This window comes from Buteo buteo, chromosome 3 (genome assembly GCF_964188355.1).
Source record: "Buteo buteo chromosome 3, bButBut1.hap1.1, whole genome shotgun sequence".
NCBI classification, from domain to species: Eukaryota; Metazoa; Chordata; class Aves; order Accipitriformes; family Accipitridae; genus Buteo; species Buteo buteo.
Window position 1 is genome coordinate 65,694,429 of NC_134173.1, and position 142,445 is coordinate 65,836,873.

A 142,445-nucleotide genomic window follows, 5' to 3' on the forward strand; every position below is an offset into this window, starting at 1 on the left:
TGAGACCCCACCTGCAGTACTGCATCCAGCTCTGGGGACAGTCCCTACAAAGGCCCCTAATTACCCTCCAGAGTGCCCCCGGGCCTTATCTGGGCTTTGCTGGGGCCCATTGGAGGCACTGTTGGGCTTCCTTACCTTCCAGTTGCTGACTGTTGGCCCTGCTATCCCAGCATCAGAGCAGCGAGGCAGCAATCTGCTCACCTGGCTGGCGGCTGTCATCTTTCCGCATCTCTCCAAGTTCTGACGACGTGGTCAGGGGCCAGGTGGTTTCTGCCTCCTGCCTGATTTCTCTCACTCCTGCCTCCCATTTCTTTGCTGAAGGACCAGCTTCTTGATCAAAACCTTCCTCCTCTTCCTCTTCCCCTGCTGATCGATGATATGGACCCGTTGACCTCCTTGTCCACTGTTTCTTTTCCACTACTGTAGTTAGTTGGGTCTCTATCGCCACCATGGTGTCCTCAGATGCAGTTTGGGTCTCTGTCTCTACTGTCATGTCCTCAGATGTAGTTTGCATCCCCGTCTCAGCCAAGGCGTTCTCAGAGGTGGTTTGGGTCCCTGCCCTAACGACAGGCCTCCGAGAGCACTGAACTGGCTGAGCAGGCACAGGCCAAGCCCCAGGACAGTGCTGGAAGCTGCTGGTTTTCACTGGGGTGAGACCCTTCAGCACTATGAGGGCTGCTGTGGGGAAAGTTAACTCCATCCCAGCCAGACCCAATAGAGCCTTACATGGTCTGTCCTGGCCCCCCCGTGCACAAAGGAGAGGTGCGACCTAAAAAGTAAAGATGTCTTCCAAGACATGTGCAATAGGCTTTGACTGACGGTAACCCCGCCTGTACAAGTGGGTTTGCTGCTAGAAGAAAGCAGACCGAAAGGTCTGAAAGCGGCAAAGTTGCGAGAAAAAACGTGTACGGCCTTTGCGGTGGGTTGGCCTTGGCTGGCTGCCAGGTGCCCACTCAGCCCACCCCTCCACTGCGTGTATAATACACTATAATATGCTGTATACCATACACTATAATAAGGCCGCGCCCGGCCCATGGCAGGCGCCGTCTCTGCTCCCGCGCGGTGAAGGCGCTGGGAAGACCCAGGGAAGGCGGCTGGCAGTGACCGTTGGCAGCACCGTTCGGCGGCCGACGGCCTGTCCTGTCCCCCCCCCGGCCTCCCCAAACCTTCAGCCATGAGGTGGGATGGTGCGGGCTGGGGGCCTGTGGCCTGAGGCTGTGAAATTGTTTCCTCAGCAGAGGGTTGGAGACAGAAGAGAGCATGCCGGAGCTTTGCTGGTACAGGACCAGCAGAACGAAGCCTCGCCGGAGGCAGCTGAGGAGCTCCGGGGCCCAACCGGCTGCAAGCGATGAGGGCTCACATTATGTGAGCAGCCTCAGCTGCTCAGGTGTGAGGAGTTAGAGGTGCAGCTTCTGGAGGTGACGGAAGAAAACACCAGACTGGCTGAAGAAAATTCTTGCCTCCATGGGCCGACGTGCTGGGCAGAAAAGGTTCAAGCTGAAAATGCCAACCTGAGGGGGCAACTGACACGAGTGGCAGAGGAGTGAAATTCTGCCACCCAAGCCATCAGCTGTCTTCAAACCCGACTGGAAGCCGCAGAGACCAAACTGAAAGCCGTGAGAGACATGGCAGAAAGTGCTCAGTGAGAAATAAAAAGGGACCATGGAGAAGCCAGGCAACTGTTTCGAGCCCCGGCGAGTGAACCAGAGAATTGGGTTCAGAGCCCCTCAGTCAGCTTGGGCAGAGGACACTCCTGGGTCCTGCAAGTGAGACAGAACCACCGGTAGCAAACAGTCCGTCATCCTGCAGGCTCTGGGACAACAACCAGGAAAGCTTTGAGCATTCATAGCTCGATACACCTACACTCCTTTTGATGGTCCCAGTGAGCAGCCTGAACTAGAGCTTCCTCAAACTACTGGACAATCTGTTTATGTCTTTGGTGGATGAAGGTGGTTGGTCTGTGGGAGAGCTGGCAGACGGCACAAGAGGATTCATCCCCTCTAATTTTGCTGAGGACGATTCAGATGACAACCTGGAAAGCGAGAACTGGAATGATCCTCATCATTATATTTTTGGTCTCTCGCCTATTCTGGAGGAAGATGAAGAGGATCTAGATGTGGGTGGTAGGGGCTGAAATGAATAAACAAACGTAGCCTATACCAACCTCCAGAATATCTGCAGAAGTGAATTGGTACTTAAAAGTGATTTTTTTTAGACTTTTAGAGTTTTGTAGAATGGAGGGATCTCTCGAGGGCAGCAGAGGCTTCCAATGGGCACCAGCAAAGCCCAAATAAGGCCCCTGGGGCTTTCTGGAGGGCAACTCTGCTATGTCAGAGCACCACTGCTGTTGGCAGCGATGGGGACCCTCCTGTCAGGGCTGGTGGCTGTGCATGTCCTCACCGTGGGGAGCAGAGAGCGAAGCCAAACTAAGTGGCACTGCCCCAGGGACCCTCCGCACAGGCATCACTCACGTGCCAGGAAAGGATGTTTGCAGGGCACCTCGAACCCACCGCTGCCCCTGCGTTCACACTCTGGCAGTAAGCTGAATGAATAGGCTGGGCTTGGCCAGGGCTTGCCAGAGTGTCCCTGCATCCCTTCCCCAGCCCAAACCGGCCCTGCAGGTCTTCTGGCTGAGGTGCTTCTGCTGGTGTCCTGCGAGCGTTCCCCATTAAGGCACTTCTGAGTGCGAAGCCTCTTTCCCGGCTGTACCACTGCTAGTGGAGCACACCTCGTGTGCAATTGCTGCTCACGCAGAAAGCACCCAGAGGAGCATGTGCTCCAGGACATCCCCTGTGCTTGCTGCTTGTGCTCCTTGGGAGCATTTCACTGAATGCTTCTTCAACAGCCTGCTTTTTTAGCAAAAAAAGAACATGCCCTGGTCTGCCCCTGTTGCTCCTCCTAGAAAATAAAGAGCACCCAGGCTTTCCTCCTTCCTGGCCCATTGCACACCCCAGTCCCATGCAGCCCCCTTCCATGACCCTTGCTAGGCCTGCCAGCTGCACCTCTGTCCCTGGGGAAGTGATGGAGCAACAGATCCTGGAAACAACTTCCAAGTTGTCCTGTGAAGGACAAGAAGGTGATGGGAAGTAGTCAGCATGGATTTACCATATGAGGCAATTCCGTCTTATCGCGTATTGCATACGAGGCAGGAAGGTCACCTTACTCACATCAAATGAACCTCCCAGGGGCCAGGGCTCAGGGGGTGTCCCGTCCCGAGCTCCAGCTGGCCACTCATCCCAACAGAGAACTACAGTTCAAGCTTCACTGAGTCCTAAAGGACCGTCAATTTTCTTCTGGTTTCCCAGAATCTCTGCCAGTGGCGAACCCTGTTTTACCTTATCTATTGAACCCCCCATGACTGATGCTGCCCCCAGTTTTAGTACCTCCCCAGGGAATGCGGATCCCACAAGGACAATCAGGGAACTCACCCAGCACTGGCTGTGTAGTATGCCATCACCACACTCAACAGGTCAGGAGTTACCAAATTGTTACCAAAATGGATTTGCTTGCATTTTTCTTTTCTTCTAGTTTGTGTGCAGGTACCGGAAAGAGGGCAGGAGAAGTAGGCACTAGCTAAAACCCTTTTGTTATTGCCAGCAGTAAAGGTCCCTCTCAGCTGGGTGCACGAGCAGGACCCCATGTTATAACTCTTGATTCCTTCTAAGTGATCTTAAGACTATTCCCATACTCATTTTTACAATAACATTGCCTGCAGATGGAAAGTAGAGAATAATTTCTTTTGTTTTCCATTGCTTCCATACACAGCCTTTCCTTTTTCTTTATTAAACTGCCTTTATCTTGACCCACAGGTCCTTTTTTTTTTTAATCTTATTTTCTCTTTCCCTGTTATGCTGAGGAGGGGGAGTGACAGGAGAAGTGGCAATGATTTTAAACTGAAAGAAAGTAGATTTAGACTGGACATAAGGAAGCAACTTTTTACAATGAGGGTGGTGAGGCACTGGAACAGGTTGCCCAGAGAAGTTGTGGGTGCCCCATCCCTGGAATTGTTCAAGGCCAGGCTGGATGGGGCTTTGAGCAACCTGGTCTAGTGGAAGGTGTCCCTGCCCATGGCAGGGGGGTTGGACTAGATGATCTTTGAAGGTCCCTTCCAACCCAAACGCTTCTATGATTCTGTGATGGAGAAAACTGTGTTAATGTCACTAGTTACAGCACTAACATGTTCCCTCACCTCAAAACCAGCACTGTTCAAACACTCAATATCAAGACACACAACTAGATTGTGTTTGTACACAGCAATCTTTTCATCAGAACCAGGGTCAGAGGGTCCTTCCCGAAGCGTCTGTAACACAAGCAAGTGTTAAAATAACAAAATCAAACCTCAGTAACAATTAATGGAATCTCACTTGCAGTTTGCAATACTAAAATCTGCTATTTAACTCAGTGTGGAATACCAGTGCATGTACTAATACCAATAATAATATCATAAGAGCCAAAACATGAAGAAATCTGTTACAGGCAGATGTAGAATTATGCAGAACATAGAAGCAACGATGAAGCATTCAAATGCAAGATGGAAATGCTAAGCCCCTCATGAGATATGATCCAAACCAGAAAACTAGAGTTAGAAGTGGCATGCTAAAAAAGTGAGAAGCAGGCCAAAAAAGGAGGAATTGAAGTAGCTGAGATGAGAGATAGCCAGGCACAAATGGGACAAAGGAGTATTTCATAGCCCCAGTGCAATAAACACTGGTTATTTGGAACAGTAACTATGCAACACATTCAGAACAACATTCATGTTGGTTTTAACTACGGCAAAGAAAACAACATTTTTGCTTTATTGTTACATTTGAGAAAAATACTGCCTGTTCCTAAGAACTGCCACTTGCCTTCCACTCCTGGAGCCAGTAGGGAGTTAACCGTTATGTTCCCAGTCTAAGAGACAACCTCAAGTCAAACAATCTGCACACACAGCAAATGTTTCCAAATCACCTTGGCTAGCCACTGTGTATTTCGGACATCTCAGCCACAAAATGACAACATTTGGCAAGTATTTAATTTGCTGCTAAAACAGCTCCAATGCCATTTCCACCTTCTAAATTGTGGAGCCAAATCATTTGGCAAGTTCCCATTAAATATCTATACAGACCTGGTTCCACAAAAGCTGTTTTCTGGTGTCCTAACTACTGAACCTACTCGAGAGCTGTGGCAAAACAAATTATAGCCTTTTTATGTGGGTACTCATGACCTTAAGTTTAAGAGGAAACCGGGAGACATACCGCTGACATATTTGGCATTAAGCTTTCCATGTTTGCTACATCTGTGCTGTAAGACATTCTACTGTTGATGCCAACATCGTAATTCATTTACAGCACGTTATGGACAGGCTCTACTGAAAACTTACGACACCAGTTAGTCTTAAAAGCATCTCCAGCCCTTCAGGCAGGCTTCGCTGCCATCCAAATATAGTGCTCTACACACACACACAAAAATTTCCACCTAGCAAAGCACACGCATGACTAAACCAAATATTCTGTAATACATTATGAGTGTGTTAATGCTTACCCAAGTATACTTGCCAAGTCATCATCTTTCGTAACAAGCTGACCAGGATGTGGTTTAATCGCATTAAGTCACCAAACTATCAAAGATAATTTGACATGGCTGAAGGCGATATTCCATTTTTCCGGAAAGGTTTCACAGCCAACTTGGCAGAGGGCTATACCATACCAAGGGTTAGTCACAGGTTCCCTAACCAGTATCTTAAAGCTTTAAAATTCACCTAAATGTAGCAGATACAAAGTGCGTTCTCATGTGGTGAATTACCATTCAACTGTGAGTTATATAAAGTTTCAGCACTCTTTAGTACTTCAGAAAGAAAACACAGGAAAACACGAAGAAAAGTCACAGCAAATGACATCTAAGAGATTCCTGGTTTTAAACTATATCCATTAAAGAACACTTTTACAAAATGCTATGAAGAATTTATGTCTCAGTTTAAGAGAAGATGGGGGAAGAACACACCTTGTTTGCCTCAAATGTAAATTATTTCAAGCAAAAGAAACTACAGGATAATCTCTGCCTTTTTCTGTAGAAGCCCAAAGCACGTGGCATTGATGCTTCAGAAAGTAAGGCAAAGTGGTGTCATTATCAACTGAAAGCATAACATAAGGAGCTGTGTGATGCAGAAACAACACTGCCAGTTTTCACAGCAAAGATCTCCTTCCTTGCAGGGTTTTACAAAGGGTATGATCTGACTAAACACTCTTCAGTGCATATAAACAATGTTGACAGTTTTTCTCCTCCCTCATATAAGCACATTGAAGACAAGACTATAGCTAGTTCTGCACCTCCTAAAAACTCTTAGCTTTGAAGAAAGAAAATCTCCTTCCAGTTCTAGGTTCAATACTTGCCACTTAGATTTTTTTCCTAAAACATATGGAATTATTCTTATTGACAATTTCTCAGCATAAATATATTTAAGAATCCTAGCTATCCATTTCTGAACAATAAATCACTATAATGTAACTTAATCAAGAAATATTTAAAAAATTAATTAAGAAAATGGCTAATTCCATGAGTCTAAATGCAACAACATAGAATTTGACACCAAGAAACTTTCAAACTGGACACCATAAAGGAAGCCTTCCACCCCACTGGCATTGCAGACCTCAAAAAATTACAGGTGCTCCAATCACAACATGGTGAGGTTTATGATGGAAAGCTACCTCTGAAAGCTGAAGTGAAAGCTCGATTTTATTCCGGATTCCTTACTACTTTAAATACAAACAAATCAGTGAACAAAGAAGAAGATGAGATGTTAAGAGTTTAAATGCAGAGATTTATACATATATTCTTAAAAGATATACAATAAGAATTCTTAAAAAATGTAATATTAACTTTATTGCATATATCATTCCATAATTATTTGGAGAGATGAGAATAAATACAACAAAACCTTTAAGTTACCGAAGGTGGGAGACCTATATCTGAATGGAATTGTCTATCAAAGTGACATAAATCATCTTGGAGATTACCGAACCATTTGATTTCAAATTCTGTGGCTGATGCGGTTACCAGTGATGACAGTGCTGAAGGGCCTATGCATTTTACCTCACCCTGAAATTCCTCTTTTAGCCTTTCTGGTATAAGATCCTGCCCCATAACCTGCAAACAGAGTAAGAAAGAAGATGGGAAACAAGAAAATAACTCGCAGAGAAAACAGCAAATTTGACATTAATAACAGATCTTTACAAGAAAAGCCCTTGACACATGAACCACACGCCATCCAGGAGAAGTTTCCAAGTCACGATCCAGTTGCCTGCCTGTTGCATTCTGCAATAAACATGGAGAGCTGAGAGCCCAAGCTTCACAGCTGCACAACCCCGCCCAGATTCCGGCTATGCTTGTACAGGGGGATTTTTACTCTCTGACTAGCAGCGGAAATCTCAACGCCAACTCTGCGTTCAGTGCTCACCTTGCAACAGCACCAACACTCCGGATCTCCTCCTGGGGGGGTGTGGGACCAAGGGAGGCAAGGAGGGAAGTTTCTTCTCCCAACCTTTTCACAACCTGAGACAGACTGCAAGCTACTGCCCTCTTATGGATGAAATCCCACACGACCGCCTGCCAACCCCGCAGCAGCTGGGCTTTCACCAACTTGTTAGAATCTCACTGGCTTCCTTTTGTTCCTTAAGATAAAAGTCAGAAACTCTATAAATAGTACTAAAAATGTTTAATCTCTATGAATAAAGTCATGCAATGTTACTCTCCTCCTTTGTATTTCTGTAAAACTAGAAGCCAGTACATGAAACAGAAGGAAGAAATCATGTAAAAGGATGTCTCTGGCTTGTTCTGAAAATGTTTAATACTTTTTCTGGAAGTGTTTAATAGTGCTGTGGCCATCAAAGTAATCCCCACTTCCATTTCATACTTGTGATTCACTTTGTGGCATGCAAAATTCCTGAGATAAAATCTGCATCCCAGGAAACACACAGTGATGATGCAGCTGCAAATACAGGTCCAATGAGAAACTTAAGAACCCTGAACATTCCCAAAAGGAGAATCTCAGCAGAACAGAGATACAGCTGCATGACACAAGCCAGAGCTATATAGGTATCACTGTCAGCTCCAGATAACACACTACTGGGGCTACCCACCCCAGCTAATTTACCTTGCTTCCTGGCCCAGTTAATTAGCTCAGGGGAGTGCCGCTTACAGGACTTTGTGCCTGAACTGGCTCAGGTACCTCAACCAGCCTACGTATAGCTGAGAACTTGCACACAATGAAACATCCCCCTACCTTGGTCATCAACAGCAAGGAGTTTTCATTGAAACCAAGTCGTGCCACCTTGTCATCAATTTCTTTTTGGCCTTTTACGTTATTCTCTAGCGCAAAGGACGACTGTTGCAACTGGATAAGTTGAAGTAAAAGCCTGAAATGAAAGAGGGAGTTAAAAAAAGGCATAGCTGGCAAAAGAGTAAGTCAGCAAACTTCAAACAAACCAAAAATATAATACTTTAAAACAGTTCTTCTTCCTGACTTTTGCCGACTGCAAAAACTGCAAAGAAATGAACAAATCCATATCAATCTACTATAGGTATGGTATATTTGTGCTATGACAGAAGTACTGAGAAGAACTTTTGAAAAACAATGTGCCAAGTATCTCTGGCTGCTCTGCGCAAACATTTTTTCCCCCATGTATTTGCCACACAATTTAAAAGTGAAGCTTGGATCTGCTAGCACTAACTGCAGCATATCAGGTGTCCCACATCCTTAGTAACACCTAACAAGACCGCAGAGCATTTTTGCCTATGGCAGTGATTATCTTTGTAACCTGAAAAGCTAGAAATTTGCGGGTTTTAGACAAATACCAAACATCCTCCCCACACAGGCCAACCTTGGGATATTTTCTAAAACCTTTCACCACAGTTTTATGTTCAAGGCAGTGCCCCAGAAGTCACCACCATGATTCAGTGAAGGTTAGACATTATGCTGACAATGTGGCTTCATGTCACGGAGGGACCCCATCACGAACTGCTCGACCAGAGAGAACAGTGGCAGTTTCCAGAGTCCACCTCACACAAGGACTGTAAAACATGTCAGCAGAGGAAGTACCTAAGTATATTCAACCAAGGGAACACTGGGACTTAGCAGTATCATTACCGAAACTACGTTTAATTCAAGCTTCATGCAAAAAGAACAACAACAGATTTTTTTATCCCATTTACCGAAGTTAAATGAAGCAGGTCTTACAATAAAGGTGGGTATTTTTATGAAGAGAAGACTTAAGATTTTAGATGAAAGTTTTCATTTGAGCATTATAAACATCAAAATTTACAAGTCTGAGTCAAGAAACCATTTGTAAATTCAGTAAAGTTTTGACTGGGAAATTCAAAATAAAAATGGAAAGTCTTTTTAATTTGTAAAGCGTTTTTGTTTCAAAATTTGCATCAACATAATATAAGAAAGAATGAAATCTCAATGAAAATTAAACAAAACCATTTCTCCAAATTTTTTGTTGTTGTTGGCAGAACTAGAAGAGTCAATTATTCATGATGCGTTAACACAGAACTTTATTTCCTACAAAAAGCGATACTAACATCTCTTTTCCAGGTACAATTTATGCTGCACATATGTTTATGCAACACCCACATCTCACTTAAAATCCAACAGACCTGAACATACTAGACAACCTAGTTAATGCATAAGACCTGGGCAGGGGAGAAGCTTACCCTGAACAAGTGTATCTGCAAATATAAACCGCAGTAACACTTTGTGAAACTGTGCAGCCAAGCAAGTAAATCCCACAGTTTATAATTGTCTCAATGCTGAATCATACACATTGAAACAAGCAACACAGATTATTTTACTATGAATGGAGCTTTAATATTCAGTATCAGTACTAAATCTATTAACTTCTCCCAAGTAGCAAAGTCACCGCCTCTTAGTCTGAGTACAGTTAAAAGCTACCGTATCTTTTTTTAGATTTCTTAAAACTTTCCCTAACAGGGCAGTTATAAAGTGTTCTCTGTAAACATGTGCGGAAGTTCATAAAATGGCTTTAAATACGTTTGGTGACTAATATGTTACTGAGAGGCAAGAGGGGAAAAAAACCTCCAAGACTATTTTAACAAAGCCAGATCCTAATTATCTCTTTGAAAGATTATGTTTTGGGGATTTTTGTTGTGTGCAAGAGTTTTAGGTAGGAAGAGAGAGAAGAAAAGAAAAGAGCATTTTAATGCAGCCCTGTCAATCAGCTGTCACAGAGTTCATTTTTCAACCTCATCCATTATGCAGATTGGGGCATTATTATAACATACATTTTCGCTCAAGCATGAGGCTTCAAGCAAAGAAGACAGGTGGTACTCGCAGAAGGAAGACTGGCTAGCCTTCCCTTTGGGGCACTTCTGCTGCTGCATCTTTAATACCAAACCAGGAAACAGCCATGCTCTAACAGGAGCATTTATTGAAGAACAAGCCCTTTTGTATATAATTACTTCAAAAGATTCATATAATAAGGTCATTAAAAAACGCTTTACTTCTCAACAGTGCATGACACTGGTTAACTCTTTCTGCTCAGATTTAGGTTGTTCACAGCTACCACGCTAGTGGACTTTGCTTTTTAGATCTAAAGCAATAGCAGGGTGCTTCTAAGTTAGCATTGCCATTGCTGAAACAAACATTTAAATTGAAAATGTAAACTGAAAATATTAAGGCTGGGAAAAATATGCTTTAAATTGTTCTCAACTGGGAGAAGTTAACAATATTCTAAGAATACGTTTAGCTACCTTGCTCTAATAAACGAGGCACATGCCTTTATCCCAACTCTCTTCGACATGTTCTGCTCCCAGGACTTGGAGGCTGTGCGTTTCCCTTCATCCATCCTTTCCAGTTCTTCTGAAGTGCAGAGGAATTCTTTTACAGCTTGGCTGCTGCTACAAGTCACGGCATTCTCCCTCTTTGTTTCTGTAGCAAGGCTGAACCAAGGGCCTTCTTTCTGGCCATCTGATCTGTGAGGCTGCAAATTAATCTCTCTTCCAGCTGATGTTTTGAAACTACTATCACTTACAGTAACCTCTTCAGACTGATTTAGATTTGTTTCTGGAATGACTAATGGAGACAAACTCTGTAAAAGGCTCATGTAAGATTCAGCAAGTAACTTCCAGTACCAAGGGTTGAAAGGATGTAAGCAGATCAGCTGCTGCAGACATGTGATCTTTTCTTCTACATTTTCCAGACCCTGGTAAATGGCAAACTGCAGGTTGAGAACTGTTGTTAAGTGATCTGTGTTAGTAGCGCCGTTTCTCTAGAAACAAAAGACAATAGATTAAAAACAGGAGTAGAACAGAATCATCCTTCAGAGCCTAAGAAAATGTCTCCCTGAAAAATGACATACAAATATCACTAAAGGTAATTTTTAAATTGTACAAAACTGTGCTCTTAATTTTAAATGATACGTGATACGGATCACGCACAATCAAGCTGACAGCATTCCCTCTAGCTAGCTTGTCCCAGTCTGAAAGGCAAGAAGGCTCCGAATGCTGTCATTTGTTTATTTGCCTTCAGAGTTTTATACAGCTGCCCTTCTTTGTAGTATAAACACCCTTTACATAAAATAAACAGCAGCAGTAAAATTCTAGCAGACTTCAGAGCCTCTGGACTTTTTCCTTTATGGGAAAAACTCAATTTGTGGTTAGATACTCTTCTTGGTGGCAGTTTGGCAGCAAGTATATGGAAATAAAAGGGAGTTTTGAACCGTCACTTTTATAGTGGAAAGATTTAAGCACTCATTTATCCCCTTTCTTATAATTCCTATTACATTACATTAATTCTGCCTGGCAGAGCATGATATTTAGTCCCTTCCAGGACTACCAGCCTCCCTGCACAGGGAGCTCATTGTGGTACAGGGTGTTCTGATTTCTAAAGAGTGATTATATCTGCAGTGACAGTTACCCTCTGTTTACCAAATACTCTGAGCACTGAACATCCTGAAGGATTATAGACATGAAGACTATTTTTCCAGAAAATAGTCCATATAAGAGAAGTACTGGCAATATTTTCACGTTCAAGGCCTAAAAGAAAGATTGCATTATTTACCAATTTTTCTGCGATATCCAGAGCCTCTTTGTGCCTTCCCAGGCGACATAAACACCGAGCCTGACCCTCTTGGACATCTCGTCTCATTGCAATGTTACTGGGAGGTAAGACTAGTAAGCAGTTCGAGTACTCACACAGGGCTTTCTAGTAGTGTCGACAAAAAGAAAAGCCAAACAAAACAGTGAGACATTTTCATTTAAAAGAAAGCCTGACAGTATGTTTTGTTTATGACTACAGTCACAAAGGGAATTCAGGAGCTGAAGTCCACATTTTCATTTCTCTGGGCTCAGCTACCACCTATGCCAGCAACAAACGAGGGCCCCGGTACTACACAGCCAAGTCTAGACAGTGATAAGCAACCTCAATCCTAACTCGTGTTTAAGCCCTGACAGGATTCACCACACATCTGTCCACCTCTCCCCCACCAGGCCTGATCCAGAAGGGATCATCTATCGACCTGGGCAATATGTGACTCAAGGCATCTTTTCCCCAGCTACCAACTCAATGATCAGAGGACTCATCCTAAATTTGGATGATCTTGTTTCAAATCTGTGACATTCTCCACGGCAAGGTTTGAACCTGCAAGTACTTCACCTCACATGGATAATCAGCACATTGGAGAATACAACAAGGAAAGTGAATCTCCATTGTTTCTGTAGGGTGGTTCTAATTTGCATGAAATAATTAAATATTAATTGGGCTAAGGAAAAAGACAAGAATGAGCAATATTTCTGTAGCTTAATGCTCAGGGCACTCACCAGGACTCCAATTAACATTTAAATGCATTAAATTAAGTATTCAGTGAAGCTAAGACTGGATTCCTGGTTCCTCCCCCTTTATGTCAGTGCCCAGACCAGAAGACTAAAGAGCAGTGCTCATTCTCCCATCTCTCAAAATGAATATTCAATTATTCCTTGCAAGCCTGAATGGTTCTAACAGAAAAAGCTTCTAGGCGACATACCCTAAATACTTCCTAGCAAAGTGGCTGACGTATTTTTCTTCCCTGGTGTTAGCTTGCATTCCTTCTCAAGCAAAAGAGGGAGCTCCCCTCTGCCCAGTGAGTGCAGCAGCCCCTGGTGAAAATGGATTAGAGGAGGGTTGCAGGACACCCCTGTTCGCTCTGTTATGTGACAAAGGGATATAACCTGGCAAGGATCAGGCATTACGAATCCCAAGCAGATTCTACAGTCATCTATATCCTAAAAATGGGCACAGCTCAGATCACTGCTGTCCTTGGCATTTCCTACCAAGTGGCCTAGGCTGACGTAAAAAAGTATTCAGAACGAGTGAAGAGATTACTACCCCCATTTACTTATTTCCAGCCCACTTTCTAAGGTCGGCACTCTCAAATCTGTAATTTTATGTACAGTCTAGTTCTGGTTCTGGTTCTGTCACAGTGATCCAGATTAGCAATAAGACTGAAGACTAGATGTTTTTAACATGGATCACTGCCACAGAAAAGGGTTAGGAAACAACGGTCTGTTCCACTAGCAGATCTGAGGGGATGTCATTCTCTCCTGAGAGGGCACCACAGCACACAGCAAGGAGCAATCTGCTCTTCCTGAGGGTCAGCAGCCACATCTGACTGCAGCCCGAGGCATCTCTCTTCTCAGCACACTTTTATGAATCCCTTCAAGGCATCCCAGCTGAGACAGGAAAGCATCTGTCGGGTATAGACAAGACAGCAGTAGTGCTGAAATAACATTAAAAAGCAGAAGTCAGTGCCAACTGAGGTACAAAAAGATCACCAAATCCAATGGGCAAGGCGAAAGGAGTGGAGTCAGAAGTCGGCCTGAGGGCTTTGAAATCAGGGAGCCTCTAATGCAAACCATAGCCTGGAACAAGAAGCTATTACAGTTGAAACAAGGGCAGAAGCAGCTGATTTCAACCAGGAAACAAGGTAACAAAAGACTAGATTTCTGCAACTACGACTACAGAGGCAGGAGAGCATCAATGATCAGGAAGGAGGCTCAGGAAGTAGACAGTGAGGGCAGGGTCAAGGACTACAGCAGGCAGGAAGAGAAACGGGGAACATAAATGCACCCCAAAGGCACAACCAGCCATCCAGAGCGAGGGGAGGCAGCAGAGAGGTGGGACAATTAATGATGAGGCTCATAAGCCAACTGTCAGGAGCCTGACAACTACAGTCAGCTTTCACCTGACAGCTGGGGGAGCTCTAAGAAAGGTGAGCTGGCAGCCAGGTGGTTGCCAGCAATCTGACAGCCTTTGTGGGACATGTTATTATCCCCAGGAGCAGAGAAATCCACATGCTTAACTCTGGCTGACCATGAGGTCCATGGCCACAAACACCAGCTCTGCTCACCGCTGAACCGCTCAGATGCGCAAGCCTGATCCGGATCAGCTCTGGGCGCAGAGCAGCATTTCTGGCCAGTTTACACCGACTTCACGCTGACTCCTGGAAAGATGTCATCTGGCTGGGGGAGCTCGCCAGAGCACAGTTACCCATCGTGGCCTGACCGCAGCTCAGCCAGCAGGACGGCTCTTCGCCAGCTCACCGTGACTGCCCGTGGGGCTGTCACGCCGTCAGCACAAACCAGGAGCCATCAAGCTGGACGTAACCGCGCCACGGACTCCAGCACCCCCAGGCTGTGCCTCAGCCGGGAGGCTTTTTTACAGAAATACACAAACACACGCACTCAGCACGGCGGGGACTACAGGATCACCCCAGCTTATACCCCCGCAACTTCCACCGACCAGGGCCCGGGCTCGGCCCAGGCCCCAGGCCGTGCCAGAGCCCTGGAAGTACCTCAAACTCCTGCTGCCGGTAGGCCCAGTCCGCCCGGAACTTGCTGGCCGTTAGCCCCCCGGCGCCTTCCCCGCCGTCCGCCTCGCTGCGAAACCACTGCGGGCACAGCACAAACCCGTCAGGGGGGCCGAGGCCGCCCCCGCCCTACCCGGGCGGCCCTTTCGGCCGCTCCCGCCGCCCCCCCGCCGCCGCCGGCTCCTCACGCGGGGCTCGCAGTGCTTCGCTCCGCAGGCCGGCCCGGCCCCGCCGCCCGGGCCCCGCTCCCGGCTCGGGCCGAAGAGGGAGTCCTCGAACTGCCAGCCCAGCAGCGGCTCCATCCCGCCGCTCACGCCCGGACCGGCCGCCGCCGCCCGGCGGCAGCGCGCCCCCTGCCGGGCCGCCCCTCCGGGAGGTCCACCGAGGGCGGCGGCGCGGCGGCGGCGGGCCGCCGGGGGCACCGAGTTAGGGGCGGCGCGGGCTAGAGGGGAGGCGGCGGGCAGCGGCCATCTTAGGCAGGGCGGTGTGAGGGGGGGCTGCGGAGCGCGGCCCGCCGGGAGCTGTAGTCCCGACCGCCGGGCACGGCTCCCCTCCCGCAGGCCCTGGCCGCTGAGTGCCTGAGCGAACGAACGGCCGCGGAAGGCCTGGTGTCCTCCTCCGCTAGCCGGGCTGGGAGATGAGAGCCGGGCGGGGAGCGCCGCTAGGCCGGCGCACCGCCTGGGAAGGGGGGCGCCGGCCTTGCCGAGGGTGAGCCCGCCGAGCAAAGCGAGGGCAGAGGAAGGCCCTGCCTCGGGGCGGCGGGCGACTCCCGTTTCTGGCCTTTGCCCGTCGGTTTTGGGAGGCGGGTGCTTGCGCTCCCCGACGGGCAGCAGGGCCGTCACACCTCCCCGGCTCTGGCGCGGAGTTCGGTCACAAGTCACTGTAATGGAAATGTTGCAAGATCTTGTAACAAATAGTTGAGCCAAAGTGTCCCCTGCTTTGGTAAATTAATTGCATAATTGTGGAGTTGTTCTCTTAGTATCTTGGCCCGCAGCCTGCGCAGGGGTGGGCGGGAGTGTATTTCGGTAACTTTGCCATTTGATTTCAGTTCTGCCCTAAAGCAGAAGGGGAAACTCGTGACATCTCAGGCTTTCCAAGGCAGGATTTCCCAGGGCCCCCTACGCTGCTATGGGAAAAGGGGACACGACACAGTGAAGACCGATCCCAGAGCTCCTTCAAGACGTCAAAATTCTCAGGCACATCGTTGTTCATTAACAGCACCTAGGTGAAGTTGTAGCTACCCCAGCTGTCTGCCCTGCCTCATGATACTACCGTGCACAGAGTGTGCTGTGTTTTAATTGTAGTGCAGTGCTGTTTCCTCTCTCCACCTTGCCAGTCCGTCCATCCAGGAAGGTCCATTATCATCCCTCTAATCACCATGCAGGTTTGGAGAAGGTGAGCTGAAAAGTCATCCTTGTACTTCCTTAACCTGCAAAATGGACTGATGAACCTGCCTATACCAGAACAGCTTTTGAGGCCAAAGGACTGCTCGTATGGATAATTTTAAAGGTTTCCTTCAAGTAGACATGTAAAACATGGGTTCTGGGTTTGGTTTTCTTTGTTCTTTCTATGTGGATACGTCCTCAAAATATCCTTCTGTACCAGCATAGCTATGACTGGATGCAGCATCAGCTGGCATAAATCCCTGGGTAGAAACGCCACTTTGGCAGGTAGATTTGATCAGAGAAATGAAGGGGTATTGAGGTTTCTTTTGCTTTTAAACTTGCTGCTTGGCAAACAGCCCCTCCTGAACGTAGGAAACTGCTTAGCAAGTAAGTCTGGAGAGAATCAGGAGTTTGCTCGACATGCCTCAGTCTTTTTGTTAAAAGCATCAAGGTAGGCGAGCGCAATCAGAGCTGCTTGTATGTGCACACCGAAACCATCTGGCTTCCTCCTGCCCGCAGACCCGTGTGATATGCTGCTGCAGAACAGGCAGAGTGCACAGGAGTCAGCCTGCGGAGGTTAGCATTAGTGTCTAAACAGTTACAACACTTCTCATATATGCTGGACACATGCGTTCATTTCCCACTCTTCCAGGACTGCTGGTCACGCTGCAACACACCAGTCTAATGAGCAAAGCATGAAAATCCAGCAAGACGGTTAAGAACAAATCAAAAAGAAGAAAAACCAAAAAAGAAACATGAGTAATCAAAGTGAAATGTGGCCCCAGCTCAAAGTAAAACACAAAGAGCAAGGCATTCCCAGGGGCAAATCCCAGAGCAGCCGTTTGGCTGCCAGCTTGGATTGCAGAGTCCTCTAGGGCTGGGGGATTCAGCCGTCGTTGCCTCTGAGGATACCAACGTGGTCTGCAAAGGCTCTGTGTTGCAATGCAGAGAATGCCTTTGTCTGGTAAATCAGTGATAGGAGAGCAGCGATTCCTGAGCACCACACAGGGGGCCTAGCAGCTGACTGCATGGTTTCAGTCATAAGTCATGGGCATAATATTGCCTCTCTTCTTCCTTCCTCCCTTGCCTGGCTCTCCCCTTCTCCTGCCTCCCCTCAGGCGTTTAAAAGGCTCCTCATGTATTAGTTACAGAAAATAAAAAAATGCAACTTTAGGAAATTCCTGTGCCTTGTCAGCACCAGAGATTTGCTCAATTTCTCCTCTAAGACCCGAGTCATCAGTGTGGCTGCCAGAATACAAATTCCCACTGTACTTAAGTAAAGCTGTTTGCCTGAGTTTGCATGGCATGATTTGCTGTGGTGCTGTTAGCCTCGGCTTCATGCAGGAGAAAACAACGTCTGTGGAAGAGGCAGCTTTGAGGGGGCTCAGATATATGAGCCCTACGAGAGCCCGCGCTGCTGCAGCTGCTCTGTGTAGGCAGCTTTGGAGATAAAAAGGAGCTGTAGATTAATCTCTTCCTAAAGGCAGCCAATGTCTTACTCCACCACCAGCCTAAACCACCAGCTCAGCACGTGAACATCGGACCAAAAAAACAAATGGGCTCCAGTAAGTTGTGGTCGCCGAACAAGTTCCTGTGCATCAGCAAAGCTATTGTAGCTGTTCACACGAGCATGCCTCATTATGCCGGCAGTGAGGTGCTGTGACCCAGCTTCAGCCTCAGTGAACGGGGAGCAGGGTAGCGTGCTTCATCTTGCAGTCAGGGTGAGCCCAGAGAAAGCCTGGGTGGTGAAGACAACTCAAGCAATAGGCAGGAATTTGTCACACTGCCCTATTCCCTGAGCCTTTTGGCCAGGAAAAGAAAATACAGTGTGACAGACAGAGCTTGTCTAGATCCCAACAGCCCTTCTTCTCCCTGCTTCCCGATCTACTCTGTGGCAAAATTAATTCAGAAGAATTCTCCCCCAGTGCTTCTTTAATTACTGATGTTATTATTTGTATTGTGATAGCCTCCATGGGTCCTTGCCACAGCCTGGCCACTCTTGTGCCAGCAGAATGCACACCACAAAGGTTTCAGAGACCATCAAGCACACACAGTAGAAACGAGAAACCTTGGTCGGCAACTAGGGCCCTATCTTGGTAAGCACTACCCACACACATCGGCTAAGGAATAATGCAGCTCTCACATAGTTTATAGCTTTATTAAAATATGCTGGAATGGAGCTGCCCTTGGAAGAAAGCAAAAGAGAGACTAGTTCCCTTCTCAAAGAAAGAGAGCTGCCTGCAGTGAAGAGGGCAGTAAGGCCCACAGGCAGCATTCCTCAAAGGATGGGTGGCTCCTGAATTGTTAAGTGGATTCTTACAGATATTGTGAAATATTCATACCTTGAGGGAAGATTAGTTTTCTTTTTTGACAGTCATAACATATGCTCTTCCCTAAACATGTTCATGAAAAGAGGAGCGGCTCTTTATTTGCTGACATTGGCTGTGTCCTTGTCTCTTGCCTTTTATTTAGATTGCAAGTTCTTTACAGCAGAGACCATCTTTCATCCTCTTTGCATGGTGTCACATGTAAGGGGATATTGTCCATGACTAAGGCGGGAGGGTAATACAAATAACAACATTTCATGGCTAGGGGCATACAGAGGTTATCACTACTACAAACTGCAAACAAAACTGCAGTTAAAGCTCTGACAAGCTCAGATGAGCTCTAGCATATCTTACTACAATGGTTTGAGATGCAACTGCAGAGCTCAAGAGCAATCCTCCTTCAACAGTAAGTGGTCACACTGAGTGAGGGTGGCAAAAGACTGCCCCTCCTGAGCCAAAGCTCCTAGAAGTTACTGACCCAAATTTCAGAAAAAATTTAATAATTGTCTCAAACTCAGTACATCTTTAAAGAAGTGCTGGTAGAATCAGGATGAACCTCCATCCATCTCAAGCTAGCTGAGAAACCAGTTCAGCCAAACGTGACCAAGAGGAAGCTGCATCTGCTAAATCCAGATCTGTCCCCAAGGAAGGTAAAACCAGGACTAAGCAAAGGCAAAAGTGGGAACTAAAATGACTCCTTACTCCTAAAGGGGGAAAGTGCTCCGGCACTCTCATGCACTGCGGAAGGAAGAGAGTATAATTGAAACCAGGGCAGTACTAACATGAGAGTCAAGAGGCCAGCGGCTGAGCAGAAGGGCATCAGGCAAGAAACCAAGCAGGAAAAGGTGACTGGGGAGGTGGAGATAGCCAGAGCAGCATCACTGCTCCAACCAGCTGCCGAGTCCAGCGGGCAGGGAATCTCCTTTTGCTTTCTCATCTCTCCAGAAGAGTAAAACCATGGAATCTGGTTTCTTTGTAAATTATCAAGCCACCCCACAGTTCTAGTAAAACTCAACAAAAATGAATGGGGAGGGGAGGGGTTGTGCATCATGGAAATCAAAGAGTAAGAACTGCTTGTTGTTAACAGAAGCCAAAAGGTGTTTAGGGGTTCTTAGGACAGACAGGAGAGGACACATCCCCCAAAAGATGGTTCATTTGCCTGTTCTACCTTAAAACAGCACAACCTTTCAAACCCCTGGCAAGCCATATTAACTAGGCCATAATCCTTCCCCCTCAGGCCTCACAAAACCCAATAAAGTCGTTATTGCCAAAAGGATGCACTACGCACAGATGTGTTCAGCTATTAATGTGTTTTGCAACTATTTTCTGTCTAGTAAGATAAATGATGAACAGAATGAGCATGCCCTTGGGTTTGACCAGAACGCTGTTGAAAAGAGAAGAGGAAAAAAGCTTTCTGCAAAGACAGAAAGGTGGTGGTGATCAGGTGCCAGGAAGAATCCTAAAGCAGTGATCTTCCTGCGCAAGCCTGCAGATTTCCAGTACTGATAAGAATCACACGACTGAACTGCTTCACTCAGCCGTGTAGTACAAGCCCTGAGATTGTACCTTGATGCTCTCTGGATACAAGCTGGTTGCTGAAGTCACGGCAAAGAGTGGTATCTCTGATACACTGCTCTAACTGGAAAAAAACCCAACAGACTCGCTGTTGGGCATGCTGAAGTTTGTATGCCCCCTTCTATGCCCTTTTTTCAGTTTTATCAGTTTTTCTGAAAACTCATTAACTTCCCCTGGCCACAGTTATGCTTGTTGCTTAATTGCTACTTGTGATGAAACCAGGCCGTGGAGATCATGGCAGATTTGTTACCTCTCTAGGTCAAAATTTTACTACTGCGGTTTTCAAGACGGGGCAGGACTAACTAACACTGATGGCAACTCCTCTAGGACACCATTTAAGCAGCCTTGGCTGCTGTAGACCTCTATTCTAATAACATCCATTAAACTGAGCTGACTTCCTACAATATTGCTGTCTTGCAGAACAAAGAGAAACAAATCTAAAGAATTAGAAAAAAATATGCTACGTTCAAGAAATATATCCAGGGCTTCAGGACTGCCCTTGAGTGACCCTCACAACTCATGGGCTTTTCCAGTCGTGCTCTCCTTTTCCATATGGAGGCTGGCAAGGGAGACTGCATCCACAAGGGAAACAACCAAACTGTTGATTCTCCAGTGCCTCGTTTCCCATGCAGCTTTTGCACTGCTGGAAAGGGCCAGTGGAAACCGCTATTAAATTTAGCTTCTATGGCTTCATATTTGCCTTGTACAAGTATCAGTGCCCGCAGAAAGCATGAGGCGAAGCAGAGGGAAAGCACTGCTCAATGAACAAACGCAAACAAAATGCAGAAATCAAGAATGGACTTTGCCCACAAGTGCTCCCTTCCTGAAATTGTTGCAAGTGAAATGAATTTAGAGCAAAGAACACCATAAAACATACATCAGCGATGCAGTTTTTAACTTTGTGCTATCACTAAGAAAATGATGAGCCACTTCATCACAGGGCTTCCACGGGCCTCTGTTTCTGCACTTTGTGGGTGCCGGGTACGATGCTTGCACAGAAATCCTTGCAGCTGGACTTCACCTGGAGGCTCTGGCCAGCTGTAGGAAATAAACTGCAGGATTGAGAGCACTTACACTTGTAATATTGTTTGTACCATCTCCTTCAGTTCAGAACATGTTATTATTAGAGGCTATTTTGTGGGCCCTCTTCCATTAGTCCCTTAAGACAGGCTTCACTGCAATTATGGTTTTTTCCTATTTGGCTTTCATTTAGGAAAACTGAAAATCACTAAGAGGAGAATTACTGCCAACACTGACCTTTATTTTCACCCAAAGACACAAATCAACTAGGTGCGACACACACTTTCCCTTTTTCCGTCTTTTCTTTCTTCTACCAAATAAATATTTTAAGGTAATGAACATCAGCTCAGCACTGAGCCTGCAAAGAAACACACATGGGAGAGGAATTAGTCACAATGCTAATAGTTCAACATCATAGCAGTAGAAACATATAAATATATTCAAAGGTTTCATTTTACAGTATTTGAAGTGCAACAAGTCATTTAACAACCAAAAATGTTAGAAACCACCATCCGACAGACTGAAGACCACCACCAGCAGTATTTCAAAGCAATGCCAGGTCCACAGGGAGCAATTTAACATCATTCTAGAGGGAACTTGCTGGCATAAAAAGAAAAATAAGGCAGCGCACAAAGTGGCTTGGTATTTTAAATTCTTAAAAATAGTAGTTGACAGTATTGTTATGAAAACAAATGGAAGATGGAAGGGGCTGGGAAGAGGAGGCTGGGAGAGGGGAAACAACCCACAAGGCCAGCTGGTCTCTTGTGAAAATATCGACTGAATTGCAGCATTTTGGAATTGCTGATAACACTGTAAACAAAAAAGGTAACTGTTTAAAAAAAGGTGACTGTGTGCATAATCCAGGGCTTTTCATAACTCCCTCATTAGCTGACAGATTCTTGAATAAACATTCTCCCCCCTCCCCCTTTTTTTCACCAAACCAAGTAAAACTATTTGGCCAAACACCAAGCTGTACTGACTACTAGCGCTCATCTCCAGGCCTGTGCATAGGTCACTACTTCAGCTAGGGATGTAATTTTTTGGGACTGTCATAAGCTACAGCACAGGAACGATTCTATCGCCTTAAAAACATCTTTTTCTCAGGTGGGGATAGGTCTGTGGGCATGATGCTAGGTCCTGCAGGGAAGACCGGGTCTTTAGCCCCTCCAGTTGCAGCACAACAGCTGAAGTAGACAGGTGCGATGAGCCATGCCAATGCAAGACAGCAGCACTGCCTCCGGCGGGGAGCTTCTGTGAGTGACAGCAAGTCAGGCTTGCTGGAGAGATGCAGAGCTCAACAGAAAGTGCTCATCTCAGACCCTTCTTCTCTGAGGATAAGGCACACGTTAAAAGCAGCCACAAAGCATGATGCCCAACTGACAGGGACTTCAGCAGGGAGGTGGTTCCTAGTTGCCCCTACTCTTCCCACCCCAAATATTTTAAATGCGATAATAAAGAGCATCCGCCTTAATAAGAAAAATCACGTGAACATCCCTGGCCTGCTGACACAGCAGAACAGTTCAGCAACAAGCAGCTGTACTGACTCGCACGTGAAGCTGACCTCGCACTGGCTGTTCAGCCAAGCCAGCTCTCCAAATTCAATGCATCCGAGGAATTGGTGAAATTCAGTTTTGTGTAACAGGAGAAAAGACATTTGAGGAGATCTAGGTTGTGACATTTTCATACAGACATGATTCCTGGTTTTCACATCACCTCTTAAAACCACACGCACTCAGTAAGGAGACATTTATTCCATTATTTCTGTTTTCAAATTTTTGGTATAAAGTTTATTTTCAGAAGTTCCCACATGATCCTTTCTTCTACCAGCGTCTTTTAGGATTTTTCTATCTCTGATTTATTTTCTTTATCTGTTGAAGCAAAAGCAATAATTGCTACAGAAAGCAATAATGGCAATATTACAAATATTTTACAGCAGCATCCGTTCGTCTCTTTGCCTCAAAAAAATAACAAAAATAAATCCAAAGACAAGATCCGTACTGCCACAAAGGCTTAGGTTTGTAATATCCAGAAGTATGCTGTGTTCCCATACATGAGTTGTACAAGTCCAGCACAACTTTCCAAGTTTGTGCAGAGCCTGATAAATAAGACACAGAAATATCAGTTATGTTATACTGTTTCTAAGAACTTTTACTCTGTAAAATGTTTGGTCACTCAAAGCTATAAGCTTAATCACATATCAAAGAACACAGGCAATAAAGCCCATCTTACTAAACATATAGTATTAGGCCAAACAAAATATAAGAGGACAAAATCTAGTGGTCACTGAAGCCTCTTCAAAAAAGGTCTAAAACAGAATGTTTCCATCATGTATCAGAATAAAAATGTACTGTATTAAAATTTGATTTTTTTTTTTTTCTTTTTTTACAAGCTGTCTTTTAATCAGTCTTCTATTTACAGTGCAGAACTTCTGCCAACTGCAGTAGTTTAACTTTGGCACAACACTAAGTTCCAATCCTTTTGAGTATTCAAGTCCTGTGTGTGTCCAAAAATTTTCTTGGTTTCACGAAAGATTAGGCCCATTCACAGTTAACCAGTTATCTTGAACTTTTTCAAGAATTGCTTCCCCTTCACCACATTGGGCAGCTACAAAGGAAAGACACTGTAAGCTATTGCATCATTCAAAAGAAACTCTTCATTCTAAACAGTGACGGTACTGTTGCTTCCTTTAACATCACATACACCAGACAGATCACACAGACAGCTACATATTGGACACCTTCTAAAAACCTTGCTGGTCGTTAGTGAATCATCTTCCTCATACTTCAAATACATAACAATGCATTAACTTAATTTCATTTCACATGTCAAACAGGACACTTAAATATATTGCAATATATTATAGAAAATTGCAAAGCGCCATCATTTCTGTAAACGAGATCGACACCTGTTAACTCTCCTGTGCACATGAAGAGCAGTACCTAGTGCCACATTTTCTATACAACATAAAGCCTTCCCTGGTAGGGCAACTCATTTTAGTGCATTTCTGTACAGACTGTAAGCATACATGCAGATAGCCAACTATGCGAAATTGGAAACACTTTTGTAAGCTGGAACTGGAGGCGGGGGGAAGATTTTGAAATCACAATGGAGCTCTTGTGGTTGATCGTTTCGTATCACAGATGAAGACTTGAATCTTCTGTCATTCTAGCAGATTCCTTAGGGAAAGTTTCATGATAGGTATCTAGTATTGAATAAGCATAAGGAAATACTTTCATCAACTGGGACACAAATATTATGTATCTTAACACATTCTAAGTTATGCATGGTCCAATGTTCATATAGTAACCTTATCTCTAAAATACTTGAGAAACGCCAAATCATTTTTATGCCACAGTATTATAGCCAAGGATCAGTTGCTTTATCCACCCCTGTAGTGCTACCTGCTCTAGAATAAAAGAAAAAAAAAGGCAAAAAAGGCAAAAACAAAACAAAAAAGGCCTCACACTTCCCAACAAGCATCAAGTTGGAAGCAGAGGTAAGTACCATTGCTAACCACAACACAAATATCAGTGCTGCAATCCAGCCAGCACGCTCCCAGGCGAAGATCCATCTTGCCTGATTTCAGATGTCTGTAGTGTCAGCGTCTGCCTGCAAGCCATGTGTAACAGTCAATGGAGTTTAGGGTGCAGTTCATCTGACCAACTCCGGCACGTAGGATAAGCAGGCTTCCATTCGTTAGGTATACTGACTAGCTACGGTGTCCTGCTCAAACGCAGACATTAACATGCAATCAGAAAAATCTCACCTTAATTCATGAAAAGTGCTACAGGATCCTCAGTTACCACTCTACATTTTACAATGTTGTGTAAGTTGTTTTTGCAATGACTATCCACGGAAAAAGTGCAGATGCTCTTCGCTGCAGGAGGAGAAAAACCCCCAAAAGCTCAGACCATTAAACTTGAAAATACTGGCTGCAACCCACCTGTGCTTCAAAATCTCCCTTTTTGAAAGTGGGAAAACAATACAGAAATTTGAGCTATTGAGTGTGTGTAAGTAGCTGTTGAGGGATTTTTCACTTTCTCTTACAACTTTCATTTTAAAATATTTTCTTACGGGATTTTAATACATCAACAACCTCAAGTAACTTGACCCATTAAGTTTGTGTCATGCTACTTGATAAATCTACTTATCCTAGGGTATCACAAGCTTGATGGAGAATACAGGTGTAACCCAGCACTGTTCAGTGCAGGGAACCGAGCTGTCTACTAGCCCTTCCCACCTCTAATTAACATGATCATCCCAGGCATTATGAACAACTCTCAACAGTTTTACTGCTCTCTGATTGTTGATACTATCTTTTCATTACTACTGAATGTAGGCAAAATTATTTTCCAAGAAAAAAATAAATTAAATCAAAGAAAGTAGCTATATTTCATTGCACTCTACTTTTGTGCATTCAGGTTAGGGCAGGGATATTTGATATTATAGAAGCTGAAAGATTATCTTCTCTCCTTGGGAGATATGAATATAGACAGATAAGGGACTCAGGTGGAGGACGCAAACTGATACTGTCATATTTACAGAAGCAAATACTGACATCCAGCCTGAATACACAGTACTCCATTAAGTGCAAAAGGGAAAATGCTCCCTACCTTAAACTACAGCTTGGTTACTCAGCAGCCAGAGACTAGTTGTTAGAGTTACTGCTGCACTCTCATTTCAGAGGAAAATGGAGGAGGAATAGAGTGTCTGCATCTTTGGGCTTTCTGGCCTACAGGGACTGCATAAGGCCATGAATCACTTTGTATGAGCTCCAGAAATGCTTTCTCTGCTCTGTAGAGGAGAAGTGAGTGCATTTGCCTGCCTCAAGAGTTCCTTGGTGAGCAGGAAGAAAATAGGCTTTTGCCCAAAGTCAGCAAATCACGCATCAGAAAAATTATTTGTCATGCGCGAACATTGCAAGAGTTTCCTTCCCAATAATCAAAGTCACAGCCAGACACCATATTGCATATAATGTCATGAAAAAAACAGTTTTTAAAATGGTAATGGACAAGGCTAAAAAAGGAAACGGCCTCATTTACTATAGCGTATTAGAGATAATCCACTAAATTCTAATCATGAGGTACTAGGTATCTTTCCTCTCCTCTGCTTTCAAAAGAAAGCAGAGATTTCTAAGTGCTAAAAATGCAATACTTCACTTGTTCTGTCATAACAGCAAGAGTAAAACTTGGTTTGCTTATCAACTTTTAGGTAAGTGAATTCTGCAGGGCAAGCAAAAGTCAAGATCCTTCAAGCTTCTGCATTTTCACTTCTTTCCACTTCTTACAAGCCAGCACTATGTTAGTTCATTCAAACCTCCAGGGAGGAATAGGTCTGACTTTCTTTTTACAACAAACGCTAGCCTTGGGGTCATTGAGAGGTTGATACTGGGAAGACAGCTTTGTGTGCTCTTTCACTGTACTCAGAAGCAAGAGCAAAACATGCCATGAAGCAGCACGATACAGTAATGGTGGATGCTTCACCCAGTTGTGACACCGCTTGCTTTCTTTTAGCCCTTCTCTTTCTCCATTCTGGCACAGAATTATCTTTATTGTCTCTTTAGCTGAATTCCAGAGACAGCAGTAACTAACATCATCAGATCAGGTACTCCTGGCAGAAACAGCAGATGAAGAGGAAAGCTCTACCTTAGCTCTAAAGGAACTGGTGCTCACAGCTGAATTCTGAAACAGTGCTCCCAACAAAGACTGAGAACAAATCAGCTACCTAAAGGTAAGATCTGAGCAAGATCAAAGAGCTTCTTCATCTCGCTGTTAGTGACAATCACTGAAGCCTGGCTCATAACTAGCTCACACCTAAGAGTGAAGCTCCACAGAAGTACAGAAAACATACCACAGGCTCATCTACACGCAGTTCTTCACTGAGCAGGGAAATCAACAAAACCTCACATGGACACTCACCCCAGGGTACACATACTTTCTTGCCCCTTCCCTCCCCACTGTCAACATAACTCAGTCCAGTGGCTTCCAAAACACCCTGCAGGTGTGCATAAGCTACAAGAAGGAGCCAGGCTGCAAGGGCACACTGCTGATGAGCACAGCAATGCTCAGATTCATCATAAATGAAGACACTTGCTGATATGCCTAAGTTCAGGAAGTTTCCTGTATGTAACTGGCAGAATGAAAAGGCGTTGTATCCTCTCCACCCACCAGGAGATTTCTGTTTCTCTCAGGTGACTATATAGCATGCCTTGGGCACCTAGGTAAGGAGCAGCAGCCTAAGGTTGGCCAAAATGAATCTGGGCTAAACCACTGTTACCAGTAGCTTTGAGTGCCCCCCAGCCACGACCACTATTCACAGATAAAACAGACCAGCACGCTGACAGCTCTTTCCAATGCTTCTCCTGTCAGTCCTGATGCCGGAGGCCTCCAGAAGGAGTTTCCCTCTCTCCCAGTATGCAGTGCAAATATACACATGCCGTAAACATGAAATAAACTGGTAATTAATGGACTCTGTTCAAACAGAAATAACAGACAGATTATGAGCAATAATGAATGCATATAACTGCTGTCTTCAGGCTGAACCCACCCAGATTTTTCTCATCCTTGGCACAACTGAAAGGCTTAAAACATACATATAGCCCAAAGGAAATGTGGGTACTCTGCATCTCTCATTAGCTGACCCACAGCACGTGGTTTAATTTTAATTTTATATTCTGCAAAGAGACGATGTTCCTCAGTGGACTGTAAATACAATTATAACCAGTGGAATACATGGAACTGTAGTATTTACAACTGAAAATCTGGCCCAGTATATATCAGCCACCGTCTCTGACCATTTTACTGAAAGAAGATGTCCAATCCAACTGTATTTAGTCTGATAAACAATGTATTTCCTCTTCCTGTGTTTTTCAGACCAGATGTGCTAAGGCCTATCATTGTAGCCGAGTGTTATTTAACAGAACACTGCCAAAATGGAAAATTTCCCAGTTTAATCATATAATTAACTTGAATCTTTATTTTTTCCCATCTTTTAAAGAAGGTCTGATTTAATGCTAACCTAAATGCAGTCTCTGCTAACAAAAAATGGAGATGTTTATTTGGACAGGTTGCTTGGGTGAGGTTTTGTTTTGTTTTGTTTAAAAGAAAATTAATTCTGGGTCAACCTTAAGGATTAAGGCAACTCCAGATTTTGCTTGCTAGAGGCATATTCCCAAGGATTTTAAGAATTTGCTTTAATATTTTTGGAAACTTAAAAATAGCATCTCTTTCCCTACTAGCTTTGTCCTTTCCCACTCAGCAAGCACTGATTTTTGACCCTGTATTCCCAGCGGAGCTTGAAGCTAACGCGAGTCTTTGTTGTATCTGCTGGCATCTACAACAGCCTCATCCATACCGCTACCAGCCAGACAAGAAGACCTCCCAACCATATGTAGCACTCAATGCTGAAAAGGCCAGATCCTGATCTCTCTTACACCACCACACATCCAGAGTCATAAGCACTCCAATGAAATATGCTGACAACACAGTGTTGCTTCTCCCCCACCCCAAAGTTAAACCTAGGGATTCTTGGCTAGTCTTCTCTAGCGCCACTGGCCACTTTGTGCCTCACCAATTTGAGTCTTGGAAGCCAGGAAATAGTTTTGTCATCAAATCCGTGTCACACACAAAAAGCCATTGCCTTTTTCTTTCCAAGCAATCTCAAACAGTCAGAAGAGCTCACCCTGGTAAACGGCTTTCACACAGAACATCCTCCTGCAACTCAGGCAGCCTGTTCCATCTGGGAGCAGAAGCACAGCTACAAGTGTCCAGAGAGGAACGTGAGTTAACAGTAATTTTGTCAGACATTATTCCCTTTCTTGCTTTCACCTGGGTTTCACCCACAATCCGGTATGGAAAACAGATCTAACATGGACTCCTCTGGTTCAGAAAATCATGACTAAAAGGACTTTTTTGGTCTTTTGACAGTTATCACAGTGAGGAAGAAAGAGTAATTCCAGATTAGGTTCTTGGAAATATGGAAACATTAGGACACATTTTCTCTACACTACTCTGTCTCTCATTGGTCTTCAGACGCAGAAGCCTACAGAGAAGATGCTGACAGATGTGCAAAAGGAGATTGCTAGTATCCTTTCCGTTAGTGCCAATGTAAAAGCAGACAATGCTGGTGACAGCAGCACTGATTCATCATCATCTTTTCACACCTAAATATAAAGTAGCTTACCCCTAAAAAAATGCAGACTGACAGTAGCAAGAACACAAACTACTCTTCCTCGGAGTACTAGTTCTCTAGGATGCCAGACATCTGCCTAAACTAACTTCTGTGAATTTGGCCCATTGTTTTTAAGTTGCTAATTCAAACTCAGTAGAGTTCAATGTCTTGAGACTAAATGGCTTTTTTTTTTCCCCTGTTTTAAAGACACTTATTCAAGATGTAGATGTTTTGTATCAGATTAAACTACTTCTGGAGTTCACTTCATGTAGATCAAATGACCTCTGAAAATAAGTGCATTCACCCAGCAGTCCTAAGAACAATTAGCATAGTGGCAAGCTCAATCTGTTAGGATGAATTTAGGTTAAACTTGTGCACAAATCATTCAACTGGGCTATTGCTGAAGAACAATTAAACACTAGTGTGTTTATCATTCCTAAGCATCTAAAAGCCATATAATTTTTTTTTTTTTGAGAATTAAACATCAGGTCATTGCTACAGCTTACTTGAAAATCTTTCTTACTAGCACCCGAAGACGCTTTTCGTCTCTGTATCTGTGTATTCTTACAAAACCCTAAGCAACTCTGAACAACTTTTAGGCAGTTTCCACTTCATGTTTACCTTAAAATTCAGTGTAAGATTTCAAGAAATTATTCTTTTTAGCTAGAAATATACATACTTTTCTTACCATTTCCAACAAAGGAAAGAATGCTCAAGCTAGAAACAAATGTTACGATTAACTGCATCAAGTCTGTCAGGCATTTAAATTAAACTGATGTAGGATACACTGATTAAATGTAACGAAAAGCATCTTCTAGCATTAGACTCATTCAGTTAGCTCATAATTATCAGCAAGGAACATTTCAGCACAAGTTCTGTAAACCCAAAACACTCTGAAGACACGCAAAAGGTGCCAATATCACCTTATTTTCTTAAACCAAGCAATCCTCACCCCTAGGTTCATTGATTCCTTTGTCACACTTTTCCCCTTCTCTTTTGTTTTCAACTCTTTCCTTAAGAAATAAACCCAGGCCTTGAAACCTTTCAGGTGAAGCGATGTTTGCAAAAAGAGGTTTTTGTATTTTCCTCCTTCATGAGCAGGCAATGTTCTCCTACATCAACAAAAAAATGTGTCTGGTTTTTTTGGAATTAAACAACATAAGGCAATTAAATATTGAGAAGCAGTCACGTGAATGATGAACATGAACCTTCCCATCGGTAATGTGGAAGAGGAGGAGCCGAACTGGATCCGATTTATAACCCCATGTCCTAGGCTAGGTCTCAGGATGTCCATCTCTTGTAGCAAGGAAGCAAATAGTTGTTGCCTGCACAGGTAGCACCTTGCCCATGTTCTTTTAGGTGGAAGGAAGATGCTAAGCAGGTGCTTGCTAAACTGAAGGCCACAAAAAAATCATTTGGCTCTTCACCATAACATCAAACCTAATTAATAGGTTTTTGGCCCCCAAATCCCAAATTGCACGTCAATCTGATTTTGAAAGTTTACGCTTAACATGTCGGGGGGGTTCCCAAGTATCACTATCATCCGTTTCTTCCTCATCTTCCTGATCTTCCAGCATTTCATCTTCCTCCTCGTTCTCATCAAACAGCTCTATTCCAAGTTCTAATCTTCTTTGCCTTTCTGCAAACCACTCTCTGACCTGCTCATATCCCATGTGAGATTTGGCTACTAGTTCATCGAGGTCTTGCTCATTAAGGAATTTGTGCTTCATATAGTAGTCCTTCAGGATTGCTGTTCCAGTTTTGAATTTTATGACAGACACACCTCTGTCCCAGCAATTTAACCTCTTGCTTCCCCGAGGTCTCCCCCGAGGCCTCCCTCTCCCCCTCCCTTTTGGTCTTCCTCTCCCTCTCTTTCTTGCAAAGCCTTGGCCGTTCAGACTGTTTGCATTGGCGCTCTGGTAATAATAATACCATTTCAATCCACCATTTTTCCAGGCATAGCGAGTATCTCCAAACCAGCTCACAATTTCTGATCTTGGGAGCCCAGTTTCTTCTGCTAGCTTGTTGTATTCTTGTGGAGATGGCCACTGAGTACGGACAAAGGAACTTTTAAGCATGTGCAACTGCTCTGGTGATTTTTTGCCTATTTTGCTTGAAGTAGAACACCCTGATTTTGCTCCTGCTGCTCCTCCATCTCCCACAGATGTTTCTCCAGCCTCTTCTTTTGAGCTGCCAACATTGCTCTCATTCAAGTCAGCTCTCTCTTCCTTTGAGACATTTGATTTTCTTCTTTCTGTAAACCAGGCATCAATCTCTCTCCTGGTCAGTTTGGTTTGGGCTCTTAACCTATTCATCTCTTCATCAGTAAGGACAGGGTTATTAAGAAAACTTGCTTGGAGGACTTGCAGCTGTTCAGCAGTCTTCTCTTTGAACTTCTGTGGGGTGAAATCAGGAAAAGCACTCCACGATGACTTGCTCTGTGGAGTGACTCCCGTTGGAGATTCATTCATTTCATCGCTTGAATCAATAACAATGGTGGCACACGAATCACTGTTGAGATGAATCCCATGATTATTCTTTGAGTTTCTCTGATTGTAGCGTGTATCGCTGAACCATTTTTTGATCTCTCCTTTAGTCAGGCCCGTTATTTTCATAAGTCTAACAATTTCTGAATCTTGAGGAAACTGATTTTTAAGGTAGCTGACTTTCAATTCTGCCAGCTGTTCCTTAGTTTTTTTTGCTCGGATGCCGAAGGAGTCAGGATTTATCAGTGTGGATTCATTTTTGATAGGCTGAGGGGCTGGAACGGCAGCTACTTGTTTGGTTTCTGCAATAGGCTGAGCAGTGTGAATCTGACTCTTCTGTAACTGTGTTTGGTTTGGGACTCCCGCTACAGTCAAAGCTATTGGGGCTGTTACTGGTAACGTATTTGCACCTGCAACTTGAGTGAGAACAAGCCCTGGTTGACCAACTATTTGGCATGTCTGTAAAATTGAAGGTAAACCATTGCTAGCGGCGGAAATGTGTGCTGGAATAACAGTAATTGTCTGTGGCACAGTATGCACTGTGCCATTAAATTGTTTCCTCCTTGCTTCCTCCACTTCCTCCGGTGTCCAACTCACACCGTGTTTCAGACGCTGCGCAGAAAACCATATTTTAATCTGTTCCTCTGTGTACTTAGCTTGAGTGGAAAGAACAGTGATTTCCGACATGGTTGGATATGGGAATTTGTTGTAGGTGTTAAGCAAAAGAGGATTGTTATCCAAAGCAGTGTTATAGGCTGGAATGCTATTTACAGGTATTAGGACTTTTGGAATCAGGTTTGAGTTCTGTGGAGCTGTAACAGCTGTTATAACCTGTGCCACTCCAGGCTGAAGAACTGGTGCTGGAGTCACTACCGCATTAGCCACATCTGCTGCGCTGCAAACAACTGAATGGCTTGCTTTTGATTCAGAAACTGCTGGTGGTGGGTTTTCTACTACTTCTTCAGAGTTTGGCTCATTTTCAGTTCCCTTTTCTTCACCAGGAATGTCATCAACTACATTGTGGAAAACAGCGATACGTTTACTCTCGGTTTTGTTTTTCATCATTTTCATAATAGGAGTTTTGCTAATTGAGATCCCTGATGAGGAGACCTCAGAGGAGTCGGCCTGTTCAGCGTTTTCTTCTCTAACAAAACTCCCATCAAAAGTGAGATCGTTTACTGTCTGTTCAAAGATTGTCTGATTATTACGTTTCACCATGGTCAATTTAAAATTCTCCTCTCCAGGGTGGTACTTCAAATTATGTTCTGAGAGCGCATCGTATCTTTTGGTAAGAAAATTGCATTCTACACAAACATAGGATGAATTTAATACTACATTGGGATGTTCTGAATCTACATGAAAAGTAAACATATTGAGATCTGGAGTTTGAAAGGTACAGTATTTACACTCATAACCACCTTCTACTTTACTTGTATTTTTCTGATTGTCTGAATCCACATACTCATGAACATCCTCATCACTTGTTACGCTCTCTGCTGTAGGGTTATCTGCCGGCGTGAGTATAGGTGGTCCTTCCTCCAAGTCTGATACCATTTCTAGATCCGGATCCTGCTCGTTGGCTAAGACCATGCACGGTGTTGTTGATTTTCGTTTACTTGCCATGCCTGTTATGTGAAAATGATACTGACTGGTCAGATACAGACTTAGCTTCAAGCTCTTCTTGATTAGTAATAATGGCTTTCGGTACTTCAAGTCAGTTCTTGTAAAGTCTCAACATTTATCCCATTAGCAGCTTTTCTTTTGTAGTGCAATCAGATTAAAAATAGATAGTTGAGGATGAAATGTTGAGACACACTGTTTTAAAGTCCACATCCACCACCTGTAGCAAAGAAGAGACAGGGGAATTAGTTCAATTTAAAGAGTAACTTCTATTCTGCTACATATTTTGGCTTAAGGTAATTCAGTCCTTTGGGTTTAAGTCTGCCACTGCCATCCCCTGAAACCAGCAGACCCATTCCAAATAGAGTTACTCGAAGCTAGGTTAAGAAAGGCAAAATCCAATCCACTTATTACAGGCTGAAATTCATTTTAGTTTGTGTCAATGCACTAAAAGGCATAAAACACAGGATGGTGTAAACCAGGTAATTTTCTGTTTCCCTTTCTTCAGAAGCCTTTTTGTTTACACAATGCTAGGTCAGTTGTCCTACATAATTTTTGCATTCTTGCATTTGGACTGCTTTGCCTATGGTATGACAATTTCTCTTGACTGCCTTGTGAGCTCAAGTCCTTCCTATCACAAACTTGACCCCAGTATGACATCTCCACTACTGACTCCGTCATGTCTTTCATGTCAGAGGTTGTGAAGGGTCCCAGAAAAGGCAGGCTTAGAGTCTTTTCCTATTGCATTATATATGCAAGCATGAGCATGTGCAGGGCCTTTTTCCCAAGTATGAAAACAGGCAAAACAATGCCTTTTTAAGGCACTTTGACAGACGAAAGATGACTATCCTTTCTTCCTAGCTCCCCAAATGTCATTCTCCAATTGAAGACCAATCCCAAACCAATAAAAGTTGATTGCTAGCACATGGCAATTAACTAAAATCTGTTTTCATGCCTCTATGCATTAACAGGGACATGATTGATTGTGTGAACTGTACCAGAGAGAAAAAACATTAAAGACTGATATAGCAAGCAGAAGCCAAACAAAATTAGGTATTTTCTGTTTGGAACTCCTTTGTCCATTTCTAAGAAAACCAAAAGTACCACCAAATAAATTTAAGGCCTACGGAAATTCAGGGAATAAATAAAATCTTAAATAGCATAGACTGGAGTGAATTTTATCCCACAGGGACCACAACTAGTCTGTTGGAAATGATGCACAAACTTCTGCAGAGGGTTATAAACTCCGTAATAGCTTTCTTCTTGAAATAAAATCAGTTACTGATTTCCCATACCAGAAATCCCATAGGTACATGAATTTTTAAGACAGTGGAATATCATCTACTTCCCAAAGTGGGGGCATGCTCAAGTTCAAGGGGAATAATCAGTAGCTGTTTCAGAAGGTTTAGAAAGGGAACAGCATGTAACAGGTTAAAAACAGAAGGCCAGCTTTGTTCATGACAAAGTCTTAAAGGAAAAAGAACAGTGTAAAAGGAAGAAAGGCAGTTACAAGATAATGGGAAGGGGAAAAGAAATACTACTTTTCACCGTATGGTAAGATGGTTCTTTCTTTTTGATTATGGGAACGCAGAGGCTGTGGGTAAGAAGGAAGATAAATAATTCTTAGCTTCACATTTTTTCTTTAGGCAAAAGACAGAAGTGTTCATCCATAGCTGCCACTCATTGCTGCTCCATAAGCTCTGTTTTTGAAACTGTGTGCCTTACCTCACTTTTCCATAAAAATCCTCCCAAAATGCTTTTAACAGTCACACTCTGCACTACTTCTGTACTTACAACCAAAGTGCACAGCCTGATGTGATAGGCTTTTTATGCCAAGGATACAGTTACACGGCATTAAAGACACTGACAATGCTCAATAAATCGTGGGTAATCATCATTCTGGGATGACAATTATTTAATAGTACTGAAGTTGAAAGATACCCTTCTTCCACAAGTTAATGCTGGCAGTCTGTAAAACTGCACAGAAGTGTAAAAGATACTTATTTTAATGTATATAGAATGTATTGCAGGCCATCTCATTTATCTGTGCAGTGAGAGAACCATGAAGCAAAGCTAAATGGATCTGTTTGTCTCTGGATCCTGAGGGACAAGAGGTAGACCATTATTAAGCATACTGCTTCTCTATGGGGCTAGAGGGCTCTTGACAAAAGAAAGACAACTGCCAAGACTCAATGTTAAGCAATGCTCTTGGGGAAAAGCTGGGTGGTATTACCTAATCTTTCTGCGATCTTGACTAAAATTTCAAAAATGCCAGAAATGCCCATTTTCAAAAGCTACTTAACAGCTAGTTTTGTTGACTGAAGTTGCAGTTCAAAAAGTGACTGCAGTACTCTGCAGTACCTCATCCCTAGCACAGCACATAGGATCTATATGCAGGGCAGCCTGACTAAGCGTAAGGGCTTGCTGAGGGTGCTGCTCTGAGATGGCAGAGAGCACAAGTGAAAGCAACATTTGACCTGACATGCAGTATTGAAGCATGCTTGAAATAAGACTGGAGATAATAAATAAAATGGGAAACCTGTCCAACAAATCTGTGTTTTTCTCCAGTGCCCTCATTTACCCAATAGTGTTCACAATGCCTGTAAGCCTACAGGTCCATGTGCAATTGGATCACTTGCAGCCTTTTAGCTAAATCTCTGTATCACATCTCTGTTTGCTGTGGTTCAGTTTCACTCGTGGCACACAGGCAGATTATCCTATCCCTCCACTGTTTACCAACAGAGCAACAGGTTTCTTTGATGCAAACAGGTCTCAGAAAAAGAAAGCTGCATCTATGCTCTTCTGACTATGCTATGTAAGATGTGTTGTTTTTTTTAAAGGATGTTGTGATTTCAAAACTCTGTTTAATTCAGGGCTATGAAGAGCTACACCAGCATTCACTAAAATCTCAACAAAGCAAGATGCTTGCAACCCTTCCCAGCCTTCTTTCCTCCACAGACTTTACAGAAACCTCCATTCCCTTCTCTTTGGTGCTAATGGGATTATTCCATCTGTAGCACCCTACCTGACACGTTCTCTCTGTTTACCAGGAGATTAAGAAAACTCACACTCGAGTAGTTTATCAAACCAATTATGTGCCACCCTTGTACTTCAGTTCCTCTGAAACACCTCTCCTGTACTGCTCACAAGAACGCCACACGGGACCTTGCTGTGTATCTTGACTTCAGTAAGGTTTGCAACATCCCGTTCCAGTAGGCCAACTACTGCAGCAAAAAATGAAATGAGATTGGCTTGACATAGTCTGGTTTTGACAAATCCACTATTTTAAGAACCTTGTTACAATTCTCTAGGTTCTTACAGACTGATTTTTAGTGATTCTTCCTGTATTGTCCTGGCAATGAAGATCTGTTAACCAATCTGTGATTTCCTACATGTTCTCCTCCACTGCTCATGCCTCTCCCTCATTTAAGACTAGGTACTATGCTTGCCTGTCTCAAGTCCTCTGAGACCTCCTCCCATACTCCATGAACTCCTGAAGATCATCACTGATATTTCAGAGATTGCTTTGGCTTGTCCCTTACATACTTTACCATCAAATACATGAGTTAATATTGTTTAAGATTTTCTATTTTTATATGGACTGTATTATATCCCTCACTGTTAATATTGACATTATATTGTGCAATTGGTTTTGTAATGAAATATTCCAGGTGTTTGCTTTATGTCAAAAGCACCATTTTTCAATGAAAGAATCTGGAGACAAGATTTCAATTAGTTGCACTCTTAATCTCCCAAGACATTCATCACTGCAATCTCCTTCTGTAATTTTACCTCAAATTTTCATACAACTGACATTCCTAGCAAAACCAGCCCATGTAACAGACATTTTTCCAGGAACAAAAAAGTATGCCTGCACTTACTTTTTATGAAGGTCCAAGATCTTATATTTTATCTTTGGGCAGGCAATTGCTCAGGACACTGCTCTTCAGAAACAGACCATAAACAGTTGATAATCCCAATTCATTAATAATTATATTAAGACAGATTTATCCTCTGGAGTGGAATTCAGCATTTAAAGTTGTCTCTATAGCAGATTTGGATAAAGATTTATATAAATATTTTCTAAATGCAGGCAGAAACCTTCTGCCCCTTTGATCATAGTTTGAGAAGGAAAAGACAAAGGGTTGACAACAGAAGACACACGTAAAAGAATCTGTTTCTAGCACAAATTTTTGCCCACCTCTTCCTTCCCTCCCCCAAACAGGAGTAGCTGATGCAGCAAGAAAATAAATGAGTTTACAGAAAGTGTTCACTGTGTGTTCAGGTTGTACGCTTTATGAAAAGGCATTTCTCCCTGCTTGCTGTATGACACTTCCATCCAGTGTGCAGGAAAAGCATGCCAACAAAAAATCCAAAGCCAAATAATGTGATTTTAAGAACATGCACAAGCAGGGTGACTCAGGACAAGATGAAGCAATAGACACTGCTCCCAACTTTTAAAATCACCTAGATTACAAATTGCCTACCATCTCTCTCAACACAGAAAACATCGTTTTGTCTTCTCCTTATAGCATCTCATTAATCCATGACAATATGCAATTTTTGATCCTTTGTTTAGCTTCCTTCTAACTATGACCATTCATTCAGAGTAGATGTATCCATGTCAAAAACTATTCTGCACAGAGCTCAGTGTAGGCTAATCTGCTCTGATCTGTGGTGCCTCTCAGTGAGGAGGGTGAAGGACTTTGTTTTATCATGCCATTTTCTTCAGTTGTTCATTATCTGCAAAGTTCAGAGGGCATTACTGCTTGTGACTCCAAAATAAAGCCACATCTCTATCTAAACCCTGCAATATTCACATTTGATCCCTCTTTTAAAATGCAGTCTGGTTCTAATTCAACACAGGAGCGAAACTTGTCAAACTGATTTCAGCAAGACTTCACGTGTGCTACAAACATTAAGGGTCCTTGCCGCATTACAATTTGTAATGAGGGAGGCAAGTACCAAAAGCTACTGTATTGCTTGCCCACACACAGCTTCAGGGTATGCCAAAGCCAGATCGTGCTGGAGCACTGAGCAGCTGACATGAGGCCCAGCGGAAGCTGAAAGGAGCCTGCCACAGGACATGCGACCAGACTTTCTCAGTTACCTCCCATCCCCACTGGTTTTAATGGGTAATGAGCAGGTTCCATCAAAATAAACTTCAGAATTTCAGGCCAGAAGTGACCACTAAATGACCTAGATTATCTTTCTCTGTTATAAAATATCCCCCAGGTACCTCTACAGTGAGCACAGTAGCCTGTGCCACTGCTCTTGACACACAAAGCCATAACCAGTTTTTATGTCTGATCACATAGAAGCTACTGATCAAACATGACAAGTACTTAACAATCACAGGTGCAGTGATGAAGAAGTAGCTTTAACATATATGGTGCGTGTCTCTGCTCCTCAGTCACATAAGCACGTATTTTCTACATGATTTGGTCACCTTGGCAGCTAAACCTCACATAGGCAGATTTTGGGGTTTTTTTTTTGACCCCTATAGTGTTCAATTCAAATTGTGAGCACTCAGTACTTTTAACATCAGACATCTCTGCAGGATTGTTCTTGAAAGTGACTATCAGGCTTAGGTAAATGCTTAATCATACCCAATAAAATGGCAGCAGAGTTAGGTATACTTTTTTTGCATAGTTACAGCTCTGTTTTGTTTTGCTTGCTGTGCTGTTACATAGAAAAAGGAAAGGAGGAAGAGATAAATTATTGACATGAAAAGATTTTTAAATGTGCTTTGGGTTGAATAAACATTTAATTCAACCCCCAAAATGTTTCATATTGGCTTTAAAAAAACCCAAAACAGTAAAAAATTATTAATTTTAAAACCCATTTATCAAGAAAGGTTCTCCTTAAAACATCAAAACAAAAGGTTTTATTCTCCTGGGATTTCCTTTAAAATGAAACAATCTGGCACAGACATGATTTCACAAAATGTTCCTTTTGACTTGAATCTGTATTTTCTTTTTTCCCAGGCGAAAAAATTTATAGAGACCTTTGTTTTCCCAGGCCCTAGTCTAGCACTGGAAGTACAAGACCTTCCTTTCACTTCCCAAAGTTTATGTCCCCAGACACCTTTTAGCTTCTTCAGAGACCAAAGCAGCAGTCCTACAGATGGTCTCCTTTGCTAGATAGCCCAACTCATTCTCTAATCATCCCCCCTGCTATACAGGAACCCCCACGCTTTTAAAGGTGACACAGCTCAGCACAGATTGTCTCCCTCTCCTCTACCCCTCCTCCACTGATGGCAACTAACTGTACGTGCCCTTGTCACATTGGAAACCAGATTTCAAATCAGCTGCTATGTGCTTTCATTAATATTTGCCTGTCACTGTAGCAAAGTGGTATCTTTTCAACAGCAGTTAACAGTATTGGTAGGCCTCTACCCTTAAAGAAGGAGGACTAGATCTCAAGGCTTACCAGCTCCCAACACTTTTATACCTCCTGCTAAGCCAGTGGTATGTGCAGGAGCGCAAGAAGCAGCAGCAGTTTAAGGACTATGTTGATGCATGCCAATACAATAACCCAGACAGATGGAGGATGACAATCCATTTAATACAGGTGGTTTAAAGCAGCCTGCAAGTGTGCATGACAGGCATAAAAGCATGATCCAAGAGCAGGTAACAAAACATCCTGCAAATTCTGCCTTGGATACAAAAAGGTAGTGATACCTTATGACTCATAATTCTGCCATTTTTTTTTTCCTCTAAACAGTGGAATGCATTTCTCAGACCTCAGGGGTAGATCCTTGCCAAATTTCAAGTTCCTATGTCAAATCCCTGAGGCACAGAGCTGTTCAGAAATAGAAAGATAATATGGCTTTTACACTGATACTGCCTCTCTTCCTCTCCTTGCTTCCCTCCTCACTGTTGATTTTGCTCTTGAACCTGCTGAATGTTCCCCCAAAACTCAATGAACAGAGAACAAAAGCAGCCTCCAAATAGAAACATGTGAGAAATTCTCATTTCAATGATCGTAAGAAACTGAAAACAAGTACTTAGAATGGACTCAGCAGGTAACACTAATATGCACTGCTGCATGCTCCACATGTACATGCAGACTTGCATACACCAGGACACAGACCCATAATTTAAGTAACTTGTAAAGGATCCCCAAATACTTGAAATAAATGTATAAATCCAGTGTTTGTATGAGACAGTGTTTTATGAATGAGGAAAAAGCAAGGACTTGGAGTGTCACTTGAAAAGAAAAAAAAAAATTAACAGTTCTATTGCATGGACCTAGGTTAGCGCACGTCAAGGTGAAGACTTTAAGGCACATTACCAAGACCGCAACTACCCTTTAAAGCTTCCTCTACCACTAAGGCCGCCATGGGCTTTTGCTCACATGTGCTTCCTCAGAACCTCTTCTAGATGCTCCAGACCCACCTGCTTCCCACCCCATGCCCTCCTTAAAGCCTCCTCCAGCCTCTTAGGTCTGCTACAACTTTGTGAGAAGATCAAGAAGTGCAGAGTGCATTAAGAAGTCCTTTATTTTATTTGCCATATGATTTGCTTCTCCACTTAAGACGTAAAAAATGTGCCTTTGGAGCTGATAAAGGTTAAAGGTTTTTTTAAGTTTTTTTTTTTAATGTGACTCCAGAATGCTTCCAGTGTCATATAACTGCTTTACAATTTTAAGTTGAATCACATAAATTAAGGACAGACAAAACCAAGAATTCACCTAGTCCCTACTGACAGACTTCATACTGGAGGGATGCATAAAAATCTTGTGTTCATGCTTGCAAGCACAGCTGATCTTACAGAATTTCTTCAGGATGTTATCCTCTGACCTGATACAACCAACGCTGGTCATGCAGCAGCACTTTCACAACAGAAATACAACACTTAAGTTTCCCTCTCCATATTCACGGTACTTGGTCACTGCCATTAAGTGGAAGTACTCCCAGGGCAGCACTAAATTACTGCCAGGACTAGGGTAAGACTGTCAAGCTAGCTCAGGTTTACCTGCCTGTCACTGCAATACCAACATAATCTTGGTCTGCTACAGATGTACATTACTTTTGAGGTGTGATTAGAATAACAGCATCTCAGTGCCGGCGAGGGACTGCAACCAGTTGTCTGGAGAGGTTGTGGAGATCTGCTCGGAACTTTTAAGGCATTTCCTACTTGGAAGTTTTTAAAACTTAGTGAGACCCTGAACAACCCTATCTATCTTCACAGTTAACTTTGCTTTGAGCAGGAAGCTGGACTAAATGATCTCCAGAAGTCCCTTCTACTCTAATTTTTCTCCCCGAGATTTTGGGATGTTTCAGCTTATAACTAAAAGCAAGGAGGGTAGCCCAAGCTGCCTGCATAAACACTCTCTGCAGGTCTCAACTATCTAGTAAAATACCACTGTGTACCAAGTTAACCTTTGCAAAAAGCAAAGCGTTTTTATTTGCAAGTGACCTGACTCCACTCCCCTGCTGAGTACTGTACTGTACTCCTTAGATGCTCCCGCTGATTTCTGTGGGAGATAATGTCTTATCCTGTGTGTGACAAAGACTGATCCCCCCTCTGCCCTCCACCATCATGCATTCACAGAGTGGATAAACATTGTTTACTGTCAATCAGCCCACTGACAAAAAAAGGTAAAAGACAGGGGACTATAGAGCCTTCCAAGTATAACATGTGGAATAAAAAGCTGAATCTTGAAGTATGGTCACCCGCAGAAGTCAGAGAGATACATGACTTGTGTACTCAAGTTACCACAGAGTAATGAATGGTCTTGAAGAGTCAGCAGACTAGAACAAATACCTCAGCCCATGGCACAGAGACCAGGAGGTTTGCAGCTACCATGTTTAACATGTTCTACTTCACAAGCGCTGCTGGCCTTGGAGCCCAGCAGTAGCCTGATGTTGTCCCACACTGCTCCCGGCTCACCTAAATGAAGGCCTTCCACACAGCAGCGAAGTAACCCAGCAAGGATCATCAAGTTTTTCACCAGACTGGTTCCCTACGCCACTGTTATCCAGGCTGACACCCCAAACTTTTACTGTGAACCTCACCTCTGTGACTTAACTTTCCACCAGACACATGACCCCTCTCCTAACTACGCAGAAGCCTGCTTGGGAGGACAACCGCCACTTTGGGAGCCACTGGCTGAGTCAAGCTGGAGGCTGCACCTTTTGACCTGTTCTGCTGGAGCTGCCTGTCTTGTAAGCAACACAAACCTCCAATGTTCAGTCCTGGCAGGGAAGCAGGAGAAAAGATTACCAAAAAGAGACTACCCAGTTTCATTTTTGGTCTCCCATGTACTAGTATAATGGTGGAAAATCAGCACAACAGGATTTAAGTGGAAAGTATGTAGTTAACTAAAACACTGTACTTAAAATGAATAGCTGTGAGGCTGTTTTCTTCTTTTTTGCATTGGATTTAAATACCATTAAAAAATCAGATTAGTTCTGTTTTAACATATATAGGTAGTTTAAAGCTGCATAAATATCCTAGGGTCAAAATCATACTCTCACAGATTTAAATGAGAACGGGCAGTAGAATTGTATTTAAAAATACTGTATGTCTTGATAAAAACACATCTAAGAAGCAACAGAAAAGCCTAAAAAAATTTACACAGCACAAAACAGGACAGCATTAGAGTTGGGGAGGAAGGAAGAGAAGAATCAGTATTATGTTTAAACCTCCTATTATTTAGAGTAGGAAAATCAAAAGCAGTTTTAGTCAGAAACACTTTGTTAATTTACATTAATGTTTCAAGAACACAGTGAACACATTCCCTCATATGAGTAACACCTATCTGATTTACCAACATTAAGAGCACCGATGACTGTCTGAAGTACTGTTCTAACTATAAACAGGTAAGTTTTTATTAATGGGATAAAAGCACTGAGAAAAAAATAAAAATCAGTGTTAAACCAGACAGTTTTAGTTCATGTAATTTTTTTTTTAGAAGCAAGCTGTCTTAGTTAACCAAGTCGGAAATTCTTAGTGAAAACACTGAATTAGTGGTAGTCAGTGACTAACCTTACAGACAGACATTCACTTTGTAGACATCTGCACCGAGTGAAGATAAGAATTATTTTCTGAATGACAGAAGTGTCCTGCCTCAAAGTTGAAAAAGCAGGCCAGGTTGTTTTCCATGCAAGATCTCCAATTCAGGTTTGAGCATGAGCTCTGCCAGGGCTAAAATCTTAACAGACATGGATACGTCATCACAGAAACAACAGATTTAATCTAGTAAGTATAAAAAAAGTATCATATTTTGTCTCATACATCTACAAGTTTAAAAAAAAAAGTGGTGCTTGAATAAATGTATTTTAGATATTCTACACATTTACAGTAGTTTAATTAATAATACAGACATGTTATGCTGTTTAGGGGAATTTTTAATTAAATTTTAATTTCCAACCAAATGCAGTTTGACATAAATTGTGAATAACAGGAACTAATCATTATCTAAAAACCAAGATATGCATAATTCACTATTTTCTAAGAAAACTATGAAAAGTAAAAATCAATAATCTGAGTGAGTGTATGTTGAGATAAAGGACTGATAAAATAAACACTCACCGATTATCATTTATCCATTTACAAAACAAAATTTTGCAAACTACCACAATAGCAAACAATGAGAATCATTCGCCATTTATGAAAGTTATCAAAAGCACAAATGCAAAGCAAGATTAGAAGAAATAATTTAAATCAAGATTCCCTACATGCAGATTTAAACTGTGATTAGATCACCTATTTTAAACCATTTTGATTTCTATCAATTATTCCAGTTCCCATATATTAGGATTGTTTTTGAATTAATGCATTAGTTAAATGATATCTGGGGGGACACAGGGGAATACAAAGAATGGTAAGGAGAGGCAAGATGAACATGTTTACTGTCATTATTAAATCAACCAAATTAGAAGAGCCCAGGATACGACTGGGGTGTGGTACTCAAAGAGAATGTTTATGAGACCGTCCAAGTTTAGCATAAGAGAATAGGCAGGCCTGGAAAGCCCATGGGAATAAGATGCATCTGTTGTTGTAGGCAGCCCCAGCAAAATGTTACTGGTTCACTAGCCTGGGGCAAGCTTTTTTTTTTTTCTTTCCCTTTTTTGACAGCCAAGTACAATATTAGCTTACTTTTTTTTTTTTTCCTTCCTTGCCATCGTCAAGCTGAGGCCGGCTGAGAATATTTTGTGTCTAGACTAATAAATGTTTGTAAGGATTTTGCAAGACTGGTTTATGGGAACAGAATCCCCTTTTTGTTTTTCTGCTGGAAAAAGCAGCATTAAAAGCAAATGAGCACCATCATGCATTTGTTTTAAATTGCATATTACAGCACTGCTATTTTGTGTGCAATCAATACATAATTTGGAAGAAAAATGCTTTTAAAATTCAAAGCTATCCCTGAGCAGCTAAGGTTCTCTTGGAAACTGAAGGAGGAGTCTGAAATTATTGTTCTTTTGTTTGCATCCCCCAGTGGGAAAGGCAGCACACAACTAGAAACCACTGTGCTTTGAGGCAGCATGAATCATTAGGAATAAAGATCAACCCCCCTTCATTTAAACATTAGATATTAAAACTGAATCTAGGACAAAGGTAAACTAAACAGACTCTTTCCTTCCCAAGCAGTTACTGGGTTAAATAAAATATCAAAGGGACTATATAAATCTTGTAACTTCCTCTACTGAAATAAAAAGATACTTGTATTTTGCAAAACATGGCCTGTCCAGATCCCAATTACAAGCACCAACTTAATCAGTGGAAATTACTGGGATATGTATGGGCCAAAACCTACATTTTCTTTTTAATATTTGTTTTGGAGGGCGGGGTATCTGAAGATGAAATGGCTGACTGAGCTTTTTATTTCATTGCTTTGGGTGGAAATGACTGAATCTTTCCACACAAGGTAGTGCAAAGAAGCTGCTCTGGTGCAAAGCAATCTTCAGTCCCAACCCTCCAGCAAGCTCGCACCCTCAGCCCCTCTCTCCCGAGAGACAGCTAGCTCTCTGCAGCACCCAGGCTTAAACGTTGCCTGGTAAGGAAGAGGGCTCCTGTTCAGCAGTTCACAGGCAGTAACTTTATGAGGATTACATCCAGAAATAGGATATTCACTCATACAAAAAAGCATATATCCGCAAATTCTGCCCTTAGAACTAGCTCGTGCCCAGATGCACCTGGCCTAAACTGCAGTAAAAGTACTGCTCAGTCTTCATCAGTAAGCATGTGTGACCACAGAGTATGGTGTTTGCACCGTCATCATCCAAGCAAATATTAATACACTGGAAAGCTTTCAAAGCAAAGGATTCTGAAGTAAAATTTCAGTGTATTCAGTAATGTAAAACTTCTCCCTCTCTGAACATTATATACAATGATTAATACATGTATTTCTAAGGATATGCACATGTGTCTGTTTACTATGTGTGAAAAGAGTAAACTTACTTTACTTCAACATTACTTTTTTTTTCTCACCTCTTCCCTCCTTTCCACGAAAGAAACAAACAGCGGGTATTAACAAGGCCTTATTTTTCCCCTGGAGGAACCCAATAACTAGAGAATAATTAAAAAAAAAAAAAGCCACCCTACCTGTCAAGAATCAGATTTAAAACGAATGTTTGCGGACTGTAAGATGAAACACCTGAAGTTGCAATAATTTCACAAAAAAAAAAAAGTCTCCTTCCATCTTAAATTATTTCTTTTAATGTAATAAAAAATCAGTTCTCTACTCACCCACAAACTCCAACAAATTTAAGTAAAATGTATTAAGAAGTCAAATTTGAAAAACACTCGTAAGATACAAGGAGTAAAGCTGTGTAGGGTTTGCATCATATTTTAACAGATACCTACAATGCCAGCAGGGATCTTGTATGGGCACCAATTCCTCAAAATGATCCATACACAAAAAACTTGAATTCACGTGACGCTCCAGGTATGATGAACCTTTTGTCAGACCAGATCCCCACTGAGGAGTTTGGAGGACAGAGAGCCGTAAGTATTCAACATTGCAAACAAGGCTGGACATTGTGCAGTGCTGAATGCTAAAAAAATTCCACCAAAGCTACAAATGTGTTCTCTTGCTGAGAATCCTACTAAGAAACAGAAATGCCCGAGTCTTCACGCTTGCTTCACCTAGCTCACTTGGCAACTGCTGCCAAGTGCCTAACTACTCCTGATACAGCTCTGATGTTGCTGAAGGCAGTTGACCTATGTATAAAAAGGCAGTATTCTCCTACTCTGAAAGCATTCTGAAGATTAACTAGGAACCTGGACTTTTTGAAGAAGTACACAGCTGTAACTACGGTTTAACTACCAGTCTTCTACAGCCCAGATAGTAATAATTGTTCTTTCCTGACACCCCATTGTGTCCTCTTTACTCTTTTTAGGACATAAAACTTTCCTAGATCTCATTTTGACCTAACGACCAAAACAGATACTTACACCTGCGCACAGAGCCAGTAGGAGAGTTTTAAAATCAATGGCATTTTGACATACAAAGCACGTCTTTCCATTATAACACAGGGAGGAAGGCAATCATGTTAGCACCATGTTTTGTTTAGGCTAATACACCTCAATTTTTAGGAAAGGCAAACTTAAGAGACCTCTACCAAGATTGCTTCAGACTATACAAACATACATTTCCATCTGTGAAGTTCTTAGCACCTTTGTAAGGTAAGACAACATTAAAATAATCACACTCCTAACCTATAAACAAGGATTCAAGCCTTAAAAACTATATAAAATGATTGCCTAATTCACAGTATTCATTGTAAGCTAACAGCTATTTCCCATCCAATATATGTGGTTCATAAGATGCTTTGAAGATTTAGAGTGCTGAACATGTGGAACTTTTACCATAACCATTAGAAAGTTCAAAAGCTCATTTCTGTCCTTCTGTCTGGTGGGGTGAATTTGGCGCTCACAGTGCTCACAGAACGATGCTGGCCTTGCCAAACAGCGAGGGCTGGCGTTATGCATGCCTCATTACACAGTTCTGTCTGCCCACTGTTTAAACAAAACTGCCAGCCTTCAAGGCTTGCTTGAGCAACGACTTCAAATTGTGGGTCCCCTGGCAGCATCTTAAATTCCTTCAACTCCTAGTGAGACCAACAGATAAGGAAGGTGAGCAGCAGATTGCAAAATGCCACAGGGGAAGGACGACTTGCATGGTATGAACCTAAAATACCAAACTCGCTTTCTTAAATGGCTCCAAACACAATTTGAAGCCTGTTCTTTGGAAGTTGAATATATTGAGCTCCTTTAGACCTGTTAGGCAGAAGCAGAGGTCATGCTGCTAAAGGATGTTTGCAACATTAAATTCTTTGCTACCTTTGATGTCATTTAAGTAGTGCAAAAAGTAGCATTCAAAGTTTTTTACCATTTTCCCTAAAGGTTCCCCCATCAAGCCACATCCGTTCCTCTTTTAGTTGTCAGCAATTTTCCTAGCTTCTGTGCTTTAGCACAATACCGCTCTTTTTATAATTTTAATGGTATAATAAATGTACTCTAGATTCCAGTTCTTGCCCCTTTAGATCGTACTCTTTTTCACTGAATTCCATTAACATTTACTATGATCTCAAAGCTCTTAAGGATAAAAGAGTGGTACACATCTTCCCACAAGCAACAACAGCAGACTTTTGCTCAAATTGGGCTGACTTCTGAAGCTGGTTAGAAAGGATCCACTGGTAGTAGAGACATGGTTCTATGAAATATGTTACAGTTCACTGAACTCTGAAGGACATGAAAAACTTGAGTGGACCTTCTGAAGTTCCTTTCAGTTCCTTGACAGAAAGACAACAGAACTGGAAATGAACCATCAGTTAAAGTGATGCAAGGCACAGAATTATGAAATGCCATCTGGCTGGCACAGGATAAGGAAATGTATCATTTTTGGTGGCTTCCACCTCCACAGAAAAAGAAACAACTGTTTATGCAGCAAAGTGGTTTGAGTATTTGGGAAGGTCCTGAACTAGCTACACAAAAAAAAAAAAAAAAAAAAAAAAAGAGAGAAAACAGGAAAGAATATGAATTGGAATAAAGACAATAAATTGGAATTAATACTAATAATAATAATAATGCTGAAAACACCTCATCATATCCCTCTGAAAGCCTGAAGAAAAAAGCTGCTTTAATGCCTAATTTGACAATATTAGAAACTTAAATGGTAACAACAGAAAATTGTATTCTTATAGGTATTCAACAAAGGTGATGCTACTGACACATAGTGGGGAGATACATGAGTAGAACACACTAAGATCATCATTGCTGCCTATTTAGGAAATAGCAAGTAAACAGAAGAAAAAGGGGAAATGGTACTATATTGAAAATTGCATCACTTGTTTACAAGTCACTGACAAGTCAGAGGCGAACCATCTTGGACATTTATGGATCAATGACCACGCATCTAAAGCAGAAGGAGAGGGAATATTGACCATTAATACACAGAAGAGAACAGCACGTCCATGCACTCAGCTAAAAATGTTCAAAACCTTCCCTCACGCCATGACCCCAAAACTGTCATCACACAGGACTTTAATTCAATAAACAGACACTGAAAAGGCCTTTCTGTAATTTCTGCAACAGGATTTCTAAAAATTAGAAAACATAAAAATACTGAATTTGACACCATGGAATTCTTGACTAGACCTCAGCTTGTCAGATAAACTGATCAACAAAATAAAGATTAGCCACAGCTTAGCTACAAGTGATTATGCCTTGGTTATATTTATTATGTGCCCACAGAATAAAACCCAGTTTATATGTACATGGTGCTTTAACAGTTCCAGTTTCATGAAGGTGGAAAAAGTCCTGAACTCAGACTTGAGGAAAGAATCTGACTTCAAAGATATATGACTATTTTTTAAATATGACTCTTCTAAAGTCACATTCGAACAAAAGGGTCACCAATGTTAATCATAACTAGATGAAAAAGTTGACCAAAATTTAATCCTTCCCCTCAGACTACATATAAACAAATGGGGGAAAAAACAAGGGGAAAGCTCAGGGATAGCAGTAAGCTTAAGTGAAATGCTACAGACTGCTCAGTGAAGCAAAAGACACAAGAAACAGTCTTTTCAGTAGATTAGGAACAAAAGGAATCCTAATAATAGTACAAAGTCCATTATTTGACAGAAATTCTTCAGTACCAAGAAATCTACAAAAGGCAGAACTGTTCAACACAGAGCTCTAACAGTCTCCAGTGATATATTGGTACACAGTGATAAATATTGTCTATTCCAATAATAACCAACAGTGATAAATGACAGCAATTAAGTCTAGACGCCAGGACACTGGATCCAGCTAAAGCATGCACAGGTCATCAAGGGTGTTGCAAGAGAGGAAATAATCCAAAAGAGAGTCATAAGAAAAATTAAGAGAGTAGAAAAGCATGCCTCACAAAGAAAAGCTCTACCTCAAACTGCTGTGTTTTACAAAGATAAGTTTGGGGACAATCACAGTATACACACACATTACCCAAATGTGATAGCAGAGGGCTTTTCAGTCTAGCAAAGATAGAAAACCCACTAGCCTGAAGTTAAAAGCAAATCACTTCAATTATAAAAAATGGCATCTACTTCTCATCAGCTCAGGGGAATTCATTTAACAACACAAGTGAAATAGACTGCCTTGCTGGCAATGTCTAAAGACAGTAACAAAAGGGTTTTCTAAATGATGCGTGCTCGCTTAAAGAGGTAGTAATTCAGGGCAGTCCTCTAGTTTGCATCACGCAGGTTGTTTTAAACAGGGTTTCTGTAAGTACTCACAAGCTTTCTTTTTTTGCACGAAATCCTTCTAAGCAAAAACAAACAAAAGGCGGACTGCTGGTCAAAACCAACAGCACAGCTTTTAAAATTCCTCTTTCATTCCTACCTTTAATGGAAAATTTGTTTTCACATAACAAGGTTCATGACAAAATCCACTTTTTATTTATACAATGTTTGTATGCACTTTGACATGCCCAATATGCTCTCTGTACATCTCTGCTTTAAAAATAAGTGGCACCTATTCCAGCTGGCAGACCAAGAGACATCTCAGCCTTCGCTATTTTACATGACACTTTGTGCAAAGTAAACTTCTCCATCCTTCCGTTAACTGTTTAACCTACCAGAAAGTCCAAGCAGCTCATAAATAAAGCACGAGTGGTACTTACCAGATAACGTTCACTATTGCAGATACTCTGAGCCCTTTCAGAGATCCAGAACTGCCTCCATTACATGGTTTATTGAAGTCGGTGCTGATCTCCAGTGCTGCACATCCTGATCTAGGGGAGAGCCGAGGGTCAGAACGCACCCCAAAACCCAGACACCCCCAGAAGAGTAAACCAGACATCTTCCCCAACTTTGCCTGCACATACACCGCACTGCTCCTCCACGCTCGCCCCCGCTCTGCAACGCCACGGGATGCGAGACAACTCTGGAGCCAGAACTTCATGGCTCGTTGGCTGCCGTCAGTCTGTCTGTCAGTCCGTCATCCCGAGCGCCGCCGCGGGTGCGCGCAGCCCGGTGACACCGGGCGGGAACTCGCCAGCTCCTCCGGGCGCACCGGGATTGAACTTCTCGACTCTCCTTTCCGACTGACGAAGTCAGGCGAATCCTCCGCGGCCCTGCGGCGAGCAAAAGCCACGCACAGGCTCACGGCTTCACAGCTGGCACTGGGCGGAGGAGGGAAGACCGGGGAGAGGAGATGGTCCTCGGACTCGAAGGGGTTTAACCCCCCGCCGGGCCGGGCCGGGCCGGGCCGAGCCGGGCCGGGCCGAGCCGGGGGGGCACGCAGCAGTCCGCTTCGAAGTTACGCCCCGGCTGCCCCCCGCCCTGGCTTCCCCCAGTCAGCCTGGAGCCCGCCGCCCCCGGCAGGCGATGCCCCCCGGCCGCTGGGACCGCGCCGGCCGCTCGCCCGCCGCCGCCAGACAATAGGAAGCCGGGCGGGGCGCGGCCGGCCCACCGCGCCCACCCCGCGGGCGGCAGCGGGGCGGCCACCCCCGCCGGGCCCGCCTGGGCCCGCCCGCCCACCGCCGCCGGCCAGGAGCCGCCCTTGCCCCGGGGAGGCGCGGGCCGGCGGGCGCGCTGGGCGCTGGCCCGTCCCCGCCGGGAGAGCGCCCGGCCCGCTCCCCGGGGGGAAGCGGGGGCGTGCGGGGGGCACGCCTCCCGGGGGGGGGGGGTCGCCCTCCCGCCTCCCGGCGCCGAGAGCCCCCTCTCCGCCCGCGCCAGAGGCGGCGGGAGACGCGAGCCCCTACCTGACGGCGCCGCTCCGCCTCGCCCCCTCAGCCCGCGCCCGCGCCGCCCGCCTGCCTGCCTGCCCGCCTGCCGCCTTCGCTCACGGCCGCGCCGCCATCTTGCGTTTCACAAACTACTGCACTTCTTTTGGGGCGGGGGGGCGGCGGGTGAGCCGGGAACTCCCAACGCCGCCGGCCGCCCGGGCCCTCGCCTCGCCGCCGCCCGCAGCGCCCACTCGCATCCTCCCGGCGCCTCGCTGCCCCGGGGCGGGTGCGCGGGGAGGCCGGGCAGCGGCGGCCGGTGCCTCAGCCTCCCTGGCAGGGAGCGGGGGCGGAGCCGCTCCGCCGCCGCCCCGCCCGTCAGGCGGCGGACACCCGCCGGAGGGCGGCCCGGCCCGGCCCCGCCGAGGCAGCGGCCGGCCGCGGGGGGCTGCCCCGGCGCCGCAGCCCGGGGGCCACCGGCGTCTCGTCGCCCTTCGGCCAGGCGAGGTGCCGGCGCGCAGCGGCCGCGGCGGGGAGGAACGGGGCGGGGGGGGCGACAGGCCGGCAGCTCCCGTGTGGCAGCGGCGCCCACAGCCCGCTCCTTCGCCGACAAACTTCGGCTCGGCGCTGGACCCTCCCGCCACCCACCCAGACGGGTTTTACGGACAGCGTCGTCTCGCACCCCGCGAAGGCTTCTTCTGCAGCGGCAGCCCCGAGTTTCCCTCAGGCGCCCAGAGCTGTCGCCGAGAGAGGACGTTGCCGCAGGGTCCAGAGCCCCAAACCAGGGGCGAGTGAGCACAGAAGTAACGGCTCTGAAGGGAAAAAAACCCCACAACACCACCTCCGCCCCCACTTCTTTTTTCGTTTAGTTACAGAACTCGGAGAAAGGGGGCTTCTTCCTTCGGTACATACGTAGGTATTTTAGTCAATATTTAGTTTTAACTCCTGCTCCACACTCCTCAGAAATGCTGCATTTCTACATACTATCACTGTTTTCCATTTTGGTTCAGACAATAAATTACTGTTTTCCTGAGAAAGAAAAAGTGTGGCTTGTGGGAACAGTTAGGAGTTAACCGTTGGTCATGGAAAACCACGATTTACACAATTATAATTAAACAAAAATTGCATAGGTACAGTATCCTGTCGAGACTAGTGACAGGAGGGAGTTTGATCAAAGCTTTGAAGAGCAAACATTTTGATCCCAGGAATGTTTCTGGCTCCTCATTTCCACCCTGTCACTCCAGTTTTTCAAACAGTCATCTTGGGGAACGCAATCAGCAAACGGCCCCCACAGCCCCATCAAAAAGCAGTGACAACAGCCAAGGTGGAGATCAAGTTAAGGAAAAATGACATTAATTCCTTTATTACATTTCCAATGTAATACATTACATTAAAACATAAATCTTCAATATAGTTTTTCTTCCTCCTGTGCTTGCCTTTGCCGTATAACCAATACACCAAGAGTGGGGTAAGCTGCTCACATACAGTTCTTACTTTACAGTCTTAAGACTCATGCTGGTTTTTAAGTGTAAGGTTGTTATCTGTGATTAAAATAGAGCAGACACCCCCCCCCCCCAGGCAATTCATTTTTTATTAATACCCATCCAAACAATACAGATAGAAGAAAAAAATTCTGCATAGTACACAAGTGTTTGGACAAACACACGAGAAAGAAACAAGAAAACCTAAAACATGGCTAAGAAACAAAAACACACACAGAGGGATTGCACAGTTAGGCATTCAGTATCACCAGATGTTGTGTATGCAAGGTGACATAACAGCAACGTATTGTGCCACGTATTTTATCGCAACTGATATAAAAATTTATTCTCATAAAATTAAACTTTGCCTATCTTACTATCAATTTAAAAAAAAATAACTCTGTCAATTTGAGAGAAATTTTCTCTGCTGGTTTGAAGAGCCATACGTCTTCAAAATGGGGTATTGCTTTCCTTTTACTTAAATATGTTTTTGACCAACAATATATTCACTTTTATGTAATAAACAGATATAATTCTCTACAGGTAGCTAGAAAACTATTTACAATTTAATTCAGCTACAAGCCACCTAACTTGCAACTAACAGTTTAGGTTAAAATGCTATTCTCCAGTATCAAGAAGATTGTCATTATTACAAGCAAGATTAAATTTTACCTTAGAAAGTTACAGTTGTAAATCTTAATTTGTTTCAAGTTAGGTTTTTTGACAGGCAAAAATATGCCATAGCAGAAGTTCTTATGTTTGTGGAACAAGTGTTTCTCCCACATGCTTTCTTCAGGTTGTTAATTCTATGAAAACCACTTGAGGTCCTTTAAAAAACATTACCTCTGAACTGCATTAAGAGGTTTCTAAAGTGTTTACTTGTCATATACCAAAATGAGATTTGTTTTAAAACCTTTATGTAATATACAATGGACTATACAGCACCACAGACTACTTCAGAAAAATGTATTCCCACAAGCTGGAAAACAATGATAAAAGTTTAAAAGAAAATGATCAAAAACTTGACAAAGAGAGGTACTGAAATTATCTGGGAGATGTTCAGATCTGCAGTGTTCCAAAGGCAATGACAGCAGTATGTCACATAAAAATATATATAGAGAGGACAAAAATATCAAAGCAGTTAAAGGACCTTATTTTAGCTTTAAGATATTTTAGAACATATTTGTTTAATATATGTATAAATAAACATGTAGAAGTAAACTCTATTGAACTATGCTCAAAAAACAACATGCAACAAAAAGACAACATAACAGAGTAGAAGTCAAGTATGCTGAAATCAAGTTTCACAGAATATAACTGAAGGTTGCAATTTCATTCTTCATTTCCTAATAAGAAAAAAAAGACAAACTAGCAGTCAGCATGAATGAAAGTTTAAGAACCCTGTTTATATCTTCATAAAAAGAATAAAGAATCTGTACACACATACAATTGTTAGTAGTATTTAGCAAATATATGTGCTACCACTGTCACAAAGTCTTTCTGTACCCACCAGCTTCAAACACATATTTATGCATTCAAAACAGAGTAGGCTAGAGGGACTGTATGGATCTGTATCAAGAGACTATGGATCTGTACCAACAGTGGTTTCAACAGTTAGAAAGAGGAGACAGTTCCTGAAAAGCCACAACTAAAAGCTGGAAATGTTATTTTCTGCTATGGGAGTAACTACTGTTAAAATGTATCTCTTCATGAAGTAGAGCTAGCTCCTGACCAGCTTGCAAAGTCAATCTGAATAGGAGATATTTTTTCGTTAAAGGTAGAAGTAGAAAACAAAAAAATCAAGTCCCTTTTAATTTAAGCATTAAAAGTTAAGTCACAAAAGCTCACAAGCTCCAAGATAACATAAATAAATCCCTTCTCATGCTGAAACACGTCATTATACTGGATGAGAGAAGGGCCCATTTTTCAGGAATGGCCTCCCTGAATCCAAATAATCCTCACTGTTGCACAACCAGAACGGAGTGTCTGTTCTAACTCTTTATCAGATGTGGAAGAAGAGATCGAGATGACCAGGGCCAAAGAGAAAAGGCTTCCTCTTTTTTTAAGGCAGACTGGGAGGCATAAATAATTTTTTTTTATTCTCAGGCACAAGCAACTCAAAGACAACTGGATTCAAGGATCTTGAATCTGAAGACTGAATATCCAACCTAGCTAAATTGACTCAATACTGGGAATGCCTGACTGGGACCATGGGTGCCTCTGGAAGATTTCTGCTGAGTTCTGACAGCTGAGAAATCCTCTTACAGGAAGAGATCAGAATTTGACTCATTAGCATTAAACCAGCATAGGCAGAAATGTCCCCTTAAGTCAAATTAAAAAAGATGCTTGAGCCATGCTAGTTAGAAAGAGATAATGGTGAGACTAGAGAAAAATTTGAAACTCTTGTTATGTTTCATACTTAATTTCTTTTCAAGAACAGAATGACTACTATACGAAGTATTAAAACGTCCAACTGCCTGTAAGGGGAGAAAGAGGAAATGACTGAGAAAAGCACCCTCCTTTCATGGACCCCCACCCCTAGAAAGGTTCTGGAGAAGGACTGTTGACAGATTGAGGTTAACTACTTGGAGAGGGCTGGGGGGGGGGTGGACCCATTGTTTTCAAGTTCAAGCCTCTTCCTGCTGAAACTGCCAACAATTATGCCAAATACAACAACGGTTTTGCAATATGGATAAATGTCTTCCAGACTGAAATGAAAAAGTCTCATAACACAGGCAACTAAGCAGTAAAGAGTCATGCTAAATGAGAGCACACATACATATGCATAGCACACACATGCATACCAGTGATAGAAAGTGCTACTAGACAAAAAAATTTACCTGCACTAATTCAGTTTTGTCGGCATCTTCCCGATGTTGGTAAATGCACTGACTAAGAAGGGCATATAGTTTTTCCAGGTGAAATACACTTAAGTTCTTAGTTAGCGCAGTGACTAATTGCAACAGTTGCTGAAGAAAAAAATAGAAAAGTACAAGTTTAGAATAACGCAAGATCCTTTGCATAGGCTCTTTATGTTTTCAGAAGCTAAACAGTAACAATACAACACAAGTGACATCCTACTTATATAGTTAAATAAAATGTAAGTGACACTTCAGAGAACAGATTAAATATCTCACAAGATTTAACTGGAGAAAATGAGTTAGTTTTTCATACTTCAGAGAAAAGGAAGGCTTAAATTTCAGACAATATTTTATTACTAATCAATCTATCACAACGATCATAACTGCGAATCAACTGCTTCCAGAACAGCAGGGAATGACACAATCCACTTTGTTGTAAAGTGGCTGCCACAGCAAAGCCACTGTTGCATTTCATTACAGGAAGCTGTTGCTGCATCACAGGGCACCGTAAAATGGATCTTTGGAAGCCAGGCTACAGGTCTTCTACATACAGCTGTGCCAGCTGCAAACGGAAGCATCTTTAGGTGCTCACTGTTACCCGTTAGCTGAATGTGCACCGTGCCTACAACTCAGCTGGCAGAACACACTGCTCAAGTGTCTGAACCAGATCAGGAAGCAAAGTTAGATCAGTTAGCTCCTACCTTTAAACTGAAGAGTGGATAAACTAGCAGAGTGACTCTGCCTGTAGCAGATTACCAAACTCTCACACAGTCATTTCTGTTACCAAAGATGTGAATGTGATCATCTCTGGAAAAGCAACAGTGACAGCACATTCTTCCACTGCTGCAGCCGTTCAGTATCTGTGTGTTGTGTGAGGCTGTGAAGATGTAGCTGAAGAGGCAGCCATACCGAATGAAAATATTACTGCCTCACAACTGCCCGTCATCAAAATCCACCTCCCTCAGATCAGCTAACAGAAAATTTGAGTATTCCCCTCAACTTCATTCTATATAATAGGCAGATAAGACGCACAAAAACTAGGCAGCGTGCTTTCAGCTGCTGCAAACAGAAAAGGTAGGATGTGACAGAGGTGTATGGTCAACATCCTGCGTGAAACTATTTCTAATCGCTGCCACATAGGTGACTGCATGCTCTTCTGTATGTTCATAAAGTTCTACGCATATTACCAAGCAAATAAACAAACAAAGAAAAAAACCCCAAACAAAACCAAGCAGCTACATTTTGGAGGTTCGCCTGGCTTATTCACTGCAGGTGAGTTCCAAAGAGGCTCTCTGGTACGAGCAGCTAGTTCCAGTGGCACCCATGTTAGCAAAACAAGTTTTCTAAGAGACACGTTTCATGACCATGGCTCTCCTCATATATATGTTTCAGCTTATATAAAGGCTCTACTGTACCACTTCTCCAGTAGGCAGTAACTTTGGAGCACATGCTATTAGCACCCTGACTCTATGAAAAACCTACATGGCTTCTCTACATACACAGGCAGACATGAACAACAAAACCCCCTGAAATCTGCTTCTTTAGGAAGCCAGCTTTAAAAAGTTAGTTTCACCTCTACAAATTAGGTCACAGCTTAAAAACGTGACAGAAATTCTGTTAACAAGCCCCTTCACCAAAGGGGATCCCTATCTGGTCACATTCTCCCCACACAGGGGAAACATCCATGTAATACTCCCTTTCTCATCATGGCGGGTAAACATCAGCCCTCATCTGCATTGGCCAACTTCCGGGACTCCAACCTAGCAATTTTCCTAATTTTCCTCACTGCAATATTCCCTGAAGATCAGGTCCTTGTTCTACCCTCTCCAATGAATGCAAAAGAACCTCTTTCACTCGCTGCAGCTAGGCCCATTTCTAACCCTTTCCTCAACGGTAGCCTAGGATAGCAACTTCTCTCCTACAAGGGACTGGAAAACCCTTATAACACTGTAACTGTATGAATGCAGAATTCTAACATTGGATTTTGAAAGAATTTCAGAAAAGTAGGTATTAGTATTTTATGCATGATGAGCTTTATGTCAACCTGCTAACTTCAGGTTTAAAGTCATCACTGTTAGAAATAAAGGTCCTTTTCAGGTTCCTAATAAATGAAAACATGCAAAAAGCAAATCAAAACAAACCCCCAAATCCATCATAAAAACTGTTAAGATATTAATAACCAACAGTACTAGCAGGCTGTCAATGGGCTATTTTAAAATTCAACAAGCCCTTTTAAATTAAAAATTAGGAAGAGAACACAGTCTCCTAAAGTTTAGTTCACCAAAAGCAAGAAGAGTCTACACCAGGTGTGGAAACATAGCAGTCATAGTCCATTACAAGCTGAATTATTTCACAAGCTATATATCCTTCCCATAAATTGTTTTAATTGGCATTGGTTAACAACTGACTTAATTTACAACTGCACACGTAGCAAGAAAACATCCTACTTCAGAGTTAACAAAACTGAAATTAGACTTACTTTCAGCTCATAGAAATCCACAATCAGTGCCTGTGGAAGAATTTCCGCTGCTTTCTCAACACATATCTCCTGTTTCTCTTCTAACCAAGAATATCTCGCATCAGTCATACAGCGTGCCCATGAATCTGGAATGACACAAATTTCTTAAGTCAGGATTTCTGTTTATCTCAAATACAGTATCAGTGAAGTATCCCGTACCTGAAATACAGTCTCTCTCTGCAATGACAGAAACAGAACTGTTACAATTTTTTCACTGAGAAATGTTTGACTTTTACTTTCTTGCTGGCAAAAGTCACTGCTCCCTAAAAATTAGAAACTCAAGACAAAAAAAAGCGCTAGAGGAAAAGGCAGGGAAAACCAGGAAAAATATATTGTCACGTTGTCATTACGACATTGCACAGTAAAACACCAGAGTAATTTAGATTAGGAAACACATCTTACATTGCAAACAATAAGTCTTCTATTCCACATGTGACTCTGGGTCCACGCTGCTTGAAGCACAGCTTTTTAACTCACACTGCTCATTATTGGGAAGATACTCGCACAATAAAAGTCAATGACTGTTTTTCAGTTAGGTACCATTTCAAAAACAAACCAGAATCAAAAAACCAGCAGCTGCAGAAAAACATGAGTTTGGCTACCATAACTACAGGGGCAGCATCATTATGCACGCTGTGTGCTGATTTTAGAGAGATACACCAGAACTAACAGAACAGAATTAAAGAAGGGTAAAACCTAATAAATAGTGTAATCCCCCTCTGGAAGAAAAAGAAGCTACATGACCTGTTTGACCTTTCACTTACCATTTGAATCTCCATCTTCAGAACTTTCTAGCATTTGGCAATCCAACATGTCACTTTCCTTTCTGAGGTCTGAATGTTCAGGAAGCATGACACTCTTCTTTCCAGAAGCAGATTTAGCCACAAGGATAACTCTCCCTCTTTCATTTTCTGTCCCAGATTTATTTTCATTCCCATTTTTCTGTCGTTCTTGAAGTATGTTTTCATTTTCTTCCATAAGAGAATCCTGTGAGGGCTCAACTTCAGTGTGATCCATGTTGGTAACATGTTTTTCTTGAGACCCTTCATCACTCTCTACTTCATTTTGGTCTTCTGGAACTTTATTCTCTTTATTGAACTGAAAATTCCTCCTCTTTGTTGTGGTACTTGAAGACCCTTTGTTCTTTTTGCGTTTTCTTTTTGACATATCTACAAAGAGATATCAGAAAAAATAATCCGAAACATTACCAAAACAGTTCTTCATTCAAAATCCAGCATCCTCATCTTGCTTGACTTAAAGGAAAATGATCAAAGCAGCTCACTGTCTCTCTACATATGTCTAGAAGGGAGCTGCAAGTTAATGAGGTCAATTTGCTATTAGATTTTAAAAAGCCAGCTACAGAATTTCATTCACAAAACCATCAGTTTTGAGATTTTATGAGCAGAAAATTCTTACTTTAGATAGCAAGTATTACTGCAAAGCAAGGTTATTAGGTGAAGTTGCTTACTGTCTTATTACATGAACTAATATAGATGAACAATAGAAAAGCATTTGGAGATGAGCCCTTCTTCAAATCTGTTATAAAGCTGTAAACTTCAATAGCTAAACACATGTTGGGCAGAGTTAAAGAGACAATTTTAAGCGAATATTTGTTGGAGAAAAAACTGTCCATAAAGACTTACACCTCATATGCTTTCTGATTCAGTTAACCTTGTTTAAAACAAACTTAGCATTTTTGCCTTCCAGAAAACCCCAACATTCTTTGTATTCACGGAGTACTACACAAAGCATAAGGGTAAAGTCACTGGCACATCAAAGGGAAACGTCACACCACATCATACATTTTAACTGAACGAGACCTAAGTCCCTTTGTTCCTTCATGTCCTTTTCACAGGAAAAGTGAGGAAATAATGATTTTTCCTTTACATATCTGTTATTATTGCTCCCTTATTTTCTTCCCCTTTCTCCCTTTAATTGGAAATCACAGTAAGAGGTGTGTATTGGGTTTGTGTGGCGGGGTTTTGGTAATGGGTGAGGGACTACAGGGGTGGCTCCTGTGAGAAGCTGCTAGAAGCTTCCCTGGCTCCAAGACAGACCTGCCTCTGGCCAAGGCCGAGCCCATTAGTGACGGTGGTAGCGCCTCTGGGAGAACAGATTTAAGAAGGGGAACCTGGAGCAGGCGAGGAGATTAGAATGTGAGAGGAACACCTATGCAGACCCCCAGGTCAGTGCAGAAGGAGGGGGAGGAGGTGCTCCAGGCACTGGAGCAGAGATTCCCCTGCAGCCTGTGGGGAAGACCCTGGTGAGGCAGGCTGTCCCCCTGCAGCCCACGGAGGTCCACAGTGGAGCAGATCTCCACCTGCAGCCCGGGGAGGACCCCATGCTGGAGCAGGGGGATGCCCCCAAAGATGGCTGTGACTCCATGGGAAAGACCACGCTGGAGTAGCCTGGTCCTGAAGGACTGCAGCCTGTGGGAAGAACCCACGCTGGAGCAGCTCATGAAGAACTGCAGCCCATTGGAAGGACTCATGTTGGAGAAGTTAATGGAGAACTGTCTCCCATGGGAGGGACCCCACGCTGGAGCAGGGGAAGTGAGGAGTCCTCCTCCTGAGGAGGAAGGAGCGGCAGAGACAAGGTGTGATGAACTGACCCTTACCCCAATTCCTTATCCCCCTGCTGTGATGGGTTGACCCTGGCTGGATTCCAGGTGCCCACCAAAGCCACTCTATCATGCCCCGCCTCAGCTGGACAGGGGAGAGAAAATATAACAAAGGGCTCATGGGTCAAGATAAGGACAGGAGAGATCACTCAACCAATTACCGTCATGGGCAAAACAGACTCAGCTTGGGGAAAATTAACTTAATTTCTTGCCAATCAACCAGAGTAGGGTAATGAGAAATAAAACCAAATCTCAAAACACCTTCCCTCCACCCCTCCCTTCTTCCTGGGCACAACTTCACTCCCAGATTCTCTACCTACCCCTGCCAGCGGTGCAGGGGGATGGGGAATGGGATTACAGTCAGTTCATCAGACATTGTCTCTGCCCCTTCATCCTCCTCAGGGGCAGGACTCATCACACTCTTCCCCTGCTCCAGCATGGCATCCCTCCCACAGGAGACAGTCCTCCACGAACTTCTCCAATGTGGGTCCCTCCCACAGACTGCAGGGGAATCTCTGCTCCGGCGCCTGGAGCACCTCCTCCCCCTCCTTCTGCACTGACCTTGGTGCCTGCAGGGTTGTTTCTCTTACATGTTCTCATCCCCCTCTCTGGCTGCAGTTTCTGCACCCACTGCAACTGGGTTTTTTCCCTTCTTAAATCTGTTCTCCCAGAGGCGCTACCACCGTCACTGATGGACTTGGCCTTGGCCAGCAGCAGGTCTGTCTTGGAGCCGGCTGGAATTGGCTATGTCAGACATAGGGGAAGCTTCTAGCAGCTTCTCACAGAAGCCACCACTGTAGCCCCCTGCTACCAAAACCTTGCCACACAAACCCAATACACCTGTGCCGCTAAAAGGAGAAGGCAGAGAAAACTGAGAGTGGAGTTGAACCCGGGAAGAAGTGAGGGGCGGGGCAAAGGTGGTTTTAAGATTTGGAGTTTACTTCTCCTTATCCTTGTTTCGATTTGATTGGTAGTAAATTAAATTGATTCCCCCCTCCCCCAAGCCAAGTCTGTTTTGTCCATGACCGTAAGTGGTGCATGATCCCTCCCTGTCCTTGTCTCGATCCACAAGCTTTTCTTTGTATTTTCTCCCACCCATCCCACCGGGGGGAAGGAGTGAGTGAGTGGCTGCGTGGTGTCTTGTTGCTGGCTGGGCTTAACCCACGACAAGGTGATGTGGATTTTAGCATCTGAAGGCAGGGAAGGGAAAAATACTGTTTCACATAACTAAAAACTAGTTTTAGAAACTGCCATATACAACATTTTTGACTTCAAGAGGGAGCAATTTAGGAGCCTTTAAATGTCAGTTGGGCCATCAAGGCCAGTGTCTTACAATGTAAACCAACCACTGTACTTGAGCTTCATAACCATAGTGAATGGAGGACCTCTGGATAGATCTCACATTTTGAAGCAAATTAAAAAAATGTAATGCCTCTGGCATGAGAATGAGGCATCACAGAAACCCGTTATGTCACAAGAACAGAGAAGGTATCATTGACTTTAGCATCTTCTCTAAGAAAGTCTGAATAAAATGCAACTTGCCGTTAGAGCGGGGTGTGCTGGAATCCACAGGTTCTGCTGGCATCTTCATTTTTTCATTACACTTTGGGTCTGTTTTCTTACACCCAGGAACAGAGTTCTGCTTTGGCATTACATGGTAGGAAGATGGAGCATGCTTTGAAGAGCCACAACCTTGCAATAAAGAACAGAGAGCAAAGAATTGTGTCTTGCATTGTTCATTGACAAGTCTTAAAATCCTTAGCGTGAAAACACATACCTCTTTTCTTACGAGATTCTTTAATTTCTTCGCAGCGTTGCTCAAAATCTTCATCCAATCCTTCCTTCACTATGCTATATGCAGTATCTCTCAAAGTACAAGCTCTGTGCCTAATGAGACGACCTGAAATTTTATAGTCAAAACTGAGTATTTTCTACCAGCCAATGAAATATTTTATTTTGATTACTTAGAAAGATTCTGCTCTTTTCAGAGGTAGGTTCTGAAAGGTTATCTCAGTGTATATTTTCAGCATAACAACATAAAAGTTAATTATTAAAGCAAAAGTACTAGTTACTGATCAACACTTCTATTGCAATTTCATGCCCAAGTAGTTTAAGCTACAACATTCACAGCTTGGCAAGAAATACTCTCTGTGGATGTTTAAAACGATCTAATCCCAAGTCTACTGTCCACAGACAACATTAATCAATTATTACATTTTAAATTTTTCCAAATTAGGGATAAAAACATATCCTCACCTCCAGGATCTTTAGCTGAGTTGTACTCTAAAGCATTGGTACAGATTAGATTGATGTCTTGCAGAAAATCTCTTGCAGTTAGGTACTGGTGCAAGTCAATCTTGGTGACAACTGTCGAAAGCTCCATGGGGCGTTTAACAACTGTCTCATAATCGGGTACCTACAAACGAAATGTATGTGCTCAGAGATTTAGCACAGTATCTACCAAAATTAATTATTTTAATAAAGTCAAAAGGACTTCTTAAAAACTCCAAATATTTATGACACATCCAAAGATGCAAAAATTAACCAGTTAGTTTCTTCAAAATAGAAGGACTATTTCAACTGGCTTTGAGGAGACAGACCAGGAGAGGGAAAAAAAGAAGCAGGGACGTCTGAAGCATCTGTGGGGCACAGAAGGGAACAGACACCCAGAGTGGGATTCATTTCACTTGCTTCAGAACATCACAGCAAAGAAACCTTTCTGGGTAAAGTCACCGGAGATTCTCTTTGCTGTTGGCAGCAAGAAAAAGGCTGCAGGAATTGCACCTTTAAAATATATGTCCTGGGCATCTACTTTAGAATGAGATAACTGGACCCAGAGGTGCTGATTGCTTTACTCAGACCATAAAAGGAGCCTAATTACTAGATTAGATGAGGACATCTATGTTTGTTTAGATTATTCACATCTCAGAAACTGAAAGTAAAGACAACTCAGTGGATGCTTAGGGGAACAGGACTTTGCTGAAATGCAAAGCTTTACTAAAACCTCAGCTCACTTTGAAGTATATGCCCCTGGCTTAGACTTATTCAATAAATTAAATGAGAAAAAGAGACATAAGAAGTGCATGGGAGGACGAAGAAACCACACAGTCCTTATGGTTGATCTTATACTGAAGAGCCCCAGATGAAGCAGAGAATAGAATCTTTAAATTTATTTAAAAAACTGCTGCTTCTACTCCTGTTCTCACAGAAACTATTGACAGTCAATTAAAGAGCTTTAGGCTTTATTAGAACAGTCCTACAGATACTGTTTATAATTAGTGCTGTAACATGCCTACATATCAAAACCTCTTCATGAGCAAACTGTGTTGGTATTTGGTCTAACTGGCAGTTGGACTAGATGATCATTGTAGGTCCTTTCCAACTGAAATATTCTGAAGTTCCAAAGACATTTTAGAAAGTTTTCAGTGAATACTCAAATTAGACATTTGAGAGCCTTAAGGAGTCAGCAAAAGTAAAAGCAAAACTCACTTCCTGCTTCTTGAAAAATCAGAATAGTATGGTCCCAAAACCAAAGATAAACCTTCCTTTTTAAAAGAGGATAAAGAGCACACAAACACTGAGAAATACACACACAGAGAAATTACGAATACACGCAGATAAAATAGTATTGCAGATCAACACTAATTTACCTCCTCTGGGTCAACAGGCTTTGTAAATGCTCTGAAACGTCTGTCAGCAACAAGTTTATCAGCCACACCCCTTAAGAAAATCCGAAGTTCACGCAACGTATCCTCCTCTTGCTCCTCCAGCCGTCTTATTTCTTCCTCTGTCAGCTGTAGAGGTTTAGGTGGCGGTGCTATAGGCAGTACTTCCAATGGCCGCCGAGCTTAAATTAATCAGAAAATTTTAGTCAATTTATGGTGCTCAAATACAAGCACATGAAAAGGTATTGATTTTCACCAAATTTCCACCAAAGCAAATACTGTATAGCTATTAACTTACAGTTAGCAAAGTTTTATATGTAAAATATCCTCACCTGCTTTGTTTTTTGATGGAGGTTTAGCAACTTGATTTACAACTAAATCCTCAAAAAACATGCTTCTTTCGTCCGTACTAGGCAACTCGACTTTGAAAACTTCATAATCATTAATAAACAATTCGTTTACCTAAAGCATGAGAAGAAAAGATATTTCAGATGTAAGGCCGCACAAAATCATATTCTATTCCAAAAAGATAAGTACCTTTCTAAATTAAACTAAATAATAATCTGGACAAGACAAACTGTGAAAAGTTACCTTCTTGGCCTTAAAAGGCTAGATTTTCATAGGTTAGCATGGCAAATTAAAATACCTTCTCTAAGGAACACCTCTAGAGTTAGAGCTCAATGAAGGGACCATATGACATACTGATGAAGTAAGTGGTGACGCTCACCACCTCCAAGACTGCTTATTTTGTATTTACCCTACTTGCTGTCCTTTAGTTTGAATCTTTATGGGAGCTATACAGGAGACAGGCAGGATTCAGCAGACAATGGACGACTTTTTGGTAAGGTGGTGGTTTTGGTTTTGTGTTTTTTTTTTTTTAAGTAAGTGAGGTGTCTGAAGTTGCATACTTTCAAGTTTTCCTCCATTTTTCAATCTCTACTACCAAAAAGTATAGAAGGAATTTCAATATTTATTTCAGACAGAATTTACTAACAGCATAAAAACTTCTGTAGAAAGTTAAGCCCTTTCAAAGCATTTGATAATAAACACGTCTAGGTAAGCCTTTCCCCTCCCCCTCAGTAATTGAGACAAAATAATCAGAGCAGCATATTCACATTTTGAACACCATCCTTTAATGCACACTCTCAGATGTCTAGAAAGCTAAGCATGTACTCCTATTGAATTTTGTTAAGGAATGCAAATAAAAATTTATTTCCAAGTTACTTAAACAGAAGTTGGAACTTAGCTTTCTAATTTGTAAAGCTTCCACCTATATGAAGAAAGAAATTGACATTTTTATTAACGAATTTACATTTGAAATTACATTCCATCATTAACAGCATGACCACTGGACTTTTTCAGTAAAACTATCTTTCACTTTCTAGTAAAAATATCTTTTTCCCATTTACATTTCAAGCACAAGTAAGTACATACCTTACCATCTTGAAGTCACTGGAATTATTGTCTGAAGTAAATTTATACATATGTCTAATAAACATGAGTGTGTGAGAAGAGAGAAAAAGTTGTGTCAATGTCAATCTCTTTACTCAGAAAACACTTTAGTCAAGTGCTTTCAGCATTGTTTTGTCTAAACAAATTTTAAGAGACCTGGTTAGGTTGCCTGAGTAATAGCAGTATGAATTTGCTTAAGAGTGCACAGTACTCCACTGCTTAAAGGATTTATAAATTAAGAAGAAATTGAATAAAAAAGTAAAAAAAAGTATCAACAGAAATACCTCTTTCGGGAGATCTGCGTGATGCACATCAGAGGTTGCAAGCAGCAAAACCGGAGCAAATGCTGGAATGTTTTGCAGTAGCATTGTAAAAGTAGCTTTCAATGTAGTTCCAACAGCCTCCCACCACAAATGGATATGTGGGATATAAATTATACTTGGTGCTGTTCTTTGAGCTTCTCTCATCAACTGGTAAAATGAAAGCTTGGATAAGAAAACTAAACCATGCAGAATAGGCTAATAACTAACTACGTATCAGTCAAACTATCTTACAAAATAGGAGTACATGAAGCCAAAATATCAAAACAAACCAACAAAAGAACAACTTCTTAACAGCAAGATAAAATTTTCACTTTGACTCAAATGGAGACATTGCTACATAGACAGAAACAGATCTGAATCTCTGCCTGATTTCAAAACTACTTAGGTGTAAGATAACTCCTAAACAGCCTCACAACTCAGCTGGTGTGTTGGTGTACCTGAAAAAACAAAACTAACCCTTCAGCAAGATGTATTAGTCTGGGTAAATTGCTACATGACTGCAACTACACCATTTTCAATTCAGAGCGGGCACATATCCAAGTCAGTCTGAAGCACAGTCTGAACAAACAAAGACCTACGTGAAAAGATGAGGGCTGACATTGTAAAAGAAGTCTGGTTACAATTCATAATTTCAAGTACATTTTATAAGAAGTGACCAGTCTTTAGCCCGCCTGAGTAGCTAAATCACTCACAGCCTCTCATTACCAAATGATCCATCAGACCAAATTACGTGCTTTGGAAGATCACACACCACTGCCTACAGATGGTACCTCAGTCACAGAAGACAACATGCATCTAGCACATGAGGGAAGTGGCAGCAGTTCTTTCACATGACAAATTTCTCTGTGCACCCCTTCAGATTATCAATATTTAGGGAGTTCCTGCCACAAGATGGGAAGCGCATGTGCTATATCCAGGCAATGACTAGATGTGGTAGTTACATGACCGCAGATGCAAGCATCGCGTAACAAAAAAGGATTTGATACTCTTACATGACAAATGAGTATCCAATCATGTAATGTGTCTGTCCTTACTTGTACAGCTCTCAAGTGCTGCTACTAAAGGTCAAAATATTTTAATACAGTGATGCCAAACAACGAAATGGATTTCCTGCCTATAAGTAACAAGGAAAACAGCTTATACTTAATTTTCCTAGTTAGGAAAAACACACCAGTGTACAAATATAAGCGTTCCATGAATTTTAACGCTTTTACTGTATATACTGCAGCAGTACAAGCTGTATATGTATATGTAAAAAGAAACACTTCTTTTCCCCAAAACCTTGATTGCCTTGCAAATATAATAAAAAAGAAGGCTACAAAAAAGGCATGACGCAGTCAGGCTGATGCAAAGCCATCTACTGTGAGCACAAATTCTTAAGAAGCAATGAAAAAAACCTCCTGGATCCCACCAAGACCAGCAGGATTTCTTGCCATAAAGAAGAGTTCATTAGCAGCACCTCCCATCTTACTGAGCTGCTAGCAACATCTTCACTGCTTAATTTGGAATGGAAAATATGGCCTTGTATAACATCCTTATTCAGTATCACTCGATCTAGAAAAGTGGATTTTCAGACAGAAGTAAACATAAGAGCACATTCAAACCAGGCCACCTCCATTAACAATGAATTTTGCTTACTTTACTAGTTTATATACAGTTCATGAATCCTATGAGATTAAAGAGAAAAAAGACACCTGTGCACATGTTTCTTCTGGTGACGTGGCGCTAACAAACAAAACGGAGAGGTCTAGTGTATAAACTGGAAACTTTTCCAGGGCATGTATTACTGCAGGTGCCAAATGAGAGGTTTGCCCGCATCCTGGCTCTCCAACTAGTAAGAACCGTGGCCTGCAAGATGTTGGCTGGTTATAAGCATTTCTAGAACAATAAGAAGAAAACAAGTTTAAAAATGTTAAGTGATGAATAGACACACAGATGTTAAAGGGTTTTTTTCTATACACTTTTTTTTTTTTTAAATTGGTAAATACTCTCCATATTCCAGCAAATAATAAGCTGGTCTGTGATCAGGAAGACTATCAAAGCCCATTGTCTTACAAACTTGTACCATACCTCCTCTAAGAAATCCTGCCAATCCCCAGCATGTCTGCTATTCGTTTGGCTGGGTTAAGTAAGAGCTCTTAAATCCCACGGGGGACTGTCCAGCTAAATACACAACAACTGGTCAGTAACCTGATATGGGGGAGAATAGCAACTCTCTCAGCACACACCAGTCTGGATCTCTTCACCACCCTCACCAATTTTCAGTAGGTCTTAAGTTTAAGTAACGGTGAGATCTCTACATCTATCAAGTTTAGCTGAAATTTGGCCACAGTTACTGAAGATGGTGGGAAGCAAGGAGCAGAACAATAATTCTAGAGGAAAAATATTGTAGGCACTGAAACACATTACCTGTTATCTGAAGAATTACACAATTGGATTGGTTAAATTACGGCAGTACACTAAATATGTATATTTATATTTATTTTATTCAGGCATTCTAATTGTTTCACTTTGAACTGTGTATTAATTTCCTAATAATCTTGCTTTACTAGCATAAAACATATTTGTCAATAGCATTTGTTTTTTCCACCACAACACTGTTGTATCTTTACTGGGTGAAGTCAAAGATCCTAGAGACCTAACCAACCACAGCAGGTCGGAAGATTTTCTGGACAGCACAGCAATAGAAATTGAGAAAAATAACTGACGTAACAGTGACAACAATAATGTGTTTTTCAACTGTTGGCTTATACGACTTCCACATTAAAATGTCAAAAGATTAACATGAACTTAGTAGGTTAAAGGTACAAAATGCAGACATTGTTTAAGTTTTTCTCACAGTGTTTTAACACACCATTTCTCAATTTTGTAGCTGCTACATAATTCACTACTGGTTTAACACTCTTGGAAGGTAGAAGGGCATAAGATGGCTACACAAATCCATAGCATTTTTTTAGCTAAAAGGACAGACAGTACATTTCTTCAGTCTTGAGTCTGTCAAGGAATACCATGGATTAAATCACACGTTCTAATAGTCTGTGGACCACTTTGACTTAGGAAAAGAGGGCTGTGCCATTCAGTTTGATGGGTTATGGCAGTGTACTCTCTTAGAACATTAATACTCAGCCGGATCTTCACACTTACTTCTTGCAAATACTGATCACCCCCCCCACACACACTTCACTGTCTACCACCCCTCATGCCAAAACTGTTTACAGACCCAGCCATCTTAAAAATGTAAACATAAAGGGGACAAACATTTACCTGCTAAAATCGAGGAATTTTTTCTTTTGTCTACCAGGCATTTTATCCATTGGCTTGTCTTCAAAGATTGATAGTGATTCCTCATCACTGTCAATTACATCATTTCTTAAAATATCATTTAAACTGTCTGAAAGACAAGAGAGATTTGTTAACTTTCCTGAATAGTCTGTATCTCGCTCTTGCATTAATACAGTTTCTAAATCAGTGCTGGAAACCCCTTATCTTGTATTTCTTCATTTGAGGGCACACGCTGAATGCTATTTTCTGAAGAGTTCATCCTACCACAGACCTAAGGAGATTGCACAAGTCTCTACAAAGCTGTCTTAAGTCCCATGATTTGCATAAGGCATATCTCTCCATTGGTGAAAACTTGGGAGTTTTTTTTCCTTGGAATAAAGATGATTAGGAACAACTTCTGTAGTACGCAGATGCCTGAAAAACCCAGCAAGGCCATAGACTTCCATTTGTCTAGGACTAGTGAGAGTCAGAACATACAGACCAACACATCTTCTAAATAAGGCTCCTCAAAGATCACCAAAGGAGGAGATAATGGAAGGCAGACAACAGAGAGGGGATGCAATTACCAGTCTCCTAGCTTCTCTGCTTTTATTTTGTTGGTGGATTTCTGCCTCTATTTTACCAATGCAAATTCATCTCCCAGCTCTAGTCAGTGTAATACTAGTAGGATATTCTCAAGGGATTACCATAATAACTAACCACAGATCTCCATTAATCAGGAGTGGAGTGAGTTTATCAACTTATTTGCTCTCACCAACTGACAGACTAAAGCTGATCAAGGCTGATGCAGTCAGGAAGGTAAGCTCACATATGCTATGCAAGCCAAGCCCCCAGGTATACACTACAAAAACATTCTGATCTCATGTGCAAGTGTACGGTGTGATGCACAAACATTTAAATTAAGAGACTATGGTTAAAAATCATGATAGCTAAAACAGTATTTAGCTTAAACCACTTATACTTGTATTGTGGTCCTGACATTCTTCAGATAGGAATTAGAAGCATTCTTGTAAAAATGCCCTTCTCCCCTCATTTAAACATTTATTTTGAAGGAGGTGCCTCATACATTAAACCTTAGATCATCCCTACAAATGATAAATATGTTAGCTACTGCCAGAAACAGGGTGATGCAGTAGAGAATGCATAGTTCTCTACTTCATATTGTGAGTCATTCACAGCTCCCATCCAGCACTTCAGTTTAGAATCCAGAATAAAAACGACGCATGACATTCCTGAAATAAAGGTGTGCACATGCGTATTGTAAAATTCTACTGTCATTACAGCTGAGAGGTTTGTGTATGTTTTTGCTTTGGCAGCATTTTTAAGAAATGGACGTTATCGTTATACCTTGCTGTTGGTCTTTCTTTAGTGCAAACTCTGCATGGGGAAATACTCTCTGCAAGGCTTCTAAAATTCTTGCTAGTGTGTTTTGAAACAGTGGTTTTGAAACAGGTGATAGCGCTTGCCCAGGTGAAGCTACAGCCCTCTGCGAAGCTGGAACAGTCTTCTGCATGGCCGTGACAAAATCCTTTGCTGTTATTTTAATAGAAGCGACATCTAACTGCAGTTTCTGGCTACTTTTGTATATCTGAGGATAGCGGCGGCGCAAAGCACAGAGGGCAGCTTCAGCACATAAGGATTTAATATCAGCACCACAGTATCCTAGTAAACAAAACAAGAATCAAATGTTATGTCAATCTCAGATAAGTCAAGGCCAAGGTTTCCAAAGTGCAACACTGAAAGACTTTGTATGCAGCCAAAAAATAACAGATAAAGAGACTTTAAAGAGTTACTACACTGCAGAGAAGTTTTGTTACGTGGCTCGCAACCTGATATCCTGCGCTTATGAAGCAGCCACCTAATCAAAACTTTGCTCCTGAGGAAGATGCCCAAAACCCATTCAATATTCTGAGAGACAAAAAGAAAATTCTAAGAAAAGAAACATCAAAATTTGTTTGCTCCCAAGGCATGCCAGCTGCCTCACTGCCTCGGTCTGCGGCAAGGCACAAGAGCTTGGGTACTGCCTGGTACAAGCTCAGATTCCTTAGGACTCAATCACATGCAATAACTCATTTTGTTTTCAAACTTACCAACACACTTTTCAGCTAGCTCTTCAAGAAACGTGTCCAATGGTTTAGGGGTCCAGTCTCTTGTGTGAATCTTGAAAATCTCTTTTCTAGCCTGGAAATAAAATGGTTGCATTTTAGTATATACTAAGTTTTCTCTTCAAAAAACCGAAAACACCACAAACCCCCTCACATTAATACAAATACTTTTCTTATCTGCTAAACTTTTCAGTATTTTAAAGTTCACTTAATATGCTCTCTGCTTTTTCAAGCAGGAAATTTAATAATTCTCAATTTGTTACATTAAACTTTTTCTGGAGGCCTGCAGTGAAATAAAAGGCATTTATAGCTTCCGTAAAAAGTAATTCTCCAAAAGTATGAGACCTAATGATCGCGAGGAAAAAATTGTAGTAAAAAACATATCTGCAAATAGACATTTTTCATCAAAGAAAATTTTCTCAAATTTAGCAAAATTTCATGGTGACATTGTCATTAGTTCATCAAATTTGTTCTTCTGCCAGTTCGTTCAAGGAAAACAGTCCTAGCACTACATTTCAAATTGCTACAAAGAAGAACAATAATTATGACTCAAACTACTGTCACTGATCCAGAAAATGTCAAATGTTGCCTGTCTCCATCTCTGATCTTAGCAAGACTTTCATTTAAGTATTTCCTGGTACACATATTAATTATGGCAGATTTCTAGAATTCTGCCACAGTTTCATGGCACTTCCTCTCCTGTTCCTGAAAGCAGGTAAAAACTGGAGACAAATGTTTGTTTAATACACTGTTCAGTGCACTTTTACTAGCCTTCAATCCAATAAGCATTTTATCCTTTTTCCAAAAAGTGCTAATAAAAGAAGTATCAGTGATAGCCAGAGAAAAACCACAAAACCACCTGTGAAGCATACTTCACATCTTTAGCGAACTCCCTATTAATAAGCACCAGTAAGAATGTCAGATCTCAAAATACTTAGAGGTATCTCCCAGGATACCCAGCCTGGGAACAATCCAACACAGGTACATCCACTGTCCATTCATAAACCAAGAACAGAGAGCAAGAGCACTCCAGGGTGAAAGTGCCTAAGTGGATTAAATAAATAAGCAAAAATGAACCGCTTTGGGAATGAAAAATTTTAATTTGCTCTAGCACCAGCCTTGATAATTTTTTGTTAGCAAAAAGGAATTCTTATGTCCATACCAGTTCTTTCATTTTCAAGATGAGATAGCAGTAATTTATAGTCAATTCATACACTCATTCTTTCTTAAACATTTCAGTGACTAGCAGCATCCCATCTTCTTGGCTGGTCACAGTGGAACCAAAACTAATTATAGAACTAACTACTTGTTGAAGTCATCTTACTCATACATATTCAGTACCAGATCTGCCCTCCACAGTACAACACAGTCTCTCCAGATATCCCTCTTTTGTCCAAGTTGTACAATACTGGTTTCGACTTTAACTGCTCCATGATACTGCATTGTTACATGGTTTTGTTATAAAGATGGACTTTGCCACATTAGCATTAAGGTTGAGTTTAAGTTCTGACCTCTTTATTTGGCAAGTTGAAGAGGAACTCTCGATCAAAGCGTCCAGGTCTTCGTAAAGCAGGATCTATGGAATCCAGTCTGTTGGTGGCTCCGATTACCACAATCTCTCCTCTGCTGTCTAAGCCATCCAGAAGTGCCAGAAGTGTTGATACAATAGAGCTAACAGAAAAATACAATTTTCATTCACTGGTTTAGTAAATTTTGTTACGTTCTACATGACCTTCTCCAATAATCACTCAAAAAGGACAAGCTTTTAATTGATGAGATGCTGATTAGTGAAAGACTCATTTTAAGACATAAAAAAATAGATAAGGTAACACAGGCCTTGTGCTGATATCAAGCTTAGTGAATTGTTTTCAATTACTGTTTAAAAATCATCTGAAATTTAGTAGCATTGAATTACTAGTTTTCAGGATAAATGAATGTGTCACATAGAGTTAAATAGGTTGTGGTTGTCTTTTCACAAAGATCAAGCAGCTTCTATGTAGGTACAAAAAATGTACTACCTATGAACTTGGTCTTGTTTACTGGACCGTACAGGAGCAAGACCATCTATCTCATCAAAGAAAATAATTGAAGGTCGCATCTGGTAGGCCTAGAATGAAAACACAGGAATATTGATGTAAGTAAAACAGCACTATTTTAAGGAGAAAATGCATGAAAAACGGTATGGCTGGAAAGTCACTGAAACTAGATTTTTCAGACTAGCATCAGGGATCTCTACTAATTGATCTAATGGAGTAAGTGGCACAAGTAATGGAAGACAGCAGCCTATGTCAACCCACTGAGACTGGGTGACAGGAAACAAATCATAGCAGTAGTTTTTACAGCTATTTGGCAACCACCGAGAACAGAGCCGGGACTTAATTCAATTACAGATTCTGGAAGCAAGCTTCTGTTATGAATTTAAATGACCATGCTTTCAGCCTCCATCAGTTTCCCTCTGATCTAAAGACACCATCTCTGGCCTCTTGAAACCTTTTTTGTGGCTTCTTTTTTTTGAGGAAGGGAGCAGGGGTTTGCTTTGTGAGGTTTTCTCATTTGTTTTATTAATCTTTCACAACACATCTCAACATTCAAGCCCCTAAAAAACCCACTAAAAAAGGAAACACTAACCATCCCATTTCAGTGGAAGGAACTGACAAAACAGAAAAAGGAGCAAGGTCTTAAAAATACTGACCACAGAAAATTACAGTTACAACTCAGACACAACACATGTCACATTTCAGCCTTACCTGATCAAACAGTAAACGAAGCTGTCGTTCAGATTCCCCCACCCATTTACTCAGGCAGTCAGCACCTTTTCTCATAAAAAAGGCTATTCTCCTGTCACCTTGGCTACATTCATTAGCAAGTGCACGAGCAACCAGTGTCTTTCCAGTCCCTGGTGGACCATAGAATAGACAGCCTCTGCAATTAAAAAAAAAAAAGAAAAAAAATCACGTAAGAAAAAAACATCCTGGAAAAGTACCTATTACAACCCCCATCCCTAAAACACACAATTCTTCTCTCCTAAACAAAACACTCCATGTATAAGCAACGGTAACAGCTGAAGTGTGAGAAAAGTCAAAACAGATGAAAATTTTGTGTTCTTACACAATTCCACAAGGCAGCAAATGAAACGAATAAAGAGGATAACGCAGATGTACAAAACCTTGAGAAAAGATCATAGAAGGACACTTCCAAAACTGCCAACAAACTAACAGCGGTGGCTACAGCACAGTGGAGCCAAACGAGAACAAACTTCAGCACAGAATCTGAGACTGAGCTAACTTATAAATCACCAGTTCATTTTTCAATGATGCACTGCATATTCATTCTTGTTTTCACAAAAGGCAAGATTTGATAGTGAAGCATTTCATTCTCCCTTAAAAAGCTTTAAGTTACTGCATTTGGTCTCCCAGACCATCCACTGCTGATGTTAAATGAGGAGGAAGTCTAAAGCTGGGAGGGTATTTTGCACTTCCAGGTAAATACAGCCTTCAACTAGAAAAGCTAATACACTGCTGTTTCAAAAAGAATTTCAATGAATAAAGAAGCAAAACACTGAAAGATTTTCTTTTCATTATTTGTAATACTTTTAAAGTTACTGAAAGCAAAGAATATAAAGTCGTATTTCAATATACCATGACTGAGTTTTGCTGATCAAGAACATATAAAGCTAACAATTAACTCTCTAATAATTTCATTTAATAACACAGAACTAATTTAGCTGTGTTAGACGTGGACAGATTCTTATTTTAGCCCAAGTACAACAAACACTGCAAGGTTCTAGCTGCAAGTCCTATCAATTGTAAAATTGATACATGAGCACCTGGGGGTGGGTGTGGGTGGGAGAGAGTCAGTGGGAGAGACAGCTGGACTTCCAAGCAGCAAATTAAATTTGAATACCAGTAGATAATTCCTTCCTGCTTATAAACCAACCAAGTTGACTTGTACATAAAACTCAAAACAAAAACACCCCAACCCCACCTTTTAAAGGCAAGACACTTTTAAAGTATATTCTCACAACACAATAAATCTTTAAACCTACATATATTCTGAATTCTATCCAAGATTTTGACATTGAAAATTTAAGAAATTGCTTTTTACTACTGCTAAAAACCCCATCAACACTGCTGAAAATTTTGAAGAATGGAAACATATTGATATCTCAGTTGAATATTCTCCTGAAAATAGGTGAATTAGAATTTATAGTTTTAAACAGTGTCTGTTACCTTGGAGGTTGGATTTTGAATCTCTCAAAGACTTCTGGGTAAAGCAGTGGAAAAACAACCATCTCTTTTAAAGCAGAAATGTGGTCAGAAAGACCACCCACACCATCAAATCGTACCTAAAGACAAATTCAACAGAACACATTTTACATGTTAAAGAAAGCTGCAATCTCAGTAAGGTTCCATCAGAAATTATATGTCAGCACAAAGGAAACATTCTGCGCAATTCTCAGATTGCTTGAGAGAAAACTGTAAACCAAGGTAGTTGTAGATGGCACATTATTGAAAGCTTCTATAAACACTGGAAACATCTCACTGACACAATGAACTAAAAATACATACCGAACAATCTCTTTGCATTGGATCAACATCAGCCAGACTTGCTCCAATTTTCATTCGATCCTTGTGAATTCCCTTTAAGTCATCTTTCTGAAAGTTTACTGGAAGACACCTGATTTGAATTAAGGAGAAAGAGAAAGGTAATTTCTAACTTCAGATGCAGATTTTTGCTTTTATAACGATGGCAAGTGAATGCGGAAGACCTTATAAATAAGCATAAACTTCCTAAATAGTTAAATATTCATTCAAATTGTTTTATACTTAATGGCCACAAGTAAATAAAGGAAAATGGTCACTCCAGACATTAAACTGAGTTAATTATTTTAAGAACTCTTAGCACTTACGAATATCCATACCAGTCAACACAGCACATAACATGAATGCAAGTTATTCCATATGTGGAGACCAGGAACTGACCTTGATTTGTGTGATGGAAGAACCCCCCCCCAAAACACACTGGCATCTTTCAAGGATTTTTGCTTCTACATTCAAAAAGTTAGAGCCCAAGGAGATACTTATTTCAGTGTGGATTAACATTATAAAGGCAGCCCACCACTGCTGGTCCTTCCTGAGGACTTTGGGATGTGTGTTCCAGAAGACACACATCTGAAAGACATCGGGCTGAAAATTTATTTGTTAGATTGTTAGTAAAAATAGTGTTTCTAGAGCATTTGTTAAGTAACAAAACCTCTGTCATTTCCTCTATTTATAACATTTTCTGTTATGGTGGTTTGCTTTCTGAATAAACTACTGTAAAGCAGAGCAGCAGTAGAATTTTACATTAAAAGATTACATAAAAGTGTTCCTCCCCGCACTCCTGCCTAGAAATCAAATTGCTTATTAAAAATCAATTCTAAAAATCCAATTTTAGGGAGTCCAGTTACAGTTGTCAGTATCAACAGATATGATTAAATATTGCCACAATTTAGAAAGTCTACAAGATGAAGAGGATAACACTTCATGGTTAGGCAGATGCAAACTCCTCCCAAGTAGATCCTCCCTCCCCTATTCTCCAATTTCATTAACCTTCTTAAATTTCTGTTACGGCTGTGCTTCCTACACCTCTCAAAATTCTCTTCATCATCAGATGAGGATGGTGAGGAAGAAGAGGATGTGGAATCACTGTTGTGGGCTGCCTGCTTCCATCTGCAAACATTTAAACAAACAAGTAAAAAAAATGAAGTACACACTAAGTAATATAAAAATTTAAGTGAATTCTATCTCAGAATTTACCCTGAGATCCAGTAAGTTTCCAGATCATTGTATTCCTTATGAATCTGATTTCAAAGTACATTACATGACTTTCCTTGTGACAGTAAAATGTAATTCTTCTTAGGAAGGTAAAATGTTTAACTATTTTGCAAGAAATTTCATAAACAAATTACTCATTTTGTCCAATCTCTCTCTCTCACACACACACAAATCGAGTTTCACTTAGCATTATGTATCCACTCTGTGAAATATAAACCTTTTTAGCTTATTTAAAAATTTGCTTAAAAAAATCCTTCCTTCCCTGTCTGCTTTCAAGGATGCTAAACAAAGTGCTCACATCTAGCAAGAGACAACATTCTCCATGCTCTAACTGCTTACAGGATCCAAAACCCCTTTGTCATTGCTATTGCAATTTATAATTTATGATTTCATTTAGCATTTTTCTTGTTTAAGCAGAGTTTCAAACAGAAACATTAACTGATTCCAAAGAGAAACCAGAATCAGTATTTGAGAGATTTAAAAAAAAAAATCCATTAAAACTTCAACACAGGCTCTCCCTCTAATTATATTATCTTCAGTTTTAAGAAAGTAATTTGTATCCTTCAAGATTAAGTAGTCTAAGATTTTCAGAGGGAGATTGTGGCTTCAATTCCAGAACAAAAGAATTTCAGTTATACAATCTCAGCCACAACCTCCATAATCACCTTATCAGTAACTACAAATACTTTTTAAAAAAGTCTAATGGCTAAAAAGTAGTATAGCCTCCCCCCATATTTGTTTTCTTTATACCCTCAGACCACCACAGCAATAATCATACTATTAATCTGTAATTACCACCAATCCAAAAACCCTTGAAAGCATTATTCAGTAATGTGACTGGCAGCGCTATTGATAAATAAGAACTGTCACTACCCATACACCAACCTGTTAGTTCTTTTGGAGCGAGAGTCTTGTGACTGATTATTTCTAAATGAGTATCTCTGTCTGACAGGTGAAGACCGGCCCGAAAAATAAATCTTACGTTGTCTTGGTTCTGTTGAAAGCAAAGAATTTAGAATAATTTTACAAACAAGTTGAAGAGAAAGCAGGATAGTGAAAGAGGTGGAAAATGTGATGTGTTTCACCCATCTCTAATTTCAGGGGGAGTTTCAAGTGATTGGGGGGGCGATTTTTTTTTTTTTTTTAAATCAGTGCACAGTAGAAGTGAAAAAACACACACCTGCTTTTTAAGGAGAATTGAAAATCACAAGAGTAAGATTGTCAAGTCTGTTTAATTACTATTCTTTCAAGGATACATAGATCATTATTTTACAAAAAAACAACAATAAGTATGCCAAATGGCAAAGAAATATAACATGCACAGGATATATGCATTTAATAAAATTTATTTGCAGAATGAAGGTAAGAAATTTAAATAGAAGTTGAGTGTGTGTATATATTTTCATTCAAAAAAAATCTCACTTATATGCAAGAAATTAGCTCTTGAGAGAAACTGTGCACATAACCTACTTTCCAATGGAGCTTGATAGCGCTCAACAGTTTTCCTCTGCCGAAAGTCGTAACGCTTTCGAGTGTCTTCACCATCCTCATCTTCTTTCTCTTCACTTTCTCCTGAGGAAACTACTGTACATAGACATAGCATTCAACTGTTTAAGTACGGTTGCAAATTATATTAAATTCAAAATGCACTACACAAATGCCTATAGGTTTTACTATTACCTTCTTGTTAATGAAAACCTGCAAAACCTTAAGACCAATTTATGCAAGACACATTCCAGAAATTATAAAACACAGAGGAGCATACATATAGATATTATTCTGTCCTCGCTGAAATTGCTGGATGACTTCTCATCAGTCTTAGTAACAACAATTCTGTCATCTTGCTTAGTTAAGATGCGGCTCCTACGAAAACCACTATTTTCAGAAAGAGAAAGGTTCCTCGTGTTATTTCTCACTAAGTACAGGGATGACAGGTCCTAATTAGAGGCCCGGATAGCAGGACAGCAGCTTCCACTGATGACCTGCTAAACACAAAAATGAACAACACTATCTTCTCCCCTGCTGATCCTCATGCTCAAGAGGAGCTTTCCATACACATCTGGCAGACTACCTTACTTCCTGAATATTCTCGCTGTGCTGCTCAAAACCGTGAAAACTGTCATGCTCCTGCTGTAGCAAGATCACTCTTTCTTGTTCTGAGTAATACCATCGATTTCTTTGTATTCCCACCTGTCCACAGCCATCTGTTGCCTTTTATCTTGTAAGCATTTTGGAAAAGCACTGATTTTCTTTTTCCTCTGAATACCTGTTCTGAGCTCACTACAGTACAGCCCTAGAGTCCATGACTATGGCTTGTAGTGTCAACAGCAATACAGATTTTTTTAATAGATGAAAAATACCCAGTAGTTCAGCTCGTCTCAATTGTTTAAGACAAGGCTTTCGGCTAGAGTATAGTAGAGAAAATTTAAAACAGAACTAACCTACAATGTTGCCTTGATTATCAGCCATTTCTTCATCAGCTCTTTGGATTTCTTTGTTTCCTCGGGAGTACCTATCAAGGTTTTCCTAATTAAAAGAAACAAGAAGGATCAGTCACAAATATGCAGAAAACCTGACATGGGCATATTTGCTGCCTATATAGTAACATCAAGGCACGCCATATGCACAAAAGTTTAAATTAATGTACAGGAGAAAACAGGAACATCATTCTGGCACCCAGGATTAGTAACAAGAATTTCTGCCTAAAATAGGGTTTAGTACATGTGATAGTTAAATACTTATCTAGATACAAAACTGAGTGTATCAATTAATCACAAGTTAATAATCCAAGAGCGTGGCAGAACCCAGGAAAAGGCAATTCCTAGCAGACAAAAAAAATTCATACGGGCATTTGAGAGATGATATACAAAGTACTACAGACAATTCTGATTTCATTTTAAAAAAAAAAAGGAATTCAGATCTAAACAAAAAACTATGAAAGCAGGCTATGAAGATGTTTAAAAACTGAAGTGCCTGCCATTCAAAAGGACAGCAGAAGAACTTAATTTAATAGAGCAAAACTAAGACTGAGGAAATACGATTGCTGTATATAATTTTAACATAAGTTCCTCTAGGGACAGAGCACTACTTAAGCTCACAGGCAAGGCTGACACAAGAACAAACATAGGTAAAGCAGACATCAATGAATTCAGTTTTTAGTAAGATTTGAAGTGAAAACCCAAGTCCTGAAACAGTTGTTTGTAAACAGTGTCCATTCAAAAATCATAAGGCAATTCAGAAAGCGTAGTATAAGACATGTATTTCAGCATATCACTGCTATTTCATGTCTTCTGAAGAAGATATTTCCTCCACCCTTAGAGCGTATATGTAGCATGACCATAACAGTAAAATGTTAAATTATAATTAGAGAGCAAAAACAAATGTTATTTTAGACTACACTACTTTTTGGACGAAGTTATTTCAGCTAAATTAAAATTACAAATAAACAATTTCACTATGTGAAATACACTACTTATACAAAAATAGTAAAGTAAATTAGTATCTACTTCTGGATCATGGAACACCCCAAGGTCTTCCATCATTCGCCGTCTACGCATCTTCTCCATGTCATCCATTTTTTGCAAGACTGCTTCTGCAGTACTAAGATAAAAAGTTGACATGTAAGAGTAAAGATAGGCAAATACCAAAAAAACCATTTAAAACGCATAATGAGTATGACATTTTAATATAGTATGCACAAAGCAAGAGTCATTGACACTTAGCCAAGTTTTTAAACACTACTTAAAAATTAGGTCAAATGTTTACTTTTTATAGAGAAATCTAAGAACAAGCGTTTGAGGATTTGCAAACATACACTGTTTTCAGGTTTATTTTCCCCTCTTGCTGAACACAGTAAAAAAAAATAAATATCTGTTTTACTAGGAAAAAAAGAATTCTTAACATCGTAAGATAAGTAAGCTAACAGAAAGAAATTATGGCAGTTTTTAATAGCACTTAAGTTGCTCCGTATGGTAGCATTAAATATCCCACTGCTGTTACACCTCGCAAACCTTTTAGAAAACAACGTCAATTTGAGCTTCACAAAGTGAATTAAGCCATGGACAGACAGGCAGAAACACTAGGACTACTTCACTTTGGCTGTAACCAACTTTCCTCAGTATCTTAACTCAACCAAGCGTTATAAAAATATTTGTTAGCATGGAAGAAAAGTTAATTAAAAATGAAGGCGCTTCTGATGCTAAGAAAATTGATTTAGAGGGCAAGTTAAATCTACTGAAAGTCACAACATCAAGTGATCATTTTGGTTCACAAGACAACACATAAACCCACCCATCCTATACATCAGAGATGCTCTAGTATGAAGATCTCTCCACAACTGGCAATCCCAAAATGAAGACACCAGTGGCCAGTTTAAACACTGGCTGTGCCCAAATTCTTTACACACAAAGCACCTTCCAAACACATCCTCCCGCGCACACTCTCAGACCTGAAAGTCTTAAACAGCCACAAGCACCTATTTCCAAAGAACTCGGGTTAAACAGCTTGGCTGCAAAGTACAAAGCCCCACACCTTACATTAACCAACATATTTAACAAGAATTGCAGGACGTACCAGCACAGGCAGCAGACAGGAGGAGACCCTGCCTGAGCAGTGGCAGTTAGAATGTTAGGAGCACAACATTCTAACAACATTCTGAGAGTTCCGAACCAGGCAACCGTGGTAGAACTCTACTACAGAAGGCAACTGCCGCCCAGCAGTTACCACAAGAACACTTCCTATACGCAGGGTAACGTAGGGAAGTCTCAGCTTAACCACTTGTATTGGTTTTGTGCGGCAAAGTTTTGGTAGCGGGGGGGTTACAGGGGTGGCTTCTGTAAGAAGCTGCGGGAGGCTTCCCCTGTGTTCGGGGCAGAGCCTATACCAGCCGGCTCTGGGATGGCCAAGGCCGAGCCAATCAGAGATAGTGGTAACGCCTCTGTGATAACGCTTTTAAGAAGGAAAAAAAACGTCGGGACAGTGAGAAACAGCCGCTGGAGCAGAGAGTGAGAACACGTGAGAGAAGCGGCCCTGCGGACCCCCAGGTCAGTGCAGAAGGAGGGGGAGGAGATGCTCCAGGTGCCGGAGCCGAGATTCCCCTGCAGTCCCTGGGGAAGACCCTGGTGAGGCAGGCTGTCCCCCTGCAGCCCAGGGAGGACCCCACGCCGGAGCAGGTGGGTGGCCAAAAGAGGCTGTCACCCCGTGGGAACCCCGCGCTGGAGCAGGCTCCTGGCAGGACCTGCGGATCTGTGGAGAGAGGAGCCCACGGAGCAGGTTTTCTGGCAGGACTTGTGACCCCGTGGGGCACCCACGCTGGAGCAGTGTGCTCCTGAGGGACTGCACACCGTGGAAAGGACCCACGCTGGAGCAGTTCGTGAAGAGCTGCAGCCCGTGGGAATGGCCCACGTTGGAGAAGTTCGTGGAGGACTGTCTCCCGTGGGTGGGACCCCACGCTGGAGCGGGGGAAGAGTGTGATGAGCCCTCACCCCGAGGAGGTGAAGCGGCAGAAAATAACGCATGATGACCGTAAACCCCATCCCTGTCCCCCTGTGCTGCTGGGGGGGCTTGGTGGAGAAATCCAGGAGTGAAGTTGTGCCCGGGAAGAAGGGAGGGGTGGTGGGAAGGTGTTCTGAGATTTGGTTTTATTTCTCATTACCTTACTCTGGTTGATTTGTAATAAATTGAGCTAATTTTCCCAAATTGAGTCTGTTTTGCCCATGACAGTAATTAGTGAATGATCTCTCCTGTCCTTATCTTGACCCGCAAGCTTTTTGTTATATTTTTCTCTCCCCTGTCCAGCTGAGGAGGGGGAGTGATAGAACGGCTTTGGTGGGCACCTGGCGTCCAGCCAGGGTCAACCCATCACACCACTGAATACATTTAGCTCTTGCTGCAAGGAACAACAATACCTTTTTCTGTTGTCAAAATAAGGAGAATGTCCCTAGCCAATATTATGCCATAGCACAAAGGCTTGCTAATAAGACTCATTTTAGTAGCTTTACAAGGTGATGAAAAAAAGCCACTTACTTTGTTATAAGTTTGTCAAACAAAACAGATTGATTTGTAGTGGTGTAACGACTTTGTCGAAGTCTGCAGCTTCGGCGGACCTCCAAATCCCCATTTTCTTCATGGACTTGTTCTGCAGCTTTTGCATCAGCTCTGGTTTTCAGTGTTCTGGTGACTAAAATGCATTAATATATAAAATATTTTGAGGCAGAAAATCTGTTATTCCCTTTATTTCACTGTTGGTCTAGTAAAATGTAAAAAAAATCTTCAGTGGATTGATTTTTTCTTTAAATACTGAATTAGAAGTTACTGTCATGACCACAGCATTCAATTTAAATTACTTATGTTTAAAATACCTACTTAAAAGCATGACTTGTATAGCAACTTTTTAATAGACTGGAAAGCCAATCTAATGAAAACAAACATGCAACTTTTGTTTCATGCAGGAGGCAAGTTTATTCCAGTTACTTCTTTCTGGAAAAGTGAAAACAAAAAATACCTCTCTCTAAGGTGTTTTTACTCCATTTGTGCAAAACTGTATCTAACAGTTGTTTTAAAAAATTGTTTATGTGGGATGTCTCTTCTCAAGATGCATGTTTTTAGTAGGCTGTTTAAGCATGCATCACTTTCATTTTCTGCATCATGACACAAAAGCTCTAGAAGAGAAGAAAAACCTCAAGATAAACTCCCAAATATGAAAGAACTCAAATGCTTGCTTGCTTTAAAAAAAGATCTGCCCAGTATTTACCACACAGCATCCTTTGCCACGGGTTCGTTACTTGCACTATCATTAAACCAGTTGAGAGGTCAGTGAGAAAGTAGTAGATACATCACCGCGTTAGTATAAACACAGCTATGATTTGATCTCATCATCACCAACTCTAAAACTAAATTTGAGCTGAGTAAATAACAATTGACATTGCACAATTAGAATTTGAATTACTACACACAAAGTGCATTTCAAGCCCCCTCCTGCATTCAGCCCATGGCTGGCAGAACACTGCCTGGAGCTAACAGATTTTCCCAGCTGCCAGCAAGTGGCCTCACCACACCAAGTCCGCTTGTGTACTCAGCACGGCAATTTAGTTCCAAGGTAAATCACGGAACTTCAGTGACACCTTCCCCACATCAGTGGGTTTGTGCATCTCATGACTGAATTACTTTTTAAGTCACATATATTACTATACTGCAATATTCCCTCCTATTTGCAAGAATGATTTTCAGTTAATTTGTGTCCTGCAGACTCCAGAAAATCCATGTCATGAATAAACCCAAGCTAAGGGCAGATTCTCTAGTGCCTAAGAGCAGGCTGGAATTCACACTGCGTTCTCCCCAAGCCTGAAAAGAATTAATAGCATATCTTTCTATTTGCACCTACTTCTCTTCATAAAACTCATAGGAAATTCACTATCTTTGAGATATCTGTTCTCACAACTTCAGCTGATTTTGGCTGACGAATTCAGAATTTTTTGGGGCCAAGTTAAATAGACAGAGTGACCAAATGCAATCTTTCTCAGAAACCAGGCTAAAAAGGAATCCTAAGGAATTATCACTACTTACCTTCTTTATATTCCTCTTTTTTTTGGTCTGATTTTGGCTTTGCCAACTGCCTACATTAAGAAAGAGGGCAGAGGAAAGGAGGAAAGAATTATTGTATCGAAGTATTATATCATACCGCATTGTATAGTTCTCCCTCAAGACTGGGGAACTTCACCAAGTTTATAATGCAGTCCTCCACGTCATGCAAAGAAACGCCTGGGGACCACAAGGAATATTCAGATCCCAAGTCTGCTGTGTACCATATGCACACAGCTCTTTACGGACAGACATTACCTAACCTGCTAATCTTGAAGTCTCAGTAGGGCAAATAATATCTCAGTAACCGAAGTGGAGGAGAGATCTTGAAGGAGTTGGGAAAAGATGCACGTTTTTTATACAAACAGAAGACTTCTACAATGAAGAGTGATTCTAGTTCTAAGATACTGGCACTGACACTAACATAATCTTATTCCCCTGCAGATTTTTAGCTGTAGATTTATCATGACGTGACTCATTGTGCATGCTTTCACTTTTCCTTTTCATTCTATAAGTTGAGCAGAGATTGAACACCTAGAAATACAATACCTTGTAAAGTGTCTTTGATTGACATTTTCACTTAATATTTCCATGCTTTTGTCAAAGCTAGAGTCTGAACAGGGCGGCATGTTTTTTCTCATTGATCTTAAACAGTGTCCATTGAAACATTCAATTTTGCCAGAGGAAAATTCCTAGGAAAAGAAGGAAATAAGATATTTATCTGAACCATGTTCAGCTAAGTATGTTGAGCTAAGAAGGAAATTCTGTCTCATTTAGGCAAGTTTATTCTTTAACTCTCCTGACTTGATAGTGGTGCAACTAACAGCAGGTAAGCCTTGAACCACTTCCGCACCAAGAAAGTAGCTCTCTGGGAAAAAAAACAGCTTTCAAAGCTAAAGCTCCCCTCTGCCATGCTTTTCTCGTGGACAACCTGAGCTTAATATCCTTTGAAAAAATTATGGCAGCAAAGCCTTTCATATAAACTTAGTGTTTCATGAAAAAAACCCCAACACTTTTATTTCAGAACTGGTTCAGAGGAGCATTCAAGCTTGACCTTGCATGTCCTGGGATTACAATCTAGTTAGGAGAGTTTTTCTCCTATCTCTGTTCCATTTATAACTGCATTCAGAGGGACATTAAAAGATTTCCTTCAGGAGGACGGCATTTATCCACAGGAAATCAAAGGGAACTAAAGATGCACTTTTCTTATAGCTGTTGATCTTGTTCACATTGGTATTTCTACAAGGAGGATGAGTACTATTCACTTTTACTATATGAGGAAAGCTGTGATGACCATGAGAGGGGGCTTGTTCAGTTTACAACCCAAAGCTTCATTAAGAGTATGCCAAACTAAAACTCGCACTGAAAAGGGCAGAAAACCAACCAGATTCTTCTACTTTTTGACACTAACTTTACCAAGACATACTTCTATTAGCAGTTGACAGAGATGAGGACAGAAGCATGAAGAAGGTCGCTGCAGGAGGGCAATGATGCACATGCAAGGCCCTTGCAGGGCCACGCAGTAAGAGCTGTGGCCACCCACTGCTGAAGGGTCAGCCCTGAGCCACAGAGCTGGGCAATAACTGTCTGACGGTCTTCTCTTCAGACAACCTTGAACAAGCTATCCCCAGTGTTCCCCTGACAACTTCTCATGATAAGACAAGCCTTTTGACAAGGAGGATTTCAATCACCTTTCCTTTGCCGCTCGTTTTAAAGAGCGCCTCCCTTCCTGCTGTCCTCTGGGCTGGTGAAGCCAGGCCTCATGAGATGCTCCGCATAGCTGGCTTTTGAATTGATGCATCGGGGATTAAACTCCTAAAGACATTTTCTGTTTCTTGGATCCCGGATAGATGGCTATAACAAGACCTAAAGCTTAACGAGAGGCAGTCTGGTCTGTCAGAGTCACATTTAACATTTTTCCTCTCAAAGGTTTAAGAACAAAATCGTAACAGAAAGCCTTTCAACTTATTTTTAATTTGTCAGAGCCCTAGGTTTATTCGAAGAAGGCAGGTTTTTGTGCACACTCACACACAGGAGTACATAGACTTCAACCAATACTTTCAGCATTTGTCACTGAGACAACTAGAAAAAAAAAAAAACCCTAGACCAAGAAATAATGATGTTCTCTCACCTGCAAATGTATTCATAGTACTCCTACCGCTGGTACGACTGTGGCTTATGTATCGTCCTACAAAATCTACAGGCGTGCCTGGGAACTACCTCTAATGTTAGGTTACATGATTAAAGGCTAATCTCCATCAACAAAAGGCAGCAGGGAAGCACCGGTGGGCAGAGGCACCCACGTGCGTGTGTGTGGGCGCACACGTGGGGGCTCAATACCAGCAAACTGGGGGCCCAACACCAAACAATACAGGGATCAATGTTACATTTACACATGCGTGTGTGCACACGTGTGTGTGCATGTATTTTCCAAAAATGGGTTTTCGTCCTGATCAGCCAGAAAGGGAAGAAGGATCAGGCCATTTGTACTGTTCATACAGCTACCACATTCAGCTATTCTGAACATACAGCACTTTCAAATAAGGACAACTTTTTAAGTAACAGGCTTTATTTCTAAATACACCATCACTTGTGAAATTAGACGCCAAAGTTGGGAGCAACTCTGGAAGATTTAGCTTGCTTAAACTCCAAGATACACGAATTATAACTGTCGCTTTGGCTACTTCTACTTCATTGATCTATAAGTAAATACTCCTTGGGAGAAATCTTAAGGTTTGCCATATCAGTTAAAAGATGACTGCAATAATGCACTTCACAAATCTCTGGGCCAAATGCCAGACTGAAAGAAGAACAAACATTTTGAGAATGTCAGCACAGATCTTAGAAAAAAGCCAGTATAGCGACCTGGGAGATCTTTCTGTGAAGTATTTAAAATTGTGAAAGCATTTTGTATTTTGTTACTTTTCTCATGCTATAGGAAGTGATTAGCAATTGTTTCTAAAAAGTCTTTTTAGAAAAAATGTGTTTAGCTACCTGGTATCTCTGAGGAAGTAACTCTTATGTTGAAGGACTATCAGAACAGATAAACGTGCTTAAGCAACAAGGCCGTGAGCTCTGATGCTGAGGTCCCTACACAGACAACTCATGAAGGCTTAGCCTGGAAAAGTGCCAGTTTCCACTCTGCCCAGACAAAAAGGGCACTCAAGAGCACAATACCCTCAAATACACATCACAAGACAACAAACTTGTTCAACTTGGGGGATTAACCAGAGTTACAGACCTGCAGATACACAGCTTCCAAAGGGACAGTAGCCACTTTGGATATGTCATGGAATTCCTTGGGACTGGAAACTTGGAAGAGGATAAACCCATCAGATGCTGGTTTACCTTACGACTTTCTGCTCTATGCTCCTTAGTCTCTGTGGATAAAATAAGCCGAATAACTAGAGACAAACCACTTGCTGATACCAGAAAAACTGCAAAAGCTGCTGCCAGCACCAAGTCCTTGCACATCAACGAGTTAGGAAAGAGGCATGAGGACTTGAACACGCAGCTAGCACCAGCGCCATCATCTCTGTTACCTAGGGCACTTCTGCACTGTCTCTGCAGTTACAACACTCCAGCAGAGCCCAGCCATCCTGCCAAAGAGGTAAGAACGACTCCATGCCTCAAAGCATGAGAAAGGCCTGGAAAAAGGAGGAAAAAAAAATTATAAAGAAACCAAAACAAAAAAGAACCTTACAGCCAACTTCATAATGATGATTCTGCTTTGGTGTCAGTGAAATTTTACATTTAGCTTCCTCATTCCTGTTCTCCACACTGAGAACACGTGCCAGCTGTTTTATCTGCCTAACTTTGCACAGCCTTCCCTCGGGTGCAACAGGCAGCTGAATTCGCTGTAGCCTCTGACAACCATTTCTAGTGTAGACTGCAAAAGCAAAGCAGTGATCTTTAAGCAGATTCCATGACTGTTTGCAAACTAAAAAAAACCCAAACACCGCCCCCCCCCCCCCCAAGGATTTCTTCCTTCTTAGTTCAGTAGTCTTGAAAAGAATGAAAAAAAAATTAACCCATGCGACTGAAAATCCTGAATGAGTTCTGCTGGAAGGAAACAGAGCCCACTACAAGCATCACTCGAAGGCAGGGCTCCCCTGAAGAGCAGACCACTTCAGAGTTGGATCTGGTCTGCCTTTATTTGTCATGGAAATGCAGGACACCCTGCAGAGAGGAGCCTGACTTGGAAAGAGCAGAGAAGAACTTTAGCTTTTGAAGGGTACATTAAAAACAATGAATTTCTTAAAGTGAAATGGTTCAGTTATTAAAGAAGCAACACTGAGATGCAGATAGGGCAGACCACTTAACACCCTTTATAATCATGCAAGTTGTCTCTTTTCTACTAAAGTAGATTAAAATTATAAAAAGTTTAAAATTTTCACCACTTTAGGTTAGAGACTTAAGTGATTTAATTAAGTACAAATTAGTCCTGATTTCTAAACAGAGCTTTGTTTTTAAAGCATCTACAGTAGCACCTATATACGCTTGACAAAGGAGTATTTCACAGGCACTTCAGGCCAGCTAGAACGCAGTCATAGGTCACATACATTTTATGCCAAGCGCTGTTTTTGATGCATTCTTCTCATCAAAACAGTGAGCGCTCTCTCTGCGACCGTTACCACAATTAAAGTTGTATTGGCTTTGTGTGGCAAGCTTTTGGTAGCAGGGGGGGTTACAGGGGTGGCTTCTGTAAGAAGCTGCTGGAAGCTTCCCATGTCCAACAGAGCCAATACCAGCTGGCTCCAAGACGGACCTGCCACCCGCCAAGGCCAAGCCAATCAGCGATAGTGGTAACACCTCCATGATAACATTTTTAAGAAGGAAAAAAAAGTTGTGGGACAGACAGAAACGGCAGCCAGAGGGAGGAGTGAGAACATGTAAGAGAAACAACGCTGCAGACCCCCAGGTCAGTGCAGAAGGAGGGGGAGGAGATGCTCCAGGCACTGGAGCAGAGATTCCCCTGCAGCCCGTGGTGAAGACCCTGGTGAGGCAGGCTGTCCCCCTGCAGCCCAGGGAGGTCCATGGTGGAGCAGATCTCCACCTGCAGCCTGGGGAGGACCCCACGCCGGAGCAGGTGGGTGGCCAAAGGAGGCTGTGACCCCATGGGAACCCCACGCTGGAGCAGGCTCCTGGCAGGACCTGCGGATCTGTGGAGAGAGGAGCCCACGGAGCAGGTTTTCTGGCAGGACTTGTGACCCTGTGGGGGACCCATGCTGGAGCAGTGTGCTCCTGAGGGACTGCACACCGTGGAAAGGACCCACGCTGGAGCAGTTCATGAAGAACTGCAGCCCATGGGAAGGACCCACGTTGGAGACGTTCGTGGAGGACTGTCTCCTGGGGGAGGGACCCCACGCTGGAGCAGGGGAAGAGTGTGATGAGCGCTCGCCCTGAGGAGGATGAAGCAGCAGAAATAATGTGTGATGAACTGACCGTATACCCCATTCCCCGTCCCCCTGTGCTGCTGCGGGGTGCAGGTAGAGAATCCAGGAGTGAAGCTGTGCCCAGGAAGAAGGGAGGGGTGGTGGGAAGGTGTTCTGAGATTTGGTTTTATTTCTCATTACCTTACTCTGGTTGATTAGCAATAAATTGAGTTAATTTTCCCCAAGCTGAGTTTGTTTTGCCCGTGACGGTAATTGGTGAATGATCTCTCCTGTCCTTATCTCGACCCACGAGCCCTTTATTATGTTTTCACTCCCCTGTCCAGCTGAGGAGGGGGAGCGATAGAGTGGCTTTGGTGGGCACCCAGAGTTCAGCCAGGGTCAACCCACCACAAAAGCAAAGCAGTCAGTAACATCTTTTCAAGATAACTTTTTAGGTAACAAATTTAATCAAAGTCAGCGGGGAAGGGGAAATACAGATAACACCCCAAACCATACAGTGACACAGAAAGTTTACATTCACAGGGCAGCAGGCGATCCAGGCACTGTCCGTCACCGGTCCCCCGGACCAGAGGTTGTGCCGAGCCCCCCGTCAGCCGCAGGGTGACCAGAAACCTGCTTCTTCGCAGGCGACAACGCAACCGACCGCAGCTGTAGGCGCTGACCCCGAATACACACACACACCCCCCCGCCCCCCATTTTTTCCTCCACGTGACACCCCTCTCCGGTGCTTCTGCGCGGGGGCTCGGCTTTCCCCGCTCGCTGCTCCGCCCCCTCCCCAACACCTCCCGAAGGCTCCGGGCCGGCACCAGCAGTCCCCCGCCGGCAGCTGCCCCCGCCGCGCAGCCCCCGGGCTTCTCGCCGCCCCGGCCCCACAGCGCAGCGCCTGCCCCGCCGGGCCGAGGCCCGTCTCCCCGCGGAGCCGGGGTTTAAACCCCGCCCCCCCCGGGGTGGGTACTCACGGCCTCATCGGCTCTCCCGCTGCCCCTGTGTCCCGCGGCCCTGGCGGCGGCCGAGGCGGCCCCGGAGCGCGTCCAGATGCGGCGGCCGCTGAGCGAAGGGGGCTCCAAGGAGATGAACTCGGAGCTGGAGTCCAGGAGGTCGAAGGGGGGGCGGCGGCGGCTGCGGCCGTCGTGGGCCGCCGGCTCGGGCGGGCGGGCGGCGCCGCTCCGCAAGACCACCATGGCGGCGCGCTCTGAGGAGACGGCGGCGAGCGGGGGACGCGGCGGCCCCGCAGCAGCTCCTGCCGCCGCTGCAGCCCGCGCACCGCTCGGTCGCCGCCCTCCCGCCGGATCCCTCCGCCTCGCCGCCTTCCTGCCGTCCTTCCTTCCGCCCGCCCCGAGGGCCCCGGCGGCTCCCCCGCCGCCCGCCCTCGCAGCGGGCCGGCCGCCGCGCCCTCCGCCCCGCCCGCGCTCGCCCCGCCGCCGCTTTTTCCCTCCGGCAGCTAGTCCCGGCCCGGGCGGCGGAGGGACACGCGCCGCGCTAGGGCCGTTCAAGATTCTTGGCGCGGAAAAAGTTGGAGCAGTTTGCCTTGCCGGCACGGGATTGGCTCGGCGGCGTGCGCTGTGCCCGCCCCCTGCCGCCGCGTCCCGCCGGCAGGGGGCGGGGCCTCCGCGCTTGCCGGGAACGTCGCTTAAAGGAGCCGCTCACCCGCACGGCGGCGGCGCGGCTCCTCATTCCCCCCCCACCCCCCGACCCTCCCGCCCGCCGGTCCGCCGCGCTTCCCCCACCCCCGGCACAGCTCCTGGTGGCAGTTCCCGGGGTAAAAGCGCCCTGAGGCTGAGCCGGGATGGCGGTCCCGCCGCGCGGCCGCGTTTCCTCGGGGAAGGCGCAGCCGGCGGCTCCCGCCGCGCCCAGCACTTCCTGCGCCGCCCTCGCCCCCCCGCCGAGGCCGGCGATGGCGCGGCCGGCGGCCGCCTACGAAGCGGCGGTGCCGCCCCGCCCCGCCTGCGCCTACACCAGCTGCTACTGGTAAGGGCCGACGGGGGACGGCGCAGGCGGGAGCCGTGAGGCGGCCGACATCCCCCCCCCCCCCCCCCCTTTCCCCCCGCCGTGAGGCGGCCGACATTTCCCCCTTCCCTCCCCCCCCGCCGCCGTGAGGCGCTGGGTCAGCGAGAGCCGTTAGCGGCGATGGGGCGCGGTGCCGGCCTGCGGCTGGGCTCGGAGGCCGGTTTTAAGCAGGTGCGGGACCCGGAGAGGCTCCGGCTGCAAACGGAGCTCACGCTGGGGGGCTTCCCAGCAGGTATCGCCTCTCGGCTGGCTTCTGGTCTCTGGAAATGAAGTTGGGGAGGCGAGGAGGGGGGGGAAGAAATAATCAGTTCTTGTGTTTTACAGCGAAGAAAATGTTTGGAAGCTTTGTGACTACATCAGGAGTCAGCATCAATACCCTTTAGAAGAATTCTATGCGGTTTTCATCTCCAACGAGAGGAGGATGGTGAGTCAATGAGATGGGATCCGAATGCAGCTGCGGAGAGGTTCAGGCCTTCAGACCGCAGCCCCGTGTAGGGGAGACGTGGTCCCGGGCCTTTAGACCACAGCCCAGCGTAGGTGAGACATGGGCCAGGCCTCTTAACCACAGTCCAACACAGCTATCCGTGAGCTGTGGGACATGGTCCCAGGCCTTTAGGCCACAGGCTGACGTAGGTGGGACACGGTCCAAAACCCTCTTGTAGCTCGCTTTGGCTCAGAGGTGTGCAAACCACACCAGGTGAGATCTTTTAGTTATCTGGTGCATTCAGGACCATGGGAAGGGGCATGACGTCCCTGTGAGCTGTGGGGGTAATTATTCCCTGTAATCTGTCAGTTTAGGAGACTGACTATATTATGTGGTCCGGAATAGTATCTCCAACTTCATGTTCCTGAAAGATAGAAGCTAGAGAAAATTTTCTGACTGGCACACAGATGTAGGCTGATGAGGTGGATAAGTTAGCAAAGAACTAACCAGTTAACCTGAAATTAATCCATGTTAGTCTGAAAGTTTTTATTCACTTAAGATTTATTCACTTAAAACTTTCAGATTCCACTCTGGAAGCAGAAATCAGGACACGGAGATGAGCCTGTTGTCTGGGTAAAGCATTCTGTTCTCTCTCAGTAATTTCAAGTGCATGCTTCTGTGGTTGATAGCTGCAGGATCAGACATGGGTAGCGTCAGCCATCTTTACAGTAACAAACTGTTCCATCTGAACATAAAGAAACACTTTTTTACTGTGAGAGTGATGGAGCACTGGAGCAGGTTGCCTAGGAAGGTTGTGGAGTCTCCATCCTTGGAGATATTTAGAAGCTGTCTGGACACAGTCCTGGTCAGTTGGCCCTAGGTGTCCCTGCTTGAGCAGAGGGGTTGGACCAGGTGACCTGCAGACGTCCCTTCCAACCTCAACCATTCTGTAGTTTTGTAGTACTATCTACTATTCTATTACAACATATTTATTAAGAGCCTAAAGCTGGTGCTCCCTTTTACCATTTGTAGTAAATTAACAGCGAGACAGCCAGTAAAATCTACAGGTGACAAACCTTAACATTGGTAAGAGTACATAACAGATTTGTGAAAATTATCTGGATATTGTTGAGGCTACCAGCTTTGTTGAGTTTTAAGTAGATGTCTGTGCTTGTAAGAAGTAGATGGATAAAAATATCCACGTAGGCCTGACAGAGGGTAGAAAAATATAAACATTATATGTATTCAGGTGTCAGCAATTAAACAGGCCCATAAATGGCTGCTTTGGAGTGTCATTTGATCAATAAATGTAGGTCAGTGGATCGTAGGATATGTAAAGCTTGTAGTTAGTTTTTCTAATCCTCTGTAACAGATTCTTCTAAATATTGTGGCATGGAGTTGTATGTGTGTATTGGTCTGGCAAAATAGCTTGCCCAAGATCTTTTTCATTCCAGTCCCTTTGTGGTTTTGTTTAATATTGAAAGTGTCAAAAGACAGTGCTTGAACTTTTTTTGCGAGTGAATTTAATGTAAGCTTTAGTAAGCTGTTAGCAGCTACCTTCAATTTAATTTTGGAAAAGAGCAGTGTACGTACCTGGCACCTAACATAAGTAACTCCAATTTCTGCAAACCTCCACCACACCTATGTTTCTTACACGTTAAGAAATAAAACTGCATCTCAGAACCTAAGTGTCAAGACAAAATAGTTAGCTTGAAAAATGTGATACAGTACCCACAGGTGTTTTTTCGAAGTTTCAAAAGCTACTACAAGAATTTGTCTGACTCTTATGGTCCTCTTGATCTGAGCTGTTTGCTGCTTTTTCAGTTGCATGCTGTTTTTTCAGCTGCTTCTGGCAGCTAAACACTTGGCACTCAAATTCACAGACCACGTTACTGCAACAGGTACAACGTCTCTTATTGAAAAAGATTACTAGATAATTTTGATGTTAATCTATCATCATACATTGTTGTGAGCTTTTATTTAGGACTGGGTCTAAGCCAAAAATGCTTACTGCACTCAACTTTTGTGGTTTGGTGTGGGATATGAAAGAGATTTGTTGTTTTCTTAGGAGCAGCGTACACTTCAGTTTAGCTGTCCAAGCTTAAATGAAAGGAGGCTGCAAAGGAATGGGGAGATCACCAAGGTTTCTTCAAAAGCACGATGGGTGAGACAGGCATTAGGAAATCTCTCTCCTGGTGCCAAAAATGTTACAGGTTTAACCTCTTGAAGGCCAGAAAGCAGGATTTAGAGAAAGGGATCTGTAGCTTCTGCTTTTAGGAAGCATTCCCCCCCCCCCCCGCATTTGCCAATTTCTCATTAACAGCTGTTTAACTAATGGCAATTACCCTTCTTCCCAGGACTACCATGTTATTCTACTTCATGTTTCCAGTGGGAAGCAGAACTTCATTTATGATCTTGACACAGTGTTGCCGTTTCCGTGTCCTTTTGATGTGTACAGTGTGGAGGCCTTTAGGTTGGATGACAACCTTCATCCAGAATTTCGCAGGTGACGATGTAAAAGATAAAGACCATGAAAGTTATTTCATGAAATCGAAGTTCTCTTTGTCAATGCATAGTGACAGAATTTTTTTGCTGTACACCAGTAAAATAAACATACTGCATTATTTTTCTAAAGCTCTTAACCTTAGTCATAAAAAGCCCTTTTCTTTCCTACTGTAGTTTCTTGTTAACCAATTAACTGCTTGGCATGATATTGCTGATTTTTGTATTTAATGAAATTAATACTCCTTGATGGGAGAAAGGGGCTCTTGTTCTAAGTAACTAATGCAGTACTGTATACACGCATCTTTTGATACAATTTTGCATTATTATTTAGGAAAATCAGAATGGTTCGAGCAGATTTGTACTTGAAGACATTTGCTTCAGATAGATCTCATATGAAGGATGCAAATGGGAAATGGCAGAAACCTCCCCCTTCATACCCTTGCATTGAAACTGCAGGTAAGCTGCCGGAGCTCCTTTTTCCTGCTTAGAGTGTTGAATGACGTAGTCCAAGATGCACACAAGAAATAAATATGCTTCCATAACATGTCTGGAAGCACATTCAGCTAGCTTATTATTTCATATGGGAAAAAAATAGGGCTATGAAGCATTTGGCACTTCCTTTTCTGAATATCTAAAGTCTAGCATGCCTCCTGGCATTTACCGTTATCAAACATTAATTACTGATCTTCATAAACTGAGCAGAGATCGAGAGGTAAGTAATACTTTTCTCTCGTTACGGCAGGGAACTGAAGCAAAGAGGCCAAATAATTTGCTTAGGGCCACAAAAGTGAATTTTTAACACAGTGATTGTACCACACTTTAGCTGGCAGGTCCCATCCTGCCAGAGCAGGTTATTTTGACAGGAGGAAGTTTTCAGGCTCTGCTCAGTGTGCTGGGTTTGCCTGCACGAGATGTTTGAGGTTTTTCTACCAGGTGAATGAACCTGAGGGCACTTTAAGGCAAACTGGCAAGTCAGCAGATTTTTCCCCAAGCCTTTAAGCCTCTTTAAGTGATCGTCTAGGTAATAGCCTCTGGGCCAAGCAGAGAAGTAAAGACTTGCCATCTCTTCTACTCTGTAGAACCACTTAAACCACTCTTATCACACAGCATTTCAGCTTATTCTAATCATGTGCTTGGCAAGCTGGCTAACATTCACCATGTGTTTGTTTGTTCTTTCATTTTCTTCCCAGATGGAGAAAAGTGTGGTGAAGTCTTGCTTTGAAAGAGTTTTCATGTTATTGCTCCGCGTGTTTGGTTTTGTTGCTTTTTTAATAAGGCAGTACTGCTATGTATTTACGTTAGAGAAGGCAGGGTCAAAGAAACATGTTGTGTGCTTAGGTCCAAGTTTATTGTGGGTTTAAGTTTCTGGGAAGTTAATTCTCAATCTCTGCTTTGGCTTCTAAGGAAGCTTGGTGTTTCATGCTAGAGTAGAAATGAATTATGAATGTGGGCAGGAGCACAGATGTGGTCTTCATTGTGAAGCTTTAGTTGTTTTCTAGACAATCCAGGTTATGAAGCACCTTAAATTGTATGTCTTGGTCCTCATCTCTAATAAAGCTTTATGCAAAGGTAGCGTAGTGAGTGGAGAATGCCCGAGCTGCAATTCACGGTTCACTGTTAGCTGGAGCCCCCTAGGAGCTAAGGACTTTTTGCCTATGCCTATTGTTGTGATAGTTTAGAGCTAATGAAAGTGTGAGGAATATAGATCAGGCCAGACCAGGAAGGTGAAAAAATTCTACTCAAGAGTAGAAAACATTACTTGTGGATAGTAAGTTACAGAATGACTCAGTTGCAGATGTGTACATGTACCTCCAGCTACAGTGAATGACTCCATAGCTGCAAACCCTGTAACTCTCCCCTTACCTGTCTTGCTTGGCCAAGCTTTACCTTACTGATAAGCAGCAGCCACATGGTCTCAACCAACCTCTAGATTGTCTCTGTGATGTTGGTAGTTAGTGAAAGATACATAGATCTTAATTCCTCTTATGCTTTATTTCTTTGCTCTGTACCTTGCCATGCTGAAAGAAACATCCATAGGTCATCCAGTCCAACACCTGCTCAAAACAGGGGTTCCTTAGGGCTCCGTCCAGTCTAGTCTTGAACACCTCCAGGAATGGAGATTCCACCACCTTTCTAGGCAATCTGTTCCAATATTTGACCACTGTCATGGTAAAAATAAAAAAATCCTAGTATGTAACCAGAATTTCCCATGTTCCAGCTTGCTTTTTTTGCTTCTTGTCCTGTTGTCAGGCTCCTCCAAGAAGGCTCTGGCTCCATCTTCTTTCTGTCCTCTGATCAGGTAGGTGTAGACAGCAGAAAGGTCTCCCCTTTGTCTTGTCTGTTCAAGACTGAACAAGCCCAGTTCTCTCAGCCTCTCCTTGAATATCATGTTCTCTTGCCCCAAACAACTTGATGTTCCTCTTCTGGGCTCACTCCAGTATGTCAGTGTTTTGGGGTTTGGGTTGGGGTTTTTTTGTTTGGGTTTTTTTGTTTGGTTGGTTGGTTTTATACTGAGGAGCTCCAAACTGGACACAGTATTCCAGCTTTGTGCTGATGTGCTCTGGTCTCCTGGTCAGTTGGCTGAATGTTGCGGATCAAATAAACTGGTTACGCTGCACCCACTGAAGGTGGAAAGTCATTCACTAGGTATCTTCAAGATCGGGGTCAGAACAGGAATAGATTGTGTCAGATCTAGGATGTCTAGTTCAAGTTGTCTTTCCTTCAGTACCAGTTTCTCCAGCTTTATTTTTTTGTCTTCCCTGTATTCACTTGAGATATAATGATGGGTGCTTCAATGTACACAGTGCTGTAAGTCAGTGAGGAGTCTGGGTTTAACTGTTGTGGAACAAGCATGTGCTTTAACTTTTAGCTGAATCCAAGTGCTGTGCTTCAGTGATGCAGTTCTGTAGGTGAGCATGTGTCCTGCAGGCCAACATACAGGTTTAGAAAGCATTGCTGTCAACAAGTGGAACTGGCAATTCTCTTCTTCTAGAGACTGGTAAAGTAATGTCTCAGCACAGTTTTATCAGGCATAAAGGCACCTTATTTTAAACTTGATGGAAAACTGGGTGGCAGACCTTTTGTTATCATAAAAGAGCCTAGGGTATTAATGTTCAAGTCCATGCCAAATTCCATTGCAGATAACTGTTTTCTCCCTGCTGTTTCACTTAGATAGAGTGCTTTGCTTTCCATGTTAATTTGTGTTTGCATAAGATTAAATTGCTTATGTATTTCATGTTAGAGGTGACTGCAATGTAATGGCTGACAGAACTGACCACATATTATTTTAGTATCAATTTATTTGAGGCACATTTAGATCAGAGCATTATCGTTATAATAATAATAATAATTGTTATTCTTTTGCTGTCTTTTAGAGTAGCCAAATTCCTAAGTTCTTGAGAAGATGATTACAAAATCATACAAGGATTTTATATTACTTCTCTTTGCTGTATGTCTTCTTTGGTGTTAAACAAATGTTTGAAGACTGAAAAAATACAATAAAAATGTGTCAGTCTTTAATGTATGAGCATTGTGCTGTTAAAAAGAAATGTGCCCGTGAACTCTTGGTATTTAAAGATAATCGGCACTCCAGTGCTATTGTATTGATACAATTTGCTATGTGTTAAAGCATATTAGTTATATTTATATACACTGCTCTTCTTATCCCACTTGGTTTTAAAGCTTTTAGTAAACTTAAAAAGACAAGAATGTTTGCTGTTGGTACTAAAATATTGCCTCTTCCAGAGCAGAGCAGCTGTTAAGCCTGAATATAGCACTTTGGAAAAGGAAATTCTGTAGTATCGAAATCAGATGTAAGCTAAATAGGACCATTGGTAGGGCAATGTAATTTCCCAATGTGGAGCTAGGACAGGATACTGGGCAGTGATCCTTTTTTGTGAAGTATACCAGGAAATGTTTAATGACCATGAAATTCCTTTTGGAATTGAATCGAGGAATCTCCGTCAGTAACCAATTAAGCATTTTTTTTTCCTACTACTAACTCAAAAGGAATAATTCTTAAACTGTATTTGTGCTGCTCATGGGGTTGCAAAATAAACCTTCTAAAATAAGCTTATCTTGAGTCATAAATTCCAGTCCATGATTAAAAAAATTGAAGGTGGAACTAGGTGATTTTTTTTTTTTAAAAGAACTGTAGCAGCATTTTTTTAAAAACCAAACAATCCCAAACCAACCAACTAAAAAAAACCTCAGGCTCCTCAATATCTCATCAGAACTCATGTGCTAAGGGTTAGCCTTTTGCAACTGGCCTGCTCTAGCCATTTCCCAGAGCTAGGCCCCTATTTTTCTTATTGGCATTACTCTGGCCTCTGTTCTGCTCTGCTGCCATGCATGCCAAGAGAAGCTGGCTAACCTAACTGGGTGCACGGTGCTTTCTCACGCAGCCCTATCCTCAAAGCAGCTCTGTTGGAATAAGCATACCTGAGCTGCAGCAGATTCCCCTGGTCCTACCTGGTTGGCAGTGGCCTCCCATTGAAGGAAAACAGGGGTGAGTCTGGTATTCTGTTCAAATAATAAAAATTAAGAAGATACAATTTGGGACACAGAGTCATCGTTCTGGGGCTGGCAAGCCCAGGCTGAGGTTTTCTTTTAAGTCTTCTCTCCACAAATTAATGTGGTCTGATTCTGCTTAGTTTGAGTCCTGATGAGATCAGCCCTCCTTACTACAAGTCTATGTAAGAATCACAGCTTGCACAGTGCATTTCAAAATTACTCAGAACAGATGGTCTTATGGCTTATATACAACTGTTAGCATCAGCTCTAACACTGAAAAGCATAGGTTTGAATTTCAGTTTTCCCTAGGCATTTGGTAGCATACTGGCAGGATTGATTTGTAAAGGCTTTTTGGTTCTTTGTATTATTATTAAAATCCCTGGTAGTCATAAATGATGGGGGTTTACTTGTTTGGTTTTTTGTTTTGAAGAGCATGAGTAGGACAGCTGAGAAATTCTGGAGGCACTGTGTATGACACATCTATGTAACAGGTGAGCTACTAGACAGAGGCCAGGCAGATGTCTGCAGTTTCTTTCTGTATCTCATTTCTGAGATGGTGGTAGGATCCTAGTGAAAGCAAAAGGAAGCACTGATACAGATACAAGTAGCTCATATGCACTTCATGGCAACTTCTGTTCCTCTCATGTGAGAATAAAACTCCGGTCTGTCAAGTTAGGTCCTTACTTCATGAGCTTTTGTGGAAGTAAAGAATCAAGTCGGGATAGAGCCAATAAAAGTACATCTAAGGATAGAAGTATTTAAATTCTGCGAGTGGCTTATTGAAATTACACCTCATTCTGGGAAAGATAGTTTAAGGTGACCAGCTTTGTTTTACACCCAGATGGACTAGGATGGTTTGCACAGTCAGTTAAGTCTCAGCTGTGGGGACAGCACCCTCCAGCTGAGTGTGGTAACGGCCTTTTTGACTCTGCCTGCAGCAACACTTCTGTCCCTGCTGAGGCAAGGGAGGGGGATCTGAAGAGAGCTGTAAACACCTACGCAAGTCTCTGAAGAGCCCATCTTTCTAAGTATTTTAGGTGCCCCCAAGGTTAGGCAGCAACAGAGCTGATCTTGGAGGCTTTGTTTCAGACTTGCTCACCTCCAGCAGCCCTTGGGCAGCTGTCACTATGTAGAGTCAGTCCAAGGTCTGTGAGCCAGGCTGAGGCTTGGCTGAAACATTGCTTTCTAACTACTGTTGGCAGAAGCCACAAGTATCATGGCTAGCGATGCCATCTGATAGCGCGTGGCCTTTTACTTTGTCCCTGCTTGTGGCAAAAGTGTCAGACTTGATGAAAAAAATAAAATTATGCAAGAATCCCAGAATGCACCAGCTAGGTCTCATTTAGAGTGTGCGTGCGCAACGAAGTGGGTTTGGTCAAAGAGGAAGGTTAGCTCTGAGCGTGCAAGCTAGTATAATAGCCACAACACCTGAGGAGGACTACAAATGTAATGTAAATTTTAAAAAAATTAATTCTGCTGCTCTTGACCTTGTATGAATATTATATAAAGCATGCTCTTCCTTGCTTTTGTGGATAAATCCTCTCTCTTTGTCAACTGTAGCATCCAGATGTCTCTCTTGTAAATTCTGCTGTTTGTTACTCTTCATCTGCTTCAGAAAAAGAACTTTGTGGTGTTCTCATGCATTTTTGCAGAGCTATCTCCTAAAGCTGCAAGGTCTAACACAACATGCATGGCATTCAGATACAGCACATGAGTAAGAAGAGTGGCATAGAGAGACTGTTAACCTCCTCAGTTGGGAAAGGTCTCACTGTTTTTTCCTATGGATAGCTCTCATACTGCTTCAGTGCCATCTACTGACGGGTTCTTAGACCATCCGCTCTTCACAGGAATGTTCTTGTTTGCTTTGTTAGAACAATTTTTCATTTCATTAAGCTTCTCTGATGGACTGTGCTATGCTCTGCCACAATCCTGAATTTAAGAGAATATTTCACTTCCTCCAGACATTGTGACAGCCAGCCAACTTCCAAGTTGCTAACATCAGCAGCTGTGTTTGTAACTCTACTGGAACAATCCCCTTTGGGCTTCTTTACCATTCACAGAACAGTTTTATGAAATTATTCTGCTATGCTCAGTGCACATAAAGCAGGGGACTATTTGTCTTTCAAATCTTAAACTCTATGAAGAATCACATTAATTTTAAAACAAAAGTATCTGGGAGGAAAAGACAAGTTGGGAATTGGAAAACAGGCTTACCAGTCTACCAGCAAGTAAGAGCCGTTATCCACTACTAATTGTTCTTGCACTACAACAGCAAATTGCTGGGCTTGTGCTATTTTAAATCCCCACATGGTCAGGCAGAAGTTGGCCCTGTTCTGCCAGACTCACTTCAGCAGTAGGAGGATGCTTGGCTGAACATAAGGATTTTCAACATGCAGAGCCCAAACAGGTTAACAAGAAAAGAGTTTGGGGCCACACCTCAGAAGTGGTGAGAGCTGGGATTATGCAAATCACAAAGCTGTGTCTTAGTGTAGATGTGGTGCAAATAGAGGGCTTCGGGGGCTGGATTATGGCTGGGACTCCTGGGTCTGGGATTCCCGAACATTGTCTTCCCTTCCTCGCTTAGGCTGTCCATAATGGTAAGCCTAATTACACAAGCTTTTTGCAGCTGAAGCAAATTCCATCCTATGGATTTTCTAATCCATTCATTAGAGCCTACTCTTGTTTCGTTCTTAATCCTTAAATGCGCACATGAATCATCCATGTTAAAATAAATACTTAAATAAAGCAGGAAAGCTATAACAGTAAATCCAATGGCTCTCCCACTCTGTTCTTTAAACTCATTCTCTTCCAGTTTTCTTTTAATGGGCATTTAAAAAGATTATTTGCGCATATCGTCAGTGAGAACATAAAACAAGCCCACGGATGTTTGCAGTCAGAGCTGAATAGGCTGAGGAATCGGAAACCTCTGATCAGCATGGGTCTGAGTCAGCAAAGCTTGTACTAGGCCAGCTCCAGAAAAGGGATGTATAAGGCACCTAAAGCCAAAACTGCGCACCAGCACTTCTCACTGAGCTTACTGGGATCCGCAAACAGGACAGAATGGTTTCTCCCTCTCCTGCGGGAGTCAGAGCAGATGAAACTCCTGGCAAAGAGCAGTCATGCTTACTTTTATCTTGAAACTATGGCAGTTAACCTTTTCCCCCTCTGACTTCATTCGGTGGTTCAGGATTCAAAAAAAGTGGTTTCCCCCAGCCAAGGTTTGTGCCCTTCTTTGCCTGAGCATCCCTCTAGGCTACGGGCTGGATTACGTCAGATATTTCCTCCGGTCTGCATATTCTGGCATTGCAGTTGCAGTGAGCTGGTGTACAGCAAGGACAAAGTTCAGGGCTGGAGGGAAAGCAAATACTGTAGCCTGGGGAGTAACAAATGGTAGGTTTGCCCAGGGGCTGATCACTTCTGAGAGACACTAAGTAACTTTCAATTCTGACTGCTGCTTTGATCCAGTTCCTCTGTAGTCAGTGCAAAAGTTGACTCACTTGACTTTGGTTCAGAACTTAATGGTGGAATAATATCTCCCCTGCTTTTGAGTAATCAGATTGGTGTGAATGCAGGAAGACCACAAGCACCTGTTGCATTGCAGTTCTCTGTTGGTTGTTATTTGCACTCCAGTTCTCTGACACTACTTGACCCTTCTAGGCTGCTGTTGCAGGCAAAAATCGTACTCTTTCCTGTGCATACTGGTTTCTAATGACTAAGGATGCTTACTGATCTAGTGATGTGATTATTGCCATGGGCAGAGAGAGGGATCAGGGCAAAAGCAACATTTCATAGACTGGAAATAGATGTTTTCGTAGCACCATACAATTTGCAGAATCTTGCTGGACTGCTGCTCTGCAAGTGCGCAGTGCTCTTCACTATTTTGAACTGAACTATCAAAGAGGGTTTTTCAGGCATTTTCTTGATAGATGTATATGTGTGCTACAGAAGCTGCATCAGGAACTTAAATATTTCCCTTTTCTGGTCCTTTTTCAGACTCCAAGATGAACTTGGATGAATTCATCAGTATGAATCCCAAAGTGGGATGGGGCTCAGTATTCCCCCTTCCAGACTTTGTGCATCGATTTGGCAGACAGACTGATTACAGCTATTCCTTGGAAGGACAGTGAAGTGAACAAAGGTCTCCCTGCTTCTGTTTTGAGTGGGTGTGGTTTGTTTTGCTGCTCTTACATTGTATTTATAGTTTACATTTCTGTACATGGAATAAGTATTTGGGCAAATAGAATATGCAATCAGAAATATCATGAACTGAATAAAAACTTTTATTTTGATTATGTAAGAATGAACTTGGTTTTTAATATGTCAAATCAAATGCAGACATCCCACCGAAAGCATATTACTTTTCCATCTACTGTGCCCAAATTGAAAAGAGCATTTACATGCTGTCAAACAGCTTTGGGAAAAATATATGCATAAAATACTGAACAATGTAGCTCAAATTGTTAAATGTCACCACATTTTAGAAGTGAGATACAGTATATTTTCTTTAAGCTATAATTTGTATCACTTACATAAACAGATAGTGCATCTCAGTTTAGTCACTAACTTTATCAGTTAGGCTTATTTAGCAGAAGCCTGAAGGCCAGAGCCACAAAGGGAACATAGATTTAGTATTACAGTCTTGAACTCCCAAGCACAATGTAAAACCAGGTATCTAGGTTTCTGTGCTGTACAAGGGGAGAATTAAATGCCTGCCATTTCAGTTAAACTGTTCTAGTGCTGACAGTTGCTGGAAGATGCAGTTGCTTTTACTTCTTAGGCTGGCTGTGCATTCTCACCTGCCCCCATGTGCTTGCACTTGGCATTTGTCTGGCCCTATGGTAATCCAGGGTAGGAAGCTAAACGAACAGAAAGAAGTAACGCTGGGGTTTTTTTTCTGCCTCTTAGCTCCTTGAACTGGCTTGCCATGAGGTCAGACAGCTGCTCCTGCTGGTATAAGAAAATCAGCAGGAACATATGGTTTGGGGGGAAGGGAATAAGAAAGCCTCCCCCATACAGGGTCGCTTACTGCTGAATTTCCTTAGAGGTGATATCAAGCTGCATCCTTGCTGGGGAACCCAGGAAAGCCATAATGTTGATTAGGGGTTTGGAGCAAAGTCTCCCATGTCTTAGAGGAGTGCCCTAAACACGGGATTACAGAAATAGGCCAAGATGGGGTATTTAATTCTCTGGTTTTGGACCTGTTCTACTTTACATACTAGCATATCATAGAATCACAGACTGGTAGAATAATTCAGGTTAGAAGGGTCAGGCCGTCTCTAGTCCAATCTCCTGTTCAAATCAGGTCAGACCAGGCTGCTCAGGGCTTTATCCAGTCAGGCCTTGGAAACCTACTGGGATTGAGACTGCAATAAACATTTGTGATGGACTCCAGTCTTGGTGAGGAAAAGCACAGTAATGTTTTTAAGTATTAAGGGATCATTTTACTTGTAAGTACAGAAAAATATAAAAACTTCAATGATACACCCATGTAAAAGGTCTGATTTATCAGTGTTTGGATGAAATGGCAGCTCTTTCTGCATGACGCTGATGTGGCAGACATGCTTTGAATGAGTGAAGACGTTGTTAGTTACTATTTTTGAGTGATATCAAGACTGGTTGTGAATGTACACATCAGCAGAAATTTGCCTGCTCAGCTCTGTATAGATGCTAACCCTGTGCCCAGGGTGTTGCGTGCACTGCCCAGGTTAGACAATAGCAGAACTGAGAATTTAAAGATCCACGTTTTAGATGAACGAGTTCTGTAAGCACTTTTTATCCTTCAAGTAAGTGGTTGAATGGCATACACACAGAGTTCCTGTGCATTGCTTAACAGACCCTTTAAACTGTTGCAGAACATTAGGTTCTCCTCCCTCCCTACTTGAGTATGTCATTTGATTTAAGTATGAGCTGCCATCCCCAGCTGGTTTCTGGTGCCTAAAATCTGTGACACAGTCTCTTTAGTGAGGCTCAGGCACAAGAATTTGCCTGGTTTAATCTAGCTTCAGGATTGAGGCTGTTAAGAAGGAGAACAGTCACAACCATTATTCAGAATACACAAGTTTAAAAAAAAATCAGTGCGAAGACACAGTCCTTTTTCTCGCTAATCATTCTGAACAGATGCTTAATTTTAAATGTAGCAGGCTGTGTGTGTGTGATGATAGCTTTTCTATAATTAACAGTCTTTTTGTAGCTCTTATAAAAAGTTGTCATTCCAGAGGAATAGGTAAAAGCCAGAGAATGATTTCTTTCAGTGCTCAGGATGTCAATACTGTGGTGCTGTCTCTGTAGCCCTTCAAGCCTGGTGGCATTTTCATCACCATTTCGGAAGGTGTGCTATCAGACAGAATTCAGGAATACACCAAGTGCTCATTTAGGGCCCCAAATACAAGGAGGAGCTACTTGCTTCACCATAATTACCAGAGACCAGCCCTTTTTCTAATGGCGATTAGCCCTGGTGTCCCATCAGAGGGACTAAGTGAATTCCCTCCCCTCTTTGCTGCTTTCTCTCTCCAATTAACCCTTGTCGTGACTGTTTCAGGGAACTTGCTGTGTTTAACCTTTATGCTGTCACCTCAGACTGATGCGTGAGGTGGCCCCACCAGTGTGGTTTATTCACTGAGCACCACAGTAAGCTGCAGACAGAAAAGCAAAGTTTGTTGAGAGCCACTTTGCTGAGTGCTTGCAGAAGCAGCACGTGTCAGAAGTACAAGCAAAGAACTGCCACTGTAAAGCTGATGGCTGGGAGGCAACTTCACTGCCAGACATCACTAATTATCAGCTCTGTGATCACTGATGTTTTAAATACCTAAGATTCAACCACCTTTATACCACTGGCATGCATATGTATGGAGTACACCATATGGCAGAACACAACTCGGTCCTCGGGTACACCCACCCAACCAAAGTGGTGCTCTAGGGAGAGCCTCGCTTCTTGATGCAGGGGAGCTGGGCTCATGCTACTATGAGATATGCAGTAACATGAAAGCTTTGACATCACTGCAGGGCTGATTTGCTGGGGTGCACCGGCACAGCAGGATCAGTATGTGCTCACCTGTACTCTGTGCTGTCGATAGCCCTTGAAACTTTTAATCTTCCCTGTGTCCAGGTGATGTACTGATGTGTCCAGCACAAAGATGTGCTGCTTATTCACTTTCTGTACAATGATTTCTTAGTGCAGCATAGCTTTCCATTCCCTTTCAGCCTTCTTTACCTTGTCCTTTCCCGCAGTGAAGTCTTTCTGTTGTCCAGTTATTACAGTATTGATGTGCTGAGAGCCCCTAAGTGGTAGCTTTTTGGACAGGGTCACCCATGAGTCGGGCATTGAACAAAGCGAGCAGAAACCTCCCTGTCCTCAGGTCAGTTACTCACAATCCCACAGTCTTCCAGCTTCTGTATTCTGTTGGTCACTGGAAATTCTCCAACACTTTTACTTCTAGACATCGTAGGGCAAGACCCTGATAGCCTTATACTCATAATGGGGGGACATCCTATCTCACAGGTAGTTCCTCTTGCCTCCATCAGGCTACTGATACAGTAAGCTGCAGCATGAGATAGGACACCCACGTCTCTCCTGCCTTCTTCTCTTCTTTGCTGCTGCTTTTTAGTTGAGAATATAGTTTACGTGATAACTAACCTCTTTTATTTGCCTGTTTGGGGCTTTAGAAAAAAAATGCTGGTTTTTTTTGGCACGCATTTTCTTGGTCAGCACATTTTTGCAAACTTAATACATGACCAAGTCTGTCTTGAGAAAATTCCATTTCTCAGTTGGCCAGCAGAGAGAGCAGTCAGCATTCAGTGGACGTGTGGGTTGGGATGCTTGGCCAGAGGCGCTCTCCTGCACGCTCAGCCCTGCCAGTAGCTGTTACAGCTCAAAAATAATAATTCTGACAGCAGCACAGAGGCGATCCGTATCTTGCAAGGTTGTGGCTAATGGGTTACGTATTGCCCTTGACTGCCTGAGTCTCTAATGTCAGTGCAAGTCCTTCCTGTGCACCAAGGGCTATAGGCCAGCATCATCAAGCCACCTACCAATTTTGGGGGATCTGTTCAACATTCACAATCCCTACAGAAATGGGTGTGTGACACCTTAGAATATTGGACTAATTGCTTCGATATCAATTTATGGACTTCAGAAGCTAAATTTATGAACTTGGGATGCTGCAATCTGATGTGTGCTATTAAAGAGGCAGGGAGGCACCAGGGTGCATTTGTATGAATCAGATTCCAGGATGAGAGTCCCGGTCAGGGCATTTTGATCTGCGTGGCCTCCTCTTCTCACCCCCCCATTGTCTAACCAGAGCTTCGTGTGTGCTCTGAAGCACTGTTGCTCTCCAAACATCTGTAAAATGGCCATCTCTGGAGTCTGCTTTTCTTTTGTTAGAATGACTTTGGTCCAAATTTTCTCTTTTTTCATAGTTTTTTCCCCCATCTTTTCAGCAAACATGGGTTGTAGACTGAATGACCTGAGAAAGCTGTACCAGGGGATAGGAAGGAGGTGTGAAAATCCCACCGTGTCCCTGCAGTAGTCACAGTTAGGTGCCATGAGGTGCCTTGCAGAACCATTACCGAGACACCGTCCATGACCCAGGTGGTGGTTGTGCCATGCAGCTGGCACGAGCCGCACTGGCGGAGGGGAGGGCCTGCAGAACATCATGGCACACATCACCCAGCTGAGCAGATAGCTCCAGGTTTGGTGGGGTTACCCTCCTATGACACTTTGGATTCGCAGGCTTGGAGAATCTCATCTCCTCTCGAGGTGAAACCCGTCTGGGTGTCTGTCTCTCTTCAGGTAATTAACTAAGAAATTTGAGGGAGGAAATGCTGGTCATTTTCTTCTCCCTTCTGGCTTCCTCCTTATGCAGGAGTTGGCCCAGTTGAGGCCAAGGTTAATGAAGCATACCCAGAGAGTGAGTGTCTGGAGACATCTTCTCAGGTTTACTCAGCAGCTGCGTGTACCCCTCCCCATGGAGCTCAGCTCTCGGTGAAGGTTTTTGTTTGTGATTGTGGAGTCAGAAGCGAAGCACTCCATACGAATGCAGCCTTTCAACAAGTTAAGTGCAGCTGCAGTAGTGGTTCTGGAAAATCTCTCCAGTTTGACCTAAGATAAACAAATATGGTTGCTTAAGTATCCTCAGTGTTTCCTTATACTTACAGTAGGAAATACCTTGGATATTGAGGGCAGCTAAAACAAATCTTTCTTAGCTATCTAAGGCCTCCGGCAAGTCCCTGAGTTTCTGAGTGAGCTAAGCCACTTCCTAGGCATGAGGCATACCAAGTTTCATTTTGTAGCCATAAAAATAAGCATTCAAAGGACCTGAGCTGTGAACTGTCACTTACAAGGTCCGAGTGAAGCGACATTATTCACCTGAAGCTCATTTTGAGTGTCTGGCGCTGGTGCAGAGGAAGATGAACAGGGTGTTTCTGATGAGCTGGATTCCTGACATTATATTACTTAAAAGCAGGAAATGCTCATTTGGCCTGGTTCAGTGTCATACCAGCCTTCCCATGCAAGGCTATATCTGGAACCCAAACACTGCAATAAGGCAGGAATCATTATATGTTATTTTTTTTAAACGGCCTACACAGTAAGAAGATGGTAGTTATCTCAGCCTTCCCTTCTTTTTAGTATGCAATTGTGGCAGCGTGCTTCCCACCGTCTCAGCTTGGCTGCTGAAATGGCAGCGCACCAGCTCCATGCTTGGAGCCATCCCGAGAAAATGTTCTGCTGCGGCTTTTAACCATTTAGCTGTAAAGCTCCCTCTGCTTCCACTGTTTCTAACTGCTGGGGTGAAGCAAGGGTTTCCAGTCCTTGTTTACAGCCAGTGTAATCAGTTTGGCTATTTATACTGTACTCATCACAGAGCACTTTGCTGTATGAAATGGTCACAGTTATATTTATACCATTGCAAAAACAAAGTCATCACAAATCGAGGAGGCGACATTCAGAGTATTTTTTCCTCACTACGTGAGCTGCTTCTTCAGCAATTCAAACTTTTATTGGGCAAAGTCACACTCCTAGGAAGAAAATTCAGCCTGCTGTAAGTCAGGAATCCCACCAGTGTTTTTCTGCACTTGTGTTTTTGTCTTGTGTGAAGTAAATGTGACTATTTAGTCAAGTAGCTTCTACCAGCTGCTACCTCAGTATGAATATGCAGCGCTGCCAGCAAAGTCCATAGAGTGGTCTTAGTACAGCTGAAAGCAGAGTTTGATCTGCTCTGCCAGAGGTACTAAAAATACCTTTAAATATGCTAAGGTATGTGTCTGGCCAGGAGTTGTTTTCAAATGCATGGTTCCATGGAGTTGCTACAAAGTAAACGGAGCCCAACCAGCTCTGTCCTGAGATGCAGAATAACCAGTGCTGGGAATGGCTGTGGGGGTCCAGCCTCTCTCCTGGCTGGGGGACATGGGCACAGTGCTCCCCCCACCTTGTTCCCAGCAGCAGGTTGGGAAGAAGGGATTTGGAGGGGATTTGCAGTGCCCTACCTGCCGTATTTGTCAGAGGTGTTTTCCTGGGAAGATTGTTTCCTTAATCCTCATTCTCATTTAACTTATTTGATAATTGTTAAATAAAAAAAAACCAGGTTGGGCGTTTTTCAGATCTGAAAGTGAGGGGCTTCGTTCCCTGCAGAGAAGACCCACGCACAGTCCCACCAGCCGCCGCTCTCCAGCCTCTCCAAGCTCACACTGTGCCCGGAGGTCGGATCCGTGCACAGAGGCAAAGCCCCAGCCTCCTCCGAGCCGCTGCCAAGGGCTACGTGAGCAGGGGCGAAGCACTCGCTCTCCCTGACGGCTGCAGAGCCCAAGGGAAATCTTTCTGCCGATTCTCTCTGTGGCCTCACTGCTTTGAACCGCTGCAGAAATCCACGGCTGTGGAAGGGCTCAGCCCAGCCCTGGCCACATGGGTGCAGGTCCCCAGCCCTTGCCAGGGACTGTGATGTCTCCGCTGCTGGATTCCTGCAGGGGCAATGCAGGTGGTGGAGGTGGCAGGACATTACCACCCCACTCAGGATGCTTGCTGGGTTCACAGAAATGCTCAGAAATGGGGATTATTTGTGCTCATTCAATGAGCAAATGCCCTGGCTTAGCAGGTGGGGTCCGTGGCAAAAACCCACACGTGGAGCTTGTCCAGCGTTGAGGACATCTGAGGCCCGGCATGTGACCAAACCACACGTGTGCGGTCCAAAAGAGGCGTTACCATCTTCTCTGTCACTTGGTCTCATCTGAGATGGCATCGTTATATGTCGCAGTAAGGTCCTCTGCCCTGCCTGCACAATGCAGTAGAGCCTGCTCCGAGATAACATTATAACTGCTCGCTGCTGCTTAATGATGTTTGGAGAATGATCTATGGAGCTTCAGTGGTACGGCCGTTAGCATGGCTGGATTAGCAAGTGGAAGCTTTGTTTCGAGCTTTCTGTAATAAAATACTGCTGTGCTGTGGCACACAGGCTAGCTAGGGTTTCACCCGCAACTTAAGAAAATGAGGGCAAAGGGTGATTAAATATTAAGTGGGATGCAAGATCCCAGCTGATGCAGTTCATCTGGTAACCTGAGGATGGGCTGGAGGTAAAAGTAGCTTCCTGAGATACCTGAGAGGGTACTACAGCAACCCATCCTGGCCAGCAAGAGGAGCTTTGGGGTTCGTCCATCAGTTTCCAATGCCAAGAGACCTCAGGGGTAATGTGTGCTTATGGATAGGGACCAAAATGAGGACCCTTGGAATATCTGTATCTTTTTCTATTCAGATTTCCACCTCCTCCATAAATCAAACACTATTTCTGGCTGCGTTAGACTGCCAAGCAGGCTACACTTACATCAGGCAGAATATATTAATGAAAAAAAGAAAAGAGGTTTGTGATTAATGCAGAAACATTCCTTCCCCACCACACCATAAGCCATGTCCTAAAGTCTCTCCTTCAAGCAAAGCTGCTGCTGACAAAATTATTGACCTTCCTTACACTACAGAGCAAGGCTTCTGAAAGACAGCTTTTATTAATTGTGTGTCTGTGTGTCCTCACACATGTCTTTGTGCCTCTCTGTGCATACGTATATAGAAGGATTCTTTCACAGTAGCATGTTTTGCAGTGGGTGTCAGCTCCCATGCTTGCTGAGCTCACCTCAGCATTAGCAATGAGTGGCATTAAATTATATCCTCACAGCTCCCGTCACCTTGGCTGCTGCTACCTGGCTAGGTGAAAGGGCTGTGACGGCTCCTGCTCCGCTCCGTCCCTCGCTGGCATGAGCACGGGCAAGTAAATCTGGATAAATCAAGGCCCTTTCCTTTCTGAGGCTCTTGGGCCACCAGTTTACCACGCTTCTAGTGATTCTAACTCCCGTTGTCCCCCCATCCCATACCCCTTGGGAACATTTAAAGATGGGGGGTTTTTTTCGATATAAGCTGTGCCAAGGCTTGGTTCCTTTAGGAGGATGCACTGGCAGTGGAAACATTGACAACTGTACAGGCAAATATTGTATTGCTTAAAAAAGTTTATTTAGATTGCTCCATTGCGGGGGGAGTTGGTTGGTTGTTGGGTTTTTTTTTTTTTCTTTTTGGATGGTGCTGAAGACGCCATAAAATTAGCTACAGTATTATTCCAGTTATTTGTACGCTTCATATTCATGCACCTTCAAAATTAAAAGCAACCATGATAAAATGAAGCAAATAAACAGTCCTGCAGAGGACCTAATCGCTTTCCTCCATGCTCCCAGCAGCCACCGAAGCCAGCGGGGTCCCAGGAGGGCAGGAGCGGCAGAGCCCAGGCTAAGCAGCGTGGAGGATCCTTGGGAAGGCTTTGTTGCTCTGCCATGGGGATATTAATGTTTCTGGCCAGCTGACAGCATGTGTGGCGAGTGTAAACATTTGGCTCCAGCAAAGAGTTGCAGACGAGGGAGGCAAGTTGTGCATGAGATAAGCAGGGTCCTTGTGATAGTGCCCAGCTGAGCAAGGGCTGTCTCCGGTGGATGTCAGCAGGACCAGGCGTGAGGGCCCGCAGCACTCTCGGGGAGAAGCGGGCACGGGCAGAGGGAGATGCAGCCGTCGGTGGGAGGACAGTGGTTTTGCAGGGGAGCAGGGCACTTGCCCGGTGCCTCTGCAGCCTCCTGGGGCTCCCAGCTTAGGTGGGTTGAGAAAAACCTTGAAAATATACTACTGGGGACACGTTAGGGGTCTGAAGAAAGAGCTTAGAAGCAGTATTGAAGATGCTTGCAGTACTGCTTTTGATCATGGTGTGTTTCGCATCCAAACAGCAGCCATTTTGCAGGGGGCAGAGGGAATAAGTGGGTAAAGAACACACAGACCTCTGCTTTCCAGCTCTTTCCAAGCAGACCAGCAGTCCGCACTAGTTCAGGTTTAATTGACAATCTGGGTTCATTGCAACAGTGTTTTAAAACTCGGGTCTTACCCTGTATGTCAGCAGACAGAACAGTACCGCTGTGCTGCTGCCTGGGGTCAGCAAGCCTTCAGGCTCTTACTTTCCTGAAGGGCCGAGTGGGGAATTTTGCATCTTTGCAGTCTCTCATTCAAATAAAAAACTTTGTAAATATTAAAAAAAGACCTTGAGGCCTTAGGCAGCCTGAGGAGAAGGGGCGTAAGGTGCTGTTACACCCAGGGGTGTTACAAACCTGCTCTGCCTGGCTCCATATGCCGGAGGGTGGGTGGCACGTGGTGGCTCCTCTCTTGCAGCTACCGCACGTGTGTGTGCATGCGTGTGAAACTGGTTAGTTTGGCTGTTTTTTCTTCCGAATGTTCAGCATAAGCAGGGAGTAATAAAATGCAACTTTTCCGCAGGGACCAGAGGAAACAAAATACTGCCTGGGTGTAGCTGAGGGCAGAGTCTGCTTCATTATTTTCTGTGAAATAATTCCCACGAGGCCTTGTGGAAACCCAGGGGTTTTTTTTCTTCTCATTTTTCTACTTCCTTAAAGTTTCCAAAATACTCTGCTGTAACATATTTTCCCCAGTCACATGTGTTAGCTAGGAGAGAAAAGGTTAAATTCTCCTTTCGTACTATAATGTAATTCATTTCCTGTTTTTCACAACTGTCTAGACACAGATCTAACAAGCATTAACCCTGAATCCCACCATTGGGCTAAAAATAGAGGCTTTAAATATAAAAGTGTGTGGTAAGAGAAAGATTGTAGGTTTCTACCTACCACCAGGAGCCAGCTCTTTTAAAGGAGAACCATTTAATTGTCTATAAGCAAGAAAAAAACAACAAAAAGACTTCAGGTTCAGAGGTTTAAAAAGCTGGTTGCTTTATATACACCAGCAGCAGCACAAGCGCTGCCGAGCTGTGGCACAGACAGGTTGATCCCCCTGCGGGAGTTATATTTGTCTGGATTTACACCTCCAGCTATATCCAAAAAAGAAAGAATAAATTCCACTTCAGCGGGAGAACTATAAAAAGATGGGGATGAAGTCATTTAAGAGATAACCCATGCCGAAAACCACGGGCAGGTTTTGGTGGAGACCTATGGACAGCACGTCCCCCAGGCCCAGCTGAGGAGGGTGCCCCAAACCCCAAGGGGAACAGTGATCGCCGTGGTACCAAGAGGCACAGTGATTTGGTCCCAACCTACCAAAGCGTTTAAACGCCCCTTCAGCCATGACCAGATCCAACAGGACTCTCATCAGCTTAAGCTGGATCATAGTTGGGCTGAGCGTTGGCCCTAGGTTAAGCCTGGCAGTTGCCCCGCGGGTGCGTTGGCTCCTCTGACACTCTTCCCACAGGCTGGGCTACTGCCCCAGAGCAGGAGGACGGAGAGAAAGAGATTTCTGGCCTGTAACACGAGCTAAATCCCTCACAAAAGTGCGAGTTTTGCCTGTGACGGAAAAGCAAGGAGAAAAGAGAACTGCAGGCCACGCTGGCCCAGCGCTGGGCGCAGGCAGGGCGTGAGGCGGCTTCTAGGCCATCGCTGACAGTTTGTCACACGCTGTTCCCATCAGAGATTACCCACAGAGACAGCGTTTTTTATGTACTTCACAAATCAAAATATATAAGCCTGCAAGACAAAGCTTAACGCTCAAAAGCCCTGTTAAAATACCTCAAAATTCACGATATGCCATGAAGAGGAGGAACTCACATTTCCTGCACTGACTGCGTTTCTCCGTCTGTAAGCACAAACCCTGCAGGGTTGTTTGTTTATTTATGCTGTGAAGCTGGGAGCCGGTGTCTTTCCTGTCCCACCACCCGCTTTCAGCAGTTGCATGAAAGCGGCGGCACCCCCGGGGGTCCAGGCGGGACCTGCCATCTCGGCCGCAAAACCTGCGGGTGCTGCCTCCTGCCTTCAAGGCCTGCTCTGACCAGGACCGAAATGATCCAAGGAAAACATATTAAAAAGACATTAGTTTGTTTGTTTTCTACTAAAAAGCACAGTATACTACGCATCAAGAATGGCGAGGGGTGAATTGGTGTCTTTCCAGCTTAGGGAAGGCCTTTGAACCCACACAAGTTATTTATAGAGCCTTTTAGAAAACAGCTCTCTCCAATGTCTGCAATTTTGATGACAGGAGCAGCTCAGCTTTTGTCAAAAATAAAGCAACCTCCTATGTGACTGACTGGGGTTCACCCCACAACCCTTGTAAGCGGAAGAGAAGCAGAACTGAAGATTAGAGAAAGTTGGGGTAAAGCTGAGTCACAATCTTAATATTTGTTGTGTAAGTAGTTTTCAAAGTGCTTTTTGCCTGAACTTTACTTCTTTATTAGGCTCTAAGACAGACAAGTGAGGGCACTTCAAGGAATTATACAGCGTGACTTATCATTGATCAAGGCAGGACCTCATCCACGCTTCAGGCTGCCTCACCCTCTATCTCTGAGCGCTTTTAAAAGGGTAGAGGTGCTGGCAGCACTAACGTGAAAATGGAAAGAATTGTAGGCAGACCTCGCTGACCCACCCAACACATTCCTAAAGAGATCAAGTATTCCCCTTAAAGGATTTAGTCTATTAAAGTAAGTAGAATTGAGCATTTTCAAGAGAGTTAGTGTAAGAAATGTGTCTTAACAACAGCTTTCTCATCCACTTGTTTAAAAGGCTCCGGTGATCTTGTAGACTGTCCCATGTTTCCAGAGACTTGTATCTGGGGGTGCAACCCTCTAAGTATAGACCTGAGGTGCAGCATAACTACCTGTCCTGGTTTCAGCTGGGATAGAGTTAATTTTTGTTCTAGTAGCTGGTATAGTGTTATGTCTTAGATTCAGTGTAAGAACATTGATAACACACTGATGTTTTCAGTTGGTGCTAAGTAGTGTTTAGACTAAGTCAAGGATTTTTCAGCTTCTCATGCCCAGCCAGCAAGGAGCTGGAGGGACACAAGGAGTTGGGAGGGGACACAGCCAGGACAGCTGACCCCAACTGGCCAAAAGGATATTCCATACCATGTGACATCATGCCCAGTATATAAACTGGGGGGAGTTGGCCTGGGGGGATTACTGCTCAGGAACTAACCAGGCATCAGTCAGCAAGTGGTGAGCAATTGCATTGTGCATCACTTGTTTTGTATATTGCAATCCTTTTATATTATTGTCATTTTATTATCATGATTAGTTTCTTCCTTTCTGTTCTATTAAACTGTTCTTATCTCAACCCATGAGTTTTACCTTTTTCCTTCCAATTCTCTCCCCCATCCCACTGAGTGGGAGGGAGCAAGTGAGCAGCTGCATAGTGCTGGGGTTAAACCATGACACTACGAAAAGACTTATGAAACCACTCAGGCATACTTTACTTGACAGTGCAAATGAGATTAAAAACAAAGCATCTGCATTTTGTGCTTACTTTCATAGCTGGCATAGCTTTCTTGAGGTAAGTAATCCTGTTTTACCATGATAACTTCTCTTGTTCCAACATGAGACATTTAATTTGCATTTTTTGACTGCTTTTCCCCAGTTTACTGGGAGTCTCTTCAGTGTGCTCCTACTTGCATTCTCTCTGAGCAGGAGCCTACGTCAGACTGTTGCAGTCCTGACTAACCAGATGCAGTTGTAACTGAAAAAGGTTTTTTTTTTTTTTTAAAAAACATAAATAATCAAAGTCACTTGGATAACAGAAAAACCCAACATTTCTGTAAGCCACAAGTTGGAGTTTAAGCTATCAGACCAGTGTGAGCACTGGTGATCTCTTTCAGGACAACAGTCACTCACTCCTGTGCTTTGGGAGAGTACAGATTCACATAAGCGTGAGCTCCACGTGAGCACTGTTTTTGCTAGAAGCGAGAGCTCCGTTCACCTTATTTTCCTTCAAGGTACAATGAAGCAACAAGTCTATCTGGGATGTTCTTCTACTGCCACAACAACCTGAGTTCTGGATGTTCCTGCAGAAGAGCCTTTGCTTTCAGTCACCAGAAGCTCAAGGCTGACAAGGTCACCAACTTGGAAGCAACAAGACAACCAACTCCATGGTTCACATTGTTTGAACATTTATTGCAATTCAGTGTCAAAAATGTTTTACAAAAATACATTACTGTCTGCACAGAACAGCTGTAAAAATCAGAGTTGAACATGCAAGGGAAGAAGAAAAAAGTGTGCAAATTTATAACAGAAGGATTTTAACCACACAATATTAAACAGAAGTCTTATTATATAAGGGATGCCTTTCACTTCATATCATCTCTAGTTACAACTTCAAGGAAAAACAAAACAGAACACACGCTCTCTTCCATATATAAGTAGGTATTTATAATTACTGTAGATTAGTTCCTAAAGATGAGTGTATTTGCTATTTCAAATTAAAATGTTCTCTTGGTAGCAGACCTGTTAGCATTCTGTGTAGCATTCTGTGTAGCACATGAGGGCTAAAGAAATGAGTTCTACCCTCAGTTGCCCTCCCAGGAGGAGAAGCAGCAATGCTTGGTCAGTGGAGGGGGAATCTCTCTGGTGTTCAAGGTATTAATATACAAGAGACTGCATGTGTCAAGGACAAGATGGATTTGTTCTCCATAGGGCCAGATCCTGCAAAGCCGATTTGCTACCAATGAAATCCCTGGAGGAAGATATGGGATAGAAATTGGGCACCAGTAAAGACACTCACACAACCCAGCAGCCACATGCTGACAGCTGTGTGGATGGCTGGCCATGTCTTCAGAGCCTTTAACAAACATCATTATAAGCAATGAGCTGAGAAAAGCAGCACAAGCAGAATACCAGAGTCCCAAACCTTGTAACAGGGAGTCTTTATCAACCTGATCAGCCATCAGCTCCACGGGGTCTATGTTTTTGCAAACAGGCCAGCTAGGAAGAGTGGCATTTTAATTTAAAGCTATGTCTTTTTGGCAAGGTGCTGATCTATGGGGAAGCTGTGCAACGGGTTTGTAAGAACTGCAGAGGACAACACTGGTTTGCTGTACCAGGCAGGAGATAAGCATGAAACAGCACACCTGATTTATTAGCTACATAACAGAATTTGAAATGTTCCTGCTCTAAATCAAATTTTAGCTAAGCTAATTCCTTTAGCCAAGGAATTTTCTGGGCAGGGAAAGCTTGTTTAGTACCTCTGTATGTTCTAGAAGGTGATAGCTTTGCAAGAGTAACTGAAGTCAAACAGAAATGGGAACACAAACAGTTCAAAACCTGGGGGCAAAGAAAAATAATAAAAAAGATTCCCATATACAGAAAGTGGCAGGGTGCAATTAAATGTCTACATACAAAGCAATGTCTTCAGAGCAATACAAGTTTTCCTAATCACTTTACATAATAAAAGGATCTAGAAACTCCCACAATAAAAAAAAGAAACCCAAACAATATAAGAGGAGGTACACACTTTTTATGATCAAACTTTACCATACCATAGTTAGTATAAATGGCTTAAGGTATGTACAGCTGAAATTGTGCCTCTTGAAGTGGCTATCACATTAAAATGAACTCCAAATACCTGCCTCTTCTAGAAAGCTGAAACAGAGATCTCTGGAATCTCTCCCTTCCTAAGTCTCCTCCCCCGCATGGATCTATTTTTCCTCTTCACAGCACTACATTCTACACTGTTGCACTGGTTAACACATCCTCTGAAGATAATGAAATTTCTCTGGATACGCTGGCAGGAGAAAACACTGAAGAGAAAAAAACCTCCTTTCCTAGTATAAGAACTGATGCATGTCTAATGGGAATGCATCTACTGACTGGAAGGTGAAATGTCATTTGAAAAGAACATTCCATTTCCAAAATACAAGTAAAAGTCTGTTTTACCTTCACAACAGCTTTGTGACAATTGTCTTAAAATAAAGAGGTCCTTTTTGCACAAGAGCAGCCTTAAACCATCCTGTCTGGAAGCCTGTTATCACTGTCAGTTTTGTTACTCTGCCATCCTCAGCCAAGCAGCTGTCTTTGCACTGCTAAAATACTACCACTTTGTAAGTGGTTAGACTAAGGTATTTGGATGCAACAGCATTTAATTTTAAATACAAGACTACTGAATTCACCACAATATCTCCCTGTACCAGCCACTCGAGAAACAATCAGTCTCCCCAAAGAGATCAAAGTCTTATTTGACAGCTGCTGAAGCAGGAGCGTAATGACTGAGGCAGTAACTGAATGAGGCTTATTCTGTTTCTTTTTGTTTAGCCCATTTTGTTCTCCAATACAGTAGTTGCTTAGTTTTCTGCTGCTTTGGACACTGACAGCAATATCCCAGGACCGCACATGAGCAACACACAAGTGTGTGACTGTATTAACAAATCACCTTCAGCACTTGACCCTTTAAGATTATACAGTGCTAAGAAATAAAAACCACTAATTGAAGTTTTACAAATACAAGCCTCAGTTGCACATTAAGTATGTTGTCAGCATGACCCATGCACTCTGGGCAGAGGACACAGAATAAACTCTAAGCTCAAGATCAGTGAAAGGCTGAGAGAAGCAATGGCTAGAGCTGAGACATTCCCAAGTTGCAGCCAAATGCTGAGATCTTCTTGCTGAGCAGGGAATGCACTAGGCCAGATTCAAACCTGAGCTTAAAATTCACCCAGTGTCACAGTCTCACAGTGCGTGTCATCTGCTAAGCACAGACTCAGACTAGGCAGAACCCCCCCAGCATTTCATACCGAAATACTGTTGCCTCCCCAACACAACAGGTTGGCTCACTATGGGTGGCAGAGGCAAGACTATAAAACAAACCAACCCCAAGTCAGAGCTGGAAACAGAAGATGCCAAGGGGCACGGGTCCTCTCACTGCTGGAAGAAGGAGCTACAATAATCTCCAAATACAGTGGCAATGCTTCACTCACTCCACTTGCAGGTTTCTGTCCTTTATGTCCTCATTCATGGAGCCAGATTTCAGCCACACCTACCTGCTGCCACCAACATGGGAATGAAAACAGAAACTGGCCACCTTCACTCACAAACATCCCCCCCAAAACAAGCGGAAGTTCATTTTTCCAAGGTAACAGCTTTTAAATCACTTTCAGTTGACATGAATACAATCAGCAGGGTTATGCTTTCCACCAGCAAAGTGATGGATACACCAAGATAAAGCTCCCTATGCCACACATTTTCTCCTCATCTCTGGGGAGTGCCAAGCTCTGGGCCATGGCTAAGGGTGTCACAGGCTCACAGAGCTCTCTGGAAGAACAAAAGCTTGGGTTTGCTGTTGGAAGGCAGGAGAAGGACAGTTCTTGTCAGCATTTTCCTGGCTTTCCTCCCCCCCCCTTCCTCACCGCTCCATCTAGAGGCAGCTTTTTTCCCTTTTTGTGTCTCTTCCAAGAGTATGCAAAGTGATTTAGTTTGCAAAAATGCAAATACTGTCAATTTTTTTAAAATATAAACAGCTGCAGAAAAGTGTTGAAAGTGAGTTATAAAAATGTAAAAAAAGGAACATCATATTTAACAATAATTAACTCAAGTAGTTCTTCCTGAATTGTCCTGAGTACTCCTCTTCCTCACAATTCTTTGTACATAGTCACACACAACCCACTAAATATTTACCCTTCCGAGGTATCCTGCTTACATCATGCACAGAGAAAGTGCTATAGAGGAAATCTACTGGTAAACAGCAAAACCTTTCCACTGCAGGTTTTCAAATTGTTATTGCTGGATTCTTCTAGCTCCACTGTAGGGAAAAGTGAAGCATTGTATGCAACAGAGGAGACAGTGAGCCAGATCATGGCCACAGTGAAGTTAATTTGGCCACTTACTCCATAGGACTGAAAATTTAGCTCTAGGCTAGTGTTAGAAGATCCCATAAAGAAGCTCAGCACTGGAAGCGCAAGGGACTAGGCTGGGTCTTTGCCACCAACACAGAGAAATAATCAAAGATGTCAAGTGCCATGTTGGAAATCCCTTGCTTACTCCAGTCCTGACTGCTGTTTTTAGGAAAATGCTGACCTATTTCTTCATGCTGTCTTGCTCATCACCCTAAACTCCAGTAGTCCGAAATTAAAAATAATGCTGCCAGTCTTCCAGTGAATAAAAACCGCATCATTTTGCTAGATTCAACAGCCCAGTTCTCCCTATATTTTACCAGCTCCAAGATGACTGAATTCACTTGACAGCAGTGGGAATACAGAGCAGTGTATGGGAAAAACATGGGCTTGAAGAACCAGATTCTAACCCGACTTGGTATTTTAACCAACGCAATTAACCTAGTGGAGTTGATATGAATTTATATTGTGAGATTAAATCCAGTCCTTTTTTTCTCTATAATAGAACTTCCTCCCTTTTAGGTAATCTTCATCCTTGTGGCTTCTCTTTTCCCTTTTGCTTAGTCTTCCATAAAACCAACAAATTAAAAGAGGATGTAGTAAAGTCTTAGGTATTTATACGGTGCCTATCATGTAGGCATTCAAGCACTGAGTAGAGCAAGAAAACTAATGTAAAGAGGTAAGCATTAATACAAGAAAAGATGCTTACTATCACAAACATTTCCCTTTAAATCATTGTACAAAATACAAAAGTTCACATTGTACACTGGATTTTTGTTTGAAAGGTACTCAATCTATTAGAGGTAGAAAGTGGTATGTTGCGATTCTCTCTCGCAAGTAGGCTAGAGTTATAAAGTATTTCAGAATGTGTCTTTTTTAAAAACATAAAAGTATTATTAAACTTGTCACAGGGATATTTTTCATAAATATTTTTAAAATGTCGTATTTATAAATATGTATGCTAAATAAAACCAGATGGAGGAACAGTTCAACAGTCCTAGCCTCATATTGCTTTCTCTATTAGAAACAAACCAAAGAGTTCTCAAATGGTTGCGGGGCAAATTCATTTTTAACTTCTAAAAATAAAAAATGAAGTTTTTTGCCCTGTATCTTGTACTCTGATCATAAAAAAGGGACTCTGTACAACATGCTGCATTTATACACCAGTCCTATGGAAGTCTGTATTCCTTAAGCGCTGCACATCAGTGAACAATTTCACCTTTCATCTCTGAGATCCTCTTGTTCCTTGACTCAGGAGCTTCGAACAAACGTGAATATTTACACTATTTACAAATGAAGTGTCCAAGCTCAGTGGCATAAAGTGTCCTGTAAGAATCGCGTAAGCTGCGGTGACCCAAGTTCAGAACCTGAACAAGTTGATGAAGTCTTGTGGTGAAAGAGAGGTGGAGCAAGTCTCCGGGTTGTTGGCTGTGCAAGGGTGATCAGTACCCTGGGAAAGGAGAAAACAACTCCATTTAGAGAGACTGTGGAAAGGGCGCCAGAGCATCAGCCAGCTTAGTGCTGCCCCTCTGCCAGACATCCCGCTTGCAAATAGAGTGGAGCCCAGAATAGTATCTCTACTCTCGCCAAAGCAGACAGCTCAGAACTGGGCTTCATGTTTTAGGGGCTACTGGCAAGCCATGGGAAATACAACCAGCAAAGATCCAATTCATTCTTCTCTGCTCTTTTGAGGAAAGAGAGGCTGGAGCCTACCATCAGCTATAGGAGTTTAACTCCAGAGACATGCCCTGGATGTCACCACAGCGGCCAGCAGATTTTTGTCCTGGGCTGTTTTGTAGCCATCAGCTCGCATTTCAGCTAATCCTTGCCAAGACCTCCATCTCCACGTAATGGGTAGGAGTTGCTGGCAGTGCTAAGATGATATATGGCAGGCAGCCCTACAGTATGCCCATCTCCCTCCCCTCTGGCCTTGATAGCCACTACTCTTGTTCAATGTAGAGACTGGATCTCTGAAGCACAGAGGAGAAAGGGACTTAATAGTTGAGGGAGGATTAAGATGTAGGAAAACACTAGGTTATAAAGGCAAAGAAACTGCAGCACCCTAAACCAGCTGCAATCAGAGGAAGCACTGGGTGCCCCATGGCTCCTGCCCCAAGTTTGTCTCACCAGCACCTCATTCATACCTTCCAGGAGAGGATGTGGCAGTGCCTGCACAGCTGCAGTGTGTCACCATACTGCTCCTTCCGTGGGTAGCACCTTATGAGCTTGAAGTACATCTTTTTCCAATCCAGCTGTCCCTTGTCAGATAAGATTAGCCGTTTGCGAATCTTAAAGAAAAAATAATTGTAACTGTAGCAGGTCAAAAAAAAGATGATTTGCTCTTTCCAACTCATGTTCTTCTCCTCTCCCTCGCGTGTCATCCTTGCCAGGCCCATAACAGTTCCCTTGTAACACCGAGAAAGCTCCTGCTCTGAATATCCAGCTATAACCAACTTTCTCATGGCAACAGCCTCACCCGATATCATTATCAGGGTCTATCCCCATTTCATGAAGATTACTGTATGAAAGCCTGAAACCCTGGGAGCTAATTTGTACTACTTTAGCCAGTGTTGCTGGCTGGCAGGACAGTGAGTATAGTTGCATTTAACATTTTCAGCAGTTAAAGTATTTTGCTTCTTCATTGACTCAGAGTCAGTGATTTGTCACATTAGCTTGGGAGAAACCCATCTTTCTTTTAGGGTTCATTAGTTGCAGAGACTGGATTAGAATGTTCTTGTTAATAGAAATAACTTCCCAGAATCACTTCCAAAGTCAGATCCAGAGTGAGCAAATAAAGCCAAGTTAGCAGAGAAATCTGGCACGTGGCCCCTGAAATGTAGAGGTCTGGTATAAACACCCCAGACATCCACCCATAAACAGAAAAAGGGATTTTTGTTTGTTTGTTTTTAAGTTTAGAAGACCCCAGATGATTACCAGCCCGCAAAGAGTCAAAGATGTTTACACAGGTACATGGGTAGCGGCAAGGCTGTTTTCCACATACTATCCCTGTCACTCACAAAACAGCTCAGAGGGGATTTCTTGCTCTAAAGGGCAAGAGAGCACGACTCATCACTCATGGACCACATCCACAGAGATTCTCTGCAAGGGTGTCAGTCCCTGGGACATCAGGGTGATTGCTGGAGTTTGCCTGCATGTTTTCCCCCCACACGTGGGGCGAGGAGCAACTGCATGACTTGCAGTTGTTACCACCTGGATTAGGGTTGAAGTTCACCATATGACTAACTCCTCAGGCTCCTATTTCAGGAATCATTGCTGTGGCATGAAAAACCCTCTACATAAATCATCTTCACAGCCATTCTCATGCCAGCCTGTATTATCAGCTCGCGGCACAGCCCTTAGATCCAAGAGATAGTCAAGTAAAAGTGTCCTACCCACATGTGTTCACTTGCTAGTGGGGTACAAGAACCAACTGATGGCAGTTTATATCCCCCCTTGTACCTGTCTGTCTGTGAAGTGGTACTGGCAGAGTTTCTTCCACAGCAGTCGGTCTTCACTGAGCGCTTGCAGGTCAGGAGCCACCTGACCAAGGCTAACCAGATCTCTCCCATCACTCAGTCGCTGCATGATGTTCAATTGTAAACACAACGGCAGGTCTGTTAAAGTGGTTCCTTTAAAGGCAGGCTGGAAGAGACAGACAAAATTGAGGTCACAGAAGCTGAAAACCCAAGCAATTCTAGCTTGCAGTAGAGTTACTGCTTTTTAAGCATTGCTCTTCACATAGAGGATAAGCAGCAGTTCACTCTTCTGAATAAAGAGACACTTTACATAGAGACATTTGACCTTCTGTCCCAGAACAGTTTGAGATATCCTCAAGGAAGGGGACATGTATTTGTATAACAGCATTTAGAAGGAGAGTTACAGGCCAAGCCTCCTTCTCCCCTTTTTGTCCATCCCACATCCACACTCGTGAGACTCTGCTCCCAGAAGCACCACCACCAGCTTTCACTACAGCAGGACACTGGCTACATCATGGATATCAGTTATTAACCATCCAGGCCTCTCCACCACAAGGGACATCGGCATTACTTCTTAAGTTCAGCCTCCTGTTACACACACTGCTGGGAATCTCATGCTCTTCTGACATGTGTTTTAGCTTATGTCATCACAGGATCCTGCTGTAACCACAGCAGTGGCTGATGAGTACCCACAGCAGGGTTTTTCCCTGTATGGTTTCCCAGGTCACTGCTGGCAAGGCTAACTTTTCCTCTGTGAACGCTTGAAGGACCTGCCCCTTTCCCATCAGCTGCGGCCATGGTTTTCCAGGCTGTTCAGCCACACCAAAGCACATCCTAGCCTAGAGAGCCAAAAGCCACCTTCACCCCCCATCCATCTTCACGTGGTCTACATGGGGTCCAGGACTGTTCTGCAAGTCTGCATGGTGGCACAGCTCCAGGACAAATTAACCACGATGGATCTGCAGGTCCTGCACGTGGGGAAAATCCAAGGCACATGTGGAAGCAAGGCACCAGCAAGGACCACAAGCTGGGCTCCAGCTGCTCCAAAACCAGCCCCAGCCTTATTAAGGCAAACAGCAGCTTTTAGTATTGGGCCCCAAAGAAACAATGTTAGACAAATGTGCCAAGTTTATCATTTACCCTGCACAGACACGCTGCTATTTTAAGTCACAGAGTCACAGCACCCATCTTGCAATTGGCAGAGCTATTAACTGTTTCAAACAAGAAGCATGTGCATGGCTATCACCAGGGGAAAGCTGCATGAGGCTGCTTTTAATCACACGGTCCCATCTCCAGCCAGCCCCATTGCACATGAAACTCCACAGGCACAAGAAGTATGTCTGTGCACAAACAGCTCCCACCTTCCCTTCAGTGCTCCAGTGCCCAGCCTGCCCAGACCATGCAGCACTGCCTGGTACAGGTGAGGACCACAGCTTTTCAACCAAGGCATCATTTTTGGCCATCTCCACCAGCAAGACAGGCCTGAAACAAGCCCTCGAGGAGTGAACTGTCTCTGCCATCTCCAGAAGACATTTCTTCCCATGATAGCTTTAATGCTGCATGCGGAGAGTTAAGCTGTAAGCAGCACACTGCCTGGTTACATGTAGATGCTTCCTTGGTACAATCCACAAGTCCAGACTTGGCATCCCTGCCCGTCAGTGCAAACTAAGGTCTTATTTTGGGGTAGGAAGAATGCACTGGAGCATTGGATCACCTCCTGTTGATTTCTCTTGCCAGCCTGTCTTTTGCATTCTCCAGCACTCTCTCTACATAAAACCTTTGCTAGGGCACAACAGGCAAGACTAAGCTCTGAGGCTCTTGGGTCAAAAAAACCCCCAAAGCTCACCCTTATGTCTTATTTCTGAAGAAACCAGTGTAACTCAAGCAAATCCTTACAGGTTTTCTGAGTCAGGGCCAAAGACTTATCTGCTACTTCTTTCCCCCCAGTACTCCTTTCCAGGACCTTTCAAACATTACTTTTTTTGGAGAAAGCACAGATTAGATCAGAGCAGATCAGTATGCTGTCACTTTCTGGACAGAGTTCTTTTAAAGCAGCTCTAGCACACACAATATTTTGCAAGTTTTTTTTTGAAAAAGGTTTCGGTCTTGCCTTGTTGCAAGACATCTCCCCCTCTAGAAACAGCAGAAGTGCTGCATGCACTGTAAGCAACTGGCTGCACAGAGCTGAGCTTGTTCTTCCTTCCTCTAAACTCAGCTGGTTTTGTTCTAGCTTGACCTGAAGTCATTTTCAGTGGTGTGAATTTTTTTTTCTGCAAGCTCAACATCTGTTTTATTTATTTTAGAAAAGTGTCTGTAAACCTCCGTGGAAGTAAGTATGCATAAAAGGCTGTTCCATTCACAAGCAACATTTTGATGCACTTTTGTCTGGATAGGCAGAGTTCTTTGAAATGCTTGTCTCTGTTCTGTGAGTCCCTAAAGCAGAGGGGAAAAAACCTACATTGTACTACTGAGTTGAGCAGCAGGAGGTAAGTCCTGACCTGTGGCACACTCAGGGCAGCAGATGCCCAGATAGAGCTGGCCCTGGCAATGCCCAGGCACAGGGCAGCTCCCCAGCTCACAGACCTGCTGTGCCCCAGGAGCCACCCCATAGCTGGGCCAGTGCTTCCCCTGCAGCCCATCCCAAGAGCTGGACACCAGGAGGGACAGCAGAGGCAGGGCAGAGACCACTGTAAGATAAGGCACTGCTGCTTTTGCAGCTCTTCAAACTCCCTGAGACCTCCCAGAGTTCATAATCTCCTGTGTCATGTTGTCTGTGTTACTCTGAAGGACTGGAAACTGTTTCCTGGTGTCCCCAGAGAACACAGCCATGTAAAATGATGAAAGCAGGCCCTTTGCTTAATCCTTTGCAAATGTGTCTCTGGTTGACCCACCAGGGAAAAGGTGCTTTTTGTATTCCCTTGGGCCATGCCTTGGTCTGCCCAAGTAGGAATTTCACAGTCCAGTTCACTGCAGAAGGGTCCTACAAGGGGCACACCAACACAGAGATCAGCACTGGGGGAAAGCTTTAGCATTTCTGTAGAGTAAGTATCCACTTGAGGTGGAAAAAAAAGTCTAGACATGGTCCTGGGCAACTGGTTGTAGGTGTCCCTGCCTGAGCAGGGGGGTTGGTCCAGATGACCTCCAGTGGTCCCTTCCAACCTCAATCCTTCTGTGATTCTGTGAAGTGGACCAAGTTCAGGTTTGATTCCCATGCAAAACCAGGTTAGGAATTTATCAACGAATACATCTCTTTCCTATCCCCACAGACACTGTTGAAAAAACAGATGTTGTGAAAGCAGGACTCGTCCGGCTGGAACGGGCAGCTCCAGACTACTGGAAGAATCATTGATATTTTCAGCCAGGAAGCATGAAGTTATGCAGCTATTTGGAAATTTGCATTTAATTTACAGATTAAACAAATCTAAAAACCTCAACTATCTGATAAACAAGTTTTGAAGGCAATTTCTCAATTTGAAAAAGACTGAGTAGACATTTCGTGCTGACGGCCTAGTCTCTGAAGACTCTCAAGAGGGGGAGATGGTTTCCTGCCCAGCTCTGTTCACACAGCACTTCATGGCCATTAAGGAGTCAAGCCACCATCTGAGACCAGTTACAGTGAGCATGATCCTGGGTTGTGTACATTGAGTTTGAATTAAGGGACACAAGTAACACTAGGAACACATCCAGTTATTCTGGCAACTCCAAGTCCTTCCCGAGCACTCTGCTTGCACTGTAAGGACAGTGGGATGCAGTCACCCAAATGAGAGCTGCTATATGAGGTTTCACAAAGGAGCCACATTATTTTTAGCTTTCAGGATTTGTGCTTACCCTGGTGATCTGAATGTTGTTCAGTTGCTGCTGCCAGTGGAGAATACTCTCCATCCTGTGCACCCACATGTTGATGTTCCCAACCAGGACAGACTTGCCGACCCGTTGAACTAACGTGCAGAGGGATGTGTAGAGGGTCTGCAGCAATTCTCGTATTAGCCTGATGTTCTGCTGATCTTCAAGGACTTTGGAAGAACAGGAAAGATTAAAAAATGGGAACTGCCCAAATCCTTTTCTGAATCTACACATTTCTCAGGCAAGTCAAGTTACCCACTATAACCTCAAATTCCAAGAGAGCCAGCCTGCACTTTTCTCTTTAGAGGAAAGCACTTAAACATTAGCAAGGCACAGCAGGTTAGACAGCAGATGGAAAGAGATCCTCCCAGGATAAGCAGATGAGATATCTGCCCTTTCTGCAGCACGTCCCATTTCCAGCCGCTGGCAAGCAGCCAGTTTTCCCCTCTGATACATGCGAGAGGTTATCTATGTGCACCTTTTTCCCATCTCCCCCAGCTGATGTGCAGGGATCAGGATCTCCTTTCTCATTATGTATATACACACTAACAGGGTGCTCTCAATTCCCAGGCTTTAGCCAGAGCTAAAGCATCAGGGAGGGAAGTGCCACATCTCAACCACAATTCAGCCCCCCCCAGCAGGTGAAGACAGCCCTTGAGCTTTCCTTTCCTCCAGAGCAGTGGGAGCACTTGATAATACAGCAAACTGGCAACAAGGAGGCAGCAGAGACTGCAGATGTGCCAAGCTGGGGGCAGGAGCAGCCATCTCTTCTACAGTCAGAAATAGAACTCAGTAGGATGCAGAAGGGGTGGTAGCAAGGAGAGTTGGAGAAGGAGGAATTGCCTCTCACATGCCTACCAGAATACAGACATTTCTTCCCACTCCCCCCCCAACATAGTCCTTCACCGAGGGAAAAGAAAGTAGAACTGCACTACAGAAATAAGCAGTGGTGCCCCTCTTCACCCATCTTGCATTGCCTGACTATTCTCAAGGATGTGGTTCACACAAAGTACTTCAGATTAAATCAGACTCCTCCTCCTCCCCCTCACTGTTTCCGTTTCTTACCTTTCTGCACCACTTTTTCCAAAATGTTCATGTAGTTTTTCTGGGCAATGCCACTCAGTGACGTCAGCTGAGACTTTGCTATCAGCTCCAACAGCTGTGGATAAAAATAGAAGTTGCAAGCCTTAGAGCACAGAGATACCTTTCTAATCTTAACTCCTGGTCACATGACACAGCAAAACAGTCCAGAGACTTGTTTGCTGCTTGAAAATAAAAGGGAGACAGAACAACAGAGAAAACTAATGCAAAGGGAGAGGAGAGCAGAGGCCAAATAATTAATCCCACATCGAAAGGGGTAGAAAAAAAGGCATTCTAATGATCTTAAGGGGGGGGGAAAAATCCCTTGATTTCATGATTCAGGGATGCAGAGAAACCACAGAGTAGTGCTCAGACTGACAGCCTCTATTCACACCAAGGGAACAACGAACAGCTGACGTCACTGTCCTTCACTGGGGCATAAACAAGCAGTGTCATAAGGGAACACAAGCAAATGCCTGTTTGGATGGGGATATTATTGATGGAGCATTAATGAGAATCAGACCCCACAATTTACGTCAAACTCCTGGGTTGCATTGGTTTTGTCAGAGTGCTGTCGCCATGACAGAAAGGTTAATCACTCTATTAAAAACAAACCATCCTCCCCAACAAAACCCTATTCCCCCAAGGCTTCCTCCCCTGTTCAGCTCTTACAGCTGCAACACCAAACCACCTTTCCCTGTTTGTCCTGTTTACTTGTTAACCTCCCTAATGGAAATCTCACTTTTACTTTCAATTAGGATTTGCTTCCCATCACTGATCTCCTGACTCATGTACAAGCTGGACACTGAATTTGGGCTGCAGTTGCTAAAGGAAGCATTTCCCATGGGGAAGATGCCCTCTCCTCCCCAGCTCTCTACCACCACAAGAACAGCTGTGGAAGTTTCCTATGGATCATGCTCTGCAGAACATGTGGCCCATGATCTTCCAAGCCTTCCTCCCTTCCCCCAGCATTATATAAATACACAGAGCGTCCACGTGTCAGTCCATTTGTTTTGGATGTACATAGCCTTCTGTTTTAATTTAGAAAGGAAAGGAAAAACCTTTTATGCTACAAATCAATCAACACATTACCGCATGACTAGCTTATTAATCCTTTATCTTCTGCAGCTACAGTATCCCGTTGTTGGCACCGCAGAGAGTCCAGAGAAGGTGCAACTACTTGTGTCAAGTAACTAAGAAAGCTTTTGACAAGACTTGATAAGTCATGAGCTGAACCATTTGCCCCACTATAAGAATGACAGGAATGTATCCAAAAAGTCACCGGCACCTTGCCATGAAGCAGGGAGCTCAGGGAGAGTTATTACTGCAGTCATTCGCCTGCTCTGCTGTCTGGGGTGCTGGCATGCGACTGCTAGTTAGGAGCAGTGAAGTCGCCTAGAGTGACCGATCTCTTCTTCCGTTTAATTTCCAGGCCAACACCATCATCAGATGGCTTTGAGTTTACATTCTATTAATAACTTGCACCTTGCATGACCGAAGGAAAACAAGATGAAAAAAAAAGACCTGCACTAACTCCTGTGAAGGGCAGGCTGCCTGTTTTCTTGGCTTATTTTGGGGAAACAAGAGATGCTTGAGAGTTGGGTAATATTTGGTGCACAGGCATCAGTGGATCTTCTTGCTCTATCAGCTAAACTGAGATCACAATAACTAGATACTCTTAAAAACATAGCAGTTTCCAAGATGTTTGAGTTTTTTAAAAGGTCTTTTCATTTTTTGAAATACTGGAGAAATAAGTAGGAAAAAAAAATCAGCATCCCAAAGTAGTTTGTAATACTCCCCTTACACTAAACTATTTAGCCTTCAGACCTTTGATTATAGTGATCAATTTGCCAGGCTCCATCTGTACATTAGCCACACATGCACCCAGATCAGCTCTTCTGCACATAACAACTGCCGTCTCCAGATTGCACCATTCTGGAACTGGCACAGACACAGCTTCATCCAGGCTGGGTGTTAGTAATGTTGTGCCCGTTACTGAAAATGCCAAAATGCACCCAGTGATAAGAATCACATAATGCAATACAGTAAAAGCTAGATGCCAGGGCCATTCTTTAAGGGGAACAAGGATAAAAATCTCAGTTCCTTGAAGAACACTAAATTGGTACAAAAGTAATTTAGCCAAAGGAACAGATTCAAATTTGCCTTGTCTGTGTTTATCAAGGTTCAATTTACGTTCAGTGAACCAGCTCAGATATCATGTGTCACCTCCCTTCCCCTGCAGCAATAAACACAGTTTTCATATGGAATTTCATCCTGTGTTGTAAATACTTCCAGGACTACTCCACTCCTCAGGGACTGTTGGCTGAAGCGACTGGCTAGCCCTCCAAATCAAAAGACATTTTTTATTCTTCTGTGCTCATATAATACAGAAAAAACAGGTAAGCAATACAGTTCATCCGTGCCCCACATGCTCCAGTGCACTGAGGGTCTTTCAGCATTGGCACAGACGGAGCAGAGCATGGTCTCAGTTAATGGACTGCCAAACTGGGGTCTACAGCATTATCAAAAATAAATCAATTGTTGCCACTTGCATAATACAGACTAAGAGAAGACTGATGAATTCAGATTAATGCTGAGTAGGTTAAAAAGGCTGGAGAGCTGCAAGCGTGTGTTATGATGCAGTTGCATTAAGTCCAGCCCACGCTCAACTGAGAGGGACAGATGGTAGGAGAGAGTGCACAGGGAAAGGTTAAGAACAATTTTAAAAGGCCTGCTTTTCAAAAACACTAAGTGATTGCATTCCAGCTGATTTTAACTGGAGCTGGAAAGTCTGCAACACCTCTGGAAAGCAGGGCATTAGATCCCAGTTCACTCTTTCAACTCCTCAAAAGTTGAAAAAGGTGACCTGGTAGCTTTCCCAGAAAATCCTTCCTACCACCTCACCCCTATGTTGTTTGCTCTCAGAGGTCTGCCAGAGCCACAGAGAAAAGGCAAGAGATCCAGTGGGCTATTCCAGAGCCTCTGCAAGCTGGCAGGAGGCAGCATCTTCCACAGCAGGGCAATAACCTGCTCATTTCCCCACGACTGTGATGGGGCTCCTGCTCAAACCCCACCAGCAGTCAGTCTACAGCAGTTGGTGCAATGAGCCACTTAGCTCCAGGAGCAGAGCGGGTCCTCCTCCCATAAGCACAAGGAAAAAAACAGCAAACAAAACAGTGCCATGTGGCAGGGAACAAGGGCCCCTGTTTCAGGGCCATGAAAACACACTGCTCTGCATGCGTGACTACTGTGTGCACAGCATTGCTTAGACCCGCTAGAGCCAGATGGCACTTCTGCCACTGCCTCGGTTCAACACTGGGGTGCGCGGGCAATCCATACCCCAAATAACTCACAGCTAGGGGCTTACAGCACACCGAGCCAAAAAATTTTCAGCAGGCCTGCTGCACCAAGCAGGAGGGTGTAACCTTGCCTCAAAAAGGGACATGCTTTGTAATGATTAAAATCACAAGTCTCAGTTTACTAAAGTGTAAATCCCCCTTTGAATACCCCAAACCAGCTATAGGGAAGCTGGACTGCACCTGTGGGGATCCATAAGCTCCTCCTGGTTGAGGATGTGGCTCCTCACATGTGGACTGCTTAGAGCAATATATTGCAATGAAAAATTCCTCCTCCAGCTCTCCTTGCTCTCACAGCCCTTTGCTTTCTGTGGCTGAAATGTCACATTGGCTTTCGGCTGGGAGAGCAAGAGCAAGGCGAGTTATAATGATTTACAGCACAGGTACTGACAGATCTCCATGAGACAGCATCAAGCTGATACTCTTTCAGCACAGCATAAATCCAGGACTCCCAAAGCTAACTGCTATAAAAACTTAAAAGCAAATTTAAGACACTACTTGAGCAGGTTGCACACTAAATCATGTTATTCCAGAAGTTATGCCCACGCAGTTTAACCTGACCTAAGCTTTTATGATCAGAAACAGCACCTTCCCTTGAGACATTACTACACAACCATCATATGACAAATCTTTCTGAAAGCAGCAGCCTGCAAAACCTCACTGTCATCTGAACAGAGTGTTCCCAAAGGAGAACCAACAACTTCTGGGCTGCAGGCACTTTTGTCTCTGCTCATACTACTTATGCTTATAGAACGCTTGCAGTCTTTTCATAAAATCTCTAAGACCAGAGAAACCAGGGCTGCTTCAAGACCAAGAACAGTTTGGGTCCTCTGGGTCAATCACACACATCTTACTAGCTCTAAAGAGGGAATGTTGTCCTGTAACACGTAGTAGTCAGATGCTATAGTTTAAAAGATCAGCAAGGACCAAGTCACAGCACCAATACCTATACTTAGCACTTCCAGCGCTCTATCAGCAGACTATCAAGACAAGATTGATGTTGGAGGAAAATTTCTTCCGCTTCAGCTACATGAACTCACTGGCTACAGCTGATGGTATTTGCCCATTAAAAATACCTGCCAAGCTTCTCGCAGCTCACACCTCCACCTCACTTGGAGGAGGTACCCATTTTATTAGTGCACCATTAGGAACTCCAAGAACTTAGTTTGGGTATATCTTAAGGAGCAGACACTTCTGTATGACAAAAAAAAAATCAGCACTGAAAAGACTGTAGCTCTTGGGTTCAGAGAAATTCAGAAAGGAATGCTTTGAGAAAGGCAAGTTGATGTTCAGCCTGAAAGCCCATTTTGCTATCAGCAGTGATGTAGCTTATTTCTCCATAGAGCAAGTTTGGGCGTAGCCAGCAGAATCCCAAACCTGCAGCTGCTCCTCTCCTTTCTTCCCCTACGGACATCCTCATATTCTCCCCCAGCCTCCAACTCTAAACTTCCCTCCTTGGAAAGCATTTGCTTGATGAACTAAGTAGCATGACATTAATCAGATACCCCAAGCAACGGGTGGAACTAGAGAGAACAAGAAGCAGGAGGGAAGGGAAAAATGTTTTTCCTGCCAATGTTCAAGGCATTTTCCATGTGACACATTGCTCATCTGTATGCTCTAGGAGGCTTGCAATTTGCAAAGAACCATGAACAAGATCCACATCTAGGCAGAGCTTTTCATGAGTAAATCTGGCACATAAGGCATTTTATGAGCTACTATCCACCAGAGACTTGGCCGATACAAGCCTTTCATTTTAAGAAGTCAGTTTTATATTTGATCCATGGTACCAGGTTTAATATCTTCTTTAATCTGCCAAACCACAAGTCAGCCTCAATTAGAAAGCTTCATACTGCTCACTAGTGCCGTATCCTTAACACTACTGGGGGGGAAAACTACTCTGAAAAGCTCAGAAGGGAGGTAATCTGTAGAAACAAGGACACACGCTGACTTCCATACAGAACACTGCTATTTTGGATACACAGCAGTTTTGGGATGCTTTTATGAAGTCCTCATGGGGAAAAAAGGGGAAGAAGGTCAGCCTGAGCCTCTCCACCAGGCCACACTGACTTCATTGAAATTTGAGTTTGCTCTTCAAAAAATTTAATGGGACTTCTGCCCAATCATTGCAGTCCCATGCAAGACACCCATTACATTGGGCTGAGCAGAAGCCCATCACATGGCACAGCATGACCTGAGGCCACACTTAGCAGAGGTCTTTGGAGTTCTTTGTTGTCATAAGACAGAAAGTCTGCCAAAGGGATCTCTGGAGCACCAAATGCAAGTTTTATTTTATTTTCCTCCTTTATATTTGACTAAAGGGTTATAGCCTTGGCATGAACTGTTCCTTCCTCAATAATCCCCCTGAAGATGACACAGCCGTGTGTATATATATCCAGTATCAGAAAACACTGAGTACCTCAACACTGGTGATCACCTTCTCTGCACAAGCAGGAAAACAAGTTGTACCAGGACAGCATGAGTTCCTGTGGACTTGTATCCTGCTTTGCCTCCCCCAGCATGCCCACTCCCTGCCACCACCCCTGCAGTGGGACATCCAAGTGATTGCCAGTGCCCTTCCTGCACTGCGGGTAGGTAATCACCCCCAGTGCCTGCACACTTCCTTCCCAGGGTGACAGAGGTTTTCACAGGCTCCTTGTCACCTAGGCAACAGGTGAACAGACCAAGGTGAACTTACTCAGATCATTTCTTCCTTAGACACTTGATGACATTTGACTTGGCAAAGGGAAAGCAATACCAATGCGGCTTACTCTAGAACCTAAAACCTGAACAGCTGGTGCCTCACCAGTGATCAACTGCTGATGAAATGTGAAAAGGAGCTGTTTATAAACAACCTCAAGTTAATAACAGATTTTTTTTTTAAGCTTATTGAATTCCAAACCTTGATAAGCATTCTGAAATTTGAGATCAATTTGCAGATCAGATGCACATAAACATACACCCTCAGGACAGTAGCTCCCCCAACCACTACCACCCCTCTTGGCCCCCAGAGCCAAAACAGAAGCCCTGACCTGTTATGCAAAGCCAGAGCATGTGGAGCCTGGGGCTGATGACTCCTTCCTACCAACTAATGGTGTCAGGGCTAACCAAATGCTTCACCCACTGAAACTGCTGCCAGTCACACAGGATTAAGAACAACCACAATGCTTAACAGAGAAGTGTCTCCAAGAGGTTCAGCCCATCCTCTCACTCCCAAAATGCTCAACTCCCCGGAGTCTCTCCTGTATCACTTCAAAGGAGACAAAGCTCCACATCCCTTGTGGAGCTGGAATCTCCTATGCAAAGAGGTCCCCACTGCTCTTTGGCCTCTGCAGAGAGCCCATGCTCCTTTTGAGGCTACAGGAATCACATTTAGAAGCTGAACTGAACTCCGGAACTAGAAGCTAAGTTTTCTGAGTTTCAGAAGTGATTTTCAACTGAAAAATAGTAGGAATGCTAGGTTAAGGACAGCCCATCTTCTACATTACCACCACCACCTCCCTCCCTCTCTATTTTAACAGATCAAAGAGGAGATTTGGGCATCTATCCACACAACTTCCATCAATTACTTCATGCACCAAAGCCCAACACCCCCACATGCATGCTTGGACCTCTCTTCTTTGCCAGTGCTTGCCATCACCCAACTGGTGCTCAGTTCAGAGCCTCCACCACCATCACAGCAAAATAAACCCTGGCCTTTCACTCACCCTCACGACATAGTTGAATCGCCTGGAGTCCAGGATAGCACTGGAAAAGTCAAGTCGGTTGAATGCTTCTCCCAAGGTGCAGTAACCATGGCGCTGAGAAGAAGAAACAGTCTGGGTCATGTTTTGGCAGACATGAGTCCAGACAGCACCAGGAAGACGTGACCCAGAGCAACTCAATTTAGCAAGCTAATGGGTACAAACCATGGGACCAGCTCATGGCTGGAGGAGGCAGGGCTGTCTCCCGCAGAGCTGCACTTATTGACGTCAAGAGTGGGCTTATGGTAGGTTCCCAGGAGTGACCTGAGCTCTGCTCATGACCCATGAATTTAAGGGTGAGAATGAGGCACACATTCCCGGGGTTCAATATATAGTGCGAGTACAGAGCTGTCTGATATAGCCGCTTCTCTCCATGAGTGCAAATGAGCCATTGTGATGAATTCCAATGATTTTCCATGTTAGGACTGTACTGGGCGAAAGCCAAGAACAGTATTATGGCTTGGTCTGCAAATGGCTGGTTTTTTTTAACTGAGGGAAGCAAACAAGTCATATTTTAAACACATATACAGAGCCTTGTAGAGCAAGCCCTGGCTCCCTGATTGGGGCTTAAAATCATTACTGAAATTCCAACCACAAGCCAGATCTTCCACTTATCTCTTAAGAGCTTCTGCTGATTTATATCAGCACAGGATCTTCCACCGCTTGGAAAACACAGTAGAAAAGGGAACAAAGAACATACGGAGGCACTCACCTCTTTTGTGCTCCCCTTGTGAACATAGATCCACTTCTCCTGGTGGAAATCTGTTTGGACAATGACACATTTTGCTCAGTTAGCCTTCCACCACACAGAGGGCTAGATCTCTGTTCTGCTCACAGCACTCACTGCCCTTTTAGTGCAAGTAAGTTATTTTGTGTTTACACCACCGCACTTCAAACTAAAACTAGCAACTTGCTGAGCTGCTTTGTTTCCATACTGCTTCATTTGAGACTGCGGCCCTGAGCTTTAGAAAGGGCTTCTGTTTCAGTGACACAGCTCAAGACTGTAAATGTTTAATCTCCCAGCCACAGATATACCATAGCACCTCCTCTTCTTTGGTCCCAGACAGTAAGTGTGGCTGACAGCCAGGTTTTGTTGTTATTGATTTTATTAACTATTCATTACCTTGGTTACAGGCTTGGGATTGAATGTCAAATTTGAAGTTGAGCAAAAATGTCATGAGACACCAGGCATGTGGGAGAGAGCTTTTAGCAGTGAGGTCAGGCTCAGAGGAGCATGCTTGTGCTTGCAGCTAACTTGCTAAAAAAGAAAAACCTATTTGGAACCAAAATTTTCCTATTTCTAATTGCCCCTCCCTTCCCTCAGAAATGGGAGTTGTCCCATCCACTCCCCAAAATAGCTTCCCTGTACCCACCACACACTAACTTGGTTTGTGGAAGAGCCCTTACTGTAAGCAGTTATGCTGCTCAATCCTTCTCCCACGGGCTTTGACCCTACTTCCACCACATGCTGGCAATTCAACAGCTAGTGTAAGAAAAATTATTTTCCCCATCCTGCTAGACTCCTTTCCTTAAAGGAAATATTGTGCTCCTGGAATCTTTTTCCACCTAAGGATGCAGTGATGTACTCCTGCCTGGTACTGTGAGCCCAAGGACAAACCCAGTCTCAGTTACAGACACGCAGACCCTGCATCAGGCCCTTTTAAATAGTAGGTCACAGCAGAATCCAGCCAAAAACCGTCATGGTAACATTTGTTTGTTCAGAGAACCGAATGCACCGAGGGGCCAACTTTTGGCATCAGTTTCCGAAATCCTGGGGGATGCACAATGAGCTAATAGTAGTGTGGGAATTGTAACTCATTTCCTCTGTGTATGTTTACATTTGTAGCCTTCACATCTAACTCCAGTACCTATCTTGCAGTCAGAGCAACAGAGACCTTGCTGTCCCTGCAGGCTCCCCCGAGTCCTCCCACAGTGCACCATCCGAGACCCCGGCTGCTCGCTGTGCGTACAGAAAGATTTCAAACCTTCCATTGTTTTGAGCAAGCTGAAATCTTATTTCATTTTTCATGCACTCCGCACACAGAGATAGGATCAAAGCTCACATTGAGGCTTGTAGCCTCCAGTAATGTAGATTAGTGCTCAACATGCATATGGAAGGAAGAATAAATTTAGCCTGCTGTGCACAAGGAAGTCTACAGGGGGAAAAAAACTGGAACTGGTTCATTTGAATGTACCATAGGAAAAAATTACCCTCCTTCTGACAAACACAAATGACAAATTTGAACACAACAAGCACAACTCCTCAGAGCAGGGATTACTAACAGGGGCATAAATCTTCACATTAAACTGTATCCAAGTTCTCTACTTAGGTCAAACATGGGCGCAAAGCCCTTCAAGACACTCTGGAAGACTCTTCATGCACATGCAAAAAACATAGATACGAAGCATTTTCCACTCTCCTGCAGCAACTTTTATTTTAAAAAAAGCCCAAATAGACATCTTACATTGAATCTTGGCTTTGTTATTCAGCAGGTCTTTTTTCCTCTTCTTGGCAGCAACATCATAGTTCAGGCTGTTGAAGAGATTCTCTTTGTTGTGATCGTCCTTTTTACAAAAGCTGTGAATGACACAAAGCAAGGATTCTGTTTATTTCTGCAGTCTGCTGAACACTATGCTTCTTGCAAGAAGAGAAAATACACAGGTTTTCATTGTGAGCTCCAAAGCTGCCTCCTTGCAGGCTGCTCTTGAAAAGTCTGCATGCAGTTTTTTTGCATCCAGTAATGGTATTTTTAAATGAGCCTCTGGTGCCTCATTTCTGTGCTAAGATACCCAAACCAGACAGCAGCAGGTAATACAGATTGCATAGTTAGCGCTGGGACACCACTGGGCAGTATTCTTTCCTTCTCTTTAACCTGTTCCTATCTTTAAGTAACACCATATCCTCCTACTGTAGGTGGCAGATTCCTCATATATATATACACACATTCAAAATATTTATTAACAAAAGAGTTCATGCAAAACATTCTTTCAAGCTTACAGGAAAAGCTCAGCTGAGGTTCAGACTTGGCTGGTGGTTTTCCAAACCCCACATAGTAGTGACTATACAAATTAACAGCTAGGATCTCTTGTCCAATACTGTCCATCTTCTGCTTTTGCTGGAATTCTGCTATAACTATATTATTAGTGAAGGGAGCTATAACCCCTTATTTTCTTTGAGGGCAATGAAAGACTATCTATAAAGAGACTATGCATCAACATCTCCACATTCTGCAGACCTGCAAATCAGCAGATCCAAGCCACAACATGAAACCGAGAAGCCCCTGGGCAGCCACAGCACCATGGCACAGATCCCTGGGGGTGTCAGGGGAAGGTAGCACCCACCAGGAGATCTCTGCAGAGCCTTCCCTCCCCCCGCATGCTGCCCAGAGCTGCAGGGATGCCTCGCAGGTTCTGGGGAGAAGACAGGCGATGCATCCAGGAGAATGAAACAGAGAGCGTCCCCTACTGCTCTAGCTGCTGGCAAGAGATGGGCAGTGGCTGTCTGCAGGTCTAAATTCAAAGAAGGGTCCCAGGCACCTCGCTGCACCTCTCACCTGCTGTGGCTGGGACACCCCTGGAGCTCTGGCAGGCACTGAAACATACTGCTGCAGGCAGCACTGGGCAAGCTCCCTCTGTGACAGCTGCGAGGACCCTTAGGCAGCCAGGCTGCTTCCTCTACAGACCTTGTGTTTACACTGTTTAGCCTCAAAAAAAATAATAAGAGCACTGTACCAACTCACACCTCCAACAGCTATTCAGCACAGGCTCCTGCAAAGGAATGAAACCTGCGGGACAAGGCTTCTTCTTTCCCATTTGCTGTCTGGCAGCATGGCCACACCACCAGCATACGCAGAAGCCAAGTGACCAAGTCAGAGTTTCAGCCCCATGAGGGACCCAGACCTCCTCCAGCGGGGTCCATATGGGTGTTCTGGTTTGGCACCTGCACATGGCCCCAGAGGTGGAGAAAACCTCCCCCAGCTTCAGAACACCATGAGCCTCAGCTCCCCCTTCCTGCTCTGCATCCCCTCTCGCAGGGCACCACAGCTGCAGGGAAGGCACCACTCCTGCAGGCTCCACCACAACACTGCAAAAGGGGAACAGCAGCAGCAATGCAGGTGGACAAACATTCACAGCAACAGCAGCTCAGGGAACCACATTTCTACCAGCTGGAGCTGGCTCAGAACCTAAGCCCGAGAGCAGAACATCTCAGCTGCACATTTCCCCCATCCATGTTGCTTTCTGCTGGCAGGACCAAACCCAAGAACAGAGTACAGCAGTAAGGAGGAAGCAGTTTTGAGGTGTTCAAGCTCGTATTTTATCAGGGTTGCACAAAATCAGTAACAGGCCAGGTTAACACGCCCCGTGCAGTGGCAGAATCCAAGCCCAAGAGCGCAAGACAGATCTGCTTTAAATCTTATGTGTCAACAGCACACCCTTGACTGTTGACTTCCTACTGAATGACTCTGTAATCTGAAACCTTCATAACAACAGCAATGGATGAATTCCAGTATGGGAGGCAGATTATTCCCCTGTTTATGTACTGCCAGGTTTCCACACGCTTCTCCAAGGCGTCCTGACAGGTTGAACAGTTGGGCACCAGGACATGGCACTGCAAGGACCTCAGTATGGGGCCAGTATGTCACCTCCTTTGCTTTTTTAATGGGAAAAGGGATGTATAAACCCATGCCAAACTCAGTATTCCCAAGACAACCACACTCCCACCAGCCAGACATTTTTCTACCTATTTACAAATCAGATGCTTTGGATTCTAAGCTTGATTTTATTTACAGCTTGCATGAAAGAAGGCAAGAGATAGAGACCTGCCACATAAACCTCCTTGCAAAGGAACATCTCAGCAGCAAATCCTTTTTTTGCTCCAAGTCCCTTTGTCATGCACATTCCTGACCCATCCCTCAGCCCAGTCGCAGCAAATCCAAACCTGACTGCGCACAGCCGAAAACAAGAAGCAGCTCTGGGAGAAAAGTTTGGTTTTGACAGGAGCGATCTGGCCGGAGACCATTACACCCACGCTGCTGCACAGGCTTCCTGCCCGCACGACACAGCTCTTCACCATCTTAGGGGTTTTGTTGATGTTTTGCAGGCAGATTAGTCAAGCAGCACGTAAGGTACATTACTCATGGTCTGGGGAAGATTTATGGCTTCGGACACATCATCCTTCTCCAGCCCGAGAGCCGGGAAGCCCGAGGAAGGGCAGTTTGGGGAGGAGGAAGGGGGTGACACACACCTCCAGTGCCCCCCAGGAGGCACTCGGGGATGCTCCCCGAGGGCACATCACCCAGGCCGTGGGGCAGCGACTGCTTTCACCTTTTCCTGGCTTTTCCACCCCATCCCGCAGCCGTAGGCACGGCCCGGCCGCCTCAGGAGGGAGAGCCGCCTCCGTGCCCGGGCGCGCCGGCACTCCGCAGGGCCTGAGGGGTTTACAGCAGGCCCGGGGGAAAGCCGCCGAGCCCCTCCGCCGGGCGGCCGCAGCGACGCCGAGGCCCGGGGTTACCGGCAGGCCCGCACAAGCCGCCGCTTCCCCCTCACCCCCCCGGCGCTCGGCGGCGCCTCGGCCTGCGGCTCGGGCCGCCCCCGGCCGCGGGAGGGGAGAGGCGCCGCCGTCCATCTTACCGCCGCGCGCCCCGGCCCGCCGCCCCGGCGGCGCGCGACCGCACCGCGGCGCCCCCTGGCGGCGCCGCCGCCGCG

At 43.4% G+C, this 142,445-nt stretch overlaps 5 protein-coding genes across 22 annotated transcripts in view; 1 reads left to right on the plus strand and 4 right to left on the minus strand.

The window, feature by feature from the left end:
• Window positions 1-6,843: 6,843 nt before the first annotated feature.
• C3H8orf76 (chromosome 3 C8orf76 homolog) lies at window positions 6,844-30,247 on the minus strand. Of its 3 annotated transcripts, none has more exons than XM_075023904.1 (6): window positions 22,709-30,247; window positions 21,385-21,505; window positions 12,059-12,202; window positions 10,750-11,267; window positions 8,261-8,393; window positions 6,844-7,125 (listed from the first exon to the last, which is right to left on the minus strand). In XM_075023904.1, exons 2-6 carry the CDS (start codon window positions 21,487-21,489, stop codon window positions 6,919-6,921), a joined length of 1,107 nt encoding a protein of 368 aa, XP_074880005.1. In that variant the 5' UTR covers window positions 21,490-21,505; window positions 22,709-30,247; the 3' UTR covers window positions 6,844-6,918. The 3 variants fall into 3 exon arrangements, with proteins under 3 accessions (XP_074880005.1, XP_074880003.1, XP_074880004.1); XM_075023902.1 differs by lacking the exons at window positions 21,385-21,505; window positions 22,709-30,247 and adding exons at window positions 14,826-14,921; window positions 15,029-15,260; XM_075023903.1 differs by lacking the exons at window positions 21,385-21,505; window positions 22,709-30,247 and adding an exon at window positions 15,029-15,260.
• On the minus strand, window positions 23,536-51,944 carry ZHX1 (zinc fingers and homeoboxes 1). Of its 5 annotated transcripts, XM_075023898.1 has the most exons (5): window positions 51,621-51,944; window positions 50,742-51,038; window positions 50,538-50,643; window positions 30,269-33,642; window positions 24,211-24,349 (listed from the first exon to the last, which is right to left on the minus strand). In XM_075023898.1, the coding sequence occupies exon 4, from the start codon at window positions 33,423-33,425 to the stop codon at window positions 30,798-30,800; it is 2,628 nt and encodes an 875-aa protein (XP_074879999.1). In that variant the 5' UTR covers window positions 33,426-33,642; window positions 50,538-50,643; window positions 50,742-51,038; window positions 51,621-51,944; the 3' UTR covers window positions 24,211-24,349; window positions 30,269-30,797. The 5 variants fall into 5 exon arrangements, with proteins under 5 accessions (XP_074880000.1, XP_074879999.1, XP_074879997.1 ...); XM_075023899.1 differs by lacking the exons at window positions 24,211-24,349; window positions 50,742-51,038 and adding an exon at window positions 23,536-23,751 and having other exon boundaries at window positions 50,538-50,648; XM_075023896.1 differs by lacking the exon at window positions 50,742-51,038.
• A 975-nt stretch (window positions 51,945-52,919) lies between these two features.
• Window positions 52,920-92,233, minus strand: ATAD2 (ATPase family AAA domain containing 2). Of its 5 annotated transcripts, none has more exons than XM_075023905.1 (28): window positions 91,638-92,233; window positions 85,832-85,974; window positions 85,268-85,317; window positions 83,729-83,882; window positions 81,211-81,304; window positions 80,146-80,230; window positions 79,175-79,288; window positions 78,590-78,698; window positions 77,480-77,599; window positions 76,457-76,565; window positions 76,118-76,233; window positions 74,636-74,810; window positions 73,907-73,995; window positions 73,400-73,559; window positions 71,874-71,964; window positions 71,131-71,445; window positions 69,766-69,892; window positions 68,196-68,379; window positions 66,463-66,648; window positions 65,059-65,188; window positions 64,712-64,908; window positions 63,318-63,477; window positions 62,839-62,961; window positions 62,604-62,753; window positions 59,206-59,610; window positions 58,403-58,527; window positions 55,903-56,031; window positions 52,920-54,408 (listed from the first exon to the last, which is right to left on the minus strand). In XM_075023905.1, exons 1-28 carry the CDS (start codon window positions 91,857-91,859, stop codon window positions 54,367-54,369), a joined length of 4,104 nt encoding a protein of 1,367 aa, XP_074880006.1. In that variant the 5' UTR covers window positions 91,860-92,233; the 3' UTR covers window positions 52,920-54,366. The 5 variants fall into 5 exon arrangements, with proteins under 5 accessions (XP_074880006.1, XP_074880008.1, XP_074880009.1 ...); XM_075023907.1 differs by lacking the exon at window positions 91,638-92,233 and adding an exon at window positions 88,986-89,219; XM_075023908.1 differs by lacking the exon at window positions 91,638-92,233 and adding an exon at window positions 86,974-89,219.
• A 194-nt stretch (window positions 92,234-92,427) lies between these two features.
• On the plus strand, window positions 92,428-104,415 carry NTAQ1 (N-terminal glutamine amidase 1). Of its 8 annotated transcripts, XM_075023912.1 has the most exons (8): window positions 92,428-92,646; window positions 93,010-93,109; window positions 93,692-93,742; window positions 95,178-95,273; window positions 95,467-95,615; window positions 95,946-96,070; window positions 97,865-97,913; window positions 104,120-104,415. In XM_075023912.1, the coding sequence occupies exons 1-8, from the start codon at window positions 92,465-92,467 to the stop codon at window positions 104,139-104,141; spliced, it is 774 nt and encodes a 257-aa protein (XP_074880013.1). In that variant the 5' UTR covers window positions 92,428-92,464; the 3' UTR covers window positions 104,142-104,415. The 8 variants fall into 8 exon arrangements, with proteins under 8 accessions (XP_074880013.1, XP_074880012.1, XP_074880014.1 ...); XM_075023911.1 differs by lacking the exon at window positions 97,865-97,913 and having other exon boundaries at window positions 92,448-92,646; XM_075023917.1 differs by lacking the exons at window positions 92,428-92,646; window positions 97,865-97,913 and adding an exon at window positions 92,759-92,856.
• A 13,094-nt stretch (window positions 104,416-117,509) lies between these two features.
• Window positions 117,510-142,445, minus strand: part of FBXO32 (F-box protein 32) — a 25,264-nt gene continuing 328 nt past the window's right edge. The window contains exons 2-9 of the mRNA XM_075023920.1: window positions 139,205-139,317; window positions 137,452-137,501; window positions 136,704-136,796; window positions 129,629-129,722; window positions 128,549-128,733; window positions 124,704-124,886; window positions 123,389-123,532; window positions 117,510-122,694 (exon numbers count right to left, since the gene is read on the minus strand). Coding sequence (XP_074880021.1) covers window positions 122,605-122,694; window positions 123,389-123,532; window positions 124,704-124,886; window positions 128,549-128,733; window positions 129,629-129,722; window positions 136,704-136,796; window positions 137,452-137,501; window positions 139,205-139,317 — 952 coding nt within the window. The 3' untranslated portion in view covers window positions 117,510-122,604. The remainder of the gene's footprint in view (window positions 122,695-123,388; window positions 123,533-124,703; window positions 124,887-128,548; window positions 128,734-129,628; window positions 129,723-136,703; window positions 136,797-137,451; window positions 137,502-139,204; window positions 139,318-142,445) is intronic.

What these genes read in the sequence shown, in the direction of transcription:
- ZHX1 (XM_075023899.1), bottom strand. Translation starts at nt 33,425, where the DNA reads ATGGCAAGTAAACGAAAATCAACAACACCGTGCATGGTCTTAGCCAAC.
- NTAQ1 (XM_075023911.1), top strand. Translation starts at nt 92,465, where the DNA reads ATGGCGGTCCCGCCGCGCGGCCGCGTTTCCTCGGGGAAGGCGCAGCCG. An exon ending in TCTCCAACGAGAGGAGGATG is followed by an intron (nt 93,110 to 93,691) that starts GTGAGTCAATGA and finishes TAAAACTTTCAG; the next exon opens with ATTCCACTCTGGAAGCAGAA. An exon ending in GAGATGAGCCTGTTGTCTGG is followed by an intron (nt 93,743 to 95,177) that starts GTAAAGCATTCT and finishes TTGTTTTCTTAG; the next exon opens with GAGCAGCGTACACTTCAGTT.
- ATAD2 (XM_075023905.1), bottom strand. Translation starts at nt 91,859, where the DNA reads ATGGTGGTCTTGCGGAGCGGCGCCGCCCGCCCGCCCGAGCCGGCGGCC. An exon ending in GGGTGTTCCATGATCCAGAA is followed by an intron (nt 80,231 to 81,210) that starts GTAGATACTAAT and finishes TCTTTTAATTAG; the next exon opens with GAAAACCTTGATAGGTACTC. An exon ending in AAAGAAAGACCAACAGCAAG is followed by an intron (nt 69,893 to 71,130) that starts GTATAACGATAA and finishes CTTGTCTTTCAG; the next exon opens with ACAGTTTAAATGATATTTTA.
- C3H8orf76 (XM_075023902.1), bottom strand. Translation starts at nt 15,142, where the DNA reads ATGGAGCCGCTGCTGGGCTGGCAGTTCGAGGACTCCCTCTTCGGCCCG. An exon ending in GCCTCGTTTATTAGAGCAAG is followed by an intron (nt 8,394 to 10,749) that starts GTAGCTAAACGT and finishes CTTTCATTTCAG; the next exon opens with GCTTTTACTTCAACTTATCC. An exon ending in CCTTGCTGTTGATGACCAAG is followed by an intron (nt 7,126 to 8,260) that starts GTAGGGGGATGT and finishes CTCTGTTTGCAG; the next exon opens with GTTATGGGGCAGGATCTTAT.